Source organism: Sorex araneus, chromosome 2 (genome assembly GCF_027595985.1).
Source record: "Sorex araneus isolate mSorAra2 chromosome 2, mSorAra2.pri, whole genome shotgun sequence".
NCBI classification, from domain to species: domain Eukaryota; kingdom Metazoa; phylum Chordata; class Mammalia; order Eulipotyphla; family Soricidae; genus Sorex; species Sorex araneus.
The window spans coordinates 108,002,885-108,109,637 of record NC_073303.1 but is presented as its reverse complement, the minus strand read 5'-3'; the positions used below and the strand labels follow the sequence as shown (position 1 = coordinate 108,109,637).

The 106,753-nt window shown below is 42.0% G+C and overlaps 2 protein-coding genes across 2 annotated transcripts; both read right to left on the bottom strand.

Moving 5' to 3' along the window:
* Positions 1-13,234: 13,234 nt before the first annotated feature.
* TAF2 (TATA-box binding protein associated factor 2) lies at positions 13,235-83,725 on the bottom strand. The gene is made up of 26 exons (XM_004607647.2): positions 83,405-83,725; positions 82,777-82,831; positions 75,015-75,175; positions 72,648-72,766; positions 70,972-71,113; positions 68,819-69,050; positions 66,295-66,479; positions 64,579-64,692; positions 63,028-63,127; positions 60,371-60,456; positions 59,236-59,371; positions 57,287-57,441; positions 56,559-56,673; positions 55,492-55,601; positions 54,328-54,393; positions 50,796-51,048; positions 48,420-48,560; positions 45,476-45,586; positions 40,205-40,398; positions 38,841-38,980; positions 37,082-37,151; positions 32,772-32,881; positions 30,281-30,510; positions 28,388-28,493; positions 26,743-26,865; positions 13,235-14,862 (listed from the first exon to the last, which is right to left on the bottom strand). The coding sequence occupies exons 1-26, from the start codon at positions 83,485-83,487 to the stop codon at positions 14,600-14,602; spliced, it is 3,600 nt and encodes a 1,199-aa protein (XP_004607704.1). The 5' UTR covers positions 83,488-83,725; the 3' UTR covers positions 13,235-14,599.
* A 565-nt stretch (positions 83,726-84,290) lies between these two features.
* Positions 84,291-101,596, bottom strand: DSCC1 (DNA replication and sister chromatid cohesion 1). Its single transcript, XM_055127430.1, has 9 exons — positions 101,283-101,596; positions 99,242-99,410; positions 95,982-96,116; positions 94,090-94,180; positions 91,948-92,086; positions 90,881-90,933; positions 90,324-90,478; positions 89,369-89,517; positions 84,291-85,840 (listed from the first exon to the last, which is right to left on the bottom strand). The coding sequence occupies exons 1-9, from the start codon at positions 101,468-101,470 to the stop codon at positions 85,732-85,734; spliced, it is 1,188 nt and encodes a 395-aa protein (XP_054983405.1). The 5' UTR covers positions 101,471-101,596; the 3' UTR covers positions 84,291-85,731.
* Positions 101,597-106,753: the final 5,157 nt, after the last annotated feature.

The window sequence follows — 106,753 nt, the reverse complement described above, 5'->3', positions numbered from 1 at the left end:
GGTATGCATCTTCCTCATCTTGAGGCTGCCCGATCTCTGCCTAAGACGTGTCCTCCCTGACTTTCTGGTGCTCACTCTCCATCTCTGCGTGGGTGCACACGTGGCTCGCTCCACACTGGAGAAGCCCGTCTCACTCTTGAGCGTGTATCTTTCTCCCCCCTTCACATTTCCCAAAGAAATTTTCCTACCTTCGCTATTCATCCCCTTCCTGAAATTCTTGTTTGAGAGGGTAGGTGAAAAACTAAAAAGCGTTGGGGGCGGGGGGTGGGGGGCGAAGAACCTGGACATTTGAAGGATTTGGTTTTCTTTTCCTTGCGAAAGAAAATTTCCAGCCTGAGCCCACAGCATCCTGAAAAAGAATCGGGTGGCCCTAGAGATTGATTCCTCCACTGGATCAGTGAGGCTCAGGCGCAGTCTAACGGCTGCTGTGCGGAGCTGGTGAGATGTAAGGTCTATACTCTGTGGGTGCCTGCTGCAGACTTTATCTGTCCTAGACATCCTAGGTACTTCCTGGGATGGAGCACGTAAAGAGGAAGGCAGCAGCTTCTTGGGGCGGCTGCTTCTCTTGCGCCACTTCACATAAGCCACCTACAACAATAACAACCCTGACCAGCTAACTAGTACACCACTTACCTGTGCCATCATTTGACAAAAAGCCTTTAACAGGAAGCCAACCAGGATTCAGGGATTATTAGTAGTTTTGATGGTAAGGCTCCCAAACAGTGCTCAGGAGATCCAGGGACCCCATTGACTGATTCTTGGCCAAGTGTGCTGGCGGCTCATACATGGGCCCGAGGAAGCCCGTGTGCTTGGGCGCCGAAGTGTTGGGGATCACCTGGGCCACCCCGTGGCTTAGAGTTCTCTAAGGCCACAATTAGAGGTTCTTGCAGGGCCAGGAAAACCCACGTTTGATGCACACGAGGCACAAGTCGTAATCTTTATACCATATTCCGGTCCCCTGACAGATCATTCTTTAAAATACCAAAGCCATTACTTTAAATGGAATATCTTTTTTTTTGTCTGCCTCCAGATCTCAGTCCCTCATCCTAATTTTTCTCATCTGATTGGCACTTAGAAGCCACAGACAGTCCCAGCATCCTGGGCTGCATCTGGGGCTCCCTTGATTTCAAAGCTATGTCCTGGTATAGGACCAGGATGAACCAAAGAGTTTCAGGATATGTGCAGTGAGAAATTTCTAGCATAACTTTGTGACCAAAGCAAAGATTTTAGCAAAGAATTCTTCACTTCCCTCATGAAAAGTATGACTTAAAGTATCTCAAAAATTTAAGTGGGAATGACAGGGACAAGTTGCCATTATTGCAATGTATGTAGTAATTTATACTCCTTTCCCGGGAACTAGCTTTATATTTTCCAAAGAGACTTGCACCCATAGGCATCCAACCATACCTACTGACTTTCTAGGAGCTTGATGATTGCTTAGTCTATAAAGTGCTGGAAGGCAATCAGCTCACACAACTGTGAGTCTTGGCAAAAAGATGGATTTGTCCAGAGAAATCCGAAAACAGCATAGCCAATTGAAAAGAACCTTTATATATGTCCAACTATATTATGAAGTGGACATATGCACTGAATACAGTTGGTTGAGGCTTACATGAAAGTTTTTAGAAAATTCAAATAAAAATTCATCAAGGTTGATTCTAGTTAAAAATTGCAATAATGAGTTTCCTACATCCTATCTAACCATCATTACTTAGCCACTGCATAATGGTAGTGGGAAGACAATAAGGGTTTGGCAGCTTGCAAGAAACTTTAAGAAGGGGCTGGAGTGATAGCACAGTGGGTAGGGTGTTTGCCTTGCACTCAGCCAACTCAGGTTCGATTCCCAGCATCCCATATGGTCCCCTGAGCATAGCCAGGAGTAACTCTTGAGTTCACGAGCCAGGAGTAACCCCTGTGCATCACTGGGTGTGACCCAAAAAGCAAAAAAAAAAAAAAAAAGAAAAGAAACTTGAAGAAGACTGATCCAGTCCTCTCTGCTTCCAAGACCTTGTCACAGCGAGTGGGGTGATTTGAGGCCACTCCAACAGGCACTGGAGAAGCTGGGACCTAGAACTCAGGTCTCCTGTTCTCCACAACCATGAGCCCACCACAATCATGTTTATGCTCTGATTAATAAAAATCACCTCTTGTACGCATATTCAACTCCATCAAAACTGAGAGCACAGAAGCCACCAACAGTATCTTGCAGGGGCACTAGATGGTTAAAGAACAAGCACCAAAAACAGAATAATGATCTGATCCTCCACCCTCAGTGACTCAGAATCAAATGGGAAGGGCTTCACACATCCAAAGAACATGTTTTTGGGGTAAAAGTTTATCTTGGGAAATATTTCTGAACCTTTCTGACCCACCCAAATTTGCTGAGTCCTTTCCTACTTCTCTACTCATATTTAACATATCTAATGTCTCTTCATGCGATCTAACACATGCAGGGCACACAGAATAGCTAGCACAGGCAACTAGTTATCACTGGTGAACGCAAAAAATAGACAGAGCCCAACAGAGCCCACTGCTCAGTGTCTGAGGGGGAGGAAACAATATATTTGATGCTATGCTGCTTTCTACAAAACCCTGCACATTGGCCCACATGGTCATGTACCAGTGTGTAATCATCGTACTTGACTAAATAAAAATGTTACCTAAGGGGTGGAAAGATAGTACAGCAAGTATGTTGCTTGCCTTGCAAGTAGCTGGAAGAGGACGGATCTCTGATATTCAGTATGACCTCCCAAGGGGCAGGAGCAATAGTACAGTGGGTAGGGCATTTGCCTTGCACATAGTCAACCCAGGTTTGATCCCCAGCACCCCATATGGTCGCCTGAGCACTGCTAGGTGGGGTCCCCAAAACAGTATGATCCCCAGACCCCCATCAGGAGTGATCCCTGAACGCAGAGCCAAAAGTAAGCCCTGAGTACAGATGCGTGTGCCTCCCCTTCCCAAAGTCACAAGTGAACATGCAGCACTATTGCTCCATCTGTTCTCAACAAATACCCCCTTAAAAGTCACTGAAGAGCATGCGAGTACCTAACACACTGTGAGCACTATGCCAGAGGCGCGAATGAGAAAGGTGTAAAGGAAAGGATTCAAGGATTCAATCTGAGCGATGATGATTCATGAGGACCGTCTTTCAAATCAACTCTATCACCCTACTGCTATATGAGCATTCCGAATTAACTGAATACATGAGTGGAAGGAAGGAGGGAGGGAGGGAGGTTGGTGGATGGGAACTTTAAAAGCACATGAGTCAGGGACTGGAGCAATAGCACAGCGGGTAGGGCGTTTGCCTTGCACGCGGTCAACCCGGGTTCGATTCCCAGCATCCCCATATGGTCCCCTGAGCACCTCCAGGAGTAATTCCTGAGTGCAGGGCCAGGAGTAACCCCTGTGCATCACCGGGTGTGACCCAAAAAGCAAAAAAAAAAAAAAGTGCATGAATCAGAGAATATTTTCATGGAGTCTGGACGCCAGACACTTCCTTCCTTAGACAGGAATGGATTCTGTAGGTGAGGGGAAAGGACCCTAGGCAGAGTCTGGGCATTGATCCCTGATGGCCATGCAGGCAAGTCTGCACTCCAGGGGTCGTAGGTACCAATTTCAGCAGTTCAGAGGAGGAAGACCAGAAAGGAAACTGTCTTGCTCAGTGCTTGATATCTACAGTTCATTCTGTATGATTCACTTGGCTGGCTACATTTTTCTTCAAAACAATCCGCTTAGAGGTGGTGGTCGAAATAGGAGGTAGTTCTAGAAATGATCGATTTGGTGAAAGTCTTGATGCTTCACCTTACTTAGATTCATTAACTAAATCAAAGCTCCTTGATGGTTAAACCCGTGTTTCTCTGGTTTGTGAATTTTATCTTGGGAACAAGTGCATAGGACACACTTAATAGGTGTTGGATGATACATTATAATCAGATAGTAGGTACTTAATGGTTTCCTCATCTGTAAAATAGTTACTCACTTCAATATCACGAGTAGGGAACAAGAAAAAACACATATGGTTTATGGAAGTTGTTTTTGTTATTTTTTTGGGGGGAAGGGTGTCACACTTGGCAATGCCTGGTGTCACGTGGTACCAAGCATCAAACTTGGGGTTTCCATGTGCTCCAATCCTTTGAGCTATTTCCTGGGCCCATAATACACATAAGCACTACTGACATAATTATGTAGCAAAGAGTCAGGCACTTTGCTTAGATGCTTAATGAGAATTAGAAACCATCGGTTTTGTTTTATATTTGGAATAGTATTTTTTAAATCCCACTTTTAAGTAGAGCCTTTAGCAATCTTTCTTGCAAGCTGAGACAGTATTCAGAAGCTGACAGTTCTCAGCCTGAGCCTTGTCCTCTGGAAATGGACATTTGAAGACCAGGAAAGGAATTTATGAAGGTTCCAATGACTAGGCCTGTTTAGTGCACCTGGACAGAAGAATAAACAGCTGGTAATATTTAGGACAGTCATAAAACACCCAACTTCTCAATGATGCACCCATCAAACAGGACAGCACTTTATTTCCAGGTGGCAGTTGTTGGGGTGAAGGTATGGGGGGGGGAAGAAGGGTTTGAAGTGAAGGAGCCTCCCAAGACATGTGCAGGAAGCTTCCCCTGGAGACTGAGCTAGCTGGGGTTTGATGGACACGTAATACTGTCCACCGCACTCTTTTTTTTTTTTTTTTTTGCTTTTTGGGTCACATCCGGCGATGCACAGGGGTTACTCCTGGCTCTACACTCAGGAATTACTTCTTGCAGTGCTCAGGGGACCATATAAGATGCTGGGAATCGAACCCGGGTCAGTCGAGTGCAAGGCAAAAGCCCTACCCATTGTGCTATCACTCCAGCCCCAACCACAGCACTCTTAATTGGTACGATGTCTACGGCGTGTACAAGTCCTTGCAACCTTTCATTTTAATTTTTCTATTTATTTTTTATTTATGGGTCTAAATATTTACTCTGGAAAGTTATAAATATTATATGCCAAAAGTATAAAGAAATAAATATGTAGTCCCTAATAAAAAGTGAAATCCACCAAACACAATTAGTAACCTTATTTTTCTCTGGTAAATACATTGTTTCAAATTTAAAAAAAAATTCTAATTATTAAAAAAAATTCTATTTATTCATACTTAAATGTAGGTATTTAATGGTTACAATAGAGAGAACAATTTTGGGTCCTATATTTTTCATTTTTCAGTAACAATTTATGCTGGTACAATTTACAATGGACTAGAGCGATAGCACAGCGGGTAGGACATTTGCCTTGCACGAGGCCAACCCGGGTTCAATTCCTCATCTCTCTTGGAGAGCCCGGCAAGCTACCGAGAGTATTCCGCCTGCACTGCTGAGCCTGGCAAGCTACCCGTGGAGTATTCGATATGCCAAAAACTGCAGCTGTTAGGAGAGATGAATTCATGAAATTTGCTTATAAATGGATAGACATGGAGAGTATCATGCTAAGTGAAATGAGTCAGAAAGAGAGGGACAGACATAGAAGGACTGCACTCATTTGTGGAGTATAGAATAACATCACATGAGGCTGACACCCAAGGACAGTAGATACAAAGGCCAGGGGGATTGCCCCATAGCTGGAAGACTGCTTCATGAGCAAAGGGGAGAAGGCAGATGGAATAGAGAAGGGATCACTGAGAAAATGATGGCTGGAGGAACCAGTCAGGATGGGAAACATGTGCCAAAAGTAGATAATGGACCAAACATGATGACCTCTCAGTGTCTGTGTTGCAAGCCATAATGCCCAAAAGGAGAGAGAGAATATGGGGAATATTGTCTGCCATAGAGGCAGGGGGAGGTTGGGAAAGGGGGGTATACCCGGGATATTGGTGGTGGGGAATGTGCACTGGCACTGGTGGAGGGATGGGTGTTTGATCATTGTGTGATTGTAACCCAAACATGAAAGCTTGTAACTATCTCACAGTGATTCAATAAAATTAAACAAAACAAAACAAACCAGTAGCAACAAGTCTAACAATGGAGACGTTGCTGGTGCCCGCTTGAGCAAATCAATGAACAATGGAAGGACAGTGCTACAGTGCTACAATTTACAAAGGCATTTTATATTAATGACTTTGAGAGATTTTTTTTAATACCTTTCATGTTGTATAGTCTTTTTTTAAAATTGAATCACTGTGAGATAGACCATTACAAAACTGTTCATGATTAGGTTTCAGTCATACAGTGTCCCAACACCCATCCCTCCACCAATGCACATTTTCCAGCACCCGCGTCCCCAGTTCCCCTTCCTTTGCCTACTTTTAACACTCAGTTCTTGTCCAGCATGTTCATCTCCGACTCATTTAAAAACATCGTTTCCATGCAATTATTGGCAAAGTAGTTGCAAAAAAATTAAAATTCTTAATGCACACATGAAACACACACCAGGCCCCATCACATAATAAAATAAATTTAATGAAAATGTTCAGCTGTAGTGTTTTTTGTTTCTTAGCTTGTTAGAGTCTGGGCCACACCAATGTGCTTAGGGATACACCTGGTCCTGTGCTTGGTGTTGATTCTGGCAGTGCTCGGGGACCAGGAGGTGCCAGGGAACAAATCCAGGCCTCCTGCATGCAAAGCCTCTGTCCAGCCTTCCGAGGTGTCTCTTGGATCCTGTGTGTGTTTCTGTGTGGGACTGGGGATCAAACCTCGGTGCTCACACAGGCAAGCCATGTGCTCTACCACTAAGCTATGCCCATCCCTGGCCCCATAATTTTTTTCCCTTCATTTTTATGAAGGAAAAAAGTTCTAGTGAAATAGTAAATCAAACAGAAGAACGTGACACTAAAAAAGCAGAAAATATATTTGCAAGAAACATTCAGAAGGATTTTAATAGTGCCAAAGAAGCAACCAAGATTTTTCTTGAGAATCGAAGAAAGCAACTTTGAAGAACCCATATTTTTATCCTTTCATTTATTGTCTCCTTCTGGCCTTCTCTCCCATACAGTAAACATCTGTGTCCTGTTAAGATTTCAGTTCCCCTGCTGGGATACAGTCCTGCTGGTCTCTAGCCCAGAGATTTGCTTATTCTTTTGCAAAGAGGAAGACAGAGGAACAATGATATTTTTTTTTTTAAAGAGCAAGGCACCACAAAGGATAAACAGGTCAGCAAAGGAAGATCACAGATCTGGAGCAGGGCCCTCCCGCATAGGGAGGCTGTGTTCTCTAAGAAGCATGCAACAAATACAGAGAGTGTGCATCAGAGCTTTGCTAAAGACTTACCTCCTTCTATTTTATGCATGCACACACTGACAGTGATATTCTCACCGAGAGCCTGTGCTGGATGGCATCAGCTTTACAAGAGGCAGTGGTGCCCTCACTTATTCTTATACTTGGACACACTGCAGTTTACGAGGGAGTTACGGGTCTTGACAAATCAAAACTCACCAAGCAGAAAACCGGCTTCCAAAGAATCCTACCAAAAGCACCAGCTTGAAGATATTGATCATGCAAGCACCATTTTACAATGGACCAAGAGAGCTAAGTCAAATCCCTTGCTTATGCATTTTGTACCATGAGCTTGTTTAACCCACAGTGTAAGCTAAAAATACAGTGACCCCTTGTCAGAGTCAGCACTGTCCAGATACTTTGGAAGCCTTCGAGAGATGGGCGCTGTCCAACATGGCAGGCACTAACCACGGATGACTGCCGAGCACTTGAAATGCAGCTGATGTGAGTTATTTATTTAAAAAACCTTTTTTTCCCCTTTAAATCGGAGAAATAATACAGCAGGTAGGATTCTTTCCTTGCATGTGGCCAACCTGGGTTCGATTCTCAGCATCACATATGGTGACCATCGTTAGAGGAGCGATCCCTGAGCAGAGAGCCAGGAGTAAGTCCTGAGCACAGTTGGGTGTGCCCCTAAGACAAACATAAAGTAGTGGTGGTGCTTGGGGGAACCACAGGCAGTGCCAGGAATTGAATCCATGCCAGGCACACGCCTTACCCATCGTACACTCTGGCCCAGGTCCTTGAGATTTTAACAGATACAATAGGAAAAGGTTCCAGAGTAGAGAGACTGGAAGAATTGTGCTGAACAGGCTTCTGTGCTGAAGGATTTCTCGGAACACAGGAAAGGCTCCTGAGAGAGACAATGAAACCCCACAAGGAAATGCAGTTTCCCTACTTAGCCAACCTCATTCTTACAGCATCGAGGCTTGAAAAAAAAAAGGAGAGCTTATCTCAGCCTATTCTATTCTATTCAGTTAAGAGGAAGCTCTTTTATATTGCTCTTCATGCTTCACAGCTTCAACCTTTTGTCATGCTTTCTCTGACAAAATTGGGTTTTCTGTGATTGCTCTCTCTGACCTCTCTAAATAGTTCTCCAGTATTAAGATCATGAGGAAACAGCAATGGATTTTTCTACGTTTTTATTTTTATTTTCTATTATTTGGCGGGTGGTGGTGTGTATGGGGGGCACATCTTGCAGTATCAGGGGACCAGATGGGATGACGGGGCAAGAACCCAGGTCGGTTGCATGCAAGGCAAGGACCCTGCCTGCTGTGCTATCTCTCTGGTCCCATCTACTTCTTCAAGAAGTGAAAATTATAGGCTATAAAACAGTTAGGGTAATCTCACAATCCTGTGTCCCTCCTAGCAAGTATTCTCCTTATCCTTACCTAGTTTTTCTTATTAACATCCTATATGACCACAGTACATTTGACAACATTAAAAAACCAACATGGGTACACTATAATTAAAACTCTAGAATGTGTTGGATTTTTTGTGCTGCCAGATTCTTATTTTGCCCTTCTATATTCTATTCTTTGGAAGTGAGTCACTAAGTCCAGACTCAAAGGCTGGGGTGCCAAGCTCAAGAGCTCTGGGAGTTTCACTTGGTCTATAGCACTTTGCATCTGAAGAAATTTCATTGATTCAAATAAAAGATTAGAAATGGAAGACTGGAATGGAAAGGGAGGATGGGAAAAATAAGTGGTTTTCCAAGCTATTTCCCAGACAAGGATTTTGACGTAACAGGTACTTTAGTAAAACCATCCTTTAAGAAAAAACAATTGAGGCATCCTTATTGATAATACTGTCAGGATGGGTGGGAGCCATAGGACAGCAGGAAGGGCGTTTGCCTTGCACACAGTCGACCCAGGTTTGATTCCTCCGCCCCTCTTGGAGAGCCCGGCAAGCTACTGAGAGTATCCCGCCTGCATGGCAGAGCCTGGCAAGCTACCCGTGGCATATTCGATATGCCAAAAACAGTAACAAGGCTCACAATGGAGATGTTACTGGTGCCCGCTCGAGCAAATTGATGAACAACCGGACGACAGTGTTCAGGATAGGATTTCGTGCACAGACATGTATTTTACATATATAAGACCTTGACAATAAAGCAGCTTCTCTATTTTCTCCTTAAGTTTCACCCAAAAGAAATAAAGAGACAAACTGTAAACTTCTTTGTTCTGGGGCCACACCTAGAGGTGCTCAGGGATCACTTCTGGCAGTGCCGGGGGGCCATGTGGGGTGCCACCGACTGAACCCAGACTGTCCCCGCGCAAGGAAAGCCCCTTATTTGCGGTGCTACCTCTCCAGACCCAAGCTTCAATTTCTAAGAAAAAAATACCTGAAACACAAACCCAAAACACATGAGAGCAAGCTGCCAAAATGCAGACAGTAGCATGGGGTGCAGGAAGAGACTGACCAACCTGTAGCTCTAGGGCCAATGAGAAAGCAGACAATTAAAATTAGCACAGAACACAAATTTGTTCTGTTGCATAGCTCCAAACCTAAAACTTACTGCTATAAACCAAAATCACCTTAGTTAAAAAAAAAGGAGTCGCAAATGATCAAAGGTAGTTAAATGTCGTTGTGATGATACTCCCTGTCAATTTGATTGAGGCAAGGCATGTCCAGATCGCTGGCTTAGCATTAATTCTGGGCACATCTGTGATGATGTTTCAAGAAGAGATTACATTTGAATTGCTGCACTAAGAAACAGAGAAGGTCCCTAATCTGCTGAGAGTCTGCATAGAACCAAAAGGAGGAAGCTGTTCCCTGAAACAGGAACATGCATCAATCTGTGTGTTCTGTTCCTTTGATGAGTTCTATTGAATAAAATGCCTTATAATGAAGTTACCATTTATAGGTCACCAAATCGATGAAGGTAAAAAAGAAATAGTAGAGGCCAGAACAATAGTACAGCGGGTAGGGTGTTTACTTGCACACCGCTAACCTGGGTTCGATCCCGGCATCCCATAAGGTCCCCCAAGTCCGCCAGGAGTAATTCCTGAGTACAGAGCCAGGACTAGGCCCCGAACACTGAGCACTGCCAGTGTCTCACGTCCAAACAACCGTCCCCGAATAAAAAACTAAAACTAAATTGATAGCAATTGTCATCATTAGTAGGAACAAACAGTCCCAAATCTAAGTTAACACAAATACAAAAAACTAGTTACAGAAACAGTTTTAGGGACAGGTTAAAATGACCAATTATAATATTATGCAGAAAATAAGCCCACCAAAAGTAAAATTATATTGTAGCACTGTAGTACTGTTGTCCCGTGGTTCATCGATTTGCTCGAGTGGGCACCAGTAATGTCTCCATTATGAGACTTGTTGTTACTGTTTTTGGAATATCAAATATGCCACTGGGAGCTTGCCAGGCTCTGCCGTGCCGGCAGGATACTCTTGGTAGCTTGCCAGGCTCTCGGAGAGGGATGGAGGAATCAAACCCAGGCCGGCCGTGTGTAAGGCAAACACCCTACCCGCTGAGCTATCATTCCATATTGTAGAGTTGGAAAATTAACTGGTGGAAGGTCAGGATTAGACATGGGGAACAAACTCTAAAGGGGCAGCAGAGGAAATGTGAGGATGATGACAGTGTCGTGATAGACTCCAAACACTTACCAAAACTAGAGAAGTGGGGTTGGAGCAACAGTATAGCGGGTAGGCACTTCCCTTGCACACGGTCAACCTGGGTTGGATTCTAGGCATCCCATAAGGTCTCCTGAGCCTCACCAGGAGTATCCTCAAGTGCACAATCATGAGTAAGTGCTGAGCACTGCTTGGTATGGCCCCCAAACAAACAAAAACCCCAAAGCAATGTATACCAAAGGAATAAGCTTTACTCTAGGTCATTCTATAAAATAAGATGACCAGAGAGCTAGCACAATGGGTAGAGTGTTTGCCTTGCATGTGGCTGAACGAGGTCTGAATCCCTGGCACCATATAAGATCCCACCAGGGATCTCTCCTGAGAGTAGGAAAAGGCACTGGGCACTGCTGGGTGTGGCCCCCCAGCTAAAAACAAACATCAGAAAAGAGTTCAGAACAGCCTCTTACTCCCAGACTCCTCCCAAAGGAAAAAGGCAGCAATAAAAGTAAACTTAGTTCTAGCATATCAAAATGGATCATAACGATAATGTGCATGGTACAGTACTGGCAGATGAATGAGAAGATCTACGATGCCAAGTACAAAGTATAGAAATGGGGAGCTGGAGAGAGACAGTACAGAGGGTAGGGTACTTGCATTGCACAGGACTACCTGGGCTCGATCAATCCCCTTAGTGCCCCGAGCTCCACCAAGGAGGGATTTCTGAGCAATGTGGGGTGTGGTTCAAAATCCAAAGAAACAAAAACAAATGAGTAACCAAAAACTTAAAAAAAACAAAACCAAAAACCCAAAGTTCAGAAATAGACCCATACTAAGTATATAAATTGCTATGCAATAGGTAAAATCAAGAAAGACAGGTCGGTTTTAGTTATGGAGCTGGGAAGTGAACCCAGGGCCTCCCACAGTCACATCTCTGGCCCTGACAAGATGGATTTCGGTTTTGTTTTTGTGCCACACACAGCATTGGGATCCTGTGGTACTCGGGACTTCACTTGGAGCTCCTGCATGTACCGCACGTGTTCCAATCCACTGATCCATCTCCCCAGCCCACAGGTAGATTTTTAAAGTCCACAGCACTTGGTAGCAATGTAGAAAGACAAAAGGTTGAAATTCCTTCTTCCATTTATGGAAATAAATCCCAGGGACCGGGGAGTAGCTCAAAGGACTGGAGTATATGCTCTGCACTTGGGTGCCTTTTAATCCCTGGGATGATGTAAGCACTGGAGGGATGAGCACAAAACCCCGCTGGGAGGAACGCCCACTCCATGTAGCCCCCAAATAAACAACAACACAACCCAGCAAATATTCCTGACAAATTCTAAGCTGACAAGACATTTAAACCTGAAAGATAAAACTGTAGTACCCTCCCCTCCCGAAGACAAATTATACACACAAAACATGTCTGTAAACTATCATTTGTTAAAAATGTAAATACTGTGTAAGTACACGTATAGACTAGAAAGAGAAACGTAATCTTGGCAAGTGACTAACTCAAGGGAAGGGGATGTGGGAAAGAACACTGCAATTGTTTATGTGCAATTACCAATTCAGGAGCACCTTGTTTGCACGCAGTTGCCAGACCCAGAACCTGGAGCGGTCCTCAAGCACCACCAGGCGTGGCCACAACATGAACAAAACAGAAAAGCGAGGGGCCAGCAGCATGCTTGCAACGTCGGGCCACAAGGGATTTGTGCCTCTGATCCTGAGTCTCGGAGGCAGGTGCTCTCTGCTCTTTTATTATTCTTCTAGGACAAAGGTTTTTAAATTTTGTAGGCGGATATTAGCATCTCCGAAAACACTTAAGTAACTTTAAAAAGCTGGAAATCCTCTCTGTGTGGCATTAGCACACACACTAATACAAAAGTATTTCATTTGCAAGTAATGTTGGCAAATGATTGAAATTTTCAATAACTCTCCACGTCAGGTCCCATTCCCTTTGTACTGAGACTCCAGGCCAACTATATTGCTTTATAGTTCCTACACATACCCTTGCTTTCTTCTGTATTTTGAAAATAATTTTCTTTTTTAAGAGAACTTGATCCACTTCTGCCTACTAGAATTATATTAACTTGGGGTGAGAGATAGAACCACCGGCAGGACCCTGGGCCTGCAGGCAACTGACTTGGATTCGATCCCCAGCACCCACCTAGTCTCTGAAGCCCTGCCATCAGAGATCAGAATAAGCTCCAAACACTGCCAGGCCCCAAAACTATGTATGCATGCATGCTCACACACACACACACACACACACACACACACACACACAGGAGGCCATTTTAAGTCTCATCTACAAAGCAAATTTTGTTGGTATTTTAAGTAGACAAAGAGAGCCAACGGCAAAATAAAAAAGAATGTAAAAAGATACACAGGCAGGATAACCAATGTAAAGTTATTTATTAAACAAGTAAGATGCAACTAAAAGTTTTTTTTCTTCCAAGAATGTAACTGAGTAACCCAGCCTTACCTAACAGTGCCTCTTCTCAGGGTTCCAGAACACAGCAACGGATGCAAGGATTCCCCATGCAGCCCCCCAGCCTGGGAACACTTTTCATATCATTCCTAAGCACTAGACAAGCACTCATAGTGTCCCCACTGGAAGGTCTTAAAGGTTTCTTTTTAAAGGGAACTCCTAAAACCAGCTCTTGCTCTGAACAGCACCAAATGCCCCTGGATAATCTTATGTGGACCTTGTCTGAGCAGGATACTACCAGGGGAGGGAGAATGACGTCACTGGAAGTGGGGGCAGAGAGAAAAGAAAGAGACAAGAAAAGTCCAGCATTATTGGATCCCTTTGAAGCACCTGTTTTGGGAAAAAGTAGCTTGTCAAACTTTTTAATGACAAGGAAAATAATAAAAACAGATATGAAAAACATTTAAACAAATAGAGCACACAGTAAATCCACAGATAAAAATTAAAACATACATAAAGATTAAAGCATGAAACAAAAATGTTTCATGTTTTTAAATCTTCTTTAGTATATTCACACGGCCTGAATTGCGTATGTCCAAGTTAAACAGTATTAAAGCCACCTTTTTAAGGTATTACACTGTTGTATAAATGCGTCAAGTGTATACTGTCCACATTATGTGTGCAAAATATATTCTACATATGAACATCCTCACATTTAATGGAAAAACTCATAAACATCTTGATTTGAGAACAATCGCGGATTTGACATTTCTGTTCATTCTAACATCATAATCACTGTGCTATCAAAAACCAGTTAACCCTTTTTTAAAAGAGCTGCTTCTGAAAATTTCAATGCTTTAGGGTGAAAGAAGGGGCCATGTGTTCTCATTCATAAAATCTGATGTTAAGTTTATAGTTAACAAAAAAGAACAGTGCAAGAGGAAACTGAACTTTCGCTCGCCAGTAGTTCCAAAGAGCCTCATGCCGCATTTCACTGGCAAGCGTGGTTTCACAACAGGTTCGAACGTGGCTGCAATCTGAAAACATACCTTTGCCCCTACCATCCACCAGAGGCTTGAGACCATCACTGATTTGGCAGGACACAGGGGGGCCACCAGTGGTGCGAGCGTGAAGGGAAAGAAATCTGCGGCGGGTTTTTAAAAGAGGAAAACAGGATGAAAGGGCTTATTCAGAAGTATAAAACACATTTAAAAAGTAGCGCTCAACTGCATACAAACACATCGATGCTCAGAACCTAAGTGGCGAACGAAATCCACGTGGCGACTCTGTACGCGCCCCTGCTGCGGAGGAAACGGTCCGGGGGCGGCGCTCAGTCTGACAGAGAAGGAGAGCGGATGGACCTGCCGCTGGCGGGGCTGGAGAAGGTGAAAGGCTCCTTGTCTTTCTCTTTGCTGTCGTGCTTGTGCTTGTGCTTATGCTTGTGCTTGTGCTTCTTCTTCTTCTTCTTGTGCTCGTGGTGATGGTGGTGGTGGTGGTCGCTGTGTTTGGAGGACGCCGTTTCCTTCGTGAACATGGAGAGCGGCGCTGCCGCTGCGGGATGCAGGCTCATCTCCATCGGGGACGGTTCTTTCCCTTCAAGACGAAAAACACCCAAATGAATTCCTACAGGCAAGAGGAAGCATGAAAGGAAAGAGAGAGTGGGCGGCAGTGGAGACAAGAGGAACGCTGAGGTTTTTACCCCGTCCACCGGAGTAAGGGAGTAACCAGGCTGGAAGGAGTATCTAAGGAAGACTCGCCACCGGTTCCACGGGTACGTTTTCGGCATTGTGTCAAAGACCTTCGGGTATTTGAGCTCCTTCTACGTTACAGGAACTATTAAGTGTGAAGAAGGTGTCACTGAAACTCTCATGAAAATCATTAGCTTAGAGATCCGTGACATGATGAAATGATCATGTGTGCTACAGACTGAGACAGTGATGAAGGAAAACACAGCTCTTTAAACAGCTCTGCCCAAAGGAAAAATGGTGATATTTTATTTGTGCCATCTGAAGGCTCTTTTCCGCATAGAAATGTCTCATATTAGCTATTAGCAAGATCTAAGAAAAAAAATCAAAGTTCCTTACAGTAATTTTTAGTCATAAAGAAGCAAAAGTGAATTTAATATACAGAGCTCAGGAACTCCCAAAAACGTAGCAAGTATGTAAGGGAATAGCTCTATAAAAAAACTAAAATTTTTAAAGGTGGGGGAGGGGCACTCAGGGTTAGGAAACCCAGGTTCCGGCGAAAGTTTGCTGCTAACCTTCAGCAGGTTTTTAAAACTTCTGGTTTGTGGGTCACATCGGCAATGCTCAGGATTACTCTCGGCACCGCTCAGGGGTCCCTATGTGGGGAATCAAACTGGGGTTGCTACGTGCAAGGCCAATGCTTTAGACCCTGGACTATCTCTCCAGCCCCCCTTCAACAGATATCTTAGCTCTCTTTTACCTCACCCAATTTATACATAAACGTCTTTGAAGGTTCTGCCCACTATCTCCTCCCGCCTATCTAGGAACCTCTAGCTCTGGTTCTCAGACTTGCACACTGTACAAACACTTCTTGCTTCCTCCAGACCTTGGGCTCTACCCTGAGAAATAATTCTTTCTATACTACTATACACTAACGATAATGCTTTACATGTGTCGCAGGAGAAAAATGCCTAAGAATCATTCAAATTACCCTTCCTTCTGTCTTTATCAAGTCTTACTAAATCTCACAGACATCTCTTCATCTGTCCAGTATCCTGCTGCAAATGCATTCATTCTTCACCTTATATGGATAACAGCACAAATCCCCTAGGACCTGGTTACTCTGCCCACAGCACTGGTTCTTAACCAGGGGTAATTCAGCTCCACAGAACTATTTAGCCAAGCCTGGAGACATTTCTGTTATGGGTGGAGTTAGGCAGTAGTGAGGAAATACTAAGGCTAGCCTGCAGGTAACAGCTATCAGGGATGCTGTTAAGAATCATAGGACCGGGCTAAAGAGAGAGCATAGGGGGGCAAATCATTTGCCTTGTTCATAGCTGAGCCCAGTTCAATCCCTGGAACTGCATGCAGTCACCTGCGCAACACCAGGAAGGGTTCCTGAGCAGAGTGAGGAGTGAGCCCTGAGCTTACTGAGTTTGGGCCACAAACCCAAAACAAAACAATTTTTACATAGAACAAGAAAATCTCTTGCACAGTGATCTTCTGAAAATAAAGGGAGGGGCTGGAGAGAGAGCACAGTGTGCATGGCACCTGCCTAGCACACTGCTGACCCAGGCTCAGTCCCGGGCACCCCAGAGGGTAATCCCTGAGTGCAGAGGGAAGAGCAAGTCCCGAGAATCGCAGGGTGTGGCCAAAAAGCAAATTAAAAACTAGACAAACAAAAAAAAATCCTAAAAACAAATAAAAAAAATGTGCTTTTAAAAAACGGATCTACTAATAAAATAAATAAAATCCAAACTCCTTGCATTTTAGTGCAGAAGCTCCTGAAAAAATTTTCTTTAATCCAAACTAGTGGCCCTCCCCCACCAGATAAAAGCAAACAAAACAAGCTTTTCAGTAAAACAGACCTCAATGTAGTTGCTTCTTTTTTCAAAAAGCCAATTCTCAGGTGGGAGACAGTGCAACGGGAGAGGTCCCCGGCAGTACGTAAGGCAGTGCTCCCCCAGGAGGGACCCCTGCACGCAGAGCCAGAGCAAGCCCTGAACATACCTAGCCTTGTGTGGCCCCAAAAGAAAAATAAACAAACAGTACATTCTCAGTACTAATATTGGGGGACAGGGACAGAGGAGAGCCAGCTGTGTACTGCTGAGAGTCATTTCCCTAGCAGAACCTAGGGGATAACAGGTGTCCAAACCTGGGGCTCCCGCAGGCAAAGCAAATACCCCAAACTTCTGAGTCATCCCTTAGCCCTTAGTATGAATTTTGGTCCAAACCCAAAAGACATGAGAAACTGAATAAGTACACCTGTCTAAGTAAAAAAATAAAAATAAATTAAAAAAATTAACATTGGGGCCATGGATTTGGCCCAAGAGGCAGGGCAAATGTCTTCCTATTTCCAGCCTGGCACGTTTGACTTCCAGACTCCAGCTGTGGTTCCCACAGAGGAACTGTACCCTAAAAGGCCAGGGCGATGGCTGACGGCCACTGCACATGAGCCCATGGAGGCTTGGGTTCAGTTCCCCAACATGCGTGAGCGTGCGGGAGCAGACCCTGAGGACTGGTGGATATGCCACAAAAACACTGTGTCCTAATGGAAGGGAAGGGAAAAGAAACATTTCTGGTTCTTTAATAAAAGTCAAGCTCAAGAGGACCCGAGAGGTGCCACCAGGCTGAGCGGGGGCCCTGCAGGTGGAGCCTGGCTTCTACCACCCCAAAAGCACTGCCAGGGGTGGCCCCAAACCCAAAATAAACGAATCAGAAACTCAGTCCAAGCGTCACTTCTTTGGGAAGATTTCCTCCCAAATGCCCCAAACAGAATCAACTCTATCCTTTTTTTTTTTAAATAATACAAACGAGGAAATTAAGTGACTTGGCCAAAGTGGTACTGGAGGACCGAGCTGACACCAAATGGAGCCTAACTCGAGACTACACTTGCAATCACTCCGAGCAGCGTACACAACACATCTTCCAAAAGCCTCTCTGGGCGTTTCATCAGACCCGAGCTCAGGTTGGGAATTCCTTTCACCTCAGACCCCACAGCGTCTGTGCTCCCACACCCCCACCTGTCCACTTCTGCTGGACAAAAGAACGGACACAACAGGATCATGTAATCATGCACACAATTAACTTCAGTGTCTACCTAACTGCAATTTGAAAGTCACTTCTTTGGGTGGGGGATGAAACACAGAAATGTATCATTTATTCCAACTGGTACTGACTACTGAGCCTCTTTGTGTCAGGCCCTGCTCCAGTATTTTGAAACAAGTAAACAGATCAGACAAAGCTTCTGTTGTAACAGATGCTTACATTTGATTGTCATGAAATCATACTTTTCACATTCATGACTTTGGCAGAGCTAATGCTACTAATATTACAAAAGCTAAATAAAGGTATATTTTTATACAGAACCAAGCGTACCACTTTGGCAAGCGGTGATTGGTAAGCAGGGATGGGAGCGATGGTCTACTGGGAGGGTGTTTTGTCTTACACAAGACTTATCTGGGATGGATCCCGGCCACCCCGTATCCCACAATGTCTCCAAGCATCGCCAGGAATAATTCCTGAGTGCACTCAGGAATGACCCCCAAATAAAAAAAGTTGGTAGCCAGATATTGAGAAAAAAAACTGCTTGAGGATATCTAACTTACAGTATCATCATATACAGAAATAAGATTTGCTGTATTTGGGGACGCGGTGGGGCTTCCAAGCAGTGCCCTGGGCACCCAGGGTCAATCCTGGTGAGAAGAGGCCAACTGTGCTGGCTGGCTCCATGCACAAGCCACAGGATGTGGAGCTGCTTGGAGCCCGAGCGGCCAATGACCACCAGGGACGTCCAGTTTGGATTTGAAGAGAACTATTACATCAATGTTCCAAACTTTATGGATATGGAGAAACAGGTCGATACCTAAGAATACAAACCCCAGTGGTTAGAAGAAGCAATGAGACCTTTAAAATCTCAAGAACAAATCCGAGCAGTGCTCACTCCTTATCTCCTTAGTATGTATCAGCTGCCTGCCGCTTTCAAATTGTACTTTGGGAAGTCGGAGGTTCTTTTCTGCACTTAAAGAAATTTCGTCAGCTATTCCTAAATACCTGCCAAACTACTTGGATTACAGAAAAGCCAATAATTACATTGGAAAAACGCACATCCCAGCAGATGCAACTGCCAAACGGACAGCTGGGTATAAATGGGAATATTCTTTTCCTAGGAATTCTTACAACCACTTCAAATGTGAACACAACCTCTTATTTTGTACATACCAGCCTTATACAGTGCATAAAACATATAGACAGTAAAATTTTGTATTTTGCTTGATTTGCATAAAACCTATTAAAAAATATAACGGGCAAGCTAGTTCTGATGACCATAGTGCAAGGAACCAAAGGTCCTAGGAAAAAAGCTGAACAAAATGTCTGGGCGGAATAATAACAGAGCAAGCCTGAAACACCCGGTATAGCAACAAGGAAGCTCAAGTCTCCCCAAACTGTCTCAGTGATCCTAAGCGGTTTCTACTACACGAAGATGGGATGATGTGCATATTGGTAAGGATAATGACAACAGACTGGAACTCTTCACACTGGAGGCCGCCAGGTAGCACTGGTTATTTACTTGTTTCTTCCAATGCTGAGGTACAAACCTAGGTCTTCGCACATACACAGTGCTCTTTGGCGGAGCTGTGTTCCCAGCCCAGCAAGTGCATTTCCTTTGTCCTGGGGGAGGGTGAGCTACCAGTGGCCACTGCTCAGGAATTACTACTCCTAGCTCTGTACTTGGGGGTGAGGGCTCATGTCACTCCTGGTAATAGTCACGGACCATGCAAACAGGGACCATGCAGTGCTGGCTGCACGCAAAAGAAGGGATCACCTGCACAACTTCTGCACTTAAACACTGAGAAGCTGACCTTCAATCTTTTTGCTTTGTGGTGTCAGTAGAACCCAGGATTTCCCACATGCAAGACAAGTGCTCTACTGCTGAGTCACTATTTTAAACGTTATTGAATAGAATTGAGTTTTCCTTTCTTACACACTGTCCCTCTCACAGAGCCAGCAAGCTACCTGTGACGTATTTGATATGGCAAAAACAGTAACAACAAGTCTCACAATGGAGACATTACTGGTGCACGCCTGAGCAAACTGATGAACATTAGGACGACAGTGCTACAGTGCTACACACTCCATAGCACTGGGTATTAAAGAGAATTCAGCTTTATGGAAACTTGCCTTATATATAAAACTAGAAAATGAGCATCAGCTATCTTGCAACTCCTCATGGTTAATCTCATAGAAAAAAAGAGCCAGCCAAACACTATCTGCCTCCAGAAGGAAGAACTAGCCACTGCCTATGAGTCTGAATAAATTAAGCTTTGTTAAATAGCTACAAACTCAACGAAAAGACAAAAGTTTCTAACTTGTCAATTATATTGCTGATAATACAACTAGCAAATATATACTTTAAAACTATAGATCAAAGCCTGATTTCTTCAACAAACACATTACAGAGGGGGGACAGAGGAACAAAAAGATGGACTGGAAACTAAGAAAAAAAAAAAAAAACCCAAAAAGCGGCTGATATATCAGTCAGCCAGTGTGGATCTTATGTGGACACTGATTCACATCACTGTTTTTAAAAATAGCATTTGAGTCAACTGAAATCTAAGCTGAATATTTTATTCATAAAAATGTTAATTTTTAAGGTATAATAAATTACCTATACTTTTTTTAAGATTATCTTGTAGAGACCCATACCAAATTACTTATGAATAAAGTGATGATATGAGGTATGTTTTCAAAGAACTCAGAAAGGTAGAAATTGGTCAAACAACAACCACCACTAAACATTTCTAAAGCTAAGTAATGACACATGTGGATTCATTATATTAGTCTGATTACATTATTATCCCCCACCTTTAAAAATGAGAAGTTTAGGCAATTTTGCACTCTTCCTGAAAAATTTAAATGCCCTTATTTTTTTTATTTAGAAAGCTAGCTTCTAGAAATATAACTTATAAAAAAATTAACTTATTAATGTGCAAAACATAAAAATGTTAGAATAATGTTTTTAAGATGGAGAGTATCATGCTGAGCAAAATGAATCAGATGCAGAGGGACAGATGTACAATGTTTGTACTCATGTGTAGGATATAAAAAGAATAATGTTTTCAGCAACAGAATAAACCCTAATGTTACTCTTATCTCCAGCAACAGTCTTTAGCTTTTAAGCTTCTATTTATAATAGAAATGTAAATTTTTATTTTGTTGTCTGAAAAATCATTTGCAGATCTAATTTAAACTAATAAAGCATAATTCCTTTTCATGTGGAACTGTATTAGCAAATTCTGGGATGCTTGGGTTGACTTCCACACTAACAACATGAGATAATCTATAGAGCCTCCACTGAGAATATAACAGTCAACTACATAATTTCACTATATATAGAATTTCAGGGCTTATAAGATGGCTGGACTTGACACAAGCACACCTAGAGTAGTCAGATACCACTGGTTCGTAAGTTAGCTTGTATGCTTTGGGGTTCATAACATGCCATGATGCTTGGAGCTATTTCTGGCTCCTGATGGCACTCAGGGGACCATATGTGGTGCCAGAGACTGAACTGGGGCCAACTGCATGCAAGGTAAGTACTGCCACTTGTACTATCTCTCCAGTCCCCCTATGTTTAATGAAAATTCTTCCAGGGACCTAAAATACATGTCTCAATCAGAGAGAGCAGATGTGTCAGAAAATGGAGATGTGACTGATTAATTTCAATAGAGACAAAAACTGCAGTTTTGCCTCTGTTGTTCTTCAATGCCAGGACTGCCTCTGCCTTACCCGGCTCCAGCCAAAGGACCGGGTACAGTAAGGACGGCCTCCCCACCAGGGCCCACACAAAGGACACCGCTGGCTACAACAGCCACTCAAAGAGTGTGTTCCCTCAAGGGCTGAAGAAGCCTCATTGTCCCAAGGCTGGTGCTCAGGCACTCAGAGGAATCAGTCATTATCACAAGTCTACTGACCTTCTGATTCACACACTCCCTTCCAGCTGGTTTAAGAAATTACCCCTGACGTCAAAAAACAGACTTGCTCTCCGAGAGGGCACCAACCTGTGTGCTACCCCTGCCAAACGTGTAACCATTATGGCAAGAGAGATGCAGCAAGCACGCCGTGTGCAGTGTGCATGGAGATGGTGCTTAGGAATCCACTATGATGGGAAACATTTCATTCTAAAAACACGCACATTTTCCTTCTCCTTGCTACAGACAGTTCTGAAAGTTAGAATCCACCCTCCCCCAACCCCCACGTGGTAGCAAAGGTACTTAAGTACATGAATGCAAGTGGGGAAAATAGGGGACAGAATCAAGTAGTGAAAGTTTTTCCATTTATTTGTGAATTTCTAATAGAATTGAGGGGGTATAAAGCATTAATATAAGTCAAACTGAAAGCATTCATATAAATCAAAATGTCTTAGTAAAAAGTTTTAGCAGTTGAATTTTGTAACAATACAAATGAACATGTTAAATTATAAATAAATTTGTTAAAGTCTTATATTTTTAAAAAATCTAGTAAACTTTTTCTGGGCGGGGGGGGGGGGGGCGGGGAGCAGAGGGTAGGAAGGACAGGGTGGTTTGGTCCTTTACCTTTAGGTACTCAGGACCATTCCTGGCTGTGTACTCCGAGAAGGGGTTTGGGGATCGTATGTGGTGCCGGGGAACTGAGCCTGGGTCAGCACTACACGGTTAAAATTATACCCACTATATTATTTCTACGGCCCTATATTTCTTATTGATGATGGGAAAAAAGAATCCAAAGCCAAAAGGAGGTTATACTCAGTATTGTAACATGCCTATTTCATCTTACATGGAAAGAACCAAATAGTTATTCAATTTCGTTTTTCTCTTCAATATTAAATCTTTCCTAGAGACCTAATAAAGTATACTATGGATGGAATTTACTTGCAGTCAACTCAATAAATGCATAAAAACAAAACCCAAACCTCACCAAAACCCCGAAACAGCCCAACCCCCACCACCTCCAAACAAACAAACAAACAAACAAACAAACAAACAAACAAAAAACCCCAAACCTGAAGAAAACAGAAGAGGTACTTTATGTAAATTCAACGTGGATGACTTTCAGCCCATCTGATAAAAGTCTTGAAAACTGTAAATAATCTAATTCTATTAAACTTGAATTAAGCATATGCTTAAATTTTACACAAAACCTGCATTTTTCTTTAAAAGTTGTTTTTTTCTACTATTTTTTCCTCTATTTCCTACCATTAAAAATATAGAATAATACTGTCATTTAAAGAAAAAAAACCATCTGTTTTTCATATGACTTTCAAAAGAACTCTGAGGCTCTCAAGCTTTTCCCCCTTTTCAAAAGATTTTACACACCAAATTTGTGCTTTTCTGACTTACGCAAGATATTACATAATACAGTAATCCCATGGAGACCACTGCAGAAACTCTGCCTCTCTTTTCCCCACAGAAACCACGAGGGACTTCCCTCACGCCCTGTTCCTGTCACTTCTCTCTGCTTTATCACCATGACCCCTGCAGCAACTTGGGAGATGAAGTGACGGTGCCAGGCCTTTACGGCTACACAACCCCGTCACCATGGGGACCAGAGAGCCCTTTCTCCGTACTGGGGAAGGGCCAATGTGAAGTGATGAGGGCTAATGCTATGGCTCAATCTACCATTCACATTCATCCCTCCACTAAAACACCCTCATGCATACTCATCTCTCCATCAAAGTATTTTTTCTCACTCTCAAATGCCAGTCAAGAGAAAATCTGGGGGGGGGGGGAATCAGGTTACAAAATAGATCATGACCTATTTTCTAATTAACAAAGACCATCTTTTCTTCAACCCCTTACAGATGTTATCCAGAGCACACTCCCGTTCTCAATTATCACCTGGTTTGCTGTTTCTAACATGGCCATCTAAGATTTAGGTCTCTTAGTTAATACTTTTTTGAGGAAAATAACATTCCGATTTTGAATATAATCTCATTTTTTAAGTCAACTATTTAAAAATAAGATTTAAAAAAAGTTTCGGAGCCACACCCATCAATGCGCAGAGGTTTATTCCTGGCCCAGGCGCAGGAGACCATATGGAATGCCAGGGATCAAACCATGGAAGGCCCGCATGAAGGGCAAGCACCTTACCCACTGTACTATTGCTCCGGCCTCATACTTCAAAATTTTTAAAGACATAGATGGGCAAAAGTAGAGCTGTCTTAGCTGAAGAAAAAAAAATTTTTTTTTGGGTTTTTGGGTCACACCCGGCAATACACAGGGGTTACTCCTGGTTCATGCACTCAGGAATTACTACTCCTGGCGGTGCTCAGGGCACCATGTAAGATGCTGGGAATCAAACCGGGCTGGCCACATGAAAAGCAAATGCCCTACCTGCTGTGCTATTGCTCCAGTCCAGTTGAAGAACTTTTAATAAGATCAGAAAGGCCTATTTACAAACGCTAATGCAGAAACAGTAGGGACTTGAAAGATTCCAGCTTCCCTCACCATTGTACTATGTCTTATCTCCTGAACTCTTGATTCCCAGGCCAAAGTAATGGGGAGGCCCCCAGTTTCTGATGGGAGGCAGTAAGAGAGGACATTTCTAGTTTCTACTGCTAGATTTATTTGGGCTAAAGCCATGCTTCTGACATTCCAAAATGAGAAGAAAAGAAATGCAGAAGGAAAAGGGGGAAAAAAAAGGAGCTCCAAGTGATCCCTTTCTCAGGAACAGTATTACACTGCATAATAGTATACACCATAGGCTGGGAAATATAATGGCACGTCTAAGGAGAAACTGGATTGAGAAATTCAAATTGGGGCTGGAGAGGCAGTACAGCAGGGAGGACTCTTGTCTTGCACACCGCTGACTAGGGTTCAATACGCAACGCCTCCTATGGTCCCCCTGAGTCAGGAATGATCCCTGAGCTCAGAGCCTGAGCGCAGCTGGGTGTGCCCCACAAACAAAACAAACAAAAAAAATCCAAAATAAACCTGGTAAAGGAAATCTTTCAAATATTACCATTTATAAAATAAAAATGCTCTACATTCTAATGATACCACTGTAAAATTTTAAAACTTGTTCAATGGTTGCAGAGAACTGGATAATACTTTACGATACTTAAAAGAAGTATTTATAATACTAAAATTTTTATGATTTTTAAACACAGAAAAAAATGTTATGTGTAATAAAATCTCAGTGCAATGATAATAAAACAAAATTACACCCAAACTAAACCAAGCTGGGCTCAGAGAGAGCTCAAGTGTTCAGGCGTTTGATCCTGGCCCCACATGTCTTCCCCTGGAGCTGAGCCAGTTGGAGCTTCTCAGCACTGCTGGGTGTGGCCCCCAAACAAAAACAAACCCCTCCACCCACCAGAAAACTCCAAGCAAATACGTAACAAGGACCAAGAAAAGTAAACACTGTTCAAATGAAGTACTAGTTTCTTTCTGAGATATATTTTGTCTGAATCTATTGCAGTAATGATAGAGATCACACAGAGCAATAAACAGGCAACGGACAGTCTGGGGTCTCAACAACATAATATTTTGAGGTCTTGTTTTTCCACTGAAGTCTCCTCTTAATCACTGTTGATCCCTCAGTTCCTCAAAACAATATATTCTCTCTTTTGTTTATGGAAGAAAAACATGGCTCAGATAAGGAAAATCCATCAGTTGGAACTCTAAAGTCTGATTAATTTTAGAACCACTATTCTTTAAAAATAATTTTGCTGATACATGGCTTTTTAATTCCTTGTTTCATTAAACTTGACTGAGTCTCTGTTTTATGGCAGAGTATCAGCACCAAATATTTACTTCTTAGATGGATTTTATCGTGTCTTCAGGGAAAAGACTGTGCAGATAAAATATAAAAAAGCAGAATAGGTAACAAACACATCTGAACTGAGCTACTTCTCACAATCTTACAAGTCAGTATATGAAATAATTTAAGACAGTGGTTCTAAATCATTGGTTTGTAGACCATCCACAGGTATAGAAAAGCTGAAACTAAATGACCCAGTACTGGAGTAGACATAACCACCAGGCTATATAGAGATAATCCTAGCCCACAGGTATATAAAGGCTGAGGAAGACTCATTTAAGAGACAGAATGTGCTTTCTAGATATAGTATCAACCTTTAACGAATCAATTAATTATAAACGTTTTGGGGATGATAAAAATATAACTATTTTTCTGTATAAAGGAACAGGTGTGATGTTTCTAGTTCGGCTTGTATTTTTCATATTATATAGTACTCTAGAAAGAGAACCACAAAAGCAAAATGTTAATAGATTGGGTATCTTTAAATGGTAGAATGAGGGTGATTTTTCCTATCTTTCTACTTTTCTGTTACTTCCAAGTTTTTAACAACAGGAGTGTATTACTTTTGAACTTAGTCTATTTTATAGAAGTCGGTGTATCAGATAACATAAATGCAATGCAAAAGGACGTGTTCTGGAGCCAAAGAGATAGTACCGTGGATAGCGCACTTGCCTTGCATGTGACCAACGAGGTTCAACCCCTGGCACCCCCTAACGTCCCAAGAGCACTGCCAGGAATGATCCCTTGGGCACAGGGCCTAGAGTAAGCCCTGAGCACCACTTGAGTGTGGCCCCAAAACAGAAAACGAAAGAAAAGGCAAGGGTGGTGGGGTCAGGGAGAGTTTTCTTTTCATCCGGATTTTAAAATGCATTTTCAGATTGCTTACACTTTATGAAGTGTACAGACTTGCCTCGAGCAAAGCTGCAGCAGGAGTAGCAGTAGTAAGAGCGATGCTTTTCCCTGAGGAGGAGTAATAGCAAACTTTTACCTGTTCCTTTCCGTGCAAGCTCCATATTCCACGGGGGTTTGGTGGTCGGTGTGCTGTCACCGCCCGGCAAGTGCTGGGGTAGGAGAGAAGGCCTGGCGCTAGCTGGCCGGTACTTAGAGAGCCCTAGAATGACAACGAGGGGAAAGAGACTCAATTCTTTGTTCCCCAAAAGGAGAAAAGAGTCTGATAGGTTTTTTTAAGCTAACCATAAAGAAACAAGGTGAACAATCACAGAAAAACTCTAATTAACAGATTATTATGTTTTTTTTTTAAATTAGTGAATCACAGCGAGGGTAGTTACAGATTCACACATTTTCGTGCTTGCTTCTCCCTCATGCAATGTTCGAGAGCCCATCCCTCCACCAGTGTCCATTCTCCACCACTTATGAACCCAGTATCCCTCCCACCCCCTATCCCATCCCCCACCCCGCTCTGCCTCTGTGGCAGAGCATTCCAATTTGTTCTCTCTCTCTCTCCTTTTGGGTGTTGTGGTTTGCAATAGGGGTATTGAGTGGCCATCATGTTCAGTCTCTAGTCTACTTTCAGCATGCATCTCCCTCCCCGCTCGGGATTTCCAATCACATTTTTTTACTTAGTACTTCCCTTCTCTATCTGGGATGACTTTCCCCCAGCGTGTGAGCCCAGCTTCCAAGCCATGGAGCCAACCTCCTGGTATTTATATACTACTATTCTTGGGTATTAGTTTCCTACTCTGCCATTTTATATTCCACAGATGAGTGCAATCTTTCTATCTAACAGAATATTATGTTTTAAGACCAGTGAAGATACTATTTGATTTATCCTTGACTGTGGTTCTAGAGGCAGATCAAAATAGTTTAGGGATTATATACAGGAAAGTATTTAAAAGAGGATATCAATAGCACTGTAGGAGAAAAAGTCACAGCCATAATAAAAAAGTGGCATAAACTGGAATTCTTATTTTATGATTTCTATTTGCTGTATACACGACCAGTATGACACAGAAAAAATGGTAAGTCATAAGGAATTGCACCTTAACATGAATTTCAGTTAGTGTATGTTGAGAAAGAAAAAAAAAAAGCAAGTCATTGTGTAAAAATCATTTCAATGAAATTCAAAACTAAAGTGCAAGGGGCTGGAGAAATAATACAGTCAGCAGGCCTCTTGCCTCCAAAGAGCTGACCTGGGTTGGGTCCGTGTCACCCAACATGGCCTCCGGAGCCTCCAGGAGGATCCCACAATGCAGGGCTGCTGTCATTGAGCTTATGGACCATGAACTCAGTCCAGTGAGCTCTCTGAAGGATGCTAAAGAGAATCACTCTTTTTTGTAGGGTTGCTTTGTCTGCCTATTTGTCTTTGGGCCACACTTGCTGGCACTCAGGGCTTACTCCGGGTTCTGGATCCTTCCTGATGGGGACTGGGGAACCCTGTTGGCACTGAACCTGTGCTGGCCACATGCAAGGTAAGTGCCCTACCCACTGCACTATCTTTCCAGTGCTCCCCTACAAATACTTTTAAATGTAGTACTTTGCTGGTATGTACTATTCTGATATAATCTATTATATTTATGACTAAAACTTTGAAAATAAAGAAACACCTTAGGATAGTATTATGTGGCTTCTGCCTGTTACCCTAGTGACCGCTGAACCTTGTACATGAATCTTACCTGGAGTTGATGGTCTTTCAAGCATATTCAAATGATGGGAGATGAATGCCTGACTATCATGCACAGTATCCATGTCAATCTCCTCCTCGTCTTGAGAATTTGAAAACTACACAAGATAAAAAAAGAAAAAAGAACCACCATGTCACTCTGTATTTGGATCTTAGCTTGTGGGGGAAACGGTAGCGGAGACTCCATAGGATGCAGTCCCCCAAGATCTTTAAAGTGATCTTTAGAGTAATCACCTTTTCTCAAAAAGCATTAAGAAATGGAAAATACCGCAGCCTCCAACAGGAGCTGACTGGCAATTACTGGAAGCGTGCGACACCACTAACATCTACTCCTAAATGGTAGACTGTGCACACGTAGAAGAATGTGTAACAGAGGCTAAACTATTAGCGGGAGTGTCTTATGGAATTCCATCGGCACTGGAATTCTTTTATGATTCACTCTGACCCAGGTGTTCCTGCTAAGGAAGGATCATTTCAAGGATTCAAAAAGATTTTAAAGAAGGCGAATATCCTACACTACTTAATATAGGTTCAAACCTGTATTTCTTGCTCTGATTTTGAGTCTGACTTTACACTACGGTCATTCTTCTCCAGTATCTGACCAGTTCTAGTGGGAACCCCAGTGGCGCGTCAGCATTACTCTTCACCCCCTGCTGAGGAGCTCATCTATTACATGATGCTTCCTGGGCAGGGAGATCACGTTCCTGTGGCAATACTCAAGATCAAAATTAGATTGCTGAGGATAAGCAACTTATATCATAGCTGAAACCAATAGCTACAGTAACCATGCAGATTAAAGCATGCCCAGTGCCTCAAAGTTATCAGCCATGGGCTTAAAATGAACCTCACGTTTTTTTCCCTGTCTGCTGGTCTTTAGGGGAGAAGGGAAGCATCTCAGCAATGTCTTCTAGAGCTTTTTCAAAAGAATGGATCTCTTGGTGCCATGCATATTTTGAAGATTTTAATTCTGAATGTGGATAAATGCACATAAACTAAAAATTACAAATACAGAATTTCCACAGGTTTATAAATTATCAGATCAGAAAGAATTCTTTAATGAGACTCTTGTTTATGGATCTTATTTCTTCATAATCCAAAATCTAGTATACATTTTAAATTTGTACACATAAACATGACTGCATTCCAGTAAATCCATGTAAGTAAGTAATTTAATATGACTGCCTAGGTTAGAGAGAATGTGAATTTTAAAGTTTCAAAACACCTGTAGGGAACTGCCAGGCAAGCATCTGGTCTAAATACTAGTGAAAAATGGAGCCTGAAGCAGGGAACATTTTGTCATTGATGAGAAAACATATGTATCTTAGAGGTCTTTCTACAAAAATCTGGTAATTTTGTAATGCATACATGGAAGAAATAAGTTTTTCTAAAATTACCTTACATATGATTTTTTTATTAAAAAAATTAATGTATAATCTTCTCCCAAATCAGGAAGATTATTTATCCGACCAGCGTCATATTTACATATTCATTTAAGTCAACAAGCATTTACCAGGCACTTAAGAATATTTAGCATTGTATTAGGCAAAAAGCAGCAGAATGCTAAGTTCCTATATTCAAACAGCTAATGAACATATATGGAGAGCTGTAAGTGATAAGTAAATTTTTCATTTCAGTTTCTGAAATGAAAGGAGAAACTGTACTCTCAAGTATAAAAAAACCTGGTCATTATTGAAGGAGTGAATGAACTGGTAGCACATCATTAGTTACGTGCAGCTAAGTAGCTGTCAGGAGCACTTCATAAATTACAAAGCGCGAAGCAAACGTTAGTGTGTGACCATTAAAGCAGTAAAAGAAATAGCAGCTCTGAAATCCCCAAGTTTCTTTAGAGGGCTCTACAACTTTTTGTAGTCCATATAACTCTTACAGGGTTCTGAAATCCAACTAGCTGTGCGTGAGTGCTGGGATTAATCACAGCTTCTTGGGTGCCTGCAATGGCCTCTGGAATTATGGTCGGGTTCAAGACGGCTTTTTTCTCTTTTAGGTTAAGAACCAGCCCAAGCTCTGGCAAGGGTAAGCAGGATGGTCGGCTGAGCCCGAAAAGTGTGAAGTAGAGATCCACAGCGCCACAACGCAATCTCCAGTCATGTGAGGTGCCTGAGGAAAAATCAAAGTCAATGAGCACATTTATGCATAAATTCCCAACTGTCCCAGACCTGTAACTTGGGAAGAGATAAAAGGAAGCCAAAAAAAAAAAAAAAAAACCCAAAAACAACTGAGAAACCAAGGCCTGGAAACCCTCTATTCTAATGATGTGAACTGTTACTGAAGCAACAGATGTGAATGAATCAACAAATGGAGTTTTTAACTAAAAAACTTTTACTTCATTCCAGTCTTACAAATATATGTATATATTTTTGTATATATGTGTATGTATATAAGTATATAAATATACATACACATATATTTAAAAGAAGGATCTATATGTTTATTTGTATTCTGTTTGGGGGATGGGGTCCATACCCTACAGTGCTCAGGGGTAACTCCTGGCTCTGCACTCAGGAAGTTACTCCTAGCAGTGCTCAGGGGACCATTTCCATATGTCAGGTATCGCACCTGGTCTACTCCCTTGTACTATCACTCAGCCCCTTACAAAATAAATACTAAATAGCCACTAAAAATCTAATATTCCAAAAGCAGGTTTGTTCCCTTGGTTTTAAATCTTCATTTAATTTCTGTTTTGGTAATCATGCCACTCTCGTTTGTTTTCTTTACTTATCTGATCCTCAATATTCTGTTGGTGAACACAGCACTTCTTGAAATGAATTCTAACTCTTGAAATTATTACTACTTTCAGGCTTTAAAATATGGCTTCAAAAAATGCCAAAATTCTAAAATTAGACTTAGAAAAAAATTTTTTTTCAAATATTTCTTGGACTGGAGCAATAGCACAGTGGGTAGGGCTTTTGCCTTGCACGCGGCCGACCTGGGTTTGATTCCCAGCATCCCATATGATCCCCCAAGCACTGCCAGGAGTAATTCCCGAGTGCATGAGCCTGGAGTAACACCCCCTGTGCATCGTCGGATGTGACCCAAAAAGCATGCGTGCGCACGCACGCACGCACGCACGCACGCACACACACACACACACACACAAAAAACAATTTATAGAACAGGGATTGCTGAGAGTTCTCCCTGGCACAACCCTTTCACCACTAGAGGTCGCTGGGCCTGTAGGGAGCTTCCCAGGTCCAGACTTCTCTTGGGAACCGGGCTGTTGCAGGGGAAGCCTGCCATTCTCTTAGAGTCACATAGACTAAGTGGCCTTGATCTACTGGTGGCTAGTGGCTTAGGACGTGGGAAATAGGCATCTCTGAGTGTCAGCAATACTTCAACCTTGCTCTGCCTTAGAGCGTCAAGGCCAGTGTCCCGGCAGCTTCCTCCTAATCCTAACAATAATAAGCCTAACAATAATTCACCACTGGCTCACTAGTGCACGTAGGCACATTCCCGCAGTTTGTATTTAACCATGAGGATTTCCAATAAACTTGGTCACATGCTTCAAGTCTGTGGCCCGTGTGGGTGACTGTCTCTGACTGTCCGAGACTATCTCCTCGCTCTCGGGGCTCTGTAGTTAGATTACTACAAGGGATGTGGCTCATTTGCCCTGAGCCCGATTCATAGCCCTAGAGGCCGGTAGCACCGAATACTGCGGTGAATACCACTGAAAGACCATCAAGTACTGCCAAGTGGGGCCACGGTGGCCCTCTGGGCACCATAGAGCAGGGTGCCAGCAACTAAACTGTAGCCTTCACGGCTAGGTCAAGTATTGTGAGAGTGGTCCCTGGCACAGGGCCACCCAGCACTGCTGGGAAGCCCCAATACCAAGAATAAAAACTAGCGAGAACATCTTCCACCCTTTTTATACCTGCGAACACAAGGGCAATTCGCAGAGTTGAGGTTGAAAACCTGTGATCTAGAGAATTTAAGACAAGTTAGAAAAGGTCTATGGATTCTTCTGGATAGAACAAAATAAAACCTGTAAATGCTTAATTATGACAAAGAATAAGGGTCTCAAAACAATCACAGTATTTACAAAGAAAAACTAGAAGGAAAAAAGTTGCTATAGCAAACAGTGACTAACATAAAAAATTAAGCTTTGTGTTTCTCACCAACAAATAATAAAATAAGCATTTCAACCTCACATTTAGACTGATTGTAGAAGTTAAAGCCAATATCACAATTTCAAAAGATCAGATATAGAACCAAACTTTCTCGAGAAACTTTCTGACCGCAGATGTAGAAGTAAGCCCTGAGCAATGCCAGGTGTGGTCAAAAATATCAAAAGAAAATACAGTCCCAGAACAAAATAAAAATACGCTACACAATAACCAAAAATTTCACCATTGCCATCTCACCAGAATTCATCAGTTTCCAAAGCTGATCCACGAGGGCTTCATTGCACAAGGGAGACTCCATGTTCTTAATAAACGGTGGGTTCTTAGTCAACATAGTCAGGATTTTATGCCTGGAAAAGTACAAAAAGTGTTTCGCTTTTAAATAAAAGCATTTGGAGATTATTGTATTCTCCCTAGTTTACCACCTTTCTTACATCAACTCCATTTCAGAGATGAAGGGCAGGAGAGATCAAGCTACAGATGACAAGGGCTGTGGCAGGGGTCAAGCATGTTGGTGGTGGGGGGTGAGGCAAACTTTGTAGATCAGGAACATAAACTCTCACAATGCTGCTTTGTTCAGTATATAAAAAAATGTTTATCTTCTATTAATATTTACTATTGTCTTTTCGCCAAAAAATTCTAATGGGTTTGTGCTTTTTTAAATTGCCTTCATGTACTAAGATGGCTTACAAAACCTGGCTCATTCCAAATGCTCTTTTCCACCTTCTAAAATGAACATCCTCCTCGTTAGTAAAATTTATAAAATAAACTGGTCAATAAACATGTAAACCCATAAAAAAAAAGGGTATAAAAATCACATATGTAACAGCCAAGAGGAAGTCCAACATACTGAAATAATATGAATAAACTTCATTAGCACAGTATCAGTGAAGAGCACAGAAACATATAAAGCATAAACAAAGACTGCAAAGAAGCACACTCAAAATAAGCCAAGGAAAGAGCTGGTAAAAATATCCAGGATAACGAAACACCATCAGTAGTTTCTGTTCTAATCTCGTTCGAGGGCTATCTGAACACATCACAGTCTTCGGAAAATTAGTACATTCAAGCTCAAAATGAAATTAAAAACAAACAAAAGATGGACAGGAACAAGGGCTAGCACAAACACTTTGCACGCTAGAGCACCAGGCTTATCCCCAGCACCACATGCTACCCCGAGGCGCCTCCAAGCACTGAGACGGGAGTAGACTCTTAGCACTAGGCGTGTGTGCCCCTCTCCACTCCCCTCCCAAATCCCACCAAAAAAAGAAAAAAAAAGGAGAGAGAGCACAGTGAGGAGGGCATTTGCCTTGAACACGGCTGACCCGGGTTCAATTCCCAGCATCCCATATGTTTCCCCGAGCATCGCCAGGAGTAATTTCTAAGTGCAGAGCCAGGAGTAAAAACCCCTGTGCATTGCCAGGTGTGACCCAAAAAAGAAAAAAAAAAAGGAGAAGAGAGCCAGAAGGGGAGATGATCATACTATTGGTAGGTAACTTTTCTTTTTAAACAAGGAGACAGCACGGGGTCAAGGAGCTTGCCATGCACACAGAAAGTTCGAGTTTGACTTTCCTGGCACTGCGCAAAACTGGTTCCAGAGCACTGTCAGCAGTGATCCCTGAGCACACAGACAGAAGTGACTCCCGAGCACTGTTGCTATGGCCCAACACTGCCCCCCGCCCCCATTCACAAAGAGAAAGGGGCCAGGCAGATGACTTGAAGGGTTGGATCTAAGTCTGCCATGTGCCAGTGCCTGAGTTCAATCGCTGGCACCACGTGGTCCCCCAGAGTTGTTAGATGTGGCTCTGGTGGCCTCTAGCACCAAACTGTAGGGTGTCAGGCCAGCGGCCCGAGGGAGACAGAGCTCGCTGGGGCAGCTCACCAACTCTCTCCCCCATCCAGAAAAGAAGATAAAGAGAAGAAAGCAAGCCACAATACCCACATCCAGTCATTTAGTGAAAGGACAAGAGCCTGGTCTGACTGAATTTAAGAAATTCAAGACTCAGTAATAGACTGCTGTTAACTAAGGAAGAAAATTAGGTTGTAACTTTAATCGGCATTTAGCAATATCTTAAAGGTGTGCGTGGCAGAGCTTTACATTCAGTTACTACTAAGCTTAAACCAGATGTGAACTGGTGAAAAAAAAGAGAGGAAAAGGAAGCTGGCGGGTGTGGTTTCAGTCATTCAGTCCTGTTTCATTTCTACTTGAGTTCTGTAAAGGGAAAGACAATGGGCTCTCCCACTCTTAACATCCTCTTCCGCTTTGAAACTTGAAGACTATCAAAGACTTCTGAAAGGCTGTGAGAACACTTGGTCAGGGATATGGCTCTGCCATAGAGCACTTGCCTTGCACATGTAAGACCCTGGGTTCAGTTCCTGGTATTGCCAAAACCAAACAAAACCAAAAACAAACTAGAAGAACAAAAGTAAAATGTAAAAAGAATCACAGGGAGTTAATATATAATACATATCTTTATGAATATCATTCATATGCCCACATCTTTATGGATATACACTATTATGGCTCTGAAAGAACTTCCAACCTTCGTAAAAGTAGATGAGCATTACAGATAAATAACATCTAAAATATGTTTGGGGGGCTGGGGCTATAGCACAGCAGGTAGGGCATGCGCCTTGCATGCGGTCGACCCGGGTTCGATTCCCAGCATCCCATATGATCCCCTGAGCACCGCCAGGAGTGATTCGTGAGTGCAGAGCCAGGAGTAACCCCTGTGCATCACTGGGTGTGACCCAAAAAGAAAAAAAAATGTATATATATATATATTTGGGTGGTCCTTCAACCTTTTTACAACTAGGAAATGACATCAGTTCACTGACAGGCAGTTAGAAATCACAATATTAGGGCGTGTTGATGTTATAATGCTACAATTTTAATCTGAATAAAGGGTAACTGTGTTTGTTTTGGTTAATGCGCTGTATCCCGGGGCTGCTCAGGGGTCACTCCTAGAAGTACTGGGGAGTACAAACAGCAACGGGGACTGGTCAGCAGCAAGTAGGGCAGGTTTCACACCCCTGTACTCCAGCCCCAGAAGAGCAAAATTCTCTATCTGGCTGATTTCCCAATTACCTTAAATACCACAGTCACAAGACCCAACTAATAACACTTATGGTATTTATTTACTCAGATCATCACAAACTCTTGGTAAAGGGTACTCTGGAAATAGCTTTGAATTCATTACAAAAAAAGTAAAAATGAGTCCTTGTTTCTTTTGGTATATTAAACATTTCTTTTAAAGTTCTGTTTTATTGGGGCTGGAGCAATAGCACAGCCGGTAGGGCATTTGCCTTGCACACGGCCGACCCGGGTTTGATTCCCAGCATCCCATATGGTCCCCTGAGCACCACCAGGAGTAATTCCTGAGTGCAGAGCCAGGAGTAACCCCTGTGCATCGCCAGGTGTGACCCAAAAAGCAAAAATTTTTTAAAAAAGTTTTGTTTTATAGTTTAACACAGCAGAAAGACTTTTTTCACAAGGAACAAGGAAGTATAAATAAATGACTGTCACTGTCACTGTCATCCCGCTGCTCATCGATTTGCTCAAGCGGGCAACAGTAACGTCTCCATTATGAGATTTCTTGTTGCCAACCCGGGTTCAATTCCTCCATCCCTCTTGGAGAGCCCGGCAAGCTACAGAGAGTATCTCGCCCACTCGGCAGAGCCTGGCAAGCTATCCGTGGCATATTTAATATGCCAGAAACAGTAACAACAAGTCTCAAAAAATGACTAAACATTCGAAAGAATATTCAATGGGCATAAGTTTAAGGGAAAACCATGAGAATCTCAGAATCATTTTCTTTTTCTAGATTAAACATCTAGTAACAAGCATGTGCTTTAGACCTCTGTAACAGATCTGCAGTAAGCCCTGAGAAAGTAAGGATTATGCCGTGTCCCTCGAAGCCAGTCACGTGACTGCCCACACAACACAGAATTTTTCCTGTAGGGCTATCCTAACCCTATGATCCTCTACCATCGATCTGAAATGGAGCCCAGTCAGCCAAAACATTGTTCAAACTCCCTCTGGAGAAAAAGGACCGTACGAGTTTACCTCTTGAGAAACTGATGAATGCTCAAGCATGGGATCATAAGCATGATTATGCAACACCAGAAGGAATCAGTGTCACTTTTATTTATTTTAAATTTTGGTTTTGGGCCACCCCTGGCACTGCTCAGGGATGACTCCGGTAGGGCTCACTGTGCCAGGGACTGAAGCTGGGTGAGTGCATGCAAGGCAAGCGCCTTACTCACTGTAAGGTACTCTATCTCCAGTCCCTGAATGCTATTTTGAAAACAATCCTATCCAATCTAATACTATTAGTGAGTGGTCCTTTGATCAATGCAAAACATATAGATAGGCACATAAACGACTGAAAGCAACAATCCAAATTTTAAGAATTGTTTCTGGCAATTATTTTTTAAAATAATAAAGAATCATTCCTAGTTCTTTGGAATAACTTAAGAGGATATTCTAAAACTATTTAATTTACTTTCAGACTTAACAACATAAATATATAATGTAACACAAAACTAACCTTACATAGGGTACAGGGTCATTCTGAATCATAGTAAGCAGCCACTGTAGTTCTTCGTAACTCCTGTCCACTAAGAATTTAAAAAAAAATACATTTATTGTTGATTATATCAAATGTAAAGAGGGAGTTCACATTCAAAGCTCATTGAAGGATGTGGGAAACTTCTTTTTTTTGTAAAAGATTACTATAAATTTTACTAGTATACGTGTTATGTAATTGACATGTAGCATGAACAAGTGCATTTTTTTTTTCACGGAAGCTCAAATCAATGGTAAAAACAACAAAAATTTTTTTGATTCATTCCTCCGTCCTTCTTGGAGAGCCCGGCAAGCTACCAAGAGTATCCCACCTGCACGGCAAAGCCTGGCAAGCTACCCATGGCATATTTGATATGCCAAAAACAGTAACAACAAGTCTCACAATGAGACGTTATTGCCGTCTCAAGCAAATCGATGAACAATGGGATGCCAGTGCTACAGTGCTACAGGAATCCTAAGTTAGAGATGACTAACTCTAAATGGACAAGATGAGTTCGGATAAAATTTTATTTCTAAGATTGAAATCAATTTTTAGAGAGTTCTGATCACTTATACAGGATGATAAACCACTTTCCAGAGCCAAAGAGACAGTTCAGCAGGTAAGGCGCTTACCTTGCCTGTGGCCAACCTGGGGCCCATCCCTGGCAGTGCATACGGCTCCCTCCTATTTCCTGTCTTGGCCAGGAGCAATCTCCAAGCAAAGAGCCAAGAGTAAGTCCTGAGCACTACTGGATGTGACCCCCAAAATCAAAATTAAATACCTACATAAAATGCTCTGATGTGAGAGTTGCTTTGGAGTAAAGAGCAGTCTTCACTTTACAACACAATATAAAAAGGGTTTACAAATAGCGTTACTGTAAGTGTTACTAATCAACAAAATGAACCACATTAGCTATCATTAGCTATTTCTACTTACTCTTTCATTTTGAGGGTCCACCCCTGGCTCAGCACTCAGGAAGCCGTCCTGGCAGGGCTTGGGGGATGGTACAGACTGTACCTGGGGTCCACCCCAAGACCAAAGCCCTGCCTGCTGTACCATCACCCCATCCCTCCCCTTCCACTTTCAAGTTTTCCAGTTTTTTTCAGATTTTTATTCTACTATTTTCATGTTTTCTATTTTTGTAATGATTTGGACTTAACAATCCCATTTAAATAGTAACCAAATTAAATGATAACGTCTGTCCAGTATTCTTCTGTAAGTCGTAGTATCGGTGCTTTGTTTCATTTTGAATGGTGTTAATTTAGTATATCTATAGATGTCAATGAAAATTCATGAACACCGGGAAAGAAAGTTCGGGATACTGGCTTATCTGACTGATGTCAAGACATAAAGACTTCAAGAACAGTAAAGCACCGGAACAAAACTGGAGAGACAGATAGGATTCCATTTCTTGCCAAGAAATTCATTTTAAAAAGTCAACAATACAAAATTTTCAGCATCATCTCTTAAAAGAAAATTCAACCCTCCATGTGAAGAATAAACAACAATCTGAAGCTAGGCCACAGATACACACACAATACACGACATGCTTCTTTCTTCCTGTTGGCAGGAAGCAAGCGACAGGCTCGGGCAGCCAGGCCCCTGCCTCAGCTCTCTGCCTACGCCCCCAGCCCCCAAATCATTTCCAAAGCAGAGAACCAAAAAAATAGAACATATTTGTACTGGCCAGAAAATAGTAAGAATCCCTTCCTAGAACGCCAAGCACGTGTCTGTGAATTACCTTTCGTATAGTCCACAACCGCCTCCAAAGCTGCGATCCTGATGTCCACGAAGTGGCCGTACTCCGCGTAGGATTTGAACAGAGCCGGATCACTTGGCACATGCCCATTCTTCTGCAGCACTCGGATAGCTCTCAAACAGCTGTGAAAAATATTTAAATACTTGTTAAAGATGCTCTAAATCAATTTAATCGTGATAAAAAAACTGAAGGGTTGATGATCTGGATGAGAACTGTTTTTTAAGTGAAACAAGATGGTTTTATTGAGTGAACTTTACTTAGCTGTGAGGGAAGAGAGAAGAGGAATACGTGTTCAAGGGAGAACACAGGTTTCAAAGACCAAAAACTAAATCAACTTGTCAGGTCTGAAATGGTAAATGTTAGCGATGACTGGAACAAGTTAGAACATCTAAGCCCTATTCAAGAAATCAGATTTTGAAACTTCTTTAAGAATTAAATTTTAAGTATCCTAACATAAACACTTAAGAAAGGCACATCTGACATTTAATGACCATGCTTATGCGAAGAGTGAATCAATGAAATGTCTTCTTCTTTAGCAAACTCCCAAACTGGTAGAACTTTCCAGTAATAATACAAAAAAATGTTGACAGAATCAAAAGGCATCAGAAAAGCCTAGCAGCAGGATATCCACAGCAGTTCAATCGGATAAAAGAAGACCAGGATCAAAAATAGTAGTCATAAAAAAAGAAAAGCATTTATGAAGAATTTTTTGCACATCAAATGCTTTTGGTTCAAACAGAATATAAAAACCACTATGTTCAGGGATGGGCGATAGCTCAAAGAGCTACGGCATACGTTTTTGGGTTTTTTAAAAAAGATATTTTGGTCGGGGGAGTACACTTGGTGGTACTCTGAACTTACTCCTGACTCTGTGCTCAAGGATCACTGCTGGCTGGGCTGGGGGAACCACAAGGGGTTTAGGAACTGAATGGGGCTCACACCCCACCTGCTATACTACTGCTCTCCCCAAGCCCTGCCAGTGTGCATGTTTTACATGCAGGAGGACCATGTATGATCTGGGCAATGCTTCAGGAGAGCAACCCCTAAGCACTGGCCAAACCAATTTGTGGCCCCCAAACCAGAAAAATAAAAAAAGACTAAATGTTCAATATATGTTACAAATAAGCAAATTTTTATATAGTTAAAAGGAGAAAACTTGAAAGCCATTCTATAAAATGGTGACACCTTATCCGTGGATGACAATGTAAGATCTTAGTTTGTTCCACTTGTCTTATTTCCCAATACACTATCACGAAAAGGAAAATCCTTTTATTCACATAACTATTTAATAGCTAATATTTAATTATTAAAAATCATGTTAAAGAAAATGTAAAGAGTCATTATACCTGACAGTGATGGTGTGTCTATAACTTGGAAGAAGTTTTTCCATATTCAAAAACCTGGTGATTTCTTCAAGTATAAGCCGCACATCCGGATTGAGGTTATCCAACGTTCGAACTTCATTATTCACACTGACTGCAGGCGTAACAGAATTGGCAAGGGCATCAATCATTTCTGCACGGTAATAGTTATCTGAAAACTAAGCCACAAAACAATTACAGTAAGATTATAAAATTCATACTTCAGATCAAAATGGAATAAAATATGTCTGACAACATTGTGACTTATCTGAAGTCAGAAGCAAGTTTTCTGATATTCAATTCTATCTTTTGTGTAAAAGACAAAGATTAGAAAGGTGAAAAAGAGTCTCTAATTAGCGATACATTAGTTGATGAATTATTTACTTCATGTAAGGCACCTTTTCATAGTCACCTATGAAACCAGCTAGATTCTAGAGAAAGGAAAATCACAGTCCTTAAATCAACCTGGTAGGATAGAGATTATTAGCTACTTAGCGTTGTCCTCACATATATGAGTATGTAGACACAAGGATCAGCACTATTATTTGTGGAGAAAGAGAGCAAGAGTGAGAGAGCAAGGGATCGAGAGAGTGAGAAAGTGAGGGAGTGAGGGAGCAAGGGATCGAGAGAGCGAGAGAGCGAGAGAGAGACACACTAGGTCAGGGAGACTACTCAAAGGCTAGAGCCCATGCAAAGCATGCGAGAGCCTGGATTCACCCCCAGCAATACATGGTCCCCAAGGATAACAGGAAGTAGTCCCTGAGCATGACTGGATGTTCTTTTCCCCAAAAACCGGAAAGAAAAAAAGAGAGATCAGAACAAAGGAGAGGGGAAGAAGGGAAGGAATCTGGAGGCATAATAATACACAAAGGAAAAAAAAGTGGGGAGCAGCTGGAGAGATAAGACAAGCGGGTAGGGCACGTACTAATAAATGGCTGACCCAGGCTCGATCCCTGGCACTACATATGATCCCCTAATCCCAGTCAGAATTGATTCCTGAGTGCTGCCCAGTGTGGCCCAAAAACCAAAAGGAAAAAAAAAGGAAAGAAAAGAAAGAAAAGAAAACCAGCAGGGGCTAAAATTCAAAATCATTATTATCTAAGAAATGATGAAGGGGCTGGAGCGATAGCACAGTGGGTAAGGCATTTGCCTTGCACAAGGCCGACCCGGGTTCGATTCCCAGCATCCCATATAGTCCCCTGAGCACCACCAGGGGTAATTCCTGAGTGCAGAGCCAGGAATAACCCCTGTGCATCGCTGGGTGTGACCCAAAAAAGCAAAAAAAAAAAAAAAAAAAAAAAAAAAAAGAAAAGAAATGATGAAGGCTATGCTTCTAAAAGAACAACATACTTTTATTTATTTATTGGCCACACCTGGTGGTGCTCAGGTGCCATTCCCTCTGCTCTGTGCTCAGGGATCATTCCTGGAGGTGCTCATACAGGATGCTGGGGATAAAACCCAAGTTGCCCACGTGCAAGGCAAGTGTCCTACAGGCTGTATTTATCATTCCAGGCCCAGAACAACATGTCCTTAAAATAATTATGCAGAACCAAAAAACTGAACATAATATTAAGCAAAAATAAACCTGAAAAGTGACAAAAACGTAAGGATATTGGAAAATCTTTTAATCATATAATTCAATTTTAAGACACAAAGTATCTAAGGAAAAAATTAGAATTTCCGAGTATTATGAAATAACAATAAAAAATGATTTAAATTAAAAAATGTTGGAAAAGCACTTCAGTACTAAGAAATACCAAGTGTTGAATAAATGAACACCATTACCAACAGCATTATAATTGAAAAAAGCAGCTTAAATTTCCTCAAAAAGCAATTAAACAATCATTGTCACATTCTTCCAAAATTTCTCTTTTTAAGGAAAAGAGGCTGCAAAATCAAATAGCGATTACCTAATAAGTAGATTATATCCTTCTTTTCCAGTGTTTTGTTAAGCTCTTGTTCTAATACACTACTTATATGAAGAAGGATTAAGGCTTTAGTTTGCTGATTAAATTCCAAGATAAAAATTGCCAAAGTTTCCATAATTCATTTAGAATTCCCAAATTCTAAATGAGTTCCTCATTTCTTCTCAGTTAAAATTATTTCTCAAACCCATTCTCTTCAGGTTTTTTTTTTTTTTTTTTTTTTTTTTTTTTTTTTTTTTTTTTGCTTTTTGGGTCGCACCCAGCGATGCTCAGGGGTTACTCCTGGCTTTGCACTCAGGAATTACTCCTGGCGGTGCTTGGGGGACCATATGGGATGCCGGGGATCGAACCCGGGTCGGCCGCGTGCAAGGCAAACGCCCTACCCGCTGTGCTATCGCTCCGGCCCCATCATTCTCTCCAGTTTTATTGCCTAATATATTCCCCCCTCAGAAAACTTACGTATCTACACCATTTTATCCTGATCTGTTTATACAATCACAGAAATCGGAGTCATATTAGAAATCAGAGTATTTCTATCCCGTGTAAGGGAAAAACATAAAAATCTTTTGAAGAAAATATACCAAAAGATGTAAAAATAATTCTTCTGAAAATGACACTTTCTTGAACCTTGCCAGGTGGGAGCAAGCTGCCCGGGTCTCTCAGAAAGCCCGTCTCCTGCGTATCAGGCCTCTCCTGTCATTTCGGCCCTCTTGGCTCCGGGATCTTCTCTGGCCTCTGTCTGCAATGTGGGCTTGTCTCAACCTCCCTGTGCTTCCTCAATAGTCAAAAGTATCCCTTCTTATAATATTTAGCCCATCTTCTTAAAATATTGTTCCTCTGGTGTCTCCTCACTCAAGACTAAATACCCAAAAAGGTAATAATCATCAAAATCTAGTGATCCCCTGAGCACAGCACCAGGAGTAAGCACAGCCAGACCTGGCCCTCCAACCAAAAAGCAAACAGAAGAGCATCTAATGATGACAATTCCTTGGACTTTGGAAATGGAACTAAGGTGACCAAGGGGTGGGGAGTGAAAGACCCAGACCATTAGGGGACACCAGAACAGTTGGGGTATGGACAACAATTCTGTATACCATAAACTTGAATGTAAATACTATTGTAACCATGTTTACTTCAACAACACTAAAGCAACTTTTTAATTTTCCTTTTTGGGTCACACCCAGCAATGCTCAGAGGTTACTCCTGGCTCTGCACTCAGGAATTACTCCTGGCGGCACTTGGAGGACCATATGGGATGCTGGGAATTGAACCGAGGTCAGGCACATGCAAGGCAAATGCCCTACCCGCTGTACTATAGCTCCAGCCCCTAAAACATCTTTTAAGTAAACAAAAAAGTAAAAAAATAATTTTAGAAGCCAAATCCACCAACTTCAACATGGAAAAACACCAAAAGTTTTCTCTTCCTGATGTATCTGAGGGTTTCCCTAGGAGTAGACCAACATGGTGGTCCTGAGCTTTAAGAAGTTTGAAGGAAAAAAAACTTGGAAATGCAATCAGTTACACAATCCTTAATTAAATTATCATAAGAACTACTTAGTAAGTGCTGACTGATTAAAATTTTAAAAAAAGATGAAAAATTTGAACCACGTGAAGAAGAGATTAAAAATAAGAAGTCAGCAGAGTATAAGAAGAGGCCAGAGGTCAATGCCCAACACACACATCATTGTGTCATCGTCACTGGGTGTGACTTTGGTGTCCCCTTGAGCATTATGGGCTGAGGCCCCTATTTAAAAAAAAGTATATGCTTCTTACAAAAAGTCTGTGTACTGGGGCTGGAGTGATAGTACAGTGGGTAGGGCGTTTACCTTGCATGCAGCCGACCTGGGTTCGATTCCCAGCATCCCATATGGTCCCCTGAGCACCGCCAGGAGTAATTCCTGAGTGCAAAGCCAGGAGTAACCCCTGTGCATCGCCAGGTGTGACCAAAAAAAAAAAAGTCTGTGTACTAAGTTTGCTCATTTATAAAGTATCAGAGATGAAATCAGTTTTTAAAACATGTATATCATCTTTAGTCCTTTAAGTCTTGATTTTCAAAGGATTCTAGCCAGCTTACATTATTTGATTTAAAAAAAAAAGTTTTGAATTTACTATAAATCAAACACTTCTTAGTAAGTATATATAAGACTTTTTCTTTTTACTTCTATGTCTCATTCAACTTTTTGTTATGGATCACGTCAGTTCTATGTGTCTTTGTATGTGCTGTGCCTTCTGTGTAGAACAAACTCTCTAGAGTGTCCCTATGAAGAGATCAGGAGAATTCTAGTTATTTCTATCACTCAGTTTGAGGATCAAAAGACCACGTTTATAAAACTTTCCAGAGGCTCTGCTTCTATTCCTTGGAAGGAGGCACGTTTCCTAGTGAGTTCCCTTAGACCAACATTTGTCAACATTTGTCACCTGAGGACCTACACATGCATGCCGCAGGTCCATGGTGAAGACCAGTAGTTTTCAACCATTCAGTATCTATGAACAGCGCTGGTGCGTGGACTGCTGGCTGAAGCCCACCAACCCAAGAAAACTGAACGTCTGTCTCATTGGAGCAATTAGATAAGCTATGATTTCTCCATCAGATTGAACCTGAGAACTCAGAATCGAACTGTGATACACAGCAATTATCAACATGTTTACAATAAAATTTCTGGAGACATTTATTATCTCTTCTATTTACTAGGCTCTTCTGCCACAGTATATATTTGAAGATTGTTAAGGACAAAGTATTCTGAAATAATTTTTGAAGCAAGGCATTCAATATTTATTTGCTAAATAAATAAGCACATGCAAGAAAAAAAAGGCAAACATCAGTAAAGTTACCTCGAGAGAAACTGCTTCCTGGGTATTACTCAAAATAAAAATGGCTGGGGCTGGAGTGATAGCACAGCGGGTAGGGCGTTTGCCTTGCACGCGGCCGACCCAGGTTCGAATCCCAGCATCCCATATGGTCCCCTGAGCACCGCCAGGGTGATTCCTGAGTGCATGAGCCAGGAGTGACCCCTGTGCATCGCCGGGTGTGACCCAAAAAGCAAAAAAAAAAATAAAAAAATAAAAAAATAAAAAATAAAAATGGCTGTCAGATTCCACAAAAATGAGATTCAACTGCTCCACCGAATCTGATGCAGTATCACTGTGTCCCAACAGATATGAGGAACATTCTAAAAACAATCTTGGTTCTCACATACTGATTTACATAATAAATCATGTTTGTACGTTTCTATCTCTAGCCATATCAATTACCATGAATTTAACAAGGGTTACATAGACAAAATATTTTCTTAGAAAGATGACTGGGTACTAAGTCAGAAAGGTACCTTACCTTATTTTTCCTGTTGTCATTGTACTTGATTAAGTCTAGAATGAATGTTAAGACTTCCTTGGGACAAAGGTTGTGAACATCTCTTAATAAGGCCATTGCAACGGGCATAGTCTATATGAACAAAGCAAGTATAAATTTTAAGTCATTATTACATTTCACTGAAGTATATGTAGCGAAGAGTTACTCTGGGGTTGACACTGGATGGAGCTCAACCCACCCCATACCCACCACCCCAACCATCAAGGACATGCCTCAAACATAAGACACAAACTAGGAAGAAAACCCTGGGGTGAAAATGCACAGACAGATGCACTGTGGAGCCATGTGCTTTATTTGTAAAAACAGATGTAGGACAATTAATCCTATGGAAAAGAACCTCCACCAATAAAAGCAAGCAAGTTAGACTCAAGGAGAATCAACTGCAGCATAATAGACAAAGTCCCAGGAAACAAGAAAAAAATTAACTCAATTAACTATCTCCTATTAACTCAAAATATCTGAGAGACACGAAGACGGTGGTGCCTGAAGGCCCCAAAACAACAGCAACAACAATAAGTAGCATTAATAACAGAAGGACAAAAAGAGATTCTTCTCCATACAAATATCTGCCTTACATCTGTTGTGCTCTGTTTGGCTTCAAGGTTCTCGAATTATTCTCCTCTTTCTACTATAGTCTAGTTATCCCAATCTCTGCTTCAACATTATTAAACTGAGCAAATGATTTCCAAGTTGTCCAAATGGTGAGCACTGTCACCTTCCTTCCTAAAGCCACTCCATCACATTGCCATTACATTGCCATTTATAAAAGACTTACTATATGGTACAGAGTCACACTCTATTACACTCTTATACTACTGTACTTCATATACTTGATCTTATTTAATTCTAAATAATATGAAATTTATGACTGAGAAAACAGAGGCTCAAGAAACACACTGGGGTCGAAGTGGTAGTACAGAAGGTAGGGTGTTTGCCTTCCACGAAGTCGACCAGGCTCAATCCTCAGCATTCCATATGGCCTCCCTGAGCACTGCCAAAAGTACTTCCTGAGTGCAGAGTCTGGAGTAACCCCTGAGCATTGCCAGGTGTGACCCAAAAATCAAAAAACAAACAAACAAACAAAAAACAAAAAAACACGCCCATGTGCAAACTGTTCAAGGATAGCAGAGCTAAGCTAGAAGTGGGGGCTAGACGCTAGCCTGGACTCCAGACCTGCTGTTCACATTTTAGAAAGTCAGGCATGCAGCCCAGGCGGAGAGTGCACAGCTTCCATGTACAAGAGCCTAGTTCCATCCTTGGCACACATGTGTGCATGCATGCCAACAAATGCAAACATTAAAAAATAATAAAAATGAAAATGCCAAATGATCCATTTCTATTTAATGATGATCATCACATACTTGCAAGTAGCAAATGAAGTTCATCAATGAAGAATCCACTAAAATTTTGTAAAGAAAAAGGTCAGGAAAGGGGTCAGAGAGACAACAGAGTGGGTAGGGCACTTGCCTTGCACATAGCCTGTGCAAACACAAAATAAGTAAGTGATCAACAGCAGTGGCATGGTCCCTCTCGCCCGCCATGTGCATTCGGTGCCCGTGAGCCGCTTCCCCGATCCGGCCTATGGCCACCAACAGATGCAGGAAGGAGGGAACAGGCAGCCAGTAATCATTTGCCGTTTATTCCATTCTCCCCACACACCTGTTCCAGTCTCACACTGCCCCTCATTCCCATCTCGTCCTGTCCCCCCTGCTAGTCTCCCTGCACTCAGTCGCCAGCCTTGATCCCACCCCCTTTCTAAGCATTGGGGATAGCAGCTAACACCCAGGTCCTGAAGCAAAAGCCCTTCCTTCCAAAGACAAAGATCTCCGGCAGCTAAGAGATCTGCTCAAGGGGGAAATACCACCTAGGGTATTTCTCCTTTCCTTAGCCCAATAACCATTCAAACATTCATCTTAATTCTATTTCTTAATATTAGTCATTTTGTATAAACACAGTAAGACATACATTAAGCTTGTAGGGTGGCTCTCCTGGAGACATCTCGCTATAGATCCCAGACTACAGTGCTCAGGCCAGATTAGTCTTTCCTAACCCTAGCAGGGTCCGAATCCAGCTGTTACTCTTTGAATCATGACAGAATTTGTCCATGACCATGCCCTTAACTTATAATTAAGTATTATAGCTCTTGATCTGACCCGTTTCGATGCCAGGGTAGCTCACAACTTGCTCTGGGTCAATCCAGTCGCTCGTCAGGACCCTGTTTTGGGGGTGCTAGGAATTAAGGGCAACTGCGGCTTAAATCGAGAAGACAGATGCCAGGAGTGAATATTAATTGGAGTCAATTAACTCCCAAGTTACAAAAGCATAGCATTAACTGTCTCCTGTATCTATACAAAAGGACATTGCTCTGAAGTAAACTATGCAAAAGGACATAAGGGAAGGAGAAAAGCAGTATTTCACTTAGAAATACAAATCCAGAGATTTCTGAGGAATTTGACTTTACAAGTCACAAGTACTGCTTAGGGGAAAAAGGTGATTAACTAGTTGGGGAAGAGAACACAGAGAAGAGGTTAAAGATAAACACAGAGGAATGGGAGTGCCCCAGGAGCACTGTGAACAGGTGCATTCTAACAAAGCCAAGTTCCCTGCGGCCAGGGAGAAAGGACAAACCAATGTTATCCTACAAGAGCCAACTTGGATTCCATCTCTGGATCTCTGGATCTCTGGCACTGCATATGGTTCCCCAAAGCCCAACAGGAGTGATCCCTGAGCACAGAGCCAGGAGTAAGCCCTGAGCATAACTGGGGGTGCTCCTGCTCCCAAAAAAGTCAGAAGACAAAAAGACTAAATGTTTTGTAAGTATCTGTTATTAAAATGGTCCCCAAATAAACAGAGAAATACAGATAATGGCATAAAATAATGAGAAGAAAATCAGTATAAACTGTACCTTCTGTAAGAAATAACTCTGAAAGCTCATAAAGTTGTTTGTTTTCACAATGTTTGGGCAAGTTTTACAACAGAACATTCTAGTGAAGAGTGACTTCATAGCTGGTGGTCCAGTCCATGTGCTCACCATTGAATTTGCAATCTGCAAATTAGAAAACAAAGTCCTTTTCATTGTTATTGCAAACATATTTCTAAATACAACTTTAGAAATGTAATATGTTAATATATCTTAGCCTTTTATTATTATTTTCAGGAAAATATAAAAACTTTCCTCCCTAACTTCTAGGGTGCGCCTGTAATTATGTCTACAATTTATTGTCTAAATTGAAGCACTATTTAATTTTTTAAAGAAAATTTGACTGCAAAAGGCTTCTCTTCTGAGTATGTCTTTCCCCTTTAGGAAAAAATATAATTAGTATTTAAATTTTAGAGGCAGAAACATCACCGGGCATTTTAAATACAAATTTTTTAATATGACCTCACTGAAACACAAGCAGAGTGCTTTCCAATTAGATCTGTAAATAATGCTCTACCAGGGTCAGAGCGGTCTCGGAGTGGGTGGGGCACTAGCCTTGCTTGTGAAGGACCTGGGTCGGATCACCAGCATCTGTATGGTCCCCAAGTACCACCAGGAGTGATTACTGGATTCAGAGCCAGGTGTGACCCCAAAACAAACCAACAGAATGCTTTACTAAAAAAATTACTTGCAGTTGATATTTTTGTAGAATTTTAAAAAACTATGTACGAAATATTAAGATTGTAATTAACCTTAGGCAAATCTATAGTTTTATGAACCTGCTCATTTAGCATATAAAACACAAAATCTTTAGAATTTAGTTATATCATTAGCAGATGATCAGCAAGGAAAAGTATGCTTTTCTTGTAGGTCTCAGTAGATAAAAGATCACTATCACTAAAGATAAAACAAATTTACTTATTTATTTATTTTCAAGTAAATAGATTTTATTTAGAGGTTTCTAAGGGAAGGAGAAAGGGGTAAGTGGGAGAGAGAATAGTGAAAATAACGTGCTCATGAGAGAACTGGGGCTTCTCCAAGGGTGGAGGAAGCCCCTACACATAACCGAGCTTTAGACACAAAAGTACGAAAGCATGAAAGTACACATCTCAAGAGGGGAGATGCGGGCGACACATGTGCTCGGCCACGTGGGTGCAAGCAGCACATGGGCTCAGGCAGCATATGCGCCAAGATAAAACAAATTTAAACCACTATAACCCACTAAAATGTTAGACAAAGGGTTTAAGAATAAGGAAGACAAGAGAGTCAGTATATAGAATGAACCTATTATCAAGATATTTCTGAAGTATCAGAAAACCATTATTTCTGGCCTTTTTTTTTTTTTTTTTGCTTTTTGGGTCACACCTGGCAATGCTCAGGGGTTACTCCTGACTCTGCACTCCAGAATTACTCCTGGCGGTGCTCAGGGGACCATATGGGATGCCAGGATCAAACCTGGTTCGGCTGTGCCCACGGCAAACGCCCTACCGAGGTACTATTGCTCGGGTCTCTCTAGCCAAATTTTTGTCTGTGCTTTTCTGGTGTTTATTTGTTCTCCCTTCAGTTTTTTTGTTTGGTTTCTTTTTTTGCATCTTATAAAAAAGTATGTATTTTCTTTATAAATTAGCTTTTCTAGCATGTCAAGTTATAGAACCTATCATTTTCTAATTATGTATCACTAACACTGATTATTACGCCCAAACCAACTGTCAACACAGTGGAAGAATAAAAAAAAAACTGATATTATGTACTATAATGTGACACACCGCTCAAACCAAAGTGATTTATTATCAATATATTCATAACTCTAAAATGGGGGTTGGAAACACAATAAAAAGGTGACAAACTCTCTTTGGTTTGAAAATCTGCCTTTCAGGTTTGATAACTACCGAATTTTAGAGTACATCTATCTTCAGGCAAAAAAATGTGTCTCTTTTCTATCAGTCTTGCTAAAAGCGTTTGTCAGAGGGGCCAGAGGCCTCTGCGGGAGCACAGCAGGGGAAGAACTCGCCTTGCACATAGCTGGGGTATAAGACCCGGGATCCAATCCCGGGCACCTCACATGCTGCCCACCCCACCCCCGCCCCCCAGCCCAGCACTGCCGGGGTCACTCCTGAACACAGAATCAGAAGTGCTCCTGAGCAAAGCCAAGAGTGGCCCCAACAGGCTTTGCAAGCACGAAACACCAAGCAAAGCTAAAGACGGGTTCATTCTAAACACTCTCCGGAGCCCCACCTATTTTTAAATTTGTATTATTCTTGGATTTTGGGTTACACCCAGAGTCCCCCGTGCTTGGGGACCGCCACCGCGCACGAGCTGGTCTTCTGAGCCGAGTCTGCCTTGGACCCTCCACGCGCTCACCTTGGCGAGGCAGAAGCAAGCTGCCATCCGCACTCGGTAGAAACACTGCTCCTGCTCCAGGATGTCAGTGAGGGCCAGGCGGGACGCGGGAGTGGGGAACTTCTCCAGAGCCAGGATGGACTCCTGCTGCGCGACAACGTCCCTCTCGTAGCGGAGCTGATACTGCCACATAAAGTCGGCTTGCTCGAACTCCACCTTCCTCAGGACCGACATGTCGGGGTCGATCCTTATCCACAGCAAAGGAGAATCAGCACTGGAAGGAAATACAATTTCCTCATTTACTGCAGCTCTGTATGTTTAAAACGCGAGGCAATGGTTCATCAGATTCCCTCCAGCAGGCAGTGTTAAGAAGGCCGGGGGATTTACTGTATTCATTAGTTTTCAAAGGACACCGGGGACTTCCTGCTTTTTGTTTAATACCTTTCAGCTTTTTCACAATGTCTAAGCCACAGCTACCTTAATATTATTATTTTTGGGTTTGGGGCCACCCGCAGCAGTGCTCAGGGTTTACTCCTGGCTATGCACTCAGGATAACTCCTGCTGGAGCTTGGGGGACCATATGGGATGCGGGGGACCAAACACGGATTTGGTAGCCACTGTACCATCTCTCTGGCCTCATATCAATCTCACTGAAGAGATCCCCAGGGATATGATGACAATTAGATACCCCATCTCAACTTATTCATTTGGAAGTTTTGGAGTTGTGATACATGATATGAAAAGGATAATAGGTCAAATTTCCTCATTTCACAAGCTGGGGGGGGTCTAATATTAGACTATGGTTCTAAGTACCACCCTTTACTAGAAACCTGTGACCAAAAAAGTAGAACCATTAATCATGTCAATGTGATTCAACTTTAATATAGTTTTGGGGCAACATCAATCTGTGCTCAGGTGTGAGTCCCAGCTCAGTGCTCAGGGGAACATATCTGGTGCTAGGGATTCAAACTGTGGTTATCTTCATACAAGGCAAGTGCCTTTTCACCTGTATCATTTCTCTGGCCCTGTAAAGGTATTTTTTAAAAAATATAAAGTACAGAATGTATGGACACATAAAATTTGAGCTATCTCATACATATATATAAAATACATATATACACATATACGTATATATGAAACACTATGAACCAATAAATATCACCACAAAAATGTGTAATAGACAGTATCAGTGAATATATCCTTTCCAGATTAAGGCAAAATATTTGCAATAATAAATAAAGATGTGAGAAAGGGTATACTAATGGGTTAAAATAAATTTCAAAAAGTATATTCAGAGAAATAGAAGGGCATTGCTTATTAATAAAAGGCTCAATTCATATGGTAGACATTACTATAAAACTGTGGATGAGGGGCAGCGAGGCTGTACGGCAGCCAAAGCGATCACCAGCACCGCATATGGCTGCCTCCCCACCCCCCAGCACCACCAGAGGGCATCAGTGAGCACCACAGAGTGTGGCCCCCAAACCAAAAACAAGTAACTAAGCCATGGATGTAGTCCATATTATGTACAGAATACACAAGGCAACAATGAAGAGAATGAGAGGAACACAGCGGCACCCATGAAACTAAGCACAGTATTGATTGTGCTCCCTGGACTGGAAATGCGGCCCAGTGGGCAGAGTGCGTCCATCCATCTTGAGATCCTGAGTTCAATCTGTAGCACAATCAATAAATCATCAAATGTACATAAACAGATAGCTAAATTGTTTTGCAAGCACAGGAGTCAGAAAGTGCCTGAGAACAGTGTCTCTTTCCAAACCTGGCCTCCATCCCTCTTGTTTCCTTCCGATAGGGCCCCCACTCCCTACCCCATCCTACCAACAAGCCCCCACCCGCTGGTGCCCTAGACTCTACCTCTGGACCCCCCATCTAAGTGCCCTCCCGTCTCCCGAAAAACAGAGCTGAAACTACATAGAAGACTGTCAGTATCGCACATCATCAGAACCAGAGAGGGGTACCAGGTCAGCTCCATGGGTAGCTCATGGAGGCATGGTTCAGGCAGAGGAAGTGCCCTATCCATAGCACACATGAAGAACAAAGTTGGGCCAGCAGTCTGCACCCACGTCCACAACCAGCATGCACTTTCTTGATTTTTTCAACTGTCACTGTCATCCCATTGCTCACTGATTTGCTCAAGTGGGAACCAATAACGTCTCCATTGTGAGACTTGTTAGTGTTTTTGGCATATCGAATACGCCATGGGTAGCTTGCCAGGCTCTGCCGTGCCTGATACTCTCGGTATCGGGCGAGATACTCTCGGTAGCTTGCTGGGCTCTCCGAGAGGGACGGAGGAATCGAACCCTGGTCAGCCTTGTGCAAGGCAAACAAAAAAACAAATTCACTGTGAATTACAGTTATCCATGACTGGGTTTCAGGAGTACAATGATTCAACCCCAATCCCTTCACGAGTGCCCACTGCCCTCCACCAATGCCCCCTTCCCCCCCCCCCCCCCCCCCGCCTCTGTGAAGGCACTCTACTTACTAGGTAACTTTGACTCTGTGGTCTAAGGTTCTGTTTTGCATGAACTTTGAGCTGGTTGAACACTTGCCTCCTCCACTGCAGTGCTCTCCTCCCTATCCACTTCCCACCCCATCCCCAAGTTAAATGCTTCCCACAGAAGCGTTCTCATATTCCCCATTTCTATTGCCTTTGGGCATGTCGGTCCACTGTGCTTCACTACATCCTGGAAAAGAGAAAGATCATTCTGTGGTTCTCTCCCTCTGACCAACTTCACTTGGCACGATACTCTCCAGATCTATCCACATAGCAGCAAACTGCATGATTTTATCTTTGTTTACAGCCCAGTCATATTCCAGTGTACATATGTACCACAGTTTCTTTCTCCAGTCATCTGTTCTTGGACGACTGTGTAGTTTCCAGACTCTGGCTATTGAGAATAGTGCTGCAAGGAACATAGAGGTTGCAAATTGTGCTTTTGGGACCGTGGGGGCAGATGCCAACAAGTGGAACTGCTGGGTCAAACAGAAGCACAATCCCTAGTTTTTTGAGGAATGCCCTGTTTTCCAGAAAGGGTGGATGAGTCAACCATGGCCACCAGCAGTAAATGAGGATCCTCTTTTCACTGCATTCATGCTAATTATGGTTGTTCTTTTTGATGTGCCAGTCTCCGTGGTGTGAGATGCTATTTTACTATTCTCCTGTTTTGATTTACATTTTCCTGATAATAAGCTTGCACTTCCTCTTAATTTCAAATGGGTTCCTTGAACTATCTGATTGTAATTTTCATGTCAGATCTATTTACATCTTAAGGTTTTAGTCTCTCTAATGTGTTAAAAGTATGGGGCAAGAGAGATAGTAGAGCATGTGGAGAGCTTGCCTTGCATGCAGCTACGCCAGGTTTGATCCCTGGCATGCCATACTGTGCCCTGAGTACCACCAGGAGGAATTCCTCATTGCAGTGCCAGGCACAAAACTGGATTAGAACAAAAGTTTTAAAGGTAATTCCAGACAGTTATTTACTTTCAGATAGAAATAACAGGATACATAAGACTGTAGAAAATATATCCTTACTCCATTGCAGAAAGATCCATATCAACTTCTTCTCCATTCATCAGCGGAATTTTTTTCTTTTTATTCCTACAGTTCAGAAAAAATAAATAAACTGTGACATTTAGAGTTTACAAAGATGATTCCTTTTTAAAAAAAATTACCAGAACTGACTCTTGCGTGCAGTCTCAGGAGCAAGGCCTGCATTGTGTGTGGCCCCAATCTACCCTAAACCCCCACCCCAAACCTGTCTGGGTAGAAGGTAAATGGAGTGGAGTAAATGATCATGAAATGTTTGCCTGCTCACAATTTAACAGAAGCAGACACACAGTCATTCTTAGGAATACAGAGACTAAGAGCTGTTTTATACAGAAATGATAATAAGGTATATCAATTTAAAAAATTCTTTATAAAGAAAAAAAATAAGAATGGAAGGAGGCATGAACATTTCTAAAACTTTTATAATTTTTAAAATAAATTTTTAATTATACAAATACATTCAATGAAGGAAAACTGGAAGATACTATTACCAAAATCCGTGTCCCACAAAAATACTTCTTCAAAAATAATAAAATGGTTCTAATAAAATTGGGCTGTCCTTAACTAAGCACAGCTATTCATTTACATTAAATATACAATGATGTGTGTCCACTGAAATTTCCATTGTCTAATATCTAACCTGATCCTATAAAAAAAAATCTATGTATGTATGATAGAGACAAGGAGTAATCCTATATGAAACAACACATAACTGTATTAATAACAAGTATTTAATATGTAAATATGCAGATTAAAAAAAAGCAAAGCTTCTATACCAATTACCCCTGAATCTTAATTTACTGGATAAAACATTAAAAACTTGGGTGAGAATGAATTAAAAAAGGGGCAGAGAGAAGTCATCGGGTATTCCTCACAGTAAAGAATAACTAAATAGCATCGCCACTCGTTGCTCTGGAGTCCAGAGTCAGGAATAATAGCCCTCAGCTTCTGTGGGTATGTACCCCCACCTGCAAATATCAAGTTCAGAAAATAAAAATTGTTTAATAATATTAACAGAAGGAATATGGGAAAAAGATAACGTTTCCCTCAAATCAGGCATTCAATTGGATTTTTGTTTTATCATTTAACCTGTGATTTATATAGTCTAGTTATAAAGAGGTTTTTTTTGGTAGTTAATACTATCCCTACCTTCTGCTTTTGGAATGGCAGGGTATATCATGTTTAAGGCTGTTTTCTTCAATTTGCAATGTATGATTGAAGGATCCATCTAACTCCTGCACAGTCACTTTAAGTGGTCCCTTTAAAAAGAAGCATGTGTTCAAAGATATTGCAAGGCAAGGCCAGTATTTATTCTAACTAGAAATATAAATAACAAGAGATCAATGTGTTCTGGAGTCACAGGAAAGTAGTTGATGCCAACATGAGGAGAGAACTGGGAAAATGTAGGTTCTCTGTAATATCCATCCATACATAAATACTTAGAAACAGATACATATATGTACATATATGTATATATACTGGGCTCAACTAAAGAAGTAGTGATCAGTCACAGTGTGCTGGGAGTCATCAGCGCGTGCTCGCGCACACACACACACACACACACACACACACACACACACACACACATGATGCAGAATTAGCCAAACTTTGCAGTTTATTGAAAACATATATATATGCACACACATACATTTGTTTATATGCGTACATATGAACATTAATATGTATATATAAACCTATACACATGTGTGTATATATATGTATATATATATACACACACATATATACATATATATATCTCTCTCTTACATTCCTTCACACTGACATTTGGTATTTCTTAATTTCAGCCTTTGTGGGGCTACAGAGATATGACAGTGGGTGGGGCGTTTGCCTTGCCCAGGGCCAAGTCAGATTGATCCCTGGCACTCCATATGGTCCTCTGAGCATTGCCAGGGGTGATCCCTGAGTGCAGGAATAAGCCCAGAGTACTGCTGGATGTGGCCCCCAAACAAACATAAAACCAAAATCAAACACACAAAATCAATTTCATCCTTTGCAAAAATAATCTTATTACCAAATATTCGATATGTCAAAAACAGTAACAAGTCTCACAATGGAGACGTTACTGGCGCCCACTCAAGCAAATCAATGAGCAACGGGATGACAGTGATACAGTGATACCAAACATTTAACCAGTTTTGTACTTTATATAAACTCCTTCTGCACTGCGTGAGAGAGCATTTTGGAAAATAACTTACCACATATTTTTGAGTTCCAGGAGATGTATAATCTTGTTTTATTTCTAATTCTAAGACATTTCGTTTTCTATTAAATGCAAAACTTCCATAGAACTTGACCACTCCACTCTGGTCTCTGAAGAACTGTAAAGGACTTTTGCATACTGAAATGAGTATGTACTGAACATACTGAAACACAGGGAAATGAATTCATTAAGGCCGTAATAATTCTAAAATGCATCCCCAAGAGTTTAAAGCTTGGGAACATTCTTTACTCAAAACTTGTGGCAGGTACTTCAAATTCATATACAAAATGCTCTCATGGGGGTGGGGAAGAGGCACTTTGTGGTGGTAAAGGTACAGAAACTTCGTTTATCAAAACTGTAAAACATTAATGTAACCATGTTACCGCAGTACAATATAAATTTAAAAAATTTTAAGTCTAAAAACTGTTTGCCCGGATTTAAACAAAATTTCTAAAATATTAAAAATTTGTGTTTTCACTGAAGTAAAAACTCAATTGGGCTGCTTAATACAATTATCTGAAATAGAAGAAATTCAAAAGAAATTCAAAATTTCCAAGATACAACTTAAGCTAGTGGAAATGAATTCCTAGTTATTTCTACCATTCCTTTGAACTTCAATAAATAATCCTTACCTCCTTTGTCCCCCAAATTTCCTTCTTCCTTCCCTTTACACACCTACCCATATTCTCCTCCCCTTGGTTGATGTGCTATAAAAAAGGATACACCCATTGCTTTATTAAAGGTTGGATGTCTTTGCCAGAGACATTTGAGATAGATTTCAAGAATCCAGATGTGGAAACCAACATCTGACTCCACATATGTGACTGGAACTTCTGAGATGACGCAGTACTAGCCAAACTTAGCAGTTTATTGAAAACCTGCAAGAAGAAGCTGGTTAATTCTGTGTAACTAGTACATACTGCTTTGTAATTCTGTACTCTACCCACTTGCATTTACTGTCAATTACACGAGACAGTAATTTTATGTCCTACTGTATTTGGTGCTCTAACCAGACTACCAGCTGATGAAGATTTAGATGATAAGCCTGTATTCCCTATAAACGTAACTGCTTTTCCATAATTACTGGCCAAAGAGGAATAATGTATCTATTATTAATTACACTAGGAACAATACAGAGGATGCAGGAAGAGCCCAAAGGGCTCGCAGGCCTCGAGAGTGAACCACAGCACGGCTGGCAGCACCAAGAGCAGCCTGAAGCCTACCTAGGCCTGCCGGGCAGCCTGGGGTAGCACTGCCATCCAACAGGGCCCAAGCACTAAACGTGCATGTCCCAACAGTCCTGAGTACCAGGAAGACTGCTCTGGGGTCCCCAAAACTGCAGCCTGAGAGTCCCCTTCTTCCCGAAAGAATTCTTTATAATACCTATGATTATTATGTCATAAGCTTTACATATAACTCATTTTTCAATTTAAGGATATTCATAGAGGATTTATACAGCTCTCAGAAGCTAACAGACTATGAACGACCCCTGATTTGATATTTCTGCTCTTGTAAGGCAAGACAAGGGGAGGAGGATGAGGGGCCAGAGATGGGTCTAAGGGCTGGAGTGCATGCTGGGTATCGGGAGCCCCGGCCCCCCAGTACCCCGAGCACCACCAGGAGCAACCTCTGAGCGCCAGAAGAGCCCCAACCACTGCCAAAGTGACCCCAAAGAAAACAAAATTAAAGAACAGAAGGATTTTTTGGCCCAATGGTAGAAGCACAAGTTTGAAATTTGTGAAGCACCAAGTTAATGTCATGCTGTTTAGGTTGGGGGCCACACCAGGTCTCAGGGTTCCTGCTGGCTCTGTGCACAGGGATCACTCCTGGCAAGGCTCAGGGGACATTATTTGGTACTGGGGTCAAACCCGGGTCAGCAGCAGACAGGCAGATGTCTTAACCCATATACTATCCCTCTGGCCCCGGAATCAACTGCTGAAAACAGAGAAAACCTGCTTTAAGACTAACTTGAAATACCTTTTAGAAAGATTATTAAAAATTATTTTTCATGGAACTCAGAGGATACAGAGAATAGAAAATAAATATCTGGATGTCTTAGTGCAGTGATTTCTATTACATTTCAAGCATTTATTATCAAAATCTAATTAAAACTATGCACAATTAGTAACAAGCACAAACATCGCTTATGGACAGGATTTTTTCTTCTACTGAAAATATTTTTAAATGGTGCTTGCTTCAACTTAAAATATTCTAAATCATGCCAAACACAAAATCACAAAAAAGTTTGAACTTCCATTGCCAGGTTCAAGTTCTATCTTTACAATAACACTGTAGTGAGCCAAGTATTGAATCCATGCTACATCTGAGGAAACATAAACAAGCAGATTTAGCAGCTAAACCAAGATGCTCATCAGTGACAAGCCCACAGCCATAACTCAAACGTCTGATGCTACTCTATGAAATTTAAATTATATACTTATAGCATATACATTTTTTAAAAATTATTGGGTTTGTAAGTTTTGGGACCATACCCAGTAGTGCTCACCTACTGGTTACTCCTGACCCTGCACTCAGGAACTACTCCTGGCAGTGTTCGAGGGACCATGTGGGATGCCGGGGATTGAACCCAGGTCAGAGGAGTGCAAAGCAAATGCCCAGCCTACTCGGCTCCTAGAATTTTAAATTGTTAAGTTCTTAGTCATACCACTTACTTGTAGCATAAATTCCATACTGATTCTATTTTCAATCAACCTCATCACGAGGTGAGCTTTACACTGAAACATCGTGTAGTATTCCCAGGACAGTGTGTGTGGATGCTTTATTGAGAAGTGTAGATGGGATGCTGGACTGAAAAAAAAAAAAAGGACGGATTTAACACAACAAATTTTAACATTAAATAAGCAATAAATCCCATAGTCACATCAAGACAAGCAAAACCTCATGGATAAAACCTTAGCAATTTTTTTAGCGTAAGTCTAGTAAAGCTCAGACATTCAGCTACAAGAAAATTACAATGTTTTATTAAAAAAATGTAAAAGAAAACTTGAATTAAGTTTGAATAAAGGAGACATATAACAAGTTCCTAGAAAGAAATATGTAATACTTTAAATATTCATTTATTTCTAAATGAATACCAACAATACAATTCCAGCAATAATCTAAGATTAAAGTAAACACAACCCCCTTCAAACTTAATTATATAGCTAAGCAAACAATAAGTTAGGAAAATACTTTAAAAAATTGAACAAAACTCAAAAATCTTTTATAATATGGGGTGGGTAAAATATTTTCGCCTCCCAATACACTGTGATGACTGTAACTCAATAAACCTAAGCTGCCTGCAGCCCGGGGTGGGGGCTGGGGTGGGGGGTTGGGGGGGATGTTGCAAACAAATGTTATCCAACATCTAAGTAGTGAATTATTCAGGTACCATTAGGAAGTTTCGATACTGAAGTCATCTGATCCTGAAAGCAGGGTACTTCACTTGAGATTTACACAAATAAAATCAGTAGCTATTAAGACAGTATCTGTTTTCATTATTTTTAAACTTATGAGCAAATGAAAACAGCTTTGGTAGCATTAGAAAATTAACATGGGAAAGATAAAGAAAAGCCCTATTTTTTTTTAAGTCTTTTTAAAAGTTTGTATCCATTTGTAGCCAGCACACGTAATAAAAATAGCAAAGCAATGAAAAGAGTAATGAGAGTACTGCCAGCGTTGGTCAGTTCAGTATTATTATGCACCATTATTCTGACTTCTTAGGTGGGCCTCAGCATACACATAAATGATCCTGAAAGAGTGATCCCATAAAACATGGTTAATGTCATCTCCGGACAGTAAACATACTTATCCTTCTCTTTTCCTCCTCCAAATATAGGATGCAGTAAAACTCCACCGGTTTTTAGTTCATATGCCACTATTTTGTCCAATTCCTAGAAAAAAAAAGACATAAAAACAGGGCTCAAGTGAAAATATCTTTACATACCAAATTTAGTAACTGAACTAAGGAAATTTGCTTCCAGGAATCAGAACATAAATTGCTTGAAATAAATAAAAAGGAGTTGCAGACAAATGTTCTCCTACACAAAGCAGACCGACCACAAGTGGCTGAAACCGGGCAGCCAATGAGCCTTAATTCTGACTGAGGGTGGCCAGTAGTATGGAAGCTTTTGCTAATGATCCAACTCAATCTCTGTACGGATGTTCCAAACTTACTTCTTCAGTCTCTGTGTTTTATCTTTGTGTTAGGGATTTTTGCAAATAAAAAAAAGGATAAATTATGACAGAAATCCATCACTTTAAAACGTCTGTAGTCACTTCTAATACAAAAGAGATCTAACTAAGAAAAAGTGGAAGAAAGGCAGAGAACTGTGCTAGAAACTTAACCTAATTTATATACAAGTGGCAGAAAGACATAATGAACAACACAATGAAGAGGTTAAGTCAAGGTTGAATTGTGGCTTTGCTACTTACTTACTAGCTACAAGTAACCGAACAAAGAACAACCTGATTCTTCATCTATCAAATGGGGAGAGTAACACAGCAGTGGGGAGGATCACAACATTTTTAGCAGTGCCTGATACACTGTAAGTACAAAGCTACTGATTCCCTCTTGTATTAAGTTTTCCAGACAACTGGGGATATAGCTCACAGGAAGGGTGCATATTTTGTAGACAAGAGGCCTTAGGTTCAAGCCTCAGCACTATGGCCAAGATATAGATAGATAGATAGATAGATAAAGATATAGATATGTGTATATATACATATAGATATATTTTTTCTCCCTTTTGTTTTGGGGCCATACACAGCAGTGCTGGGAGCTACTCGTAGCTCAGTTCTAGGGGGTCATTCCCAACAGTGCTTGGGGCTATGCCAGGAACAGAGCTCAAAGTTCCTATGCCAAGCATGGGATCCACGCTGAGCCACTTCTTCTGTCATAAAAACACCTTCGGGGTTAAAGTGTATGGCTTCATTCGGTCGATCTAAGTTCAATACTAAGCTCCAGTGGGTGCCACTGGGAGACCCAAACACCCCTGGGTATGGTCCTGTAAGCCTCTGAGCCTGCATCCGAGGACCCGCACACTGAACTGCCAGAGCCTCCTTAGCAGAGAATCATCAAGAGAGCCCCCGGGCTCTTGGGCACTATTTACTATGATTACCTCAATAATGAAAACTGAGATGTAGATATAGGCCAGATAGTCCAATGAGTCGAGCAAATGCTTTTCACATGTGGGAGGTCCAAGTTTGACCCGAGAACCACAGAATCCTTTAAGCATGGCCTTTAAGCACGGCATCAAACACTGCCGGCGGGGCCCAACACCCATCCTCCTCCCCAAATGAAGACACACATGGTCACAATGGACTAAGCAAAACACAAGCAAAGCAAAACATAGATAGACCCAGATCCTTTTTGTAGAAATTTTTAAATAAACAGGAAAAAGGGGTAATAACACTGAGGATATATAAACACTATCAATATACACAAAGCACATTACATGTATGACGTCTCATAACCAGTCGTTTTCAACCACCAGTCCAATCCAGTCCATGGACCAGTGTCTGCCCACAGAAATTCTCTGTAAAAATTACTTGTGAAAGTTATTTCTGCCTAACTCACATCAGTTTTCAACAGGAGGTGTAAAAAGGTTGAAAATCACTGGTATAGACTGTGTATCACATGCTATTACGTTCATTATACACTTGCTACTTGGAAAGAGCAAAATATATAACTTTATATGAATATATAAAATATAACCAAAATCACAAAGCTTACAAACATGCAAGGCAAATATCAGTGATCTTATACTGATACATGGGTTGTAAAATTTAAACAAACTTAGGAAGTTCAAAGTTGTATTATAAATGATTAGAAGGAGCTAGGCTGCATCTAAAGACTAACTCGATGTATGCGGAGCTTAAATGATCTCTTTCTTTGAGAAAGTCTTTGGAGCCAACACTACAACAACCTAAGTAGGACAGATCATTATAGACTAGAGGTAGAACCTAGCTGTAGAGAAGATGCTTCTAATGCATGAGGCCCTTGGGGACAGCCCCCTGGCTACATCCCGTTGCTCATCGATTTGTTCGAGCAGGCACCAGTAACATCTCTCATTGAGAGACTTATTGTTACTGTTTTTGGCATATCCAATAAGCATGGGTAGCTAGCCAGGCTCTGCCATGCGGGCTCGATACTCTTGGTAGCTTGCTGGGCTCTCCGAGAGGGGCGGAGGAATCGAACTTGGGTCGGCTGCATGATAGGCAAACGACCAACCGCTGTGCTATCGCTCCAGTCTGGCTACAACACTACAACCCTATAACACCCCAAAGTCGTCATCAGTCATCTCGTGAGGTGAATTTTATGTTTAAAGGAACAAGACCTTCACATGACAGTAAATATTTGATAATTACTTAAAAAAATTAATAAAAGAACATGCAACTTTGAAGTCAGAATCCCAACCTGTTCTCTTGACTTTCTTAGTGGATAATGAAGCAGCAGTCTTTACCTCTTTAATCCAATGGCGGTACTCATTAACACCAAACGTTTTTTTCATCCAGAGTCCATAAATATAGCCAGAAATTCCCTTTAGAACCCATTCATCAGACCTAAACCAAAGTCAAAATATAAATTCCTTTAATGCACATAAAATCTTTAGAGAAGACCAAAGAGGATAAAAGAAGATTGGAATGTATAGTATTCCACTTTCTTAAAATTATTAACAAATGATTGGTTTCCCACTTACTCCAGCTTGTCCTTTCATTGAAACCTCCCTCGCGCCTGGCACTACCTAATTTAAAGTGTGAAACTCCTTCACAGTTCTGCTCCCGAGGAGTGGTTTCCCTCCTTCCCATCTTTGCTCACTCTCTGCCTTGAAGCAATCACCTTGCTTGTACCCAGGAGTGCTGCTCAACTCTAGTTTGCCATCTCCGTTTCAGTTCAATGCATAAATTACCAGTGGAACTCTGAGATCTAAAGTTACTCATTTTTTGGCCCCTTAAGCGAAAACACAATGAACAAGGAAACTTGCTCACTTATTCATTTATATACTCATACATTTATCCATTTGGCTGTCATGTTTCAAGAATTACTCTTGTTGGAACCATTCTGTCAGGAAAATTAAAAATCATTATCTTTCTCCTCAGACATTTCCCCTTCAACGAGAAAAGAAAACCAAGATTCACATACTACATCAAGTACAGAGCGGTCAGAATTAGAAATGATAATATTTTGGCCCCACCTGGCGGCACTCAAGGCTCACTGCTGGTTCTGTACCGGGGCATCAGTCCTAGCAATGCTGGGGGCCCACACATGGTGCTGGGGGCCAAACTATAGTTGGCCTCGTACACAGCACACGCCTTAACCTCTGGCCCCTTACCTTTCTGGTCCCTAGAAATACAATCTTAAAGGAGTTTTGGACATTTTTTCAAATTCATCTCATGCTACCTGTTCGAGCCATTCACATCTTTCAAATACAATAGGACACAATGAATTACCAGCAGAAAAATCCCCACATCACCATTACTGTAGAGGACAATTATATTGTAAAGGGCTATGAAGGTTCATCAACTACTACCCTAAAAGTTACCAATTACATCAAACACTGATATTAGAACTTTAACTATATTTTTTCTGCATATTTAACCCCTCCTATCTATAGTATTTATTCATTTTTTAAGAAATAAATGCTACTAGGGCTAGAGAGAAGGTACAAGAGATTAAGTTTTTGCTGTGCATGAGGCTGACCTTGGTTCTATACCCAGCACCACCAGGAGTGATCCCGGCCACAGAGCTACAATAAGTCCTGGTCACCATCAGGCCCAAAGCAAACCAAAACATTGTCATCCAAATTTTCTTACCTCATTTTAACTGTAAGGTGAGAGTACCTATGTTGATTTCATGGCCAAACACAAAATTTATACACTCATTATTTTCAAATATTTACAAAATTGTGTCTCTTAATTATTTATACTTTTCTTTTCCATTTACATTACAGGAAAATAAAATTAAACTTTCCTGATCCTTTTTCTCCTCAACTGTAAACTTTGAAATTACTCACCAAGACATTCTTGATATGAAACATCCAAAAAACTGCTGGGCTAAGGACTGCGCTAAACACCTTCTAGTCAAAGGAGTCTCATCTATAATCATGGCACTGTGTAAGAGATTCGTGCTGGAATTCAGAAGAGATGGCTAATTAAAATCAAGAAATTAACAATTCTTCAGTCAAAATAATTACACTTTTAAAATAAAAAGATTTGCTGGACATGAAAGAGAAAAATCAGATTATTCTAAGAGCTTTCCCAAGAACTTTCACACATTTTCAAATTAAGCTGAAATTAATACCTTCGATGCTTTTCATTTAAAGCAAGGAATGCACTGTTTTCCATGAAAAATATTAACAGGTATTTGTGGAATAAGAGGAACCACCATGAATCACAAACCAATGACAATTAGACACTAATCTGTATGAAGGGCTTTCTAAATCTCTTCCTAGTAATATTATATTCATGTTTCACTATCACTTTCAAATAAATCAAACACCCAACCCTTCTAAAATCACTTTGGAGTGTGCAAGAGCAGCACTGACACCATTTTATAAATTTAGGCCCCAAATAAACTGAGGAGCCAGAGTGATAGTATTGTGGGTAGGGGTCTTGCTGTGCATGTGGCTGGCTAGGTTTGATCTCTGGCATCCTACAGGGTATCCTGAGCACCCCGAGGAATGATTCCTGAGTGCAGAGCCATGAAGAACCTCTGAGCATCATCGGGTGTGGCCCAAAAATAAAACCCAAAACCAAAAAACCAAAGAAGTAAACTGACTAAAATGAGTGACCCTGAGATATAAAACTTATAAGTAGCACTGTAGCACTGTCGTCCCGTTGTTCATCGATTTGCTCAAGCAGGCACCAGTAATGTCTCCATTGTGAGACTTGTTACTGTTTTTGGTATATTGAATACGCCATGGGTAGCTTGCCAGGCTCTGCCACGGGGACGGGATACTCTCAGTAGCTTGCAAGGCTCTCCAAGAAAGATGGAAGAATAGAACCTGGGTTGGATGCGTGCAAGGCAAACTCCCTACCCGCTGTGCTATCGCTCCAATAGGGGAAAAAAAAAACATGTAAGTAGGAACTATTAAATGGTGAGAAAGAAAATGGCAATGGTCAAGAGGGTAAAGTTTTCAAACAAATTTCCAACAGGACCGGTATATTCTTAAATAGTACTCAAATCACCAAAACTAACTCCCCCATGATCTATAAAATAAGTTGGATAAAAAAAAAAAAGCCTAAGCAGAAAAGAAACTATAAAATATATGAAAAATACACGTATCAATTCTAAAGGAAGATATGAATCTTTGAGGCTATACTGAAAATAATTTTCTGCAGTTTAACATTTTATAATCATTAAAAATGTCAACAAAGCATACCATTCCATAGTAAAATAGGTTAAATATACTATAAAAATACTTTAAAAACCTTATGCTATAGAACTATAAAATCAATATAAAACACACAAATCATATACAGTATTAGGGTAATGGGTTTTGCATCATATCACTCTAATATGGGGACTTCAAAAATAATTTTACATTTGGGCAACACTAGGCAGTGCTCAGGGCCTAACTTCTGGCTCTGAAGTCAGAGATCACTTGTGGCGGGGCCTGGGGGGGCCATATGGGATGCTGGGGATCAAATCTGGGCCGGCAGCATGCAAGGCAAGTGCCTAACCCACTGAACAATCTCTCGGCCCCATTATCTTCTGAAGAGATACTGACCTGAAAATACTCATAGAAGCATAAGCGGCCACTTCAACATAAGCTTCATCAATGAACACAGTCTTGAAACAGGAATATGGATACCGACATGTAAGAATTTCTTCATAGAATTCAAAAACTTCATGAAGGTATGATGTCGTGTGTTTCAGCAATGGAAGAAGTTGGGGTAAACAAAAATGAGTAACCTAGGAAAAAAAGTAGAGACGATCTATTAGGTATTAATTTTAAAATTTTTGAAATACCTCAATTATGAACAAAACCACATAAATCTTTAATCAAAAATATACATTCAACGCACTATAAGGAAATTCTGGTATAATTTTTAAAAGTGATTACTTGTTCTATGTTTACAAAATAATCATTGCATTTAAAAATTAAGCTCGTAGGGAGCCAGGAATATACATGTGTAAAAAGGGAAAAAGGTAAAGGGGGGCGGGGGAGAAGGACGTGGGGAGAAGATGAGTGAAAGGGAAAGAGGGGGAAAAGCAAAGGAACCATCCTGATTTTCTTACTAGATTATATTCCTGGACCTTGAAAGCAGACACAAAATTATCATAATCTTGCCCCAATTCTGATCCCATGCCACGTTAATGAATCAATGACAGAGACCACTCCTACGGGGATGACATACTAAGGCTTCATATAGACTAACGAATGTGAGTTAACTGAGTTCTTAGTAGTTTTTTTCTAAAAGGGACACACCAGCAGCACGGGGGCCAGGACCCGACCAGGCTATGAGTGGTCTATCACCTCAACTCTCTCCCCAGCCAAGCTAACCTTTTGAAAGTCTAACTGGTACGGAGAGGAAAAAAAGACAGTCCAGAGCCCAAGAGAGAAAAAAGTAATACGGTACATCAGGAAGATCTTAGCAGACTATACAAGAGTATAACCACAAATAGGAAAAGTAATTTGGGGAAAAGCTGGAAAGCAAACTTCTAGGCAAACAAAGACTGCCAAAGTGAGGTAAAAGAGTTCTGATTACAGCAAGATGGTGAAGGAAAACTATACGATGATATTGTTCTTTTAAAAGGATCATGAAAAGTGCTTGCCATAGAGGGAGGCTGGGGAGCAGGGGCAGTTGGGGGTGGGGAGAGAGTAACTGTGGACACTGGTGCTGGAAAATATACATTGGTGGAGGGCTAGGTGTTGGAATACCATATGACTGAAACCCAATCATGAACAGCTTTGTAATGGGTTATCTCATCATGGTGATTCAATTAAAATTTTTTTTTTAATCTTAAAAAAGGATCATGAAAGATCAGTAACTAGAACAGCATGAAGGCTATTGGTAGCAGTACTGCAAATTGTGATGCTTCAAATCAGAAAATAGATATAAAAAAGCAACTAGAATAATAGCATAAAAGGCGACCGTCTATATGGCAGTAATAATCAAGGCAATATTATGTAATGATTAGAATATGTCTTTGGCATACAAACAAAAGCCAGTATTTACATTCATCAGAAAATAATTCACTTTAGACAAAGTTTTATGATAGCACACTGATTCATAATATGTAAAGCTATCTGACACAGAAAAAAAACTAAGTCATGGGCTTTAAATATTCAAGAGAAATACTTGTGACTTTCATTTACTTTTCTCCAGTGGTTCAGAAGGAAACATCCTTCTAAAACACATAAGGTGTACAAATCTATGTTGATTTTAAAGCTGATCATTTACCGAAGACAATAAAACTCACTGCCAGTTTTAGCAGTGAATACACTTTAACAGTCATTGTCCAGACAGCAAAAACAAAATTATTCACAAAATATATTGAATATTTGCTGAGAGCTATTTTATAAATCCTGTGGATTTCAGGAAAGCAAACATAAGGTGTAGATCAAGGAGCTCATAGGTCACCATCACTCTAAATCTAGTTGCCTTCAACTTTTTGCTCGTATAACTAAAAAAATGCTGCTGAGATGGTCACAACATAAGCCTTATATTAAAAAAATAATAACACTAGATTTGTAAGAGATTCATCCATCAGGTTTTCTAACTATAGAAAAAGCCAAGAAGATTAATAAACAATAAATCACTTACACCTAGAAATCTTAAGCTTGAGATGTCCTACTTAACATGGTATTATCCGTGGCACAGTACACAGAAAAGAAGAAACCTGACTCTCTCTGATGCTTGCAGGCCCCTTTCTCTTTTATTCTGCATATGCTGACATGAGAAGTAATCTTACTTTTACTTTTGAAATTGCAATATTTCAGATTCCAAAGATGGGACACCAATATTTATAAGCCAGTAAGATAACAATAATAATGAAGAAATGTTGAAGTCTAATTTATATTCTAATCAAATTTAAAATACTTAAGCTTATTTTAAATGTCAAGTTCTCAGGTGAAAAAGAAATTGCAATTCAACATGGCAACATTTTGAAAGGAATTCATTTCAGAATTCACCCACTAATAATGAAACCTACTCTTAATCAGGAAAACCTGGTATTCATTTATGCCCTTATTTTTAACAGGAATGACAGGATGGGAGCAAAGAAGGGAACAAGGAAATATGACTTACTTCATGCATATATGGATCTACAAGTATTTCGAAAGGCCCAATGGCCAAGGAGATATTTGACGCTGCAGTTGGAATGGTGAGCATGTAATGGAAGGTCTTCTTTCTCATATCATGGGTATATACTGTCTCCACCAAATCTCCATTGGAAACAGCCACCATTGCAGCATCTACTGTAAATTCTAATTTCCAAGTGCATAATTCAGAGTATGAATCAACACACGGGAACCAAAATCTAGGAAAGACAGTTGACGGTATATAAATGTTAGGAGTGTAACTCGGACATTTGTTTTCCCCATACATTACATAAATGGAAACATTTCTAAAAATACAATTTGGCAATACAAAGAAAATATATCATGTGATTATCTCCAATCCAAACCCTAAAAAGAGGTAAGCAATTCTTAGTTTCCACTTTTCAATTAAATATAATTTTCAGTTGTGTGTTCACATTGGGTTGGAGCAATAGCACAGTGGATAGGGCGTTTGCCTTGCACGCAGCCAACCCAGGTTCGATTCCTCCGCCCCTCTCAGAGAGCCTGGCAAGGTACTGTGAGTATCCCACCCGCACAGCAGAGCCTGGCAAGCTCCCCGTGGCGTATTCAATATGCCAAAATCAGTAATAAGTCTCACATGGAGACATTACTGGTGCCCGCTTGAGCAAATCAATGGACAATGGGAGGACAGTGTTCACATTAGTCAGCGTTTATGCATTATTTTTTCATACAAAAAAGTTTATAATAATTTTTTAAAAACGTAATTCAGATTCTGGGGCTGGAGTGATAGCACAGAGGGTAGGGCGTTTGCCTTGCACGCGGCCGACCAGGGTTAGATTCCCAGCATCCCACATGGTCCCCTGAGCACTGCCAGGAGTAATTCTTGAGTGCAGAGCCAGGTGTGACCCAAAAAGAAAAAAAACCATAATTCAGATTCTATTCCCAAAGATAGGAAAACTGGTTTCCTGGACTATGTGATGCATCAAATGGGTCAAGTCAGATAAAAACTTTCCATTAGCTTAGGTGAAGTATTACATGCTAGGACCTACAGAAAACAAAAGACATCTCTGGCTTGTGGAAGGAGTTAGTCAGCAGAGAGTACCAGACTACAAAATACCATTTCCATAACATGTAGTGAACTATACTTATGAGAATGAGCTATAATTACACACGTTAACAACAGATAAATCTAATATAAAGAATATAGTACATCTGATTCCATTTTTGTGATATTAAAAATAGGTGTAGTTAATCTGTGATATTTTAGAAACAGCATAATGGTTATCCTTGTGGAGAAACAGCAAATAAAAAAGTAGTGAACAAATAGGGGATTCTGAGGTTGGTCATGTTTTTTCTTGATACGAAAATGGACTAGCAGTCTGTTCATTTATGACAATTTACTGGACTTTTTACTTGAGAAATCACATACATATAAAATAACAATGCACGTTATTAATCTTAAAAACTTTTTTGAAAAAGAGGAGCCAGAGAGAGTTCAGGAGGTAAGGGATTTCCTTGCATGCAGAGAATATAGTTCAAAATCCCAGCATCACAAATGGTCTTACAATCACCAGCCGTGACCACTCTTAAGCACAGAGCCAGGAATAGCTCTTGGGTATCACCAGGGGTGGCTCACCCCACCTCCACCAAAATTAAATAAATAAAAACAGAGAAAGAATCATTTTTTTATTTTACAGCTAGGGATCAGGCCTAGGTCTCATGCATGCGAGGCATATATTTTTAATACTCTACATCTGCAGCCCAAAGTGAAATCAAGTGTTTTCACAACAATAACTTGAGAAACAGGAAAGTCTCTCTCAAAGACTAATGAAGAATGATTACCAGAACACAGGCTAGAAGAAAAAGGTCGGAGAGACAGTATAGAAGTTAAGGTGCTTGAATCACAGGGGCTGACCCCAGTTCAATGCTCAGCACTGCAAACGGTGGGCATTACCAGGATTGATTCCTGAGCACAAAGTCAGGAGTACACCCTGAGTGTTTCAGGGTAGGTCCAACTCTCCTCCCACGCCCCTCGAAAAGTAACTTGTTTGAGAGAACTAAGCTCATAAAACCCCATCTCATAGTGAAATAAGTATTGCATATATGTAGGAAAACTGCAGCTGGAAATAATGTTTAAATATGAAAAAATTCAAAATCTACCTTGTAGAATTTTGATACCCACAAGAGAAAACATGAGCACCTCTCTCCGCCATACTTCCCTCTACACTGGGTACCACAAAATGCAGGCCTCCTTTGGGCTGATCCAGAGAAAAATTGATGTGTATCTTTAGGACCTTCAATTCTGCAAAAGAGGTAAATTCACTGGATACAAAAATACAGAATTTAGTTAACAATGACCTATATAATAAAAACAAAGACCTACTGAATAGAAAATGAGGAGGTCAGCAGGTCAACTATCTTGACATGAGAAACTCAACCACATAGGCCAGTTCAGGCTCTCACCATCTCTTCACCTATATACCCAAGCAGCCATGACTGATGCCCTGATCTCCCCCCAATTCTAGTCACTGCTGGCTGTGTTCTTTCAAAATATAACTCTGGTCATGCCAGGTCCTCCTGACAACATTTCCAACAGTGCTACACTGATTGTCAAAGGAAAAGGCTTAAAATTCTCACATAAGACAAACTCAGGCCTTCCAGATCCAACCCCAAACTTACTTTTCAAGTTTATCCTTTAATTATATGCCCCTGAATATTAACTCTACTGAGAGGGAAGAGGGAGAATGAGTATTCAAGAATTTATATTATTAATCATCTATGATAATTTGTTATCTTTCTCTATAACAAATGTTGCTTTCATAATTAGATTAAAAGCTGTCTTTACTGAACACAAAGGCCACTCAACACCTTTATTGCAAAGCACAACACCTAATCAGAGAGAGAGAACAAAAGGGAATACCCTGCCATAGTGGCAGTGTGGGGTGGGGGAAGACGGGACTGGGGAGGGTGGGAAGGATGCTGGGTTTACTGGTGGTGGAGAATGGGCACTGGTGAAGGGATGGGTTCTCAAACTTTGTATGGGGGAAACATGAGCACAAAAATGTATAAATCTGTAACTGTACCTTCATGGTGATTCACTAATTAAAAATAAAAAAAATAAAATAAAAGCTGTCTTAAAAATTTCTATACTAAAATTACCAGATCTGTAGTACCAGATCATGTAATGATCCTTCCCTGCTTGTCTCCTAAATTGTGCTCTTTTTTAACCAACTCTCACAAAATATATATATAGTTTTCAAATAGCAATTTTTTCTTGTTGATAATTTTTTAAAGGCTAGGTTATATAATGGTAGTTATGTATGTAAAATAAATTTAGATAGAATAATTAGAAGGGCAGTGAGTTTATACAAGAGAAAACATAGAAAATTATGAGTACTGTCAGAAGTACAAAGAGTAGGTTCAAAACTATGTTTTAACTTGAATCTATTGAGCAGATCACTACATCTTTTGGATTTTAGGTCAGTCTTCTATATAAGGAAGGAACTTAGCCAGGATGTCTATTATCGCTCATGCTACACAATGCTATTACTATAAACTTGATACTGCTTGAGCTTCTCAAATCTTAAATAGTTCTATGCACCTAATTTTCTTTTTTTGTAATTTTCACCTAAAAAACAAGAGTGAAATGAGCCTCACTTTTTGTCAGTCCTTCATGAAATATTTTGACATTAGTCAGTGAGCTTTAAGAAGGCTTCCAATGCCTAAATGATTTCAAATGATTAATTATAAATTGACATCAATTTTCATGTAAAAGCTTCTAGTCTCTGAATCTAACATGATTTAACTGGACAGTCAGTATATTCTGGGTGCTTTACCATCAACGTGTTTCCATAACTCCGACGGAACCTTAATACAAAGTTCTCCATTTCCTGCATCAGGATCCACAGCACTAACCGCAGCAGCATACGCATTGGAGAAATAATTAAGGTTTCTCCTGGAGGGAAGAAAAAGCAAACCTTAGCAATAAGTCAAATGTTTCACCAATTATTTTCTCATCTGACACCATTTACTTGTAATAGTATCTTCTTACCTAATTCATTCAAATAAGTCAAAAGCTACTCTACTGACCATGACAAAAACCATAGATGTCATGGCCCCCTCACCACACATGCAGTATAATTATTAATTACAATGATCACTCCATTCTCCATTCATTTTGGACTGCCAAAACCACTATGTTTTTCTAATACAAGAATAAAGACCATATGTAAAATTTAAGCAGCAATTATTCTTTACCAATCTGGCAGAAATTTGAGTGCATTAACAAGCTCTAAAATCTGGCAGAATTTTTTAAAAAGTATTAATAGTAAAATATTTTCTTTTAGTTTGATTATAATAGGGTTCATGTTCATGGCTTTGGTGAACAGTTACAATGCTTTCACCACCAAAGGGGGGGAAAGTGAAACCTGTCATCATATATGGAAAAGTGAAAACAAATTCTAAGAGTAGAAAAATAAAATTCATCCCAACAATATGTCAATGGATCAAGTGATCTCAAAATAGGAAACACTTATTTTAGGTGAAGAAATGCGATATATTAGAAAAAAATATTCTCCTACAATATTCTAGAAGTAGTTAAAAAAAGTTAGAGACTATCTTAAAATTGTCTCCTGAGGACAGAAAAAAAAGCTCGTTAGAATAGATGGATGATCTGCATGTAGGAGGCCAAGCGCAGTCTCCCGGGCTGCAAGGGAACAGCTCACGAGAACCACTGGTGCAGCTTACAAAACAAATGGGAGAAAAAAAATTGCCTCTGGTCTGCATAGTGCAGTGAAGAGCCAACCCACTAAAATTCACATTTAATACTCTGAATTTGGTTTTGTTTTGGAGCCATACCCGGCAATGCTTAGGGCTTACTCCTGGGGGACCACATGGGATGCTGAGGATTGAACCCCGGTTGGCCACATGCAAGGTAAGCTCTCTACCCACTGCATTATCTGTCCAATCCTGAAGTTAATTATTTTTTAAAAACACCAAGTCTGGCTGAGTAGTATTCTACTGTGTATAGGAACCATAATTTCTTTATCCAGTCATTCGTTCCTGGAACCTGGGTTGTTTCCAGATTTTATGAAATCAATGCAATTTGCCTCTGTGTGGATGGATCTGGAGTCTCAGGCTGAGTGAAGTCAGGAAAGCCAAACAGTGATCCACCTCCCTCACATATGGGATATAAAGAAGGAAATAGCAAACACCCAAAGGCAACAGACACAGAAGCAGTGTTTAGTGGGAAGTTACCAGCAGGAGGTGTGGGTGGGGCAACTCTGGGACAATGAGGGAGGGAAGTGGACCTTTGGTGGAAGGTGTGGTGCTGGAATGTTTTATGCATCCAACCCTACCATCAATAGTATTACAAATCATGGTGCCTAGAATAAACTTCAAAAGAAAATAAAGGGGCTGGACCAAAAGCACAGTGGGTTTTGCCTTGTGGCTGACCCGGGTTCGATACCCAGCATCCCAAACGATGTATGGCATGGCCAGGAGTAATTCCTGAGTGCAGAGTCAGGAGTAACCCCTGAGCATTGCCTGGTGTGACCCAAAAAGAAAAAAAGGAAGGAAGGAAGGAAGGGAGGGAGGGAGGGAGGGAAAACTGGCTAAGAAAACTTACCTCAAGCTCTTAGAGACTACTTTTGAACTGCGCTCTAAAGAAAAGAAGTAAATTAAGCCTTTTTGTTTTGAGTTGAGCAGAGTTAGCAAATTTTACCAAACTAAATGGTAAAGCAACAGAATCTATAATTAGGAAAATAAAAAAAATGGATCCAGAACTTAATGCTAATCCAAGAAATGCTTCCTGAGAGTATTAAGCTAATGAGGGGTGGGCTTCTGAAGTGATAGTATAATGAGTAGGGAGTTTGCTTTGCAGGAAGCTGACCCGGGTTTTACCACCTAAGGTTCCCCAAGCACCCATGCACTGCCAGGAGCAATTCCTGAGTGCAGAGTCAGAAATAGTCCCTGATCATTGTGGGACTGAGACTCAAACATGAAAGCTTTGTAACTGTATCTCAAGGAGAAAGGAGAGGAGAGGAAAGGAGCAGAGGGGTGGAGAGGGGTGGAGAGGGGAGTGAGGGGAGGAGACAGCAAGCCCCTGAGCATAGCCAGGTGTGGCCCAAAAACCAAAACCAAACCAAAATTAAACAAATCATATAAAGATGATTAGAAATAAAGCTTTAAAGTCTTTAACTTACTGTTTTGATTCATTGTGACAAACTTCCAAGGTTGGATCATTGTAAATAAAGGCAGCTTCTAAATCATTGATCCTTACTCGGTATATTCTACACTGTTTGCTGTTCAACTTGATTCTATTCAAGTTTGCAACTGTAGGAAATATTGTCAGTTCCACAAATCCCTACAAAGAATAAAAATGCCATATTATTAGATGGATGTTAAGATCTTTAAAATTCTACTTATGTATCACTCGAGACAGAATCTCAAATTGCTATATACAGACATGTTCTCCAAGTACCTTCATTTCAAATGTACCTGTATAAGAGACCGAATGGTATAAATGATGTATAATCATCTTGGTGGACCATACTCACTATCAGTGAAAACTAGACAATCTGCATATACACACATTTTATTTTCAAAAGCTCACTATTCCTAATATAATTTCTAGATAAACTAAAACCTAAAGTAGGATGCAGGAAAAAACAATGGAATACAATCAGGCTACCAACTGAAAGAACCTGGCCCCAAACAGGGAAAAAATATGAAAAAAACAAACAGTACACCATTAAAGCTACAAATAAGTCTGGTCATCTGGTCATGGGAGGTAAATCAGGAGGCGTGATATAGCAACACTTATAGGGGAGATCAGAAGAAAAAAGTCAATATTTGCCTCCATGAGCCTAGCTGATTTCCTCCCGAGTCGTTTCACAAGTCATATGTATATTAATTCTACCATGTTCACTATGTGAACAATCTAAGGGACAGTTCATTACACTGACTGCCACTCCTCTCGTGTTAGTCAAATGGAAAACCAGAATAATGAAACATGGACTATATGTGCTGCCATTTTAACATCCTGGATTAAAAGCTGGTATATTTAATCAACAAATACGGGAAGGCATGAAACTAACACTTCAGGGACTATAAAATGAACAGAAAAATGTTAAGAAGAATATCAAAAGTGAAATACAACTAGTAACAAGAGTTAGATCATAATAATGACAATGTCCCCTATTGAATGAGCAGTACAATGCACAAGACCCTACACCAGATACTTTCATAGGTTCTCACTAATATTCGTAACAACTCTAAGTGTGGGTATTACTTCATACTTCTTACAAGTAAGTCAAAAAAATGAAGATGTCCTAACTGTAAGCGAACACTGAGATCAGAACTCACATATAGGTGTTCCTGAGATTCCCATTATACCATAATGCCATTCACAGAAGGCTTTTAAGAAATAGGCAAGAATTTTTAAAGATAAAGTTCAGTCTACCTGCCCCAAAGTCTAGAGATTCTGCAGTGCCCTTTCCCGCAATTCCCAAATAAGAGAGTCAGACACTCTAAAGCAGACAATCTGCACAGACTCATGTGTAAGCAGATGGGGACAGAAAGAACAGAGCCAAAAGAAATCCCCTCAAAACTGTGTGTTGTCAAACCATAAGGTACATTGAAGACAAGGTCGGCAAAACTCTCCAGGATATTGAAGATAAAGGTATCTTCAAAGATGACACGGAACTAAGCAATCTAGTAAAAACAGAGATCAACAAATGGGACTACATTAAACTAAAAAGCTTCTGCACCGCAAAAGATACAGTGACCAGAATACAAAGACTACCTACAGAATGGGAAAGGATATTTACACAATACCCATCAGATAAGGGGTTGATAACAAGGGTATATAAAGCACTGGTTGAACTCTACAAGAAGAAAACATCCAACCCCATCAAAAAATGGGGCGAAGAAATGAACAGAAACTTTACCAAGGAAGAGATACGAATGGCCAAAAGGCACATGAAAAAGTGCTCTACATCACTAGTCGTCAGAGAGATGCAGATCAAAACAACCATGAGATACCACCTCACACCGCAGAGACTAGCACACATCCAAAAGAACAAAAGCAACCGCTGTTGGAGAGGATGTGGGGAGAAAGGGACCCTTCTACACTGCTGGTGGGAATGCCGGCTAGTTCAGCCCTTTTGGAAAACAGTATGGACGATTCTCAAAAAACTAGAGGTTGAGCTCCCATTTGACCCAGCAATACCACTGCTGGGAATATATCCCAGAAAAGCCAAAAAGTATAGTCGAAGTGACATATGCACGTATATGTTCACCGCAGCACTGTTTACAATAGCCAGAATCTGGAAAAAACCCGAGTGCCCTAGAACAGATGACTGGTTGAAGAAACTCTGGTACATCTATACAATGGAATACTATGCAGCTGTTAGAAAAAATGAGGTCATGACGTTTGCATATAAGTGGATCAACATGGAAAGTATCATGCTAAGTGAAATGAGTCAGAAAGAGAGAGACAGACATAGAAAGATTGCACTCATCTGTGGAATATAGAATAATAGACTATAAGACTAACGCCCAAGAATAGTAGAAATAAGTACCAGGAGATTGTTTCCATGGCTTGGAGGCTGGTCTCTCATTCTGGGTAACTCAGGGAAGGGACCACCAAGTAAAATGTGGTTGGAGATCATGTGGGGGAAGGGTGAGGCGGGTGGAATACAGACTAGAGACTGAACACAATGGCCACTCAACACCTCTATTGCAAACCACAACACCTAATCAGAGAGAGAAAACAAAAGGGAATTCCCTGCCATAGTGGCAGGGTGGGGTGGGGGGAGACGGGTCTGGGGAGGGGGGGAGGGATGTTGGGTTTACGGGTGGTGGAGAATGGGCACTGGTGAAGGGATGGGTTATTGAACTTTGTATGGGGGAAGCATGAGCACAAAAATGTATGGATCTGTAACTGTACCCTCACGATGACTCTCTAATTAAAAATAAACTAATTAAAAAAAAAAAAACTGTGTGTTGAATTTCCTTAGGGAGGAAGACAAAAATGCTCTAAATTAAAATTATCAGCAACACAGTGAGGAATCTACACAACTAAACTGAATGAACTCAGAGAGCCAGCAGAACCAATGGCAAAGTGAGCGCAAGGAGCCAGGGAGATAGCTCAAAGGGCCAGAGTGCAGGCTTTGCTCATGGACGGCACTCAGTACCTGCCGGTACAAAAAACAAACAAGCCAAATAGGTGGACTGGACGAGAAACTATTAAGATAAGTACTGCCAAGTTAGCGACACTGGTAGGACAAAAGAACAGGGCCTGGCTTAGCAGGTGTACACTAACAATGGGTAAGGTGTATTTCCTGCAGCTAGGGGAAGCCCAGTCCTCTGATCATCTCTGACACCACCTCAAGTCCTAACCTATGCCTGCTTCAACACTCAACCAGCCACTGAAAACCACCACTTCATACTGACAAACCAGGGAAAGATAATTTATTGTTTAATGCTTACAAATGGGTGTTGGGGAGGTGTGGGGGCATAGGGGAACAGGACAGTGTCAGGATTACCCCGGGGCACAAATGCAAAGCCAGCTCTCCCGCCCTTTCAGTCACCTCCAGCCCATGCTGCCAGGTCCACCAAGCATATGATCTTGCGTTAGTCTTGTCGGCTGGGCCTTAATTAAGAACAATGACACTTCCGACCTTTTGATGTTGCTATGATAGCTAAGCACTGTAATATAAAGAACACCCTTAAAGTCATAAACTGACATGAATAAACTCAGGATTTTCCACTTCTTTTCTCTAGTGTTCAAAGAAAAAAAGTATACCAGTCTTTATTACGCCTTATTAACATTCATGGAAGGCTCTCACTCTCCCTTTCTCACCCTTGGCCACCATCGCTTTAAGTGACACAAATGCAGACAGACCCATCTTGGACCCATCCATTAGCACCACTTCAAATTTGTCAATGTATATCATCCAGTTCAGTGTGCTAGGGATTGTTTCTGGGAGTAACTGGAGAACTATGCAAGGACAGGGCTCAAACGCCAGCCCCTGTGCCATCTCCCTGGCCAGTTCCTACAGTCTTGCTTCCATTAACTGAATGTCCACAACGCCCACAAAGCTGCACTTTTACTAATCTACCATTCAACCATACAACATTCTATTGTACACCTTGAGTTTCTCACTACACACCGTGCTCAGTCTCGTAAAGCTACTTTCTTTCAACCAAGATCCTTAATTTTAACTTCTCTCCTGCCAACTATCAATTCTCTGTATTTACATCACTTTCCTTGATTTTCCTTCCCTAACTGCACTATGAGAAAGTCACACACAATCACAACATCCCATAAATGTCTCCAAACAAATATACAAAAAATGTGGAAATGGGCTCTTGCACCCCAAGTTTAATGGTTTTATTTTGTGCTCTGTACTTCTCAACCAGAATCGGCTGCATGATCGCTTGCTGAAGTCTATTAAAGCACCAACCCAGAGACTTTCAATAGAAAGTTCATTTAACTAACAAAGAGGGTCATCTCTCCCGAGCTAAGAGACCCATGAACACAGTTCCACTGCTGTCCCGGAGAAGCCACTCAAACAGTTTCCCTTGTTTGGGACCATGGGCTCTGTATGGCTACCAACAAAGGCAGGGATGGACTCACCAGGGTAAAAGGTTCTACTGTAACTTGAGACTGTCTCTAGGTTATTTTGGCTTCCAGGTGCCTGTGCAGTAAGAGGCTGAGAAAAGGATCCCAACACTATCCGGAACAACGAATAACTGAGGGTCTGCTACATAGTAAGGGTAAGTGGAAAAGTCTCTTGGGTTTCACTTCACCCACGAGCTGTGATCCAGGGAAACCACGCCACCTACCACTAGCAAGAGGCAGAACAAAGTTCAGATTCTACAGAAAATACTGGCAGAAGCAAAGAAAGGCAGAGTGAGTGGTGGAATAAGAAAACCTTATACACCAACTCTGGCCTTCACCAGCTCAAGTAGGGAGTACAGCAATTAAAATTTTCACATTCAACCCACTTAACCTGGACTTCTGGGTTGAAAAAATACTTTTATTTATTTTTTTTTAATCTTTGTTGAAATGTCATTTCCCCACACAAATTGTTTAGGTTTTTTTTCTTAACAGATGTGGTTGCTTTGGAACTACAGTAGCAGTAGTGAGTGTCTGTGACAGAGATGGAGGCCCACAAGTATTAGGCCTGGGTATCGAGATCCATGGTGAAACATCTGCCATACATGTGTGAGGCCCTGGGTTTGACCCCTGGAACCACAGGAAAAATAAAAATAGATGGGTGAGGGTATGTTCAAACTCCTTACCAAAATAGGCAGTCAGTCACTGTCAGTCCCTGTGACACCTGACAGGGCCTCATTAAATGTCCTGTGCTGGGAAGATGCGTTGGAATGAAAGGAGAGGCCGACCCTAAACACCGTCTTTTTGTCGTCCGCCCCTCTCCCCCACTCTCTACCCTACACTGTGGAACTGCATTACTCAGCACTAGCCTCTGACTGCTGGCTGGGCTGTCAAGCGGAGGAAGGAGGAGGAAACGGGAGGGCTGAGGGTAAATGAGCATCTCGTGCTCATCCCAGGCTCCTTCTGACCTCAACAATCCTGTCCTTACCTCCCCTCGATTAGCAGTAAGAATGTGTCAATTGCCTTCTAGGACCCTCACCCATACACCATCCATCCAATTTCTCTATTAGAAAGATAAGAACCAGCTCCTTTCTATCATTTCTATTGAGCCATCTTATTAAGTAGAAATCTGCCATTTTCTTATTATGCTGGGGGTAGAGAAAATAGGGCGAAGTTGCAGAGGGTCAAGATGGCCAAGATGGAAACTATCTGAAAAAATTACCAGGGACCAGAGAGTTAATCCAGAGGTTAAGGCACTTGCCCAATATGCAGCTGACCCCAGTTTAGTATCCAGCAAAACATCAACCCGCAGGCGGCCCTCAGAGCCAGGACCAGAAGTCCCTGAGCACTGCCAGATGTGGTCCCAAATCCCCACTGAAAGTAAAATCAAAAATCAGTAAATTATATATATGGTAGATTATATTTTCCAAAGATACAGCCGGGTCCTCCAGCTCTTCCAAGGCGGGTCCCTCCACATTTGTCCTGCATGGCCTTTCACAGCCTTAACAAAAAGAATATGCTGGAATCACGGCTGGGACCACTCCTGGTAATGCTCATACATGGCCCAACATGTTCTGTTTCCTCATCTAGAAAAGACTTGATTATTTAAAGTATAAGTTACTATTAAAAAAGAAGATACACGGGAATAGAAAAATATTCCATGTTCATAGACTGGAAAATTTAATACATTTAAAATGGCTATTCTGCACCAGAGAGAGTAGAGGGGTTAAGGTGCTTGCCATGTATATGGTTGACCCTGGTTTGATCCTCTGGCACTGCCAAGGATCAGTCCTGAACAAAGTCCAGAAGCCCTTGAGCACTTATCTCTCTCCCACACGCTCCGAAACAAGCAAAGTGATCCTTCTACCCAGATTCACTGGAAAGGCCATCAAAACTCACATGAACGTGAAAAAATCACTGCTAAAACTTGTTCGGAGCCATAAAAGCCCCCCAAATAGCTAAAGCAATCCTGAAAAAAAAAAATGGGAGGCACCATATTCCCAACTTTTAACAATATTTTAAAGCTCATGAAAACTGCACAGTAATGGGATAAAGACAAACTCCCACCAGAGGAAAACACTGCAAAGTCCCGAAGTAAACCCTCAGATGTGTGGGCAGTTAATTTAGGACAAAGGAGGTAGGTACACACGAGTACATGAGATCAGCAAGGAGTGCCTCTTCCATAAATGGTACTAGGAAAACTGTTGATTAACAACAGCAAAAAAACTGAAAGTAGATGCCTACTCACACCATATACAAAGGCTTAAACCAAGACAGACTGAAGACCTCAACCCCAGACCCCAATCTATAAAACATACTGATAAAAAACACAGGCAGCACTCTCCACAATACTGTCACAGACAACTCCATTGGCAAAGAAGACATCAGGCTAAAAATGGTTCTGCACTTGGAAAGAAACTACAGAAAGCTTGAGAGCTATTCGACAGAGCAGCACAGACTTCGCTTGGGTTCCATCTGGCAGTGCTCAGAGGCTATTCCTGGCTGTGCTCAGGGGTCACTCCCCTGTGGGCTCCAGAAATTCTAGGTGGCATCAAGTCTATGAGGCGGTCGCCAAGGCAAGTGCCTGTACAGTCTCTCGGAGTCCTACAGCATGAGGGCGGGGCTATCATTCCCAGCTCCACATGATCACCCCAGCACCATCAGGAGGCGCCCCAAGCACTGAGCTAGGAGTGACTCCTAAGTACCATCAAGTGTGGCTCCAAACCAACAAGAAAGAATCAACAGACAAAACAGACACCCTGTTGAGTGAGATACCAGCTGAACTCAGCAAGCCCACAACCCTTAGCTTTTGCATGCAACAAATGTCTCTGATGGGCTTATGGTTATTTCAAACCACAACCCCAATGTGCACTAGGTAGAACCGATTTTCCTGTTCCATGACAAATTCGGAGGAATACAGCTTTAATCAGAAAAATAAGAAAGAAAATAAGAGGAAGAGGAAAGTGAACTGGAGAAGCCTGCAGTCTGGTTGCTAGCCCATAAGCCTGGAGTTAATGAGAGAGAAGCGCTCACAGAAAAAAAAAAAAAATTTTTTTTTTGATGGAGTGGGGAGAGTGATGCATCCGATAGTGCTCTCGGCTAATTTCTGGCTCTGAGCTCAGGGATCACTCCTGGTGGCAATTTGGGGAAGCTTATGTGGTACTCAATATCAACCCCAGGCCAGCAGCCTGCAAGGCTAGTACCTTACCCGCTGTACTATTGCTCCTGAACATGTATTCCTATCTACTTTTGAAAACCTAGTCAGGTGACAACAAAGATCCCAAATCTCGCCCTGGGTGCAGTTATTTACCGTCCCTTCTACTGACTGCGGCTGTACTCACCACCACAGATTTCCTCTGGAAGTTGATGTTGTTGATGCACACGACCTGGTGGGTTGTACAAGGAAAGACACAGAGAGAGCATCGATTACTCAATGAAACAATGCGAGGCGCCGACAAAGGCCGCGTGCCCAAACCCACGTCAAGTTTCGCTGCAAACCCTCCTTTTTCTTTATTTTTAAATGGACTTGCTAGAATCTTTTTTTTAAATTGGCGACAGCACACTCTACTTGTGCGAACAGAGGCACCCACAATGCTGAGCAGTTCTGGCAAGGTGCTTATAGTGGAGGCCAAAATGCAAACCCCTCTTTCTTAAGGGGGCGGGGGAGGGGACAGAACTCATCAACAACTTTGCAGACGCCCCGGAAAGACTTCTTGCAACAATGCAACATTTCGGGACTCCAAGAATCTGCCCAGCAAGGGGCCGGGACCGGGGCGCACTTCAAGGCACTGTGGATCCATAACCGTTTCCTCCGTCCTCCCAGGCTCCCGGGGCAGCTCCCGCTTCTGACTCGGCGGCCGCCCCCCGGCGCCTCCGGATCGGAGCCGCGCCAGGCTCTAGCGATTCACAGAAGCGCATCGCAGAAAACTCAACCGAAAACAAGCCCTCCCGGGAGAAGAAAATACTTATAATTTATACGGCCGGGGGCTTTCGAAGCCCTTGTCTCCCTTCTTCCTGTTCATTCTGGCCGGCTCACTCCCCGTCGGCGGCATGAAGCGCTGCGGCGGGGCTGGGCTTCGGGGTTCCCAGGACCATGCCCGGTCCCGGCACCTCTCTCCGCGCCGCCCCCGGGCCCCCCGGCTCTCGGCGACCCGCCCGATCCGCCGCCGCCGCCGCCGCCTTCGTCCCAAACTCGTTCGGGGTTTTGGTGCCCCTGAGCCGCCTCCGCCTGGCTCCTACTGTGGGGATGCTCCGCTCTGCAACTGATCAACGAAACCGTCGGCCGACATCTTGCCGTCACCTCTGACCTCCGACGTCACCGGAAACTGGGCGGTACAGGAAGTGACGCGCCTTGGGCGTGGACTCGGGGCTTTTTTTTTTAATTGGCTTTTGTAGCTGCACCAAGTACCATGGGTCGGGGGACAGTTAAGCACCTAGGTACTTGGACACAGCTCTTTAGTGACGGGAAGCGGGAGAAGCAGCAGGAAGATGTATTCTTCCAATTTCAGGACTAGGTGCTCTGCAAGCACATGGAGAGCGAGGTTTGGGAAGAGCCAGGGACTGGGGCTGATTATTGGGACGTCTGCAATTTGGAGCGCTTTGCTGGGAGATCAGACCCCAGATGGGCTGTCTCTGTAGTACGGACGAGCCACTGCTGGCCTTAATATTTTTAAATTCTATCAATTTTGGCTTGGGGACAATACATGGAGGTGTTCAGATCTATGTATGCCTGGCTGGCTGTTTCAGGATCATGATGCATTGAAAATAGAAGTAAATCACATACACAAAAACTAAATCACAAACAGAAATATGGAAATACTTAAACACTTGAAAAAATAAAAAAGGATTTTCGGAATGAATTTGTTTTTAATCTCTGAAAAATAAAGATAAGGTAGGTACAGATGGCCAAAGGCAGTTTACTTGGGGAAGGGGCGGGGCTTGAGGGGTGTTGGACTTTGGCGGAGGAAAGTGGTAACTCCGGTGGAGAGTGGGTGGTGTGGATAGATGAATGCATGAAATTATCATTAATGGTACTGAAAATCACAGTACCTCAATTAAAATAGGAGGGAGGAATAAATTAAGAAAAAATTTCCAGAGCTGGAAAGAGTCGTGGGTTAAGGCACTTTTCTGGTATGCAGTGGATTTGGGTTCAACTCCAGCACCACCAGGAATAAGATAAATAAATAAATAAATAATCTAGGCACCCAGATAGTAGATTACAGTGTTTGCTTTGCAAGCAGCCCACAGGGTAGGTTCCTGGCACTTCCATCCCTGCACGGAAGGGTGTGGCCCAGATCCCTGCCCCCACTCCCAATAAAAAGTCCACAAATGAAGAAAAATTTATTGAAAGTTGGGAAAATATTTAGAAGCCACCGGATTACCACTTCATGTGCTTGAGAATAGGCAATGCAGTCGATTTCAGTAGCAATTAAAATTTTAATGGTGAGTCATCGATTAACGGTTTGTTTTTTTTTTAAGCCTTGGACAGTTTTAACTTAGGCCTACCTAAGTTAAAACTTTTGCTGACAAGTTCATTACGAAATTAAATTTAATCTGAACTTTGCCCTGGATAATAAATTAGAAAAAACAATATTATAAAGGAACTTTATGAAGCATTCCAACACTAACTAGAAAGTACTCGTTTTCTAGTATGTATTACCTGTGTGAGTGCTCTCCTTTAGGGTAATAAACTGCACTATTAATATTCTTCACAAAGGATTGGTGACCAAATCCATTTCATCCCAAAGTGGGTATCTGCACTAATCAGGGGGATATGAGAGTGAGTATTGAGCTGATGTCATGGGGACAACTAATTTAGAGAATTATCACTAGATGATACCAAGTGTTTTGGTGAAGTATTGCAGATAGAGGGGAACACAATTGAAAAATTATTGTTAGATGAATAAGTAACTAAAAAACAAACAAACTAGTTCTCCGAATACCCTTGAATTTTCTAATGACTAGAATATCAAATCCTGCTTAAAGACATACAATTAAAATTTTTACAACAAACAGGTAAAGGTTTTCTATAAATATGTAGACACAAAGACATATTAAACATAGGAAATAACACTGTCATTTGTCCCTGCTTAGACTGTGCACATAATATAAACAACTTGAAAAGCATAAAAATATCCTGCTATGGTTAAGAAAAAAGAAGTCTGGCATTTCAAAATGTTTATGAGAAAAATGCTTCAAAATACTAGACTTTGAAAGTTTGTGGTACACGTAAAAAAATAATTTTCTTATAACCAGCAATTTTATAAAGCAATAATAGTCCCAAAAGACTTGTTCTTTTAAGATATGGGTCTTCTTGAATTATAAACCTTGATACCATTTTGCATCGAAGATCGAGAATATTTAGTGAGTAATGTGCCTATGGTTTGCTTCTCCCCACACAAATCTCTGCAGGAATAAAAAAATTAAACAATGAGTGTCATGAATAGTTTAGGGAACCCAACAATATTCACACTATGTTATCTCTCTCCCATTAATCCATTTTTCAACAAAAGTATAGGATGTGAAAGTATAAACTTTCAATGAAAGTTTAAAGGACAGAGGATAGAGCTTACTTGAACTTAATTCTTTTGAGGGGGAGTAGGGAAGGGCACATCTGGGCGTGCTCGAGGGCTACTCTGGCTCTACACTCAGGGATTATTCCCAGGTGTACTAAAGGGACTGAAGCGATAGCACAGTGAGTACGGCATTTGCCTTGCATTGGCCGACCCGGAGTTCAATTCCTCCATCCTACCGAGAGTATCTGCCCACACGGCAGAGCCTCGCAAGGTACCTGTGGCATATTCAATATGCGAAAAACAGTAACAAGTCTCACAATGGAGACGTTACTGATGCCCACTCGAGCAAATTGATGAACAATGGGATGACAGTGCAGTGCTAACTAAAGGGATCATGCCGTGCTAGAGATTAAACCCAGTCCATCTCAATACAAAGCAACCTGTCAGCCCATTGCTCTCTTTTCAGCCTCAAATATTTTTTTTCTTATTTTGGGGGGGTGCTACCACATCCAGCAGTGCTCTGGGTTTACTCCTGGCTCTGTGCTCAGGAATCACTCCTGGCCTGGAAGTACTCAGGAGACCCTATGTGGTGCCGGGAATTGAGCCCTGGTCAGCCGCATTCAAGGCAGTCGCCCGACCTATTGCTCCATCCCAGTTCTTAATTACGTTTTAACGGAACTGAATGCAGTACATCTATTATTTTCATCTCACTTATTCTTTACAATAAGTTTAGTGCTATTGTCTCATTTAACAAACACCCTATTTGAAGGAAACTGAGCTCAGACAATTGGTATAATCAAAGAGCCAGGTCTACATGACTTCAACATTGGTGATTCTTCCATTCCATCACTCAGTCTATAAATTGCAAATACAAGGAAGGTTATCAGAGTGCGGAGAAGTCTCAGAGAAAACTGTATTCTAGGTTACCTGTGAACGTGTGAGTTTCCCTGAATTTCAGCTTTTTTTGTATCCCCCAAAAAGAGGAAGTCAGAATATGTACAAGAGGGTGAGGGAGGAGCAATGACTGTGATTTAATTCTGAGCGTAATGGGAAGCCATTAGCAGTGGCTTTTGATGAGCGAAAAGGTGTAAGATGATAAAAGTTTGATAATGGGGGAATTGGATTGAGAGTTAAGAAAGCTGCCTGACCGGGAGGTTCATTATTATATTGTCACTTTTGAGTGTTTAAATTTTTTCTGAAATAATATTTAAAAGAGGGGAAAGATGGGTCCAGAGAGATAGTACAGCTGGAGTGATATCACAGCAGGTAGGGCATTTGCCTTACACATGGCCGACCCAGATTCGATCCCCAGCATCCCATGATCCCCTGAGCACCGCCAGGAGTAATTCCTGAGTGCAGAGCCAGGAGTAACCCCTGTGCATCGCCAGGTCTGACCCAAAAAGCAAAGAAAAAAGAAAAAGATTTCCAGAGAGATAGTACAGCAGGTAAGGCACTTGCCTTGCTTGCAGCAGATCCAAGGTCAATCCCCAGCTCCCCATCTAGTCCCCAGAGTCCCACCAGGAGTGATCCCTGAGCACAGAACCAGGAGTAAGCCCTGAGCACACTTGGGTATGGCTCAAACAAAACAAAAAAATTTTAATTAAAAAATAAAAGGGGGGTGGGGGCTGGAGTGATAGCACAGCGGGTGGGGCGTTTGCCTTGCACTCGGTCGACCCGGGTTTGAATCCCAGCATCCCATGTGGTCCCCGGAGCACCGCCAGGGGTAATTCCTGAGTGCATGAGCCAGGAGTGACCCCTGTGCATTGCTGGGTGTGACCCAAAAAGCAAAATAAATAAATAAATAAATAAAAATAAAAGGGGGAGAAGAGAATAAGCCAAAAATAGGGAAAAAAAAGCTACTGGGATCTGTTTACATTTGAATGGGGGGGGTGTGGAATACAAGGGTAATTCTAGACTTTCTGCATTAGCAACAACATTAATGGCAGCACTCTTCACTGAGATGAGAAAGATAAAGCCAGACAGGGAACCAATGGTTTTGGTATGAGCATGTTATGGGGAAAGCAAATGGTCAAATATGAAGATAAAAGTAGGAAATCACTAGGGCTAGAGCCATAGCACAGCGCATAGGGCATTTGCCGTGCAAGCAGCTGACCCAGGTTTGATCCCCGTCAACCCATATGGTCCCCCGAGCACCACCAGGAGTGATTCCGGAGTGCAGAGCCAAAAATAAAACAAAATATAGGAAGTCACAAAACTTAAATCTAGGGGGCGGGCTGGATCCATAGCACAGCTGGTAGGGCGTTTGCCTTGCACGCGGCCGACCTGGGTTCGATTCCCAGCATCCCACATGGACCCCTGAGCACTGCCAGGAGTAATTCCTGAGTGCAGAGTCAGGAGTTAACTCCTGTGCATCGCCAGGTGTGACCCAAAAAGAAAAAAAAAAAAAACCCTTAAATCTAGGCTTAGATGCAAGCATCAAGAGAGTCGCTATGTCAAACAGTGGTAGTGAAGGTCAGGTTGGAGAGACAATATTAAGGTGCTGCCTTGGCCTTGCAGTGGCCAACCCTAGTTTGATCCCAGGCACCGCATGGTTCCCTGAGCACAGAGCTAGGAGTAGGCACCAAGCATCACCATGTATATCCCAAACCACCTCACTCCTGCATACGTGCACACCTGTGGGTGGGTGTACACACACGCACACAAAATAGTGATAGTAAGAGGCCAATCAATCAAAGACAGACAACTGACCATGGAAGGCAGAAAAACAACCAGAGCATGAGCTGAACTGGTTGAGAACATGCGTTGCATGAAGGTGTGGGTTCAATCCCCTTCACACCCGATGCATGATCAGCTGAGCACTTCCCGGAGTGACCCCTGAGCACTGCACGTAAACAAATACTACTACTAAAAAAAACTAAAAGATAGATATCATTGTGAGAAAAGCAGAAAGGAGGGCCTTTGTGACAGAGATCAGCGGGCACAGGGCCAGTAGGCGGTGGCACTTTTACTTGCCCCAGCCAGAGTGATCCCTGAGCAAAGGGCTGGTAGAAAGCTTGAGTACAGCCAGGCATGGTCTCAAAAAGAAAAGGGACAAACAGGGGCTGGAGAGATAGTACAGCAGGTAAGGCGCTGGCCAAGTTAGATCCCTGGTATCCTAGACGTATGGTCCCCCAGCACCACCAGGACTGATTCCTGAGTGCAGGGCCAGCTGTGGCCCCAGAGCAAAACAAAACAAAACAAAAACATGACACACAGCCCAGTTCCAGAAACAGATGTGGAGAACACTAGAGAAGAGAGATGCCTCTTGACAACGCTGAAGCATTCCTGAAGCTGTGACTTTAGGGAATATACCCGCCTATTTTTAAAAATTGTGTCCAAATGATAAATTTAGAGCCCTCTATCACTCTTTATCAAAAGGATCATCTCCCCCCCCCATGCATTTTCATAGATTACTTACTGGATATATGGAGCAATATCTTCCTCTGTCCACTTCTCCCGTACAGAGAAGAGACTATTAAAACGCTCCTGATTACCCTCAGGTAAGTCATCTACTTTAAGCAAAAATATGATTTCTGGTCTGGAGTGTCTATCCACCAAGGCTAACCCCTATAAGAGAAGGAAAGGGACAGTTAAAGTATTGGTCCTCATGATCTCATGTCTAAAGACGACTCATTCTTTTATTGTTAGGTGTCATGCACTTAGCTAGGGCATTTAAAATGTCAGCAATAGTTTAAAGCTCGTACAAACTTTTATTTGCAGAGACTGAGAATATGTTTTTCCATAGCAAGAGCTCCTGTAAGCAATGACATTTGTTTTTACCACAACCCATTTATCAAGATGGCTTTTGGACTCATCTCTCTAGCTCTGCTTCCTTTGCTAATGCCGATCACATCTTCCTCTCTGAGTTTCTATTTCTGATGTGGAAGGTCTTTAGGTCAAGAAGAAATGAATCTCTTCTGGAGTTGATACTGCAGGTTCCTGGCCCTCTGTACCCCTCCATTTGCTCCACTATCACTATCTTGGAAGATAACATCAGTCTCAACAGGGCTAGAAGACATGGTTCAGCAGGTAGCAGCTACCCAGGCTCAATCTTTAACACCCCATCTGGCCCTCTGCGCCCTGCTAGGAGTGAGCCCTGAGCAAGAGCCAGAGTCATCAAGAGGTATCAATGGGCTTGAGGACTCTCAGTGGGGGGGTGCCTAAAGAATTTACCAAGACTCTCTTCCCAAATGGGGGATTTTATGATATATAAAATTATACTGCAATAAATAATGAGGTTTTTGAAGGATAATGTGATGGATCGAATGAAGTGTGCATTCCTAAGGGGTTGCTTGGAAAATTAATCAGTTCCGAACTTAGTTCCACTCCAAGTTTGAGTTCCCTGGTACTTAACGATAAGGTATTGCTGGTACCTTAAGCTGATCAAGGTTGGTTACCATTCCTTCAGGAACACTCTGTTGCCACACCTCTAGAAACTCACTGAAGTTAAATTTCACTGCATTCTGCAGTAGCATTTGGGCTGTTGCTCTGCATATTTTGTCAGCACTCAGGTCAAAATAAACTTCACCTAAGAAAAAGATAGCAGGTAGTTTCACATTATTGTCTTACAATTAAATAAACTACCCACATTTCATTTTCCTTAAAACAACTGCACAGAATTTCACACAAATTACCTTCCACAAAGCCATGGAGTTCTTCTTTTGTTAGGGGGTCATACCACCTGTGCTCAAGAGATACCCCTAGCTCTGTGCTCAGAGATCACTCCTGGCAGTGCTCAGGAAACCATATGTGATACCAGGGATCAAACTGGGGCAGGCTTGGTGCAAGGCAATGGTCTCACCCCTGTACTATCTCTCTGGCCCCAACATCATGCTATTCTTCTTTTTAATACAAACACACTTCAGAAAAAGCATACAGGTTTCAATATACAGAAGTTAAACTATCCATCAGAATACTTTCAAAATCTTACCTTCTTCTATATATCTCTTTCCATAACATTTAAGGCAGTGTTCAATCATCTCCCTGAAAAATACAAGCCATGCATTTGAAAAGTTACCAACATTTTATGCATTCTATTTAAACCTTACTGCAAATCAGAAATTAGATATAAACTTGAGTTTTGAATTACTAAGTGATATGGATTGATAGTTATTTAAACAGGAAATTAAAACATACTGGGGAATTACTATGTGCTTAAGTTTTCACGGGGAATGTTTTGGATATACATTTATTATTTTTAAAAAGCTTTAAAAATATTTTATAGTATTTTCATTGTAGGAAAAAGATAGTATACATTTATTCAACCCAGTAATCAAAATTCCCAAGTTCTTCTTCATTGGTTATACCTTTAAGTGATATTCGATCATCAGCATTTAAATTGTCTATGCTTCTGGTGGCCAGAGAGAAAGCATAAGAGTTTTTTTGTTTGTTTGTTTGTTTATCCTTTGAAAGTCCCTATGAATAGCTTTTTCTTTTTTTTTTTAATTTTTAAATTTTATTGTATCACCCTGAAATGGGCTAGAGATATAGCACAGCGGTAGGGCGTTCGCCTTTCATGAGGCCGACCCATGTTTGATTCCTCCGCTCCTCTCGGAGAGCCTGGCAAGCTACCGAGAGTATTGCGCCCGCATGGCAGAGCCTGGCAAGCTCCCCGTGGGGTAGTGGATATGCCAAAAACAGTAACAATAAGTCTCACAATGAGAGACGGTACTGGTGCCTGCTCAAACAAATCGATGAACAACGGTATGACAGTGACAGTGACACCGTGAGATAATTACAAGCTTTCATGTTTGGGTTACAATCTCACAATGATCAAACACCCATCCCTCCACCAGTGCACACTGGAACTGAATCCCCAGCACCAACTAAGCATATAATCCCCTCAGTACCACCAGGGGTCACTTCTAAGCAGAGGCGGCGATAGTCCCTGAGCACCAGCAGCTATGGTCCAAATCCCACTCCCCCTTAATCACCCCAATAGTCTGAGTGTTCTACCCCTTAAGGAAATGTGGCGGGACAAGTAATTAAAATGCTTACTCTGGCTCCAATGGCCCAAGCTCCTGAAGGCACACATTCAAGGGAACTTTACTAAAAGACCAAGATTCGGAATCCACAAGCTGAGTCACGTGATTCAGAAGCTTCATTTCATAATCAAATTCAAGAATCCTCCAGTAACCTATATCAAAAAAGCAAATTAATTAATAAACTAATCAAGGAGCAGCTTACTGCTTCTCACTGCCCAAATTAAAAAATAAAAAAAAATAAAAAAAAAAAGGAAAAAAGCCCTTATTTTTTTTAATAGCCTTCTTTTAATTTTTTTTTCTTTTTGAATCACACCCAGCAATGCACAAGGGTTACTCCTGGCTCATGCACTGAGAAATTACTCCTAGTGGTGCTGGGGGGACCATATGGGATGCTGGGAATCAAACATGGGTCGGGTAGGGAATTTGCCTTGCATGAGATCCAAAAAAGAAAAAAAAAATTATTCCTTGTTAGATAAAAAATTATGAAATGCCGGGTCGAAGGAGATGTCTGAAAGGGCTCGTGTGCACGCAGGTTTGACATGTAGGAGTCCCGAACTCTGTCCTTGACACACATTTTCCTTCTCCCCCAGCCATGAAATACCATTTTCTATTTGAAGATAGAACCACTATCCTTGGAGAAACAATCAAGCACACATTCTTAAGGGAAAAATGCTGTTGCTGTATTCTGGTAAAATAAAGGCAACAGTTAAGAAATGGAATGTCTCTTGGGGCTGGAGTGATAGCACAGCGGGTAGGGCGTTTGCCTTGCACGCGGCCAACCCGGGTTCAAATCCCAGCATCCCATATGGTCCCCTGAGCACCGCCAGGGGTAATTCCTGAGTGCAGAGCCAGGAGTAACCCCTGTGCATCGCCAGGTGTGACCCAAAAAGAAAAAAAAAAAAAGAAATGGAATGTCTCATGTAAAACTTACCATAAAAGCTAGAAATCCATGTATCCCCTCACCAAGATTTGTACCCATCCCTAAGCAGTAAGTGAATAATACAGAGGGATGCGTTAAAATCCACACTTTGAGTTTTCTTTAATCTTTCTTAAAATTTTAACATTCACAGTAACTGTACTATGAGTAATTAGCATGTACCACAGTAATTAGCAGCAGACAGACGTAATTAAAAATGTCTGTCCCTTTTGACACTTAGGAACAAATGTTTTTCAAGAAAGAGCTAAGTACTTCCATTCTACATTTGCGCATAGTGGTTTGCATTCATGAAATTAATAGCTGAATTTGTCACATCGTGAATCAAAGTCTTATAAGAGTTAATCTCCTTGGAAAGACTGTGCAAGCGGAATGGTGCATCTTCAAACTCAGATAGATTTCTTTCTACTTAACACTTGAGTGCAGAATGATACTGAATCTCTGGGCAAGGACACTTAGTCTGAAAACACAAGCAAACACCTTAATTATTACTGCAGACGCAAATGCTGAAATGAACAAGACATTGCTGGGCTTCACCATCAATTCCTGAGACCAACCTGCATGTAGCATCACACAGGCTTGTTACATAAGCTATGTAACACATTTCCAAGTTGTGCTCAGAGTTATTGCAAAAGGAAGCAGTTTCATCTTCCAAACAATTTAGAAACAACTTCAGATTATTAAATTAACTTTTAAGCAGGGCTTAAATAACTCAACATATAGCCTAGAATAAGTTGGTTTAGTTCTTTTACTCATTATAAACAATGAGGAGCATATTGAAAACCAAAGACCTTCCTCCACCTGACATGGTTCTTCTATTACCACTCATTGCAGGGGGGTGGAGGGGAAGGCGTTATGAGGAGTAAGCACTGGTCACACATAAACCTCATGTACCCCAAATCTATCCCACATCACAAAAATCTCTCTCTGAGCCCAACATAAGATTAAATAGTACGTAGAAGGTAAAGATGTCAAAAAACTTGGTTTTTTTTTTCCTGCTTTTTGGGTCATACCCAGTGATGCACAGGGGTTGCTCCTGGCTTTGCACCCAGAAATTACTTGGCGGTGCTCAGGGGACCATATGGGATGCTGATAATCGAACCTGGGTCGGCCGCATGCAAGGCAAACACCCTACCCGCTGTACTATCTCTCCAGCCCAAAACTTGTCTCTTTTGTACAACCAATTCCATTATTATTAAGAAGAAGAGTAAGGAATGCTACCTTCAATCTCACAGGCATTTAGAACTTGTAATTGGGTCATGATTTCTTCTTCACTTGCCTGAATTAGATCAAGCAAATCTTCTGTTGTATACTGAAACAACAATAATAACAAAATGTTTCAAGGCTGCTTGCAGAAAAATATTTTTTTTATATTCCTTCTAAAGTTAAGAAATATAATACACAAGACAGATAAAAGCAAATTTGTGTACTGGCTCAGTTTCTTTTGGTTGTATATAATAATTTTACATGATATCAATAGATATCCTAAAAGAAAAAACATAGGGGAAATGTTTGTGATGCTGAATATGGCAATGATATCTTACACATAGTAACAAAGGAAAAATATATAAATTGGATATTAATTAAAATGAAAACTTTTGTACTTGAAAACATAATCAACACAAAAGGGCAAATATTATGATTCCCCTTTCGTGAGGTACTTAGAGTAGTTGAATTCAGAGAGAGAAATTAAAAGTGTTTGCCAAAGGCAGAGGAGATTAGGTTAGGATTTGACCGGTGGTCGTGATGGGGGAACAAAGTGAATATACTTATTGCCAAATAACTGTACATGTAAAATGGGTAAGACGATAAGTTTTGCGCCGGGGAGCCACATATTTGCAGGCATGAGCCTGGGTTCGAGCCCTAAGTTTGATCTGTGGTACCACACGGTCCCCTCCATCCCACAGGAGCCACCATCTATGGCACTCACAAAACAATTTTTTTAAAAAAAGAGGAATCAGTTTTACAAAAAATAACATTCAAGGGGGCTGGAGCAATAGCACACCGGGTAGGGCGTTTGCCTTGCATGAGGCCCACCCGGGTTCGATTCCCAGCATCTCATATGGTCCCCTGAGCACTGCCAGGAGTAATTCCTGAGTGCATGAGCCAGGAGTAACCCCTGTGCATCGCCGAGTGTGACCCAAAAAAAGAAAAAAAATAATAATAACATTCAATACAAATGTGACTTTCAGAAAACCAGTAGTGTCCTATCTTTTTAAATTACATTAAAAATATTTTTTTAATTGACCTGTAAATATTTCCATACTTCAGGAGTCAATCAATTCAGGTATTAGTCTATTTTTCTTTTCTTTTTTTTTTTTTTGCTCTCTCTCTCTTTCTCTCTCTCTCTCTCTTTCTCTCTCTCTTTCTTTCTCTCTCTCTTTTTAACTTTCTGGGTCACCCAGCAAGCAATGCTCAGGGGTTATTCCTGGCTCTGCACTCAGGAATTACTCCTGGCAGTGCTCAGGGGATCATATGGGATGCCAGGGCTCAAACCCAAGTTGGCCACACGCAAGGCAACTGCACTACCTGCTGTACTATCGCTCTGGTCCCTATTTTTCATTTTCATAATGCATTCTCTTGGAGTACCTAATTATAATTTTTAAGAACATTTCACTTCTTATAAAAACTATTATTTCATAGTTGGGAATATGAGAAGCATCCAGTTATATAAACAGAATTATGAAACCTAGGATTTGTTGGGTTTTGGTTTTGCGGTCAGACTGAGCGATGCTCAGGGGTTACTCCCAGCTGAGTGCTTGAAGAAGCACGTGGGGCCAGAGATCAAACCTGGGCCTTCTACATGCAAAGCCTGTTCTCTGAAGGACTGAACTATCTCTGGTCCCCAGGATTTGTTTTAAAATACTTTAGGTTAAGAGACCATAGGGTTGGAGGGGAGAAAGAACGAGAAGAATAGCAGAAATGAGACTAATAAATGTTCAACCGCATGGTGATACACAGGAGCCATTACAAAGCACTTCTGCTTTGGAGTATTGCCATTTCCTTCAGACAAAGCTTTAGAGTTTTCAAAGCCCAAACATGAATGAACATTAGGTGCCTCTAATATTAATTCTACTTTTTATTCCATATATAAAAGTGAAATGAAGATTTACCTTAGAGCGATTTGACTCCTTTTCTTTTTGACTGTCAGGGCCTTCGTAGGCATTTTCCATCAACAGTTTCTTTAGCTTCTTTAACTTAGGTCTGCATCTTCTCAGCTCCCAATAATTATTGGAAAAACCAAAGATCTAGAAATTACAGAGACAGAAACTTCCCGATTATTGTTGTAAGAAAATTTATACAAACTTTCAACTGACACATCTGTACTGAACAAAAAGCAAGAAAATGGACACAAGTATTTTATAGAATGATTCTACTGTGATTTGTCAGGAAGGCAGCCGGCCGGCGTCTCCAGCAGACAGCTGAGTGCAGGAAACAGCGTCCAAACCCCAGTGAAGAAGAGCCTGCCTACGCAGCGAGGGCCAACAGCTGAGTTCCCCCATCTCAACTATACTCTGGGTACTAGAATATCTCCAGAAGGAAGGTGAGGATGAAGACAGCTCTGCAAACCAGGCTGGGATAATTAAAAAATATATAATCAGGCTAAAGGAATTGAGACAGTCTCAATATCTAAATAATCATGGGAGAGGGTGAGAGAGAGCCCAGGAGGAGAAAGGCCTTGTATGGGCTGAGACTGCGACTCCACTGTATGCCACCAGGGGTCACTCCTAAGCACAGGGTCAAAAGCACCCCCTGAGCGCTATCAGGGGACCCCCGAAAACATTAAAATAAATATTTTATAAGGAAGGGAGGAGACTGTATCCTCTCTTTGTGTGGTTCAGTCAAAATTAATCATTGGGGAAGAAGTACAGGAGGTGGGTGTTTGCCTTGCACACAGCTGACCCGGGCCCCACCCTCAGCATCTCAGATGGTTCCCCAAGCACCGCCAGGAGTGATTCCTGGGTACAGAGCACCACTGGGTGTTACTTGTCCCCCCCCACACACATACAGAAAGAACCCAAATTTAATCATTAGGGAGCAGAAAGATAATACAAAGTACTGAGCAATAGCTGGTACAGGGTTCAATTCCAAACACAACATGGTCCCGGGGGCACTGCCAGGACTGAAGCCCAAGTAATGAACCGTGCAGTTCCAAAACACAAACAAAAGTAAGCATTAAAGAGAGAGAATCCGGGGCTGGAGGGATAGCACAGCAGGTAGGGGCATTTGCCTTGCACGGGGCTGACCCGGGTTCGATTCCCAGCATCCCATATGGTCTCCTAAGGACTGCCGGGAGTAATTCCTGAGTGCATGAGCCAGGAGTAACCCCTGTGCATTGCCGGGTGTGACCAAAAAGTAAAAAAAAAAAAAGAGAGAGAGAGAATCCTATTCAATGCGACCACTTCCCACCAGTATTTGGTTTCTGTTTTTTCCTTTTTCTTGGCCTTTGGGGAAAATGGGACATTGCTCAGGTTCATTACTAGCAGGTTCCTTGGGGGGTTGCTTCTGGTGATTCCCAGAGACCCATATGACAGCAGGGACAGTCTGTACCTCCTGCATGCAAAGCATGTACTCCCCACCATGAGTTATCTCTTGGGCCACATGCTTTCTTTGTGGGGTGGAAAGTGCTGGCTTTTGGTCACAGCTGGTGGTGCTTAGGGCTTACTCCTTGCACTGTGCTCATTCCCGCTTCTGCTTCTGTATGCAGGGATCACTCCTTTAAGTGCTTGGAGGACTATATGGGTTGCTGGGGATCAAACCTGGGTTGGCAGAGTGCAAGGCAAGCACATTAACACTGTACAATCACTCCATCAGGTCATGTCTCTTTTACTCTATTTTTCCTTCTTTCAATTCTACTTCTGTGTATCATAAAGTAGTTTGCCTAACGTCTCCTAAAAATCATTAAGGGCAATCATTTAACAGCGAGTATTATATGTGTAACTACCTAAAACAGAAACTTCTATTTGGTTATCTGCTATCAGCATTCTCTAAAATCATTTAGAATTTGTTAATAGTTTTCATTGGCAATAAACCAATCTGACTATAAACCTGAGAAACACATCTCCCTCAAACACTCAAATTTGTTCATTTCTCTCTATAGGAAGACCATCAAATGTGCCAATAACAGTTTGGAGGTACCTCCTTTCAAAACATATTCATAGCAAAATGCCTTAAAAATAAAGCTTTCAAGTTAGTCACCAAATTGCAAATTTTCTGGAATAAAAAAAGCAAAGCTGTGGAGCCAGAAAGATAATACAACAGGTAAGGCACATACTTATCTCACACATGGCCAACCCAGGCTTGATCTCTGGCACCTCAGATGGTCCTCTGAGTCTGCCAAGAGTGATCCCTGAGCACAGAACCAGGAGTAAGTCCTGAGCACAGCCAGATAGGAGCCAAAAACAAAACAAAAGTGAAGAATTGCCCTCTCCCAATTTGAAGGTGTATGTGTTAATTTCTTTCACTCCAAGCGTCTCCCTCGTCCCTCTCACATCTCCTAAATAAAAACCTCCTGTGTTACTTCAAAAAGGAAAGAAAAGAAAAGAAAAGAAAAGAAAAGAAAAGAAAAGAAAAGAAAAGAAAAGAAAAGAAGAGAAAAGAAGAGAAAAGAAAATGTGTGGTTATGGCTTAAATATCAGAGGCCAAAGAGAGAGAGTGATTATTATGACAATAATAGTTGGAAATGATAACTTTGGACAGGAACTGAGAGTTGAAAGTAGATGAAGGGATATACATGGTAACCTTTCAATATCTGAACTGCAAACCATAATGCCCAAAAAGGGGTGTGTAGGGGGGGGAGAGATGGAGAGGGAGAGAGATGTGCCTGCCATAGAGCGGGGGGTGTGCAGAGGCTAGCTGGGGGACACTGGTGGTGGCAAATGTACACTGGGGATGGGTGTTAGAACGTTACATGACTGATACATGAACAACCTTGTAACTGTGTATCTCACTGTAATTCAGTTTTTAAAAAGATAATTTAAAAAATAAGATGAAAAGATAAAACTGATTAAATCAGAAAAGAAATTAAATTAGGAATATGAAGTCAATGTCACAAGACTCCACATACATGAAAAACATGGTGAAAGTTCTCATGTCTCATGAGAGAAGTTTTTCAATTATCCATGATACACACTCCAGGGCACTGTTTGTTTTTGTACGGGGCGCACACACAGGCCAGGGTTCAGGGCTGACTCAAGGCGGTGCTTGAGGGGGCCAGATGTGGGGCCAGGGGTCAATCCTGGGTCAGCCACACATAAGGCAAGCACCCTACCCACATACCATGTGTCTGGCCCCAAACCTGAAGTTCAAAGCTAAACCCAAGATGAGCACACATGTTGTCCTCCTTGTGCTTAAGCAGGACTCAGGACAGTACCTCGGCGTGAACAATGTCACTGGGGGCGCCTTCCAGCTTCAGCTGCTCAGGTGTTTTACAACCAGGGATGAAAAGCAACATGTTGGACGTGTCTGCTATTTTCAAGTCATAGGTTTTGTCTTGACTGCACAAGACAGCCTGTTCATCCTTATCCCCACGAATCACCAGACTGCGGGGAAGCGAGAAGGAGAAAAAACAAAACCCACAAAGTTGATTAAGACTTAATTATTAATAAGAGGCTTAATCATTTTATTAACCATTACTTATTTAATACATTAATCAGCATTATCATTTATTATCTTATAGTATTGTAATTTATCATTACTGTATTTTATTGTCAATTAATGTCTTGTTGGTTGATGCTTATTATCCCATTGTTTTATTATACTGTTATTTTAATTATTAATCACCAATAAGACAGTTATTAGCAAGGCTCAGTAACAATTTTATTATGACGGTGATGGGCCTCTCTCAGCAGCTACAAAATCCTGACCTGGGAGAATTCAAAAGGCCTGAAACTGCCTGGCACCAGCTCTCAGGCCCTGCACTATAAGCTCAACGGGCAGAGTGGGAGCCTCGGACACTGCACCCCAGGGCATCAGATGGAAAAATAGTTAGACACAGGTGAGCAAGACCCAAAAAGGCCTAGAGGCCAAATGCCAACACCTGGCCCCCGTGCCATCTGCAGGGAAGAACACAAGGCAAAGAATCCAGAAGCTTCCATCCAGATGTCATGACTTGGGGGGGCCCAAGGGAGAGGACAGTGGGTATAGTACTCACCTAGCACACAGTTGACCTGGTTCGATCCCTGGCACCCCATAGGGTCCCTTGAGCACCAACAGGAGCAACTGTGCTGAGCACAGAGCAGGGAGTAAACCCTCAGCACCACCGGGCAGGGCCCCCCCAAAGAGAAAACACGTCATGCTGTGGCCAGAGAAATCATGCAGTGGATAAAGTGCTTGCCTTGCACTCAGCCAACCCGTGTTAGATCCCATAGGGTCCCCATACAGCCCCCCAGCCTCACCAGGAGTGACCCCTGGGCACAAAGAGAGTGAGTAAGCCCTGAGCATCCTGAGATGTGGCCCAAACAAAAAAGATGTCATGACTTTGGGGCCAGAGGGGGCGCTCGGAAGGTTAAACACAGGCTGTGCATGCAGGAAGCTCAGTTTGACCCCTGGCACTGCACAGGGCGCCAGAGCACCCACAGGAGCACCCCCAGGATGATCCCTGAGCACTGCCAGCTGTGGCCCTCTCCCAGCAAAAATGAAAGAAAAAAAAATGGGTAAAATTTTTTCCTCTAGTTCCTTTAGAGACAGTCTGTAGCTAGGCTGCCCAGTGGACCGCAACACTGACGGGTAAAGCATGAAGGCTAAAAGACACATGAAGAGGTTTCGTTTAAAGGAACTTAGAGGAAAACAACTACCTTATAAATATAAGTGTTGGATTGGAGAGCCCCCCGCCAGGGCAGAAGAGAATCAGGCCGGAGCCTTTTAAGGCTTCCCGTCCAGGAGATGCGGCCGCAAACGGAGACGGGTGGTCCAGCTGTCCCAGGAGAAGAGAGCGGGACTTGCTTTCAATTAGAAACAGCTGCAGATGCCGCCCGGGGGGGGGGGGGGGTGGGGGGAAGTGGTGGCAAGCAAGTCTGTTTCCTGAACCGTCTGCAACAGTCACCAGGTAGTAATATATCCTTAAACGTATCCCCCCTAGTCTGGCCTGTAGTCTGAGCAACAGTCAAGAAACTCTCCCAGGATCAGCTACCCAGACTGCGTTAGAAGGTCAAGCGCATGGCCGGGAACTGCATCGCGGCCAGCGTCCCCCCACCTTCACTGAGGTCAGCGGGACCAGTCCCCCCACCTGACCTTGCCTAACCCCGGGGAGAGTGCGGGGTGCTGGGGATCAGGCCAGAACCACCCCCCCCGCCCCCCCCATCTCTCACCAGCTATGCAGCCCTCTCCAGTCTAACGCGTGCACCGGCCCGGCAGGCCCGGCTTCCCGATGCGCCCGTTTCCCGGTCAGGGCGGCGGGGCGGCGGGCGGCTCACCTGTGGCCGGCCTCCAGGTGCGGGCAGAGCGCGGGGTCCAGCTCCAGCAGGCAGAAGTCTCCGGCGTCGGCGCCGCGCGCGCGGGCCCCGAAGCGCAGGCAGTGCACGGGCCGCAGCAGCTCGGCCGCGTTCAGCTTGGCGATCTGCAGCGTGGCGTCCACCTCCTCCCGGGTCCTGCTGGTCATCATCGCTCTGCCGGGCCTTTGCCGGGAGGCGATCTGACTCGAGAACTCCAGGACCCGGCCCTGCCGGCCAACGGGAGCCCCGAGAGACACACACACACCCGGAGGCGCGGAGGCTTTGCAGAGCGCGCCCGGCGGCTCGGAGGCGTGTTTCCGGGGCGGAGCGCGCCCGGGCCGAGCCCGGGAAAATGCAAACGCCGCGCGCCCTAGCCCCGCTGCCCCGCCGCCACCGCGCGTCCCAGGCTGGGGGAGCCGAGCTGAGACCCGCGGGTGCCACACAACATCGCCCCCCCACTTTTCTTCCCCTTCCACTCCTCCCCCACCGCCTGTTTCCAGCCTATACCCCGTGACCTCGTTGAAAACAGCCAGTGGCAGTTGTTGTTTTTTTTTAATTACTTAAAATAATGTTTTTATTGAATCACCGTGAGATAGAGCATTACAAAGTTGTTCATGATTGGGATTCATTCATACAGTGTTCCGACACCCATCCCTCCACCAGTGTAATTTCCCAGCATCAATGTCCCCAGTTTCCCTCCTACCCCAGCCTGCCTCGATGGCAGGCGCCTCTCTCTCTCTCTCTCTCTCTCTCTCTCTCTCTCTCTCTCTCTCTGCTCTGTCTCTCTCTCTCTCTCTCTCTCTCTCTCTCTCTCTCTCTCTCTCTCTCTCTCTCTCTCTCTCTCTCTCTCTCTCTCTGCTCTGTCTCTCTGTCTCTGCTCTGTCTCTCTGTCTCTGTCTCTGTCTCTCTCTGTGGACACAGCCTGGAGCTGGCAGCTTCCTATTCTTCTAACACACAGATATTTTTGCACGGAACTGGACCCGAGCTTGGTCCTAGTGGACAGGACGTGGCACTTTGGGGAGGGTGGGCGGCGGTAGACCTGGCAATGCTCTCAGGACTTCCTCCTGGCCCTGCACTCAGGAATCACTCCTGGCAGCGCTGGGGGCGGGGTGGGGCTATTGGGGGCGGGGATTGAACCCAGCTCCGCCCCATGCAAGGCAAGCGTCCTACCTGCTGGACTATCTACTGTCTCCAGCCCAGGACCTGGCACTTCTTTAGGGTGCGGACAGTCATATTGGGGGACAATGGCTTGGACTAGATCCACCCATTCCTACCACGTGGCAGGTTGAGATCCAAACGTTCTGGAGTTCAGAAACTGCCTTCTGGGGGGAGGCAAACACCACAGCCCTTATACATGTCCTTTCGGCCTTCTGTAAGGTGTTTTCTGAATTGAACTGCAGCGAAGTCCGTTTTAAACTAAAAGCTCATCATCCTTGAAGCAGCCTAGAGAAATTATTCACTTCACTTCACACTAACACCAACAATAACACCAAAGTCAGGATAGTCCCCTGGGCAAAACAGTTTGGGTCTTTTAAAACATAATCAAGGGGCTGGAGTGATAGCACAGCAGGTAGGGCGTTTGCCTTGCACTCAGCCGGCCCAGGTTTGATTCCCAGCATCCCATCTGGTCCCCGGAGCACCGCCAGGAGTAATTCCTGAGTGCAGAGCCAGGACTAACCCCTGAGCATCCCCGGGTGTGACCCCCCAAAAAAAGCAAAAAAAAAAAAAAGTTAAAATATAACTTCTTTTTTTTAATTTATTTATTTTTAATTAGAGAATCACCGTGAGGGTACAGTTACAGATTTATACACTTTTGTGCTTATACTTCCCTCATACAAAGTTCAGGAACCCATACCTTCACCAGTGCCCATTCTCCACCACCCGTAAACCCAGCGTCCCTCCCACCCTCCCCAATCCCATCTCCCCCAACCCCACCCTGCCACTGTGGCAGGGCATTCCCTTCTGTTCTCTCTCTCTAATTAGCTGTTGTGGTTTGCAATAAAGGTGTTGAGTGGCCGCTGTGCTCAGTCTCTAGCCCTCATTCAGCCCGCAAATCCCTTCCCCCACATGGCCTTCGACTACAATGTAGTTGGTGATCGCTTCTCTGAGTTGCCCTTTCCCCGGAACGTGAGGCCAGCCTCGAAGCCATGGAGTCAACCTCCTGGTACTTATTTCTACAGTTCTTGGGTGTTAGTCTCCCACTCTGTTATTCTATATACCATAGATGAGTGCAATCTTTCTATGTCTGTCTCTCTCTTTCTGACTCATTTCACTCAGCATGAAACTTTTCATGCCCATCCACTTAACTACAAAATTCTTGACCTCCTTTTTTCTAACCGCTGCATAGTATTCCATTGTATAGATGTACCAAAGTTTCCTCAACCAGTCATCCGTTCTGGGGCATTCGGGTTTTTTCCAGATTCTGGCTATTGTAAACAGTGCTGTGATGAACATACATGTGCAGATGTTGTTTCGATTGTACTTTTTTGCCTCTCTGGGATATATTCCCAGCAGTGGTATTGCTGGGTCAAATGGGAATTCAATATCTAATTTTTTGAGAATCGTCCAAATTGATTTCCAGAAGGGCTGAACCAGTCGGCATTCCCACCAGCAGTGAAGAAGGGTCCCTTTCTCCCCACATCCTCTCCAACAGCAGTTGCTTTTGTTCTTTTGGATGTGTGCTAGTCTCTGTGGTGTGAGGTGGTATCTCATGGTTGTTTTGATCTGCATCTCTCTGATGATTAGTGATGCAGAGCACTTTTTCATGTGCCTTTTGGCCATTCGTATTTCTTCCTTGGTAAAGTTTCTGTTCATTTCTTCGCCCCATTTTTTGATGGGGTTGGATGTTTTCTTCTTGTAGAGTTCAACCAGTGCTTTATATACCATTGATATCAACCCCTTATCTGATGGGTATTGTGTAAATATCCTTTCCCATTCTGTGGATAGTCTTTTTATTCTGGTCACTGTATCTTTTGCGGTGCAGAAGCTTTTTAGTTTAATGTAGTCCCATTTGTTGATCTCTGTTTTTACTAGATTGCTTAGTTCCGTGTCACCTTTGAAGATATCTTTATCTTCAATATCGTGGAGGGTTTTGCCGACCTTGTCTTCAATGTACCTTATGGTTTGTGGTCTAATGTTGAGGTCTTTAATCCATTTTGATCTGACTTTTGTGCATGGTGTCAGGTCAAGGTCTAAACCCATTTTTTTGCATGTGGTTGTCCAGTTGTGCCAGCACCATTTGTTAAAGAGGCTTTCCTTGCTCCACTTCACATCTCTTGCTCCCTTATCAAAGATTAGATGATCATACATTTGAGGTTGTGTGTAGGGATATTCCACCCTGTTCCATTGGTCTACGGCTCTGCCTTTGTTCCAGTACCATGCTGTTTTAATTGTTACTGCTTTGTAGTAAAGTTTGAGGTTGGGGAGGGTGATGCCTCCCATCATCTTTTTCCCAAGAATTGTTTTAGCTATCCTTGGACGTTTGTTATTCCATATGAATTTTAGGATTGCTTGATCTATTTCTTTGAAGAATGTCATGGGTATACTTATAGGGATCGCATTGAATCTGTATAATGCTTTAGGGAGTATTGCCATTTTGACAACATTGATTCTCCCTATCCACGAGCAGGGTGTATGTTTCCATTTCCTCATGTCCTCTTTGATTTCATGGAGTAGCGTTTTGTAGTTTTCTTTGTAAAGGTCTTTTACTTCCTTGGTTAAGCTGATTCCGAGGTACTTGATTTTCTGGGGCACGACTGTGAATGGGATTGCTTTTTTCATGTCCCTTTCCTCTGCCTCATTGTTTGCATATATGAAGGCCATGGATTTTTGGGTATTGATTTTGTAGCCTGCAACTTTACTGTATAAGTCTATTGTTTCTAAGAGTTTCTTAATAGAGGTTTTAGGCTTCTCTAGATATAGTATCATGTCATCTGCAAATAGTGAGAGTTTGATTTCTTCCTTTCCTATCTGAATGCCCATAATCTCTTTTTCTTGTCTGATAGCTATCGCAAGTACTTCCAGTACTATATTGAAGAGGAGTGGTGAGAGTGGGCATCCTTGTCTTGTGCCTGATCTCAGAGGAAAGGCCCTTAGTTTTTCCCCGTTGAGGATAATGCTTGCTGTAGGCTTGTGATAGATGGCTTCGACTATCTTGAGGAAAGTTCCTCCAAACCCCATTTTGGCGAGGGTTTTCATCATGAAAGGATGTTGGATCTTGTCAAATGCTTTCTCTGCATCTATAAAATATAACTTGTTAAGACAAGCAAAATAACATACTCAGGAGAGAGCAGAAACAGTTTAGGGTCTTTTAGCTGCAGAGGGCAATACTGGCAAGAATAGAATAGGAATTTGTTAGGACTCTGCTCTTGAACACTTTGCCTCTGACTGGCCCTGTGAAACAGCCTCTGCGCTTGCGCACCTGCTGTTGATATTGATGTTAACTGTCCTTAATGTCTCTGTCAGCTTAAAGGTGGTGAGCGGTATTATATTGATTAAATAGCCAGCCTCTGAGCTCACTGGTGGTGACCTCAAAGCTTGGACAGCCCTTGTGTGTTTGCCCTGAAATGTTTGTCCTGTTCTTGACTAACCACCTAGTCAAGGACAAATGTTTGTCCTGTTCTTGACTAACGGAGGTCAGAAGTGCCAATACAATTGACTTTAGACAATTCTACACAATTTTCTTAAACGTTTGAGGCTTCCCAACCATTTTCCCAAGCCATTCTAGTGACAGGGAAAAAGAAAAACTCTTTTGTTTTGTTTTGTTTTGTTTTGTTTGGGGGACACACCAGCTATGCTCAGAGCTTACTCCTGGCTTTGTGCTCAGGGCTCTCTCCTGATGGGGCTTAAGGGACCATTAGTGGTGCTGGGGAACAAACCCTGGCTGGCTGCATGCAAGTGGTCAAGTCTTGGATAGTAATTCCCTTATGTTCACTAAAAACTTCAGAAAAGGGAACTTTGATTTTCTATCAGCAAGAGGGGGGAAAAAAACATGTTTCAATGTTCTCGCCTTTTGTTCAACTTTCAAGGTTGTGCTTGTGAGAGTTAAGATTTCTGCCCACTAGATGGCGGTGTAGCTTCATGTTTCTCAGCAGCCTGCTTTATTCTAGTCTCCACTGCCCTTTAGTTTACTTTTTAAAATTAAATCTAATTTATTTTATTGAACCATCGTGAGATACACAGTTACAAAGCTGTTAATGATTGGGTTTCAGTCATACAATTTCACCCACATGAACATGCGTCCAGTGTACTTTTCCCACCATCAGTGTCCCCAGTTTCCTCCTGCCTCCATGGCAACCCCTCTGTAGCCTCTGCAGCAAGCAAGCTCTCTCCTCTCCTCTCCTCTCCTCTCCTCTCCTCTCCTCTCCTCTCCTCTCCTCTCCTCTCCTCTCCTCTCCTCTCCCCTCCTCTCCCCTCCCCTCCCCTCCCCTCCCCTCCCCTCCCCTCCCCTCCCC

Bases quoted from the DNA above. Each gene is read 5' to 3' on its own strand.
- TAF2 (XM_004607647.2), bottom strand. From the start codon at position 83,487: ATGCCGCCGACGGGGAGTGAGCCGGCCAGAATGAACAGGAAGAAGGGA. The intron at 59,372-60,370 runs GTATGTTTACTG...TTTTTTTTTCAG, and splicing joins GGAGGAAAAGAGAAGGATAA to TCCAGCATCCCATCTACACT. The intron at 57,442-59,235 runs GTAAGTGGTATG...TTCTTCTTGCAG, and splicing joins GTATGGAATTTATGCTACAA to GTTTTCAATAAACTGCTAAG.
- DSCC1 (XM_055127430.1), bottom strand. From the start codon at position 101,470: ATGATGACCAGCAGGACCCGGGAGGAGGTGGACGCCACGCTGCAGATC. The intron at 90,479-90,880 runs GTAAGATTTTGA...TCTTTTTCTTAG, and splicing joins AAAGAGATATATAGAAGAAG to GTGAAGTTTATTTTGACCTG. The intron at 85,841-89,368 runs GTAAGTAATCTA...TTATTCCTGCAG, and splicing joins GATATTGCTCCATATATCCA to AGATTTGTGTGGGGAGAAGC.